This window comes from Diuraphis noxia, unplaced genomic scaffold (genome assembly GCF_037042655.1).
Source record: "Diuraphis noxia isolate RWA-SAM2 unplaced genomic scaffold, SU_Dnox_SAM2 contig0001, whole genome shotgun sequence".
NCBI classification, from domain to species: Eukaryota; Metazoa; Arthropoda; class Insecta; order Hemiptera; family Aphididae; genus Diuraphis; species Diuraphis noxia.
This window is the reverse complement of record NW_028301711.1, coordinates 77,128,134-77,272,312: the sequence shown is the minus strand read 5'-3', so window position 1 is coordinate 77,272,312 and position 144,179 is coordinate 77,128,134. Positions and strand designations below refer to the sequence as shown.

Below are 144,179 nucleotides of genomic sequence, written 5' to 3'. Positions count from 1 at the left end.
GAGTCTACTATTGATGTTGAGGAAAGTGTTAACAAATTCATTAGTGTATATAAAGATGATGTTGATGATTCAATAAAGTATGAAATAGTACATTTCAAGCAGTTTTGGGATCAGTTAAAAGTTAAAACCAACATTTGATGGAAGTGATGTACTCAAGATATTTGAATGGATGACTGATTGTAATGTTATTAATTAATATTTTCCCTAACATTCATATTGCTTTAAGAATATATCTTACCATTCCTGTTGCTATTTGTACTGCTGAGAGAGCATTTTTGAAGTTGGCCTGAATTAAAAATAAAAATAGATCTTCTCAAACACAAGATAATTTGTCATCATTAATGATTTTATCAACAGAAAATGATGTTCTTCAAAATTTAAGCATCGATAAAATATTAGAAATATTTGCTATTCAAAAAGCTAGAAAAAAAACTTTTACTTAAACAATACTTTATTTTATTTGTAAATATGTATTTAAAAAAAATTATGTTTTTAATATTTATATTCTCATTAATTATCATATATTCTCATTTATTATTATTATTATTATCATATTTAAATAAAAAGTTTTGAATTTGTTTTATTGTATACCTACTTTTATAATTTAAAAAAATTGTTTTTATTAATGGGGGACCCACAACCGTGTATTGGCCCCTGGGCCCCTGAATGTCTTAATCCGGGCTTGTGACTGTCAGACAGTATAGGTAATATTACCAATTACAGTTACTACTATTACGCATTAAATAATTTTTATCTTTAAAATAAAATAAATTGATATATAGGTGGGTGTAAGATCATTGGTACGCATTTATTTCAATACCTATAAATATAATGATTCCAATGCATGATGATGACGATGTCTGACATTTCACGTCAATAAAACTTAATTATTTACGCAATTGATCATTTAACGAAATTTTTATGTAAATTGAAACTTGAAACACTCGTATACCTAATTATTAGTATAAACTTTTGTGTAGGTACCTAACTTACATGTCTATTAAATATACTAACACAAAACTATTGAGATAAATAAAATATTTAAATAGGTATATAAAAATACTTACATTTTTTTAAACTTCTTGTTGGAAAAAAATTGGACAGTAAAACGTTAAACAGCTTGTAGAAGTAGAATACGTGGCACTCGCTCGTCGAAAGGTTAGGTTAGGTTAGCCCTAGTAATTATAACCATTTTACAGGTTCAAACCGTTAAAAATCGAAAGATAGTGTAGACTTAATAATATAACGTGAATGAATGTGAAGACTTTCCACACAAATCACGGCATGATTCAAATAGTGAAATGTTAAAGTGGGGTTGCACCCCCAAAAGAAAAATCTTCATATCTCGCAAAGTTCAAAAGCACAAATGTCGAGACTTTCAGCACAAAAGAGCACAAACAAAGGCTCTTGGTTTTTTCTTAAAATTCCGAAGTTGGGGTGCATCCATTTCACCAGCATCCCCTAACAAAAACGTCTGTATCTCAGAAAGTTCGAAAGCACAAATTTCGAGACTTTCAGCACAAATGAGCACAAACGATGCACAAAAAAAGGCTCTTGTTTTGTTTTGAAATTCAAAATTGGGGGTGCTAGGGAAATGGTCCTAATTTTCAGTCGGTTTAGTAAAAGTTATATTCATTTTTCATTACATTCGTTCGTTTTTTTGTTTTTTGCCGTCTCTCGAGCTGTGAGATGTTCCAGCCAGAGACAATATTGCATATTTGCTTTCAACCGTGCCATATTTTGTTATCAATTTTTTCATCTTTCATGTGTTTTCATTATTCATCAGTCTTCATTGTGTCGTGAGTCTCTTCTGTAAGTATCGTTCATAGTCACTACATTGTGCCCTTCTAATATTATTTTCCCCATTCAGGGTGGTCAGAGACATACTTACAGAAGCACGTGTTCTTTGTACTGTTTGTTTTGTGAATGTCATTCAGTGAGTTATTCGTCCGAGCTGTCGGCCCGTTAGTCGCACGTTCTCGGGATTGCCACACATTTTAATATTATATTGTATTCTTTTTATTGTACAAACGTGTGCATCCCGGGGTGGTAGCGTTTGGTTCGAAGCCGCTAACGGACGGCAGCTCACTGGTAAACGGCTGACGAGCCGCATTATTATAATATTATTATACATTTATAGTTAGGCCAATTTTATATACATTTGCATTTTATTATTTATATTTGTTGTATTGAGCCAACAGGCTCACAACTTATAATCTTACATTTTTTTATTACATTGTTGAGCCAGCAGGGCTACTCATATTTATTATTGATATGGCTGTATTTTATTATTATATATTGTATTATTCTGGTAGTCATATAGGCATACCGTTTCATTTTAAATTGTTGTATAGGTGAGCCAACACGGCTACTTATTATATTATTCGGTTTGTATTATTTCTATGGCTGTGCCAAACAGGCAAGTGGATTATTTTTAATTATGCAATAAACTAACTGCCACCACAACTATTACATTATACCATTTGGCATTTATCTATTTATCAATTTATTTATTTTTATGGTCGTGAAGGCACCCTTAACTATACATTTATTTTTGTTGCTTGTGGTTAAGAGCTGAACGCGACACATACTCTACATGACTTTTGTTACTTTTAAATTGCGCCGAAGACAGTGTATGGTTTTCGTGTTTAATATTTTACAATACGTACATTTAAAATCAATTGATCAATTGTTATAATACCTTTAAATTTTTCCTTTTTTTCCACACACTCACACTCCCGTATAATTTTGTTATGTATACATGAGGGCTCTCGTTTAGTCACATTAATAGTTCACAGAAAGCAGAATTAGTTAATCGTTGTGTAGACCTTCTAACTAAAACTGGAGTAACAATTGTCTCTCTTACGTTTGATGGATGCCCAACCAACATAAATATGGTCAAAATTCTTGGTTGTGGTTTGGATGCAGACAAATTCATATAAAATGCTGAATAAAGCTAAATATTTGAGACTCATGGATGTAAGTGATGGAGAATCGTCTTTACTTAATGAAAGTGAGTCAGTTGGTCAAAATGAAACTTTGCCAATGGAACAAAATATAAACAATGAAACCGACAATAATGTTTTTAAGTGGCCTCATGAGGCAATACTTTTTTTTTATTGAGGAGTACAGAAAAATAACTGATGATTTTTATTCGGGTCGGATATCTCAAAAAAATAATTGGCAAAATATAGCTGAGGAATTATTGAAAAAGAAGCATCATGTTACTGGTCCACAATGCCAGTCGAAATTTAACACCTTAAAAAGATCGTATACATCTATAAAGGATCATAATGGAAAGTCAGGGAATGGGGTCCAAAACATGGGCCTATTGCAATTTAATGGATAGTTTGATTGGTTCCAAGCCCTGTATTCCACCAGTTTCCACTGCATCATCGACTGGTAAACGTGTTTATTCTACAACAGAAGAATCTTCTCTTATCGCTACTAACGCCAATGGTCATTATCAACTAAAGAAAAAATTAAATCATATGCCGTCAGTGGATAAAGTTATATTTGCTATAGAAGAGAACAGAAAAATATCTGTGGAAAATAGAGACAAGACACATAAAGAAAAAGTTGAACAATAAAAAGAGGCTCTTGATGGTCTTCGAGCCAGTAATGGAAAAAAATACATGATCTGTTATTCATTATTTATTTTAAAGTAAGTTATTTTATTTCAAAGACATATTATGTACTGTATAATAATAATCAAAAATATGGTAATAATCATAAATTTGTATTGTATAATTATGATTTAGGACATAACATGATTCTTTTTGAAAACATGATTCAGTTTGCATCTCTTTAGGAGTTAGGACTCGGCCCAAATTTGATCCACCACAAATGACGATAATTATGATTGTTTAAAATGTTCATAAACGCCTCCAGCCACTTGAATACCAAAATTAGTAATATTTTTCACATTTATCGTTGGTCCATCCGTTATTATTTTACCCCTATAATATGGGTTAAATTATTAAATCGGAAGTTTTACTATGATTTCTGAATCGATGTTAACCTTTTAAAATCATTGCAAAAAAGATAATATTAAAAATAGTTGTACAATAAATTTATTTATTTATATAATTTATTTTAGGTACCTTAAATTTTTGCTCGAACGTTGGATTTGGCTCATCATTTAAATTATTGTGCCTTAGAATAATTTTATATATAGTAGCATTTCCAGAGGTTTTGCACACAATTGATATATATTCATATCCATCAAGGTTTAATTGTGTCGATGACATCGAGGCAATAGGCGTAACTAGACCTTAAAGTTAGGGTGGCTTCAGCCCTAGAATTTTTATAATAAGTAAATTAAGTGGGGGGCTCCGCCCCCCCACCACATCCCACAAACAAATTATTCATTATTATTTATAAAACAAATGATAAACAAAATGGTATTGATGTTAAATATTTATATATTAACATATTATTCCAATTTACAGCTTAAGCCTCCGCTCAGTATTAGAAAATTTATTTAAAATATTTTCTTTGTTGAGAACGTTTGACAAATCTCTTTCAATTGCTATGATAGATAGCTTAGAAAATCTATTTGGTAACATGGTTGATCTTATTTTTATTCGACGCATTGCTGAGAATGTTCTCTCACAAGATGCGGAACTCGTTGGAACTGAAGCCGCTTTAAATGTTCCTGAGGATTGTTAATATTTTTCAATTGATCATAACAATTTTTTGCTACCAGCTCAGATTTTAAGTCAATTTCATTAATATTTAATAAAGCCTGAAAACATAAGAAAACAAAATCTAACTAATAATATAATATTAATGAATACATTTTTAAATATATAGTATATAACTTTTTGAAAGGCGCCCTTAATCAAATGCTCCATAATAGATTTAATACTTTTTATACTTACCTACATATTTTGTTTGAAATTCTTATATTTATGAATAGGTATAAAGGACGGCAAAACTTATTTGGATACAATTTATAGACGTATCGGCTGTAACACATCATTTTTTGGTTTACCCGAGATAATGATTATATTATATCATTGTATATTATTTTTTAATTATTTGTGATATAATGATAAAAACTAGAAAGTGGAATAAAATCTATAAAAAAAATATATATAACAGAATATTCCGTCATACATAATTTAGTCATTTAGCTATATTATTGTCAATTTTAATAAATATTACGCTAAAATTTATAAAATATTCGTATCTTAAAAGCGCCCCTAAAAAAGTAGCGCCCCGGGCAACCGCCCAGTTCGCCCGTATCTTGGGCCGGCACTGCTAATAACATGTATTATAAATAGGTATAATAAATTACTTAGGTATTTTTTAAAACCCGAAGTTTATTTACATTTTGCATTGTTCGTTTCCCACTGTTTGCATTTAGCCACTTGCATTCTTTGTATAATTTTATTCTTAAAAGTAGTTCAATTACATATTGAAAGTGTTCTTTACTACTTATACTTACATTTAGTTGGTACTTAATTATTTGCAAATTTCCATTTAATACTTAAAAATTATAATAGCATTATAGTACCCATAAAAATAAAACTATTTTTGAAAATGATTTACATGTTAAATACGGAAGTATTACGACTTACGGATCCACAGACCACAATAATATATTCCACCTACAGTGTAACTGCTAACTCTATATATATATATATATATATATATATATATACCTATATATTTACTGTTTGATTTACTATACTTTATGATATAATTATTCATGTATAATAATATTAATAAAATTATAATAAATGAAAATTTATAAAATTGCAGAACCACTAAATTTATATAATATAATATATTGAATAGACAAAAAATGCATTCTTATATTGTATGAAATTATTAACATTGAACCAATAAAAATTAAAAAATTAACACTTTTTAGTATTAGTATAATGAAAATAATAATAAAAATTATAAATATATATATATATTTACTATTTGATTTATTATACTTTATGATATATCCATGTATAATAAATGTAAATAAGATTATAATAATTATATAATAAGTAGAAGTCGTTTGATGTTGAATGGAGCTTGGGCAAGGACATACTTAATTACTTCTTCCATTTCATTCTGAGTAACATTTTTAAACTTGGGTTGGTTTTTAACAGCATCTGATAAATAATTTTAATTACACTGAATTAAAACTATGTACAGCAATAATATTATAATATAAACATTTAACATATATTATTGTTATATTTGAGATAAAATTATATTCATCTTACCAAAAATAATAGGACAAATCATTTGGTCTGAAAATTTGGTTTTTCCTTTTTTACCAGAATATGAAAAAAATTTTAACAGTTCATCGGTAAAAAGTTTAGCCATTATTCTCTTAATCATCGCCTTAAAATGTTTTCCTCCTATATATGTTAGTTGATTTCTCTACAATACAAAAGAAAATATATAATATATACTACTAAATATTATTTAAATTATAAACGACATATTAAATAACATATATAGGCGGCCTAAGTTGTTATTATACTTACCACATTATTACAAAATATTTCATCTCCAGATAATTTCTGATTAAATGCATTTAAATCTGAGATATTGTTCAAAGGTAAACCAGGTATATCTTGTAAGTATGTATTTTTGTTATTATTAGCTGTTTGCAAGATATTACTGAGATTTTGAGTTTCCAAATTTTCTATTCGTTGACCTAATTCCATTTGGTTGCTTACAATTCTCCTCAGTTCATGTTTAATGAAGGATAATTTGTATAGGACTTCTTTTTGAAATTCTGTATCTGAAAAAAAAAATTTCAAAATTAAAGTTATTAATAATAAATCTTATTTATACATTATTTTACTATGTAAGAATGAGAAACGTCTTAGTTTTATTAACATTTAACTATAAATAAATTCTTAAATAATAATACATTTAGTATAATATTATAATAGTATTATTATATAGAATAACCAGGGTTTATCGGTGATGTATTTAAGTCCAATTCTCTTTTTCCATTTGTTATAATCAACTGTTTAGCAGTGGAGCTTTGTTTGTCTAGAATATATAAAATTATATTAAGCAATGATGGTTTTCAATTAAAGTATAAACATATAGAATACAATGTTTCCTATACACACCAAAGGTTCCCAAACTATTGTTTGGTTCATAGAATCTATAAAGAAAAATATTTGCTTTACGACTCCCAGGAAAGATATAAAATAAAAAGTTATATTTATAACTGTATTTAATTATTTAATCATTGAAACTATTATTCATATTTTATTATATAATAAAAATAATTTATTTGAATAGTGTGTTTGTATTAAAGTTTAAAATTATAATCAAATGCGCAATCTGTCTAAAAATTTATGTGTACACTGCATTTTTAGATAGTGCCTCACAGTTTATATATTATATATTATATATTATATATAATATATAATACAATAAATAAATAATGAAATTGTATTCTACATAATTATTATATGATACATACAAAATTATATGTATTGATAAAGTTAGAATAATAATGAATGAATTAAATTATTTTATAATATCTCACTTCATATCTATATTATATGTATAACACCTTAAAATAATTATATTATGATTTATGATACATAATTGTATATTTTAATCCAGCAAAAAAATTTTAATTCTACAATTTACATTAAAGATGATACTTAATTTTGTAGTTGAGGTGTGTGTAACGACTACGACCAACATCTAAAATTTAAAAATATTATTTTGTTTTTTTAATTTTCAGTAATATGAATTCAAACAATAGACAATTTTTAAATTACCACATATCAGTTTATACAGCATAGAACTCTTAATTGCATATTTTTTTTCCACCGCATTTGATGGTTTCCTACCAGTGAAGGAAATTAATACACCAATGTTGTCACTGAATAAGTGATCTAAGGATGACTTCATAAATGTAGTGTCGTCTAACCCTCTAAAACTGCTGATCCTCTTTGCCTGTAATAATATGGTACTAGTTTAAAATTATTAACTGTGTTTATAATAAAACATTAATATTATGTTACGTGTCACTAACAATCAATATTATACAATTTTAATGATTAATATATAATTTAAGATTAAATTTGTTTTTGGTTGTTTTCTATGATTTCAAACTTTTGAGCCATTTGAACTTGAGATTTGATAAGAAACTTCAAAGCGCCTTCAATGTTGAATTGTTCATTAACTGTAAAGTAAATTTATTATTATTATAACAATTATAAATACTTATGTAAAAATATTACCCTTAATCGGAGTTTTGATACATCCTACTTCAACTGAATTTGTTGGACTTAAAGCAACAACTGCTTGCTTGGCCATTTCCGAATATAATTTAAGTAACAAAATATTAAATATTTAGAATTAATATACTTTTATAGTAGTGTACTTAATTATTTTTCTTTGGAGTTTCATTGTGTTCCATGTCGTTTGGGAATAAATCAAAAGAAGTTGTTGATGTAGACGGACTAACATTAAACGTCACAATGCTATTTCCTTAAAAAAATTTGAATTAAATGAAATAAATTCTAAATATTATCAAGATTTAAATAAATAAAGTAATATTAACAATTAATTTTCTTAGTAGTTTTACCACGTGCAACTTATTATGGAAAAAATCAGTTGAGTTGGTTGATTCTGTTATAGGACTTATTTTTGATGAAGTAATTTGATTATCTGTTTCTTATAGGTATAAATGTAAAAAAATTGATTAATAGTTCAGAATTGTATTAAATTAAGTTTTACTAATTACTTTTGATTGGAGTATCATCATTATCACTGCTAAACAAAAGATCATTAGATGATTTAAATTGTTCGGAGTTATTCAGAGAAGTAAAGGCTACAACTTTATTAACATTTTTATTATTGCACCACTTTAGAGCTTTTTCATTTAAACCTGAAAATTATAACAAAATAATTCAGTGATAAATATATACATTTATACTTATAGTTGCAATATTAATACTATAACAAAAGCTCTAAAAAAATTTGCAAATTAATAGTTTTTATCATAATTTATTATAAATTAACATTATTTTTGTACTTATGCTTACTTTTAATGGGTTCCATAGACGATGATATGAGATTTGCACATGTATGATTTCCTATTAAAAAAAAAAAAAAGCAATGTTATATTGATCATTGTATAATATAGGTGTTTCATAATTTTAGTAGACAATTTATAAAATAATTTAATATTATCCTCACTCATACATGTAGTCATGGATGACATTCATCAGATGTACATCATATTCAAACAACCTGTATAATTTTGTCATAGATTTTTAAATAGTGTATTATAATTTATAACAAAATAAATAAACAAATCCATTGAATAAATTATAATAAAATAAGAGTGTTAATGTCAATTGATGACTTGAAATTTTTTGAATAAACTGTATGACAGCTAAAATGTTATTTCTAATTTAACTTAGAAAATCACAATGTCCTACCTTTTTTTATAAGAGGTTGTGTAAAACATTTTGGTGGTTTTGGAAGGTTAGGTAACTTAGGTCTATGTTTTTAACTGAAACAAATTATAGTATAGACACCGTGCAGGCCGACGCAAACGCTCTGGGTGGTCTACTGTCTAAGTTTTAGTGTATAGCGCCTAGAGTCTAGACGACCGGACAATATTATATTTAGAGACTTATACTTATTGTAATAGTGTGTACTGTGTAGATTATTCATATTATAAAAATAGTATAATACAGAATACCTGTAACCTATTACCAATTCCAAAAAATATTTAAAATATTAAATTGTTTTATAGAATTATTTGGTAAATAATAATATTCCAGTTGAATTCCAAAGGAAGCCGAGATCTCTTGATGAATATAAACACTGGAAAGCAGTTGAATTTAGAACATTTCTTCTTTATATTGGACCAATATTGTTCTTAAAAATAAAATATCAATGGACACATATCAACATTTCCTTACATTACATGTTGCCATAACAATATTGTGCAGCAGAGAAATTACTAAAGAAAATTTATTTTATGCCGAAAACCTGTTGAAACATTTTGTAACTACATTTAAAATAATGTATGGGGTTCATAACCTTAGTCACAATGTACGCGGATTAATTCATCTTGCCGAAGATTGTAGAATGTATGGTTCATTGGATACATTTTCAGCATTTCGCTTTGAAAATCATATGCAGCAGCTACTAAAGCTTATAAGAACATATAGTTATCCAATACGGCAAGTAGTTAGAAGACTAAGTGAGATAGGTGACAAACCCACTCCAGAACTTGAAAAAGACATAGATGTAATTATGTGGTCACAACATAAGAATGAGCCAATGCTGTTTTCATGTCGTCCACCCCAATTAAAAAAAATAAAAATAAATGGTTTAACATTTACAGCCAATAGTTCAAAAGATTGGTGCTGCCATACAATATGTGGTTCTTTTGTACTTATTGAAAATATTGCATATCAATCAAAACAACTAGTCATTATAGGAAAACTGCAGTTTTTGGTAAAATCAGAATTATATAAATATCCATGCAAATCTTCATACCTCAAAATTTATCAATTAAGTAATTTATCAGAGAATTTAAAATTTGAAAAGTTGAAACAATTGTAAACAAATATTTTGTGTATAAAAATTGAAAATGGAACATTTGCCGCCTTTCCTATGGTTCATAGTGAAATTAGTGAAAAACAAAATATTTAATATTTTAATGTAATCAAAACAATAATTTAATATATTATATTTGTAAATTTAATATTTGTATTTGTTTGTGTTAAATTTTTAAATAATCACGGCCACTGCTGTCTACTAGCTTTGATGATATTTTTTTACATTTATGTAATATTATATGACATATGTCATATAAAAATTAAATAGAGTAAAATTAGAGTTAAAACAAAATATTTGAATTACCTATAGTTACAAAAAAAAAGTCACTAATATTGTATACAATTAACATTATTTAACACATATATTATATTATATAGACTTAATACAGTTAAAACTCTTATTAGAGAAGACACTCAAAAATCAGCTATATTATCATATTGTTATGTACGCATTAGCTATTAGTATATTGTATTAGCCTGTTGTATTAGAATATAAGAGTATATTATTGTAGTCTACGGGTAACGCCTAATGTGTGGGCGACTCCCGGAATATTGCGGCTACACGGCACCCGCTAGTGAACCGTAGAGTCAGTCGTCTTAGCTCTTTTAAACTTGTACGTCGTTCTAACCATCAATAATAAATTATACAGTGAATTATATATTTCGAATCACAATAAAATTATATTAGAATTTAAATCTTTAAAACTGTTTTGTTGTACTCTCTCCAAAAATCGAACCCTCACACTACCGAAAAAACAACGTTCATACGGAACAACCCGTACGAGCACAACAATAAAATAGATCTTAATATCATATTCAAATATGATAACTTTTATAAAACTTCAACAGTTTAACCCATTCCTATAAATTATAATCAATGCTAAAACCTTTGCTATTCAATATAATGGGATAGGTACACGATTATTATAGTTTGAAAAATTATATTTTGATGAAAGCAAAGTTGGATGTTGTATATTAGCTAGTATAATCTAATAATAATAATAATAAATTATTATTTTTTCTATATATTTAATATAAAATCCCCAGGGAAGTTCCTTGGAGGTTGTATGGACTCCCTAGCTGGAATCCAAAGCTGGTGCCTAATGGGAAACTCCAAGTGTTACTAGGGAAGTATAATATTGGTATTTATTACCATAATATGTTGATAGAAAGAAAATACATTTGACGAACTTAATAAATGTAAAGTGGAGTCATGGTAATCATTATAAATAAAGGGTTACTACTGCTCTAAATGTCTTGCACCTGTAGGCTGTGGTATGAATTTTTATTTTTTATTCTAGCTTTTGTTAAATTCAACCATTTACCAATCATAGATGTTATCACCTTTTATGTTTCGATATTCAGATCGTTTTGTAGCATTTACATTTTTATTAATACTATTTATCAATTACCAGTTAAAGATTCAAAATATAAATTAATAATTTAACTATAATTTCAAAAATTCACTTCAAATGAAAAATGGGTGTCTATAATGTCTACCCATTATTGTTTAATTTAGTAACTTGAAAATAACATCATAAGATGATAAACACAGATAATGATTTATTCTGCGATTATTAACAAAATTCCAATCAATATATGTTTCATTGTAAAACAGACTCATAACTAAGAAAGTAAATTGTACACTTACTTTTAAAATTGAATTTAAAGTGCTCTAATATACCGAAAGGTTAAACTACATGATATACATAAACGCAAGTGCATGTCCGCCACAGTTAATTGATAATATTTAAATAGTATAAATAATATTTAAAATAATTTTTCATTTATTTCACATTAATACATGATAAAAATAACAAACTTATTAAAGTATATTACTAGGTGATTGTGTATGATTTGAATGTATGATTATGTATTAATCGCCGCATTTTAAAAATGTATTAATCTTAAAAGTTAATTAATTAATAAATGTGGCTTTTAAGCGTCAAGTGTCAATAATAATATTGGAAATACATGATTTAATTTAAGAGCGCTTTCCCGAAACTAAACTGTTGCGATATTTTTATTAGTAATATTTTATATTTATTTATAGGAAGAGGATGCGGAGTTGAAGCCCTTGTGAGCACTTTAAATTTGATTGTTATAGCCCCTTAAAAATTTAACCAAATGTCTACTTATAGTATTAGTGTATATCATTATAGTTACGAGAAGATGTCCAACATTTGCTAACTATCATTTGTCTCCATAGTCTGTAATCTATATAGATAGGCTATAATACATAGTTCGGTGAAAATGCGTTTTTTGCCTCTAAAAGAAATTCCATCATTCAATATTTTAAGACATAGAAGTTTCTTTTAAGGGCACATCATGTAATTCTGTCCATATTTAATCAAAAAGACAACCAAAAATCATGTGTTTACAATATTATTTCTACGCTCATTTTTAAGGATCGGCCATAACAATGATCCCCTTCCACTTCCCTTAGCGCTACGTATTATTTTTTGTGCGCCCAACGGTCAACCATCAGTATCAGGATCCGGGACAGTCTCGTTCATTCAGTGTTTCTAAGCTGTTGTATGATTTTCATGCTGTGGCTTTTAATCTCTGACTTACATCGAAGTAATTATTTTTTATTTTTTTTGTTATATTTAAAGGTTCCTTAAGGTATTGCAATATAATATCAATTTTTTTATTTTGTTGGTGATTGTTATTTGGCGTTAATTAATATTGATCATTTTTAGATCGCAGTTCTAACCACTCGACTGTCGAGAACACGTTATATCGTCGTGATATAGATTTGCTGTAAAAAAGTATATTGCGAAAAAAAACGAAAAGTAAAGATCAATTGGCAACCAGACGGCCTGCAATAAATATAATTATCGAGGTAAGTTCATATAAGTTTATTATACAATTTATACCTACTTCATGTTATTATTATTTCTATTATGTTATTGGCCGTATAGTTATTTAGTCGTATATAGTATATCTATCGTCTTTATTCCCCGTTGTATTTTTGATTTCCTGAGAACAATTTTTTTTAAATTGTTATTTGATTTAAATTTTTGATTCAACGGTTTTAAATAAGCTTTAATTGTTTTTTGTGTGTTTGTTATAAGAATAAAAATCTTAAACTTTAAAGGTGGTTTTGAAGTATACATTGAATCTATAATTAGTACTCGAGGAGAGAAAACACAAAGTACTTTTAAAAATAATCGGGAAAAGTTTTAATTATCGTGACTAGCTTGTACTAACACTTTCTATACCAAATGATTACAAATATATAAATATATCAATATTATTATATTATATACATATATTATATTTATCAATAAAAATATTCGTTTATATATTTTTAATATTTTTTGGTCAGTACAGTGTGAACTCGCATTTTCTATATAAATATTCAATTTTGTCATAGTATTTTTTTTTTAAAATCCGCTTTTCAATGTTACTATCATTAATTAAGCTTGCATTAACTTAAATGACTTAATTTGAAGATCTGAGAGTTGAGTAGAATATATACTTATTAATTTACTCGTTACTTTTTTACATTATATTATCAAAACTTAATCGATCTTCAATTTTGGAATAGTGTATTATTGTTTAAACATTGCTTAAAACCTATTTTATATTTCCCCAAAAAATTTCTCAGCTTTGAGATTTATGACCTACATGAGTCTAAAATTATGTTTAATTTTTTATTTATTTATAAATTTGTGGAGTATTTTATTCTCGTATTTAGGTAGACACATATTTAATTTTTAACATACGTATAAAAAAAATGGTCTGCCCAGTACAATAAACTGTAGTGGTATACCACCTACTGATAATATTGTTACCACACAAAATGGACCTTTTTATCCCTAGAAAATAATTCCAAAAAAAATTACGTATATAAATGCGAGTATATATTTCCAAATCCCTGTATACGTTACAAATGCTTTTATCATGTGTTAAGGTGTTAGTACTATGTGTCTAAGACGATTTATTATCCAGATTAATGTTTTGTGTTCATGTGTCTGCGGGGCTCCATATATTGTCTTCTTATCCGAGGAGAATATTCTCTATTGTTATACGTATTCACGGGCTACGAATACTATCTTGTGCGTAACGTTTACGTACTTCACAATGCACAATTACTTCTGCCTGTATCTTTTTAGTATTATTAAAAAAATACAAATAAATCTATGCTACAATGATTTTAAGAACCGATGATTTTATTGATTTTACAATGGAGTGTGTTTTTTTTCATCTATCATATCCTTATGAATTAAGTAAAAATTCATAAATCATCAAGTTTAATTATGATATTCGATAGCATAAATCGTATACTTTTATTACTTTGATAGTAGAAAGTAAATCGATTTTTTTTTCTAAAAATGTCAATCATATTTTATTTCGTTGGGTAAAAAAGCGTAAAAATAACGAAAAGGTGCAAATAATATTGAGTTAGAAATTCATAAAAATTTATCTTTTTAAATCTGGTTTACACCACATGTCATGTCATGAAGTACCATCAATGATGGCCTCTTCAGTTAAGTCGTCTATCTGAACTTATGTAAATAATTGTAATTGTAATTTAACTTATTGTTTGTTACTTTATCTCTATTATTTTATCTCTTCTATCAAATTCTTAAATCATTTGTGCTTATTGTAAATAATTATTCTACAGATTGTACAATTTTCTAGTTTAAAAAAAAATCTAATTTTAAAATTCAATACGAGATTCTTCATAGTTCATATTAAGTTTACCTACTTTTATCAAATAAAAAATGTCTACCGGAAAGTTAAATTTAATTTGAATTCCAACATTGGACATTCTCTCAATTTCTCTTGTATTAATATTCTTATATTTTGTTGTTAATCAAAAACAAATATCTCAATAAACTTTAAATTTAAACCATATTTTTATTTTATCAATTCCTGTACTTCATAACATTTTCAAAACATTTCAACAATTTTTAAGTTATGTTTAGCTATTTGAAATTTTTCGTTTTCTTATGTTTTTTATTCTATAAATGTCGATCAAATTTTATTCATTGGGTTAAAAAAACTTGAAAATGTATTACAAAATTTTCTAAAAGTTGATATAATAGAAGTTGGAAAATATTAAAAATACATAGGCACATTTTTTTTTTATATAGCCGTTTAAAGTTAAAATTTCGACAAAATTTATTTAATAGAAAATTTTCAAATTATTTAATTATTAAAAATGTTTAAAACGTTTTACCTGTATATAAATAAGGATTGAAAATTTAAAATAAGGTTTCACGCAAGTAGGTAATTCTGACACACAAAAAATCTAAAAACTATACAAACAGTTTTTTTATAGTTATTTTAAGTTCAAATTTGAATGAAATTACATTATATTAATTTAACAAGAATAATAATCTTAGTTATATTGTTGTAATTTAAATATAATATTTGTTGGTAGCTAATTATATTGTCTAGAGTATAGGTACCTTATATTCTAATGTTAATAGTTATTGTCGTTAACTTATTTTAATATATACTGTGAATGACTGAGTGAGTCGGCTACATTTATAATGAATCTAATTTAATTGATTTGGAATTTATTTTATAGATACTTAATTTTTTTTTTTAAATTATAATATTATAATGAATATGGTTTAAAAACCCTAGACTGACTAACCTAACCTAACCGTAACTGAATGCCGAAATGGTCTACACTCTTAGATCTTAGATCAAAATTCATAAAAGTTTTTTTTTTTAATTCTAAGATTTGAGAATTTAATACAAGGCTCCTAAAATAGTTTTACAATATCATTTGAAAAATAAAAGAAATATATAGTCACACATTTTTTTTATAAGCATTTACAGTTCAAATTTTGACTAAATACATATAAATTACGGCAATGTTCAAATTATCTTAGATCAAAATTCATAAAAGTTTTTCTTTTTAATTCTAAGATTTGAGAATTTAATACAAAGCTCATAATATAGTTTTGCAATAGCAATTGAAAAATAAAAGAAATATATATCTACATTTTTTTTTTACATGCATTCAAATTTTAATTTTGACAACATACGTAAAAATCACGAAAATTCGTAAATTATTTTATTCTAGAAATTCATAAAAAATTTTCCTTTTATACATAAGATTTGAAAATTTAATACAAGGCTCCTTACAAGTTTTTCAATCTTGCATTAAGGTATTAAAACCACGTATAATAATTTTGTAATTTTAATTACAACCAACTAAATGTATTCATACAAATATCGATTTAGTAACATTTTTTATTATATAGGCTATTAAAATAGTGTTTAAACTAAATTATGTTATACAACTGTATTCACTCATTTCAAATGTTTTGTTTAAATGAAAAAAAATACAGCAATAAAAATGATCAGTCTACGCGACTGCCGACTGTACCTATATCACACTGAACAATCAAAATATGCAATTGAAATAACCAATACAGAATGTATTTAAGAGTTAGTCATATTTTAACATTTTTTGAATTGAAATATCACATGAAACAAAATTATGCATTTTTACATAAAATAAATCTGAAACAAATATAAAACTCACAAATGAAGGGCAAATATGAAATAACTAGCAAACTAGAAAGTAATGTTTTATTTCCATAAATATTATTAATATTGTAACTCACTTCGTACTAACTAATACTTTTTTTCACGAAATTATATTCGGTTTAACATTGATTAGTTGTAATTAGGTAGTAAGGAACAATAGACAATAGTACAATATTTTTTTATTTTTTTTTGAGTTTGTTGAGATTTCTATTTTTAGACCTATAAAATACATTAAAACGTTATTAATAGTATAAAACTATTCAACTAAATTTTCTTAAAGTATATTCAAAAGACAAATATAAAAAATGTTGGCTAATCTACTTGATAATGTCACGTCCACATGTGTCGTTTCCATCGCACAAAATTTAACCAATTTTTGTTTGCCATTTTAAATGTCGTATTGTTGGCTTTATATCATAATATAACCTAGGTAGATGTATTTTAAAGGTACCTACCTAAGAATTTGTGTTCTCTTATTGGTTTTTACTACATTAAAATTTTTAAGGTATGCACGAAAATTTGATATTCATAAATATTATTATTTAATAAAAACAAAAAAACAGAATTCCTCATTATTAGTTGGTTTTTAATATCTATTCAGTTTAAATAAAATTTACATTTTGATTTTGATACACTGATACAGATTAATAAGTAATTATTTACTGTCTATAAAAATAATCTGGAACGTATACTTTTTTAGAACGTTGGAATAAGTTTTTTAAACAACCATTATATAAACTATTAATATAAGGCAATTAGGTATTTTTGTAATAACCAAAACTCAATATTATTTTTTTTCGACAACAATTAGCAGAAGGAATTTTGTTTCCAATAAATCTGTTATCATGGTTGTATGGCCCAATTATAGTTGTTAATCCTATATTAATAGTGAATTGTAACATATTATACAAAATATACTATAATGTCATTGGTCTTGACTCTTGATGACAAACATTTTTTACATGAACTTAAAAGTATAATAGAGAAATAAATTGAAATCGCTTATTGTTACACCAACTGATATAATTTGAATGTCTAGGAAACTGTGTCACCCTTGTTCTTTATTACCTACAGCGAAATGGATGAGGTATGAACATTTAATATTTGTAAACATCAATATTTTACATAACTCACCTAAAAATGTAATATTGAAAATTATCAACCTTTAAGTTTATATTATTATTTTATTCAATTTCTAAGCTAAATACTAACAATATACATAAGTACATACAATTGGAATGGCTGTATATACATTTTTAGATGTTATAAGCTAGAAATATATAATCTTCATGAATGTAATTTTAAGAACTACCTAGCGTACCTAGATACTCAAATACTTTTTAAGTATACAAAAAATACATTTCAATCAAATCTAAATGCAATTCGGAACTAATCTTAATCTTATATCATATAATTTTATAAAAATAGGTCACAGTTTACTTATATATTTGATGTGTTTAAGATATTCAATCTTATTTATTATAAATTATAATATGGAATAATGGAATTACAATTCGTCATTTCACAATTATTATAATAAAATAAATATAAAAATTGTATCGATCATAAATCACTGAATATTGACGATATCACGACGTTATTATAATAAACAATCATCATATGCAAATTAAAATCCATCTTGGTATTAAATACACACTAAAACATATATAAATAAAAGCATTCAAAATGTACACACTTTTATGTATAACTTATGCATTTACATAGGTATACCTACATTGCAATTAACAACACTTCATAAACCGCACAGCTATAATACATAATAATTATTATTACTATTTAGTATTTATTGTGCATGCCCATTTATATTTGACAAACGACGTAACACGAAGACATGCAGGCACCAATAACGATGAAAATATATTATTTATTAATTATTACGTTTTAATCATAAAAATTCCACAGCGAAATAGTTGTATAACTAAAATTGAGAGCTAAAATTTTACTGTAAGAGATATAAAAACATTAAATTACTTTAGTGGGCAATATTGGAATTCTACTTCATTATGTACCTATTATAGATGTATAGACAATAAAATCGTTGTACAGGAAATAAAGTTAAAACAAATTATGATTATTATATCTGTTGACTGTCATTACCACACTCGACTACTATTCGTGGGTATTATATTATCCTATCTATTCCTCCTAATCCTCTTAAGTCTGGTCTTAAATTAATAAAATTGTTAAAACCATCCATATGTTTTAGACTGCACTAATATATGACTGAATTTATTAATGCATTATTTGTTTAAAATATACAATATGAAGGACCTATAGGCTATAATCCATATCATATAACGTGTGATATAAGTATATGAATTTTATTCGATTCTGGGTTATTAAACAAAAACAAAATAGTGAATGAGTAAATAGTAGAAAAAAATAAAAGTGAACTTAACCAATATTGTTATGAAAACCAATTGTAATTCATTTTTATTCATATCGCTATTATTAAATATATTATATTCTAAGGTGTTGTGTTTTTTGATACTTTTATAAAGATTTACGTACATTTAAAAATTCGCATTTGTACGTATTTTTTCTGTTTAATTATTTTATTTTCATACTCATGAATTAAATATTAAAAATACCATAATTCAACGCAAATATTAATTATTCTAATATTAGTATACTATACACTCGATGGTCACGTTATCAGACGTCGTAAAATGTCTGACACTAATGAGTCTAGCACCGCGTTTCTCAATCTGTGGTTCCGGAAGATAGGTAATCCCTTTATAAAAAAAAATATATATATATAATAATGGATCATTATACATAAATGTCTTTGTGTATTTTCACAAGTGATATTTTTAATCTTCTATTTTTTCTTTCACTTTTGTTTTTTTTTCAAGTTACGCCGGATACCTTTCATTGTATACGATGAATTAAGAATTATAATTAATATATTGAATATAAAAAAATAATTATTAAATTTAACACGTTATACAACGAACCAACAGTTATAAATCTTATAATTTTAATAATTTTAAATATAAGATTACTCGCATATAATACAATATAGTACATTCATAAGTTTGATGCTCTGCAGAGTTGATAAGTTGAAAGAAATAAGAATCTTGATTGAAAAGGTTATCTTGTAGTCGTGAACTCATAGCCTTCTGTCCACAACCGCCAAATTAACAATAAATATCAATATACCAATACTATTTTTACTATATTGTCATTTATGAAAAGATAATTAAATTTAAAATTTAGAGATTATCTCTAACAAAGTCAAAAACATCTCCTATTTATATACTTAATAGTCCAGTGTCTAGATAATATAAATGCCCATTGATTTTTAAAACACGACATTGAAAATCTCTTCGAGATCAATAATTATGAATGGACAGGCCATTAATGTTAACTCACTGAGATTTATGGTTATAACTTATACTCATATAAATTAATATTAAATATCATTAGGTACTTATAGGAGTTGATATGTCGTTTCTGTGTTTAGAATCGTTTTTTGTATGAATATAGATTTACGATATGTTGTTGAACTCAAGTTTAACATATGCATCACAATTTACAATGATCTACCAAATGACCAATGCAGCAGTGCGAGGTCCTGGTTTATTTTTATTATCTTGTGTAAATCTGCGTGGATAACATTAAATAAATATCTAGTGTAAAAAATTATTAAGTTGTTTAGAGTAAGTATAATAATTAACGTTTATAGAGTTTTTTTATATTTCGTTTCTAGTATAAGTAAATAATTAGTAAGCTAGATAATTCAATATCAGTCTGCACTATTTTATCACCCTAGCATGAAAACATTTCACATAATTTGTATTAGAAGCAGTGCCGCAACTACAAATTACGGGGCTGGTGTGCAAATCTTAATTTGGGGGCCTAAATATTTTTTCAAAATTAATTTACCTATTGTTAATAAAATATGATAGCCGGTGTTTATATTATGAAAGGTTAATATTATAAGGAATATTATGGAAATTATTAAATTATACAGATAATGGTTGTTTAATGTTGTATAATTATAAGTACATTTATAATGGTTATAAACATAAAACATTTATAAAATTATAGTATAATTTTAACACATTTGAAACTAAAGTATCTAACAGAATTGTTTTTTTCTCGCTTTTGCATATGCATAGTTCTCAATGATTTTCTTTATATCTATATCTGAAGTTCTTCTCCTTTCTATGTTTAGTATGGAAACTCCACTGAGTCGTTCTTGGCCTATGGAATTGAGCAAATAATTTTTAGTTAATTTAAGCTTAGAAAAACTCCTTTTTGTCGATGTTACCGTAACAGGAATGGTTAAAAATATAAGACATGCAGCTAAAACAACAGGAAAACTTGTTGATAAATCCTAATCAATTATATAAAACGCCAAATTCTTAGCTCTTGGTGATGAACAAGCATGTAAAGTTCTATAAGCTCGTCTTGAATTTTCAAGTTTGAGTATTTTACATGTTTTTTTGAATCATTTAATAAATTATGAATAAAAGGATCAAATTTTGCAAGTAATATAATAGTATGCATAAAGTTATCTTCAATTTCTTGAAGATTACCTTTCTTCCCTTTGTTTCTTCGGAGAGCAGTATTACCAGATGTAAGTGTTAAAATAACATGAATAACTCGACGAAGAACATTCCTCCAATACTCTTCTTCTTCAGATATCTGTTTCTCTAAATCTGTATCTAATGTTTTATTTTTTTCCCAATATCTTCGAAATTGTTGTTGTTTTTATAATATGTTGAATAGAATTTTCATGTTTAGAAATTTGTTGTGATAAATGTTGCCCGTTGTCAACGCCAGAAATCCATTCATATTTAAAATGCTCGTTTGCCGGTTAGCAAAAAGCCAACAAAACTCAGAATATACTTTATCTAATATTAAAGAATAACATAACCATTGTCGTGGAATTTTGATACCTGTTTTAGTTGTTATAGTAATAATCAGTAGAAAAACATCTATTAACATGGTTCCTAGGAAATTTTTTGATTGATGGTTTGCATGGTCCGAATAACAAAATACTCTTTTTAATTATGTGCATACTTCACTTTCAAAATGTCCACGATTAGTTGTATACTTCAAAGTTAAATTTAGGCCACCAAAATCTGAAATATATAATGAAATATTGAAGTACCTATAATTTACAACTTATTTGTGCAATATTTATTGTTATATTTTTTAACATTTTTATTTATAAATATACAGGTAATCAATAAACGTACCTTCTGAACTATCATTCTCTTTTATAATTTAATTTAGTGGATCATTTTCAATTATTTTTTTTTATTTAATAAATTATGTTGTATTAATATATTAATATAAACCGAAATACATAAGTATACCTATAATTTACAACTTATTTGTTAGCCTATTGGTTATTTAATGTTGTTTTTTTTTTTTAAATTAAATTTAAAATTATAATAATACAATCAATAAATATATATTATATGTTTTTTTTTAATATAATTTGAAAATTTTTTTAGATTCACTTAACACTTAACAATTTACTAAATTCTATTTACTAATATATCTAATAGATATAATTTACAAATAATTACCTGATTTTTTAATTCACAAATTCACAATTTCTTAACATTTGCTGCATTACTTTTTCTTTCGGTTGTTTCATTTTTTTTTGTGCTTTTCCCAGCCATTAACATATATACGTTTTGACATTTTTAACAAATTTAAAATACTATTAAAAAATCAAAACAAAAATCACTCAAAATCACTTTCATAATAAAACAGTTATTTGTTAGACGGTTAAAACTTAAAACTCTTACAAGGTACACTTTAGAGTACTGTAGGTACAGTTTAGTGTACTATACTACTATATTACAGTAAATATAAATTTTACAAGTAAAACCACTTATAGATCATACAGACAAATAATGAAAAACAATTAAATGACAAATGTATGTTTTCACTTCAACAGATATCGTGATTACTTAATAGTTATTACCATTTTCCCCGTTGTCCCGAAATCGTACGTATACAAATTAAAAACCCATTGGAATGATCCATTTTTATATACGATTAAATGAGCTCACATTGGTTGAGTGGTTAGTCGCCTGATAACGCAGACCACGGACAAGGACCTGCATTATTATTTTTATTATTATTATTCTGTAGAAGGTATAGGACACTTATTAGAACTAGTATTAGTGTATTAAGTTTGGCTTTGAACATTTCTAACATTTTAACAAGTTAACAGTTTGGCATGTTATAAGGTGATGTGGGGCATATAAGGGCTTGGGGCCTTGGGGGCCGATGTGCAATGCACGCCTTGCACACCCGGTAGTTGCGACACTGATCAGAAGTTCAATAATTTTTATTTTTTTGTTACAGATAATTTGCTTATAGGTACAATGATACCCCGTAAGTATAAAACTGGATCTTTCAAACATAGACTGTTTACATCGGGACAGAATTGGATTGAAGAATTGTTGATATTACTTATACTAGTTGGATTTTCAAACTCATCAATTACTTGTGGCCCCGGCATATATTCACCCGGAGGTAAGAAATTAAGAACATGAATCGATTTTAACTTTTAAGTTACATTCAATTCAATCGTATTGTAAATTGAAGAACCATATATTATTAACTAATTATATATACTAAGAAAAAACTAAATGATCATTTAAATGTTTTTATTCATAAATTAATTAACTTTCAATATATTATAAAACTGATTATTCATAGATTGAACCAAAGAATTGTATATCAAAAGCTGTTTTTAAATACTAATTTTATACAATTTAATAAATTAGTTGTTAATTACTTGAACTAGGAAATGTTTTAAGCATAACAAATTATTATTAGTTTATTATTTTTGATTTAATTATGTTCAACAATTCCTTATCATTATTATGCATGAAAAACATGTAACAGGAACATTTTAATCTACTTCAGTCAGTGTTTTTACATTGGTTTCTAAAAATAAATTTGTTTTTCATTAAACTATCTGCATCACAGTTTTTAAGCAAATTGCAATTCAAATCAATTATTATTTAATTTTTTTTCAATTTTAGGAACAACTCCGAGTGGTGAAATTTTCATCGAGTACAACAGCGGTACTCCGTTGGAAATTGCATGCATTTTAAATCCTAACCACGAACTATTGCAGAAAGTTCTTAGAGATAATGTTGCCGATGGAAACAAATTAATACCTCTGAGCCAAAGAATCAGGTTCTATAACAACGAAGAACGTGTGCCCAATCAATATGTGTCAATCATTAACTCGACGGCAGCACAATTGCGCGTACCTAATCCTCCAGCAAGTTCCGATGTTTATACATGCATGATATGTTTGGATAAAAACAACCAATGTGCTGAATTATCCAAATCGTCTGGTACTTCAATCAATAATGCTCTGAAAAATAGCAATATAAATGTTGTTGGATCTCATCCAAGTAAAACACATGCTTCACATGATGACTGTATCGGGGTGTGTCTTAACAATGTTTTTGTTGGATGTAAGTTAACTGCAATTATTATAACCTACGTCCTACAGATAATATATTTTTTTTTTTTTTGCTTAGTTTTTATTTTTAAAACATTAAATAGGTATTGACTATTCTCAATATTCATCTCACAAAAGTAACATTTAGAACAAATTTTCAAACAGAAACTTCCTTCAAAGTTGAAAATTGAATCATTTTTTCAACTGATTTTTGCGTATACACTATACAAACATAAAAACATTTAAATTTTTAAAAGCAAGAGAATAGCTTCAATAAAATATGATTTAAAGATATTTAAATATTTATAATTTTATAATTATATCATAGGTACTAATCGTATATTAAACACAAAGAAATAAACTAATATAAAATTAATTTACTCTTCAAACCATGTATTTAATTATTAAAATAATAACAATATAATATAACATACTATAATTATACTGCCATCCTAAGAAAAAATACTGTAAATCGAAAACAGAACGAGATTTTACTGTATTACGTTTAATGTTATAATTTTACACGCTTTTCTTAAATAAAAATGCCGTAAATATGATTATTTATTCAGAAATGTGTGTTTATAAGCAAATAAGATTGCTGCCGCAATGGTCATTAAATATAATCGGAGTTTAGTAAAAACGCTGTAATCACAGTTTGCCGAGGAAGATTGGTGTGTGTATTATTTCAAATACGGCGTTTTTACGTAGAGCACTTCCTCATAATCTACGGCCTTGTTGTTTAGGAAACTGGTCTCATTATAAGCCGTATCTTAAAATTTAATTTTAAATTACTGATAATATTTGGAAATTTGGTGTCGTACACCACACACATTTTATATTTACCGAGTATTCGCTAAAATCGTTTACTGTACTCGGACGCGAAGAGTGAAGAGTGTGAGATATGTGAAGGTATAAAAATTCATGAACACGCAAAAGATAATTTAGATGATGATTGTGAAATTTGCCAAATTTACTCTGTATATATAAAAAAAGCTGATGTTGCAAGAGCTCTGTATCAAGAGCACGCGAAAAAGGAATTTGATGCAAAATCTATTTATGTTCTGCAAAAAGTGATCATGTTGCCATGTGTTGATACATTTAAAAAAGTTTTATTATTTAATAAAAGAATAGTTGCTAGTTATTTTCCACATTTGCATGTGTACTCGTATGGCATGAAAGTGTTAGTGAGTGTAAAGAAGAATACTTTGTCATCACGTTTTATTCGTTTTTCTTGCAATATTGCGATGCCAAAAAGTTGACAATTTGGCTGGATAACTGCAGCAGTCAAAATAAGAACTGGCGTTTATTATCATTTTTAGTATACACAGTCAACTTAGATGATATTTGTGCCCAAGAAATTATTTTGAAGCTGGACATACATTTATGTAAGCCTATAGTTTCCACCATCAAGTTAAACTCTCTTTGTTGAAACGTCAAAAGAAAACCTACGATTTCAAAGATTTTTCTTAAGATGTAGGGGCAGCCAATAAAGGAAATGTTAACTTAAAAAAAAAAAATGATTTATTCTGATTTTTCAATGGAAATAGAGTTTTGTCAGAGATATCGTATCGATTAAAGCTGTACGTGTAAAATATGTGTTGCTTACTAAAAGTCAGTTTAATGACGAAAAATATCCAACATTGGATTTTGTACAAAAAAAAATATATGAACCAAAAAGGAATGTCTCTAACGCCTTCACATACTGAAAATTGTGGAATACCAAAGGAAAAACGTGAATATATTCTTTCGAATTTAAATCAAATTATTCCTCAGAATAGAAGACAATTTTGGAAAAATATAACTACATAATACAATCTATAACTCATTAAATTATAAAGACAATTCAATAACATTCAAATTGTGTTATTTAGTAAACTAAAAATGTATTTAAATATAACGATATGTAAATAATTCACTAAATTAATTAATTAAATTTGACTTAATATTATTATTATTATATTTACTAGGATTTTAAGCTTAAGACATTGAAATAATTTTAATAATTTTCTAATTGACGTGTTATAACTAAACAAACTAACCAATAATTATACTTAAACCTAAAAAAATATATAGAATATACGGCGTTATTTCTTCAACCATATGTGATCAGTACATTTTGATATGCTACGTAAAAATGGCATTTCTGCTAAGTAAACAATTCTGAATAATTAATAGCGTACTTAGTATAAATATCAAAACAATATCTTGTTGAAATACAAATTTAAAATAAAATCGAACAGTTTTAATTCATCAGGTATATTTCCATAAGAAATTATGGATTTTACTTTGAAAATATTGTATTTATTTATTTATAACCATCAAAAACTACTAAACATAAAATGTCATTTTTCTCAAAATAGCATGGAAGGAAATTACGGCATTCTTCCTTAGGACAGCAGTATATTAATACTTACACAGAATAATATTTTTGATGTTAGTAAAACAGTAAGCATACCACCATTGAAGCTCTTAAAAAAATAAAAACAATATTAGTTAGGTAATTAGCAATATTTTTAGTTTCTATTTGTATAATTTTTTTAAAGTATGATACATTTATTATAAAACAGGGACATATATAGTTTTATTGTTTTACGTATTTAATTGTCTTAGTATTTATGAATAATTGATCGTTGTTTATAGATAAACCATTGAAGATTACAAATTTCTCTTGTATCTCTAACAACTGGGAAAGTTTAATGTGTAATTGGACTAAGCCGGAAAACCCCATAAAAACTACGTATAAATTATACTTTAGATTACCTGGTCGTGGCAGGTGATATTTTATTAGCATTATTATCAATGGTATTCATTAATAAAATCATTTATTTAAAATATACACATTTTTAGTTCTAGAACTGTCACAAATTGTCCTACAGATTCAGATATCAGAAATAATAGTTGTTATTGGGATTTATCTACTTCACAACTATACAGACAATCACACGAGTATTATTATTTCATGATAATTGGCGAAAATGCACTGGGAAATTCGTCAACTTCGATTCGTTTCCACCATTACGCCAATAGTATATATTTTACAAAACTATAATTTTAACTTGTTTAAATTAAGAAAAATATTTATTATATAACTATGCAGATGCACTTAATTTTATTTTTATTTTATTTTAATGTTTAGTCATTCCTACGAAACCAACAAAAATCACAGTGGTCGATGAAACAAAATCTAGTATCAAACTTGTGTGGTCTTTAGGTACAATGTCTTTTTATTCACACGGATTAATTTTTAAGATTCAATATAAATCCCAATGGGATTCTAATCCTAAACAGTGGAATGTAAGAGTTCAATCATACACAGATAACAGTTAAAATAAAATTATGATTGACGTAATTATACCTTTTTTCCCCATAGTCAATAACTGCAAGTGATACCTGTAAATCGCAATCGACATCAGATCAAACCACTTCGGTCCAAGACATGAAATGTCTGGAACACGATGCCGATAATTATTCCTTCAATGTCATCGGTTTGGAATATCCGTTTACGCGTTATGATTTTTGCATATCTGTTCGGACGGCGTTAGCTGTTGGGGATGATAAGTGGTCTTCTCCTGGTTGCATCACTGTCTACACCAAACCCACAAGTAAATTTTTAATTTATTTCTACGATAGCTAGGTTCAGTATACCTATTTTGAGGTATTTCACATTTTTATACATTTATTTTGTTATTCGAAAATGATGAATCAAACATTGACTAGTCCTTTTGATTTTGAACATAATCGTATGATTTAGTGGTATTTATTTTATTGTATGCTTACTTTTTTATATGTCTAATAAATTTACAGTTCCTAAAAGACCACCACGAACTGATTTTGGGAGCTTTGAATATTTCACATCGTTATCAGACAAATCCAAAAGGGACGTTGTGATTTATTGGCAAACTATAGATGACAAAGAAAAATGTGGTGAATGCTTTGAATACATCGCATACTATATTCATACAACAGAAGATAAACAAATCACGTAAGTATTACTTTGAACGTTTTACGTCGGTGATTTTAAAGGGTTATATATATGTAACTTTATCTACATTAAAATATTTCGTTAGAAAATGTATTTTAAACATTATCACTGTTTCTAATGTAATTTTTCAGTTAAATTATAGATGAAAACATCAATATTTTGTTTAATAATATATAGATAATTTTTAATTATTTATAAAAAATAATATTAGTTTTTTATTAGTGTTATATAGAACATTTTTTGTAAACATCCTGATAATAATAATATACTTTCATATTTTATTGCTATATTTTATCCTAACAAATATTATAACATAATATATTATTCTTTTAACTAATTTTAAATCATTCTAATTACCATCACCTATTTATTTATCAAAACAGCACTTATCGTAGCGATGAAACCGAAAATAATTACGCTAAATTTAATTCTCTCAGTACCAACATCGGATACGAATTTATAGTAATCTCATACAATAAAGAAGGTTATTCTAAAGAATGTTCAAGGGTTTACGTACCAAGCGTAGCAGACAGTGAGTCATATTATATATATTTGGTTTATTTTAAATTGATTAATTGTATGTTTACCTGGTTGTATTGTCAACTTATCGCTATTTATAGCACTAAATAAACCAGTGTCGTTCAAGAGAAATGTATTTGACAAACAAGGTATTTTTGAACTATCCTGGAAAGGTGCAGATTCTCAGATATTGTCCACTGCAGATCAACGAGATTTCTACACTTTGTTTTGGTGTGAAAAAGATCTGATCAATCCACGGCAGTGTAATGTATGTGAATTAACGTATTGTATGAATATGACCAATCGTAATAATTAATATTAATAAAGTAGTGCGTAGGCATATGCAATAATATAATATATTCCCATTATTATATTATACTTAGTTACTAGTATGTTTTTTAGTGTGTTACACAGCAGTATTTATTTTAATACTAAATGTTCTATAGGTACTTAGGCTATATAACTACTGATATCAACGTAAAGTAAATTGGATAAGAGTAATAATTATATACACAAAAAACATGTATACATCAGAAATTAAATTAATTTTATTTTAATATTATATGCAAAATTACTAAAATTTTCTGGTGTCATTAATTTTTTGTTCATACAATTTTGTACAATATTTATGGAATTTACTTAATTTATATACTCACTTCTATTCATTTAATTTTCCGATGAATTTACAAGAATAATTATTTATTAAGGAATACAGTATTTAGAAGGGAATGTTTTCATAGGCAAAGACCGTGAGTGTTTCCATGGGCCCTGTACATGAATTTAAATTAGCTATCGTCCATCAGCAGCTCTGAATTACTAGTGTTTAGAATCAATGGTTATATATTATCGTGCATTATTTTTTTTCTATATATATGACGGGTTGTTCTGCCTTTTCTAATATAAAAATTATATAGAGAGGAGATTAGGTACTTAAAGTTGAGTGTGCCTATATTCACTGAATTTTTATACCGGATAGATCACATGTCCCTAAAATCACTTATATTATAATATAATGGGAAAGATGTAATCTTTTGCCGAGAGCGATGTGCTCATATTTCTATGATAATACTATAATTGTTCGTAGACTGATGGGTAGTGATGTAACATGAATTTTATTAATTATTAACTCTTTTTCTACTATTTCTGATTGTATTTACAGCTATAAGTGGTCTTTTTGTTATGAGTAAATTGAATATTTTACGAGTAATATAAGTCAAATAGCATTGGGTGGTGGACAAACACAAAAACGGGGGCGCCATCTATTTTGGATTTTGTGACGAATTTGTGTCATAGTTATAATGCTGACACAGAAGCGCGCTAGTATCTAACATGGTGTATAGTGTTTTGTCTCGTTACAAAATGTTGAACTGAAAGTAGAAACTAGAAATACGAAATAGAAAATAATATTTGGTATATTTTATTATAATATGTAGGATTTGCTTAACATAATACTTAACCTACAGTATCGTGATTGTTAGACCATATTATTGATCATCACGCTATCTAATTTTTCGTGACGGTCGATAGGTTGGTAATCATTTTATTTTCTCATGGGTACCCTCTATAAAGAAGTTTCACTTCAAGAATTTACTCTAATTTGTAATTACAATTATTATCCAACGTTTTTGATATACCTAATGACTGGATTAATATTTTTTCTCTACAGGGTTTTATGAACTGGATGCATTTACCAATTTCAGTATCTCGCTACAACATTACTTTGATCGAAGATATGGAAAAATATATTTTTGCAATAAGTGTTAATAGCGAAAATCCAATGAGAAATGGTATTGATAACCTTAAAGCCAGCAGTAGTGGAATGGTGTGGGAATCTTGTACGTAATTATTTAACTGCATTTGTTTTATAAGCTCTTTTCTGTAATAATAAAATTTTGTTATGTATACTAATTTATTTTATTGATATACATTTTGTACAAATCACTTTACGATTGATTAGTCAATGGCAATGTAAAGAACGTTTGGGTTAGTGTGATTGGTTCGACGTTTGTGGGTTTGAGCTGGAAAGTTTACTGTGATGACAAGACTGGTTTAATTGTTGGATATCACATATTTTACTGTCCCATAGTTGCCATAAATAATCCCCTTTGCAGAGGTAAGATATTTTTAGTTTTTAATGAAAACTCAATATTCTTAAGTTTAAGCATTTAGTTAATATTGTATTACATACTTAGTCATATTTACAATAGTATTTTGTGAAATTTATGCAGTGGGGTCATACCTATTAGATCCTTCACGATTAAATAAAATCGGTGGAGTACGATTGCGCGCGTTTTACCTTTTTGGGCATACGATTGCGCGCGGTGCCGGAATAACAAAGAACATGCTTTTGACTATTCAAAAGCGTACGATTGCGCGTGAAATTGGAAGCGACGTTGCCAACTTATTATTAACTTATTATTAAAATTTAAAATAATAATTATTATAAAAAAGATTGTTATTTGTCGTACATGGTGTTATTGTATTTATTTCAAATAACATTATAAACGTGCGTTATACGACAACTAATCAGTCAAAAATAGTACGAAAAGTTACAAATAGTACAAATAATTACAAAAAATAACAGTTAAACACTCAGTCTACCTTATAAGTAAAAAAAAAATCGTATAAAATAATATAAAATATTCGAATAGATATCGAAAATAATTCAAAAAAATATTCTTCAAAATAAAATCGTTATAATAAAATAATATAATATATTCAAATAGATATCGAAAAAATATTCATTAAAAAAAATCGTTATAATAAAATAATAATATAAGTAAAATAATTTAAATTTTAAAGCCCTGATACCTATTTCCAATTATGGTTAAATACTTAATTAAGTTTTCTGGTGTTTTATTTTTTAGATATTCTTCGTATTGTTTACTCACAAATTCGATTTTCTTTAATTCTTCCTTCGATTTTAACTTGATTATTGCTTTGGAAATGGTTAATAATTTAGTGACGGTTTCTGCCTGAGTTTCCATAAGAGTACTTATAACAACAAATGTCGGTGGATGAGCACTAGTAAACTGAGCATTATATGTTCTATGGAAACTTTCAGCCCCGTTTGTAGTTCTGAAAATGAATGAATATAGTAAACAATATTTTTTTTAGACTTATTAGTAAATATTTACCTAGGATTTAGTGATGGCGTTTCAGCCCATAAAATAGGTGGAAATAAACAACCAGGTTCAACATACGTCTCCAAAACATAGTCAGAAAATAGTTGTCCATCTGCAATATTTGGACACGTACTTATAAGTTCTACAAAAGCATCCTCCACGTCATCTGGAGCGATGAAAGATAGTCCAAAAAATGATTTAAGCCATAATTGTAAATCGTTCTTTTGATCGTTGTATGCCATTCTTAGCTTTGTATTGCCATTAATCTGAAAATTGATTTTGATTAATTATTTTTAAAAATATTCATATTGATTCAACTTACTTTGCGCCACCAAGCTTGTCCCAAGTGAAAACGGCATGTTTTAATTTTGACATCCGGAAAAACTTCTTTTGTTGCTTCAATAGCACCAATTTCAAAATCAATGAGTAATTTTTCAATTTTAAAAAGTAGTGATTGCTTTTCACATATACTAATTAAATATTTCCATACATTTATGTATGTGTTTTTAAATTTATCCTTTAAAAAAAAGTATACCAAAGGTACGTAAACACCGTTTTTATAGCCATGAATTGTGTATAATTGCAAAAAAAATTTTGGAGCATAGTCGAATGTTCCGTCCGTAAATATATCTGTGCAACTTGTCAAACATTGAAGATTCTCTTCAGTTGTTAAGCAAATAATTCGATTTTTTGAGTAGAATCTACAAGGTGGTTATGCTCACCGGCAATGTCTATTATTATTTTATTGTCACTTGTCATTAAGACTGTACAAGTACACTGTTTTTTACAGCACCTTCCTCTGTTATTTCCATCTGCCCGCTGTCTGACGTGTCGAAATTTGTGTTTCTTCACCACTAACAAATCACTCCCTCTTTCTGAACTTATTACGAAAATTTCATTTTCCATTTTAAAAAATTAATTATAAAATATGCGTTGACAGCTGAAACTCGAACACGAACACGAATACAACTGACATCTCAGTAAATACGTATAGACATACAATGCAAGATCATAGTTTAGTTATATTCGTTCATGTGTGGGAATTTACAAAAAAGATAAAAGTATGATCTAAAATAAAATAACCTACTTCTTAGTGATGGAAAGTTTGTCTAGTATCGGCAACAATAAAGTAATAATAAGTAATAATAAGTAATAAATAACGTACGGATCGCCACAATCGGAACTTAATCGGATATTTACCGTGCACCTATAATCTGTATATTTGGCAACGTTGCTTAGAAGCAAAAATAATTTAGCACGCGCAATCGTACACCTAAAAAGGTACCGTTGATAAGGACCGCGCGCAATCGTATTGCAGCCAATAAAATAATCCCTAACCTGAAGCTACCTAGCTTTTTTTACCTTACAATACACATTTTTGCTCAGATTGTGTAATTTTTTATTTTAGTTTTCTGATCATTCATTAATATTATCATAATCACGCGAAAACTCATTGATATATATCTTAGGAAAAATATGAATGTTTCATATAAAAATAGTTGTTCCAACTTATAAGAAACCGAAGCTTCAAATATGATGATTTATCTTCATTGAACAAATTGATTATTGGAAATATCATATATAATAATATATAATAAAATAACGGGAATAAACGATCATTACATTTTAATCAAATTGAATCTAATATTATCCTTAATTATATTTAAAATATATGCCATTTGAGATACTTACCTGTTGATTATCATAATTAAATACCTATGATTGGCGTTTGATACATTAATTACATTTATTACAAAGTGATAATTTTTTTAACTTTATCTTTCATAAGTCAAATGTCAATATTTTGTTTGTTTAACTTAAACTTAATTTTTGTTAACATTTAATATGTTAATTTATATTTCTCTATGTCTCGTGGACTAAGATAATTGTGATTTGTAATGTGGGTTATTAAGTACGATATGCATAATATACAACAATATAATATATTAAATAACATTTTAAAAAAAATGCAATTTTTATAATGTTCAATAATAAAATCTTATAATAATGTTTCTAATATTATGACTTATCAGTTTAATAACCTATCGCTAAAAAAAAAAAAATAATATATTTAATAAGAAGTCCTGGTATATATTTTCGTATACCTACTTATGTAACGTATAAAAAAAAGCAATAATAATTATAATGTTTATCTCGATCTTGTTATGACCAACTTTTTCTAAAAAGTCTTTAATGGTTATTTATTTAATATCTATTATTTGACATAAGTTAACCAGTCGGATATAATATGTTGATTTTTTTTTTTACTGGCTCATCCATGCTTTCAATGGCTAATTTCGCCTTATTTGTCACTATTTCCGATCTCATTTTGTGGATGAGTGTCCAAATAATCGGATAACTGTGGCCAACTAAATGATTAAATCTGTGAATCCATGATTCACATATATTATTCGTTCGGTGGTCACATTATTGTAGTTTTATGTACATTCCAAGTATTCGTAGGAAAAAGTTGACTTATTTTTTTTAAATTTCAATTTGGTACTAGTTTCTACTATTTGTAAGTGATTCATTTACGTAGATTGAGTCAAAGTAATTTAAAAGATTTCCTTTGGGAGAAATAATGTTTTTAAGGTTAAAAATTCCTTCGAAAACAAGTTCAAGAGTAAAAAACCCAAGTCTATCCAATATTCCGCAAAAATTACTTAAATTGTCATTACTTATATTCATGTCGATTAACCCTAAATCTTGGATTTTTCTGTAAAAACTTTGGCACAAATGATAAATAGTCAGATTTGTATCAAAATTGTTTTAACGGCAGAAATTAAAGGTTTTTTAAGAAATCAAAATTTAAGTAATTTGGATCGGGAAATAATTCATGCTTTGCACGTTAGGTAGTTAAAATAAGTTTGAATATTTCTTTGTAAATATACATTGTCTTGCGTTCAAGAAAATAATAAACAGCAGTTATATATGAATCACTTTTTAGAACTCTGATTTCATAAAGTTGTAAGAAATATTTAAGGCCAAGGTTAAAATTACCATCGCAATATCAAGTCTTGGGCTTGTCGAAATTCCCAAGCTGTCACCTGTTGCAAACAATATAATTCTTTCACCAGTAATTGCATTAAAAGCATGAATATATAATATGGAAATATTAGAGGTTCAATATGGTATTATGGTATATGGATTTGGTAAAATCATTAAATTTTCCATATTTTTGGAATATATTGTGTATTTACATAATATTATGTATATTATAAAAAATCAGAATTGAAATTTATATATTACATTAAAAAAAATTTGTTATTTTTCAACTGTAGGTATTTAAATGTAAAACCATAAAATCTTAGCTTGAAATAATAATTTAACATGGTTTATGTGGCAATGTTTTATATTAAAAATATAATAATAACTAATATTAAAGGTAGGTAATTCAAATAAAAAAAGTTACTATTCAATATACATAACACATAAGTAATAATCAGCATAATATATTTATAAATAATATTTTTCAGTTTATTCAATACAGTTTCAATAAAAATAATCACAATTAAGCTGTATAATATATTATACATGTGAGCATTGAATAAAATTATTCAATCTGTGTTAAATTTAAATAAAAGGAAAAATAAATTTCAGTTGTTTCTCAATATTTTTATCTTATGGTAGGTAAATTAACAGAAACGTGTAAATTCCTTTATTAGTTTATTAGTTGTGTTTGGCACTTATTGTATTAAAACTCATTATTTTAATATGCTTTATCAAAAGTATGGAGCTAAATTTTATTCCATTGTGATAAAAAATGTATGATACATTATACTGACGAATTTATAATGGCTTCATTAAATAGAGGTGTTCAAAAACAGTATCACGACTAATCAGCATTATTTTGATGGTAATTAGTAGCAAAAAAAAATATTATTATTAATTTTCTTGAATATGAATGTATCGGTCTCTATATTCAAAAGTTTCATGTACCTACCGTGAATAATATTTTTAATTACTAACTAAAATTGTTATAATTTGTTTATCTAATATCTAATATAGTCTAAATGTGAGAGTAAAAAAAATGTAATTTCGAGAAATCTTCTACTACATTTTTAAGGTTTTTAACCATTTGAAAATATTTTTATCAACAATAATTTAAAACAAACTAATGAAAATCGAAATTTGCGAAAAATAAATATAAATAGTTCAAAACGAGTCAAAACGTTTAGAAATTGTTATTGAGTATAGAAAATGCACATTATATTACCTTAATAAATAATTATATAGGTTCTAGGTACACTAAAAATAACAATGGTTATTTTTATGAATTTCATTCATGATTTGCTTTCTTAATTTTGGATATATTTTTGATATAAACACATTAAGACGAATAACAAATCTTCACGTTATTGAATCTATGTTAGTATTTTAAAACTAATAATGTGTTAATATTCTTCACCCAATCAAATTATATTTTTTATATACGAACAATAAACATGTTTGGACTTGAAATACTGATTTGTAAACTATGCTGTATTTATGTAGGTACCTACCTACCCTTTAATTCCTATCAAGAACTACATTTCACATATGTTGTTTGTTGAATATTTTTCATTTTATTTTTATGTTATAACTATTAAAAATACAGTTTAAATATGTTTTATTCATTTCAGAGCCTATGACAGTCAAGACAGTGAGTGAAGTTCATCAAAACGATTGCGAAGGTTCTGTATTAGTTTCAGATCTAAAGCCTTACACGGTATACTTAATAGCCATTGCAATTGTTACAAGCAATGGTGTAACAATACATTTTGATATTAACATCAACACATTAAGTGGTCCAATATTAAAATGAATATATTACATAAATAATTAAGTAAAAATATATTTATTTTTTAACTACTAGATATACCTTATGTTTGTAAGAATCCTATTATTATATTAGTGTTATTATTTATATTATGTGTAAGTCCTTAAAAAAAAATAAAGACTTAATTGAAAAGGAAATGTTGTAATCTTGGTTTCTTTATTAAAGTCTTCAAATTTGTTTAAATAATGTACCTACAAATTTATAAAATTACATTTTATTTTACAGTCTTTGGTTTAATTTTTAGGTGATTTTTGATGTTTTAGGGTTTTTTTAATAATACACGGAGAAAAATTATCAGAGAATTACGAGTAAATTATTTGTAATGTTCTAATTATACTAATATTATAATATTCATTAAACGTTGCATTTTTATATTATTATCATTTATTTATAAGTAAGAATTTGGATATTTAAGTGTATTAATTGTTGTATCCGGAAATTAATTTCATTATTGTTTGCCCAAAACTCATACTATAATTATATTTCTCTTTTTAATTTAGCTTTGGAAAGTAATAAATCTCTGGAGCCTGGACAGAAGATCCCAAAAATTTGTCCATTAAATTTTTTTGGCAATAACTCAATTATGTAAAAATGTTAGGTTCAAGACAAATCACAAATGTCTGGTAAAAACAAACCAAATCGAAAATTCCTATTATTTCATTATCAAAACGATTATTTAAATCAAATATTATTTTCAGGGTTTGATCTTTTTGACATTTTAGTACATAGTCGAGGTAAGTATACAGACATTTTTAACTTTTCAAAAGTATCTCTACACATCAAGAAAAATAATCATTATTCTCCCTGACATTAAGCTTGCCAACACAATCCTTACAATATTATTTGCAGAAAGTGTCTTGTTTTTAGGTCTGTAACAAATTTTTATGAAGTTATAGAACATATATCAACGATAAAATATAATGATTTTATAAATTCGCAGCATATCAAAGATTTTAAAAGATTGTAAGCTTTTGAAGATGTTACTGTATCAGATTATTCAAAAATACTAGGGCCGTTCTTACAATGTCCAGTTAAGTGTCGGTTAGTGTTAAGTAATATATTATATATATATATAATATAATATAATATATAATATATTATATATTATTATTACCAAATCGTATATGTATATTGTATATCGTATATGTATATTGTTTATCGTATATTCGTATATATTATCTTCAAAAAAACTACTTCGTAGAAGTAAAAAAGGCTTTTTGTGCGTAAGTTGAAGAGACTGGGAGAAAAGATAGAACTTTGGTGTTAAAAAAAATGTGAAATCAATCTCAAAGTTCTGTGCCAAAAAGGGCCATGGTTGCAAAAATTGAATTTGGAGCTTAATACAGAAGTGAAATCAATACCCAAATGATGTACCTCAACTTGAAAAAATATCTTATTTAATATAATTTCAAGATGTTCAACTGTATAAACAATGAAAAAAAAAATTAGCACAGAACGGCGTACAATAATGATGAATTAGCCATAAATCGGAGTTGTTGACTTGTTTACGAGTTAATCTGTCTGATTCGAATTTTTGTTGACAAACTGTCAGCTTACATTTTCGATGTGAGTATGTGATGCCCGAACAGCATATTAGCATTCTGGGTTCGGTCTCGGCACCTTTTATAATTTTAGCCTTCTGATTGGCTTTACCGCGCTTTTTGAAAATTTAAACTATTCTATTATCTAATTGCTTCAACTTCTAAATTGGTATGACGGTAAAAAACCATTATGCATCGATATTAGTATATAGTTTTATACCAGTAGTATTATACCTAATAACACTATAATCAATAGAAATTATGTCATCTCAATTAAAAACAACCAAATCTATAAACTATAAATCTACATTTGTCTTTTATTTTTAATACATTGACATTGATACATTTGTTTGATAAATTGTATTAAGTTTATAATAATATAATTGTATTTTATATAATATGTTTTAATAGTGTCTTAATAATGTAAGCACTGAGAGGAAAAAAAATGTAATTATTAAACAACACCTAAAGCAAGAGTCAAACTAAAACTGATAGAGACGCATAAAAAAAGGGATATATTAGAGTGGGTAGATAAGTTCTCTTTTACCAATGTGCCCATTCCTTAAAAATTACAAATATAGTTATTTTTGTTTGTATTTCATGTTCACATTTAGGTTGGTACCTACCTTAAATTTAATTCTAGGATGGTTTACCACTAATTTTGTTGCATTTAGCAATATAAATAAATTCTGACTTCTGCCAGTGTCATTTGTTTTTGAAACCTATCAATACAGTTAGATTGAAATTCAAAATTTGAAATATACACATAACATAGGTAGTTGAAATTTTATTACCTATGCAATAAATAATAACTAATAAATAATAATAAAGTCATATTAAATGCTAAAGTATATTTTAAATTGTAATAGTTATTTAACTGGAAGTTAATAACATAATATATTTAATAGTTGGATACAATATTTAAAAAAAATACCTTAGGTCTCCAAATAAGTAATAACAATAAATTAATGAAAAATTCAAGTTAGCACAATTTTACATTCTATGTAATTATAATATTTTAGAGAAAATTTATGAATGTTTAATAATAAATTTATGTATTATTATTATTATTATTATATAATTATATAATATGTACATCATAATAATAAAAAATATGTGGTATAAGATTTGATGAAAATAGTAATTAAATAATAGTTAGATAATAGTCATTGTAGTTAATGACTTTTGGCATTTGGGACATTCTTCCTAATATTTTCGGCTAAATTTATTTTTATTTTTATTGCATTTCTTTTGTTATTGTCTGTCTTCACTGGTCGCCCTACTTATAAACGTTTACTACCTCTTGTGACACCTGGCTTTCTTCTACTTATTTTGGTAGGCTGCACATGAATAGTTGAACGAGATAGATGCCTTAGTGATATAGTACTACCAGCAGTACTCAAAAATGATTCCCAAGTAGCAACTGACTTAACTTTCTTCAAACGATCTAAACTTTTAGTGAGTACTGAACTTGAAGTATTCTTTTTAAATTTTTCAAAATTTGTTTTAATTAATTCTTGAATCTGGTTAACACATTCATCAGACTGATGATCAATATTATGATTATCCAGATAATCATCAGTTTCGACTAATGTATTTGTTATTGGAGATGATAATACATTATTTTCAATAATTTAAAGTAATAGCTGGTAAATTAGGCATTGCTTCATTATAGTAATGGTATACTGCTGCCTGATGCTTGCAAAAAGCTCCTAAATTTCCTTTGGAACACGTAAAAAATCCATGAGTGACATCTACTTCATAATGACCACAATCGGACCCTGATGGTACTTTAAATGTATTGTTAGATAATTTTTCTATCGAATCTTTATTAATATAAATAGCTCTTTTTATTTGATCTTCAAATAGTAATCGAGCTGAGTCATTTCTACCATTAACAAAAGTCCTTAAGCGTCTTAAGTAGTAATCTTCTAGGCCAGTACAAATAAAATCAACCAGTGCAATGGCGTTATATGCCTTATTTCTAGAAAGTACTATGTCTTTAAAAATCCGTACATTAACTTCACTAAAATTATTGGTCTGATTACCATGTACAGCAGAATTTCTAAAAGCTAAACACCATAACTCTTTTCTCGTCCAATAATTATTAATATATTTCACCCATTTTTCATACTTAAGTGGTATAATTTCATCACCTATGCTATTATTAATAGTTTTTGTCTTGCCAATAGCAGTAATATTGGCTTTGTGAGCACTATTATAATCTGGTGAAATTAAAATACTTTGAAATAAATTAAACAACAATTTTCTGTGTTCGTTTTTGATATTATGTTTAGCGTCCCATAACCATCTCCATACTGATTGTAAAACGTGGAACCTACAAAGCAAAATATTTGATTGTGGCCAAATTGATTTTAGTGCTTGCCTTTCTGCCTCGCTATCATCAATTATAAAATGTCTTGGAAAACCTTGGCCATCAAAACTGTTAGGAACTGAATCATTCAGCAGGGAAAATGCTGTTTTATATTCATCAACTGTTTGTCCTTTTGTTATGAATATACCCAGAGGAATAGCTCCAATACCACATGATGTAAGCATGAATGTAACAGTATGACTTTGAGTATCACATGATGCTGTACTGTCTGCAAAAGCAATATCTTTAGCAAAGGCTAATTTATGAGCCTTTTGCATAATAGGAGTGACCACTAGTATAGCAAATGGATTTTCATTAAACCTTACAATAATTCCATTTTTTTCATAATCTGTTTTTTTATCTTCAAGTTTCTGCAAAATGTTTATTTAAGAATTAAATAATACAATGTACGTATAATCAGTTTTACAGTGTAGAGTATAGATTATAAAACCATTGCTCCCATTAGTAACTTTAAAAATGAAATATTTTTAAAATGTATAAATAAAAAATTAGTATCCATTTATTTAGATTATTTTTACTTTGTAATAATTAAAAAAAAAAAATATGTAGGTATTAAAATTAGTGTGGAATTTCATGGTGTGATATTATGGTTAACATTATTTTTGGATTTAATTAATAGAATAGGTACTACATCATAAATTGTTATGGAGACATATCTATTAATATTATTCGATTCCTGATCCCTTTAAGTAAGACTTGTGATGGAGATCAGGGAATTTTACATTTTTAATATTAGTCTTTGTAAAAATTTAAAAATATCAGCAGATTTAAATTATGTACTAAAAATAGTATAAAAACTTATTTTTATATTCAAACAATATTAATATAAATTGATGAAGTAACAATTGAGTAAAATTACATATTTTACTTTTATGAAAATGTATACACAATAAGAATATAACTATATAAGAAAACTTAGAAAACTTATTGTTATATATAATTATATAAAAATAATTGTTATTTAATTTATTAAAACTACCTATAACAATAATTTTAATTAATTTCTTAAATTGATCAAAATTGGTGGAGTCAATAATACAATTGGACGGTGTTTTGGAGAAGGGTTCAAGTCCATTTTTGGTCATTTTGATGTAAATAGTCGATTTTGTAGGAAATTTTGTGCCCCATTGATTGGTAAAACTGTAATAGACCCATTTAAATTCAATAAATTATAAAATTATATACATACTATGTTGACATTTGAATAATATGATGCTTAAAAAAAATATCAATATTGCTTTATTCCTTAAAGGAAAATATAAATATAACATAACTTTAACCGTGGTCCTGAGGTCTCTATCATAATGGTTATGATATTATATTATATTATTTAATATATTATAACAAAGGCAAAATTTAAAAAAAAATTGTTTTAATATTTTCAATTTTACTTGATTTTTATAACTATAAGCTGAAGTTTTGACATGCTTTACCATACATTGTTATTTTTAATGTTTTTAGTATAATTAATGATTAATTTAAATCATTAATATATTAGGTTATACCTATGCAACAAATTGCACCACTGTTTACCTACTTTGTTTACAACTCAAACACTCAGTTGTGAAAAATGAGTTAAAATTACAGTTTAAAACTAATTTTATATTAAATTATTTTATAATTTGAGACAGAGTAATTGTACATAGCCACATAAGTACTTGTTTTTATTTTTCAAAATATTTAACTAATTAGCTCTAAAATAATATAGTATTATAACATGCAAAACTGTTAGTTTCAATTTTTATTAATTCATTGTGATTAATTATTTATTTTTATAGGTATTTAAATAGTTAAATGTTTTCAATAAACATATATCTGAGGATACGGTATCTAAATATAACTGTTAAATATTATATTATTAACTTCCAGTTAAATAAATATATTTTGATTACCTATTATTTATCATAATTCATAGAAGAGAAAAATACTCACCTAAACCGTCATTGAAATAATTTTCAAATTTAATTCTAATTTCATTGGTTGGTCTTAAAAAATATAAAGCTTCAGCAGAACCTAAGCTATATGGTTATGTTCAATCACAAATATGATTGCTGGTAAACCATCCTATAATTGCAAATTATACTACAATTAACAAATTAAATAAATAAAAGTTGATTATGTAGTATATAATATAGTAATAGTATATACAAAATAAATAAATATTTTTTCCAAATTCTAATAACTTAATTATGTAGTTATTTTTTAATAACTGGGCAAATTAGATGAGTGAAACTTATATAACTCACTCTAATATATTTATCCTTTTTTTTTGTGTCCCTAGTACTTAATTTAATTTTTATATCAATTTGAGCTTTGCATTCTGTGTTTTTTTATCTCCCTTTTTTGTTCTTCTCAATACTAACTTTATTAAATCCACTATGGTGACACATATACACTTTTCTATAACACAGTAATAATTATTTTGACTTAATAAAATAGGTGGATATAATATTGTAGTTATTAATAAATACTGCTGGTAGAAATATATAATACCTACATAAAACAGATATGTTGACTGATATTTTTGTTACATACATCACTATAAAGATGAGACAGTTTCAAATAAAATCAAGATGTTAAAAAAGTGGACAAAAGTAAAAAAAAAATTTAAAATTGGTTCATACATAAATATATACCAAATATATTATGTATTAAAATATATATTTATTTGAATACATTGAACCTATTTTGTGTAAATATTAATATTTAATGCAGTGTTACTACTACCTATTAAATGTTATATAGCCGTAAAATAATAATAGGTGTTTTATCAAATACAAAATATTAAAAATTACCTACCTATTAACTGTTATTATATCTATATGATTTAGTGCCTCGGTGGAACTATATACTATAATATAGGTAATTGAGAATCGTTAAAAGAACGGTTTATATGGTGCAAATATGCATGGTTTAAAAATAAAAAAATATTCAATAATATCAAAAATAAAACGCATTTCAACGAAGGTGCAAAATAAAAACCTGTGCCAAATTTGTATACTATATATCATTTTTATTTTTATTGTAAACAGTATTAAATATTGATTGAGGCTCTTAAAAATAACCTCCTGGAATGACAGCTGGTCGACCAGTAAGTCTCCGTTCAACAGACAATACATTCATTGTATAATTTTGTGCCCTGTGAGCTCAATTGTGTATTTCAAATGATTGTTGTTTCCAAGAACCAGAGACCACCCAAAACTAAGTTTTACAGCAATGCATGCCTATACGTTTTCACAACAATATATGGCCACCCGCTGTCATATTGGCCGCCTCCACGAAACTGAACGATCTTTGTCTGTATTTGGTCTTGATAATATGGCTATGTGTCGTATATATTTATATTTATATACGAAAAGTTCACATAATATTTTGACGTTCATAATTTTCCTTTTGGAAATGTAATTCAAATTAAAACCCCCCCGTGAGAGAGGCCTAGGTACGCCACTGGATGTATGGGTAAAACATTCCTTATATTCGAGCGAACGTACGACATTAATATATTATAATATGCTAGGCGAGGCGAGCTTCGTTAATACGGCCGCCGTGACACTTTTGTCTTCCTTTAACCGTCGTCGCGAACGTTATTTTTTTATATTGTTAGGCGCTAATCGCCGACATTTATTATATTATTAAAATTTATATTGTTTTTTACAGTATGTGCTGATCACCACTGATCATTATTATCATTATTGTATTATTGTTTTTGCCCATATTTTTCCTGTGTTGAGCCAGAAGGGCTATAATATTATTTATCTTGTTCAGCCATAAGGGCTTTAATTTATTAATTATTATATTTTTATACGATTATAATTGTGTTTCTGTGATTTTTATATATTTGTTAATTTATTATTGATATCGTGTATTATACATAAATTAATTATTTACCCGAAACGTGTTACCATTTTATTATTATTTATTTATAAGCACACACATACACACGACACACCCATACATATAATACACCCTCACACATTCACCACACACCAGTACTCTCTGATCTTGCTCGGCGACCACGTCCACTTCCTTTGAGTCGCTTTACGTCACACACACATAGATCGGTTGGTGAGCAGCGGTGTATCGTAATACCTATGTAACGCGCGAAGTATTTCGGTGACCGGGCGTCGCGTACTATTGTTGTTCGTACGCGGCCCGTACACCTTATAAGGTCCTTTTGTTACCTGAATGGTCACTAGAGTCTAAACAACCCCCACCTATTCTCTATATTTGCTACATATAAATCAAATATATAAGTAGGTAGGATCTGCCGACTGCTCATCTGCTCCCTAGACTGCAGCACAGTTGATCACGTTACAGAATTCAATTTGGCTACAGTGTTAGTACAACTATTGTTACTCTTCCACCAGATACATCGAGTCGACTACAGGTATCCTACACAGCAATTTTTCTTGAAAAAGGTATGTTTAATTACTTATCCACTATCAATGCATTAGGAACTTAACGTTAAATAAATTAGTCATATTATTTAATATAAAGTTAATTCAAGATAATATTAATTATATTTTATTGATATACAAAAATAATAATCGTATTACATTTTAAATACGTATTACTATTTAATTTAGAATTATAGTTACATACTGTGGTAAATTTATTTTAACAAATTATAATATTAAAAACATTTAGATATGAAGAATTTTACTAATTATAGGTACTTATAAAAGATATGAAAGCAAATTATAGTTCAGTCAATTATCATATTTTAATATTAATATTAAATTATTATCAAATACCAACAATAAACTGTAATAAAACTACTTTCATAATAGTCGTAAAATAAATTAACTGCTTATAAATGATAAATGTAAGTATTGGTACCAACAATTACTTTTATATTTTATACGATATTGTGATTATGAAAAGAATAAAAATTAATGAGAGTTTCAAAATATTCCACAATTTTAGTTAGTATAATGACACTAAGTATGTATTTAAAAATAATAAAAAACAATTCTGACATTAGAAAGTAATCAACGATTTATGCTATATTTGTGTGATAAAAATAAATTTATTATATAACAATTGATATTTAGTGTTTAGTCGCATTTAAATTCAATAATAATCTAATAATCAAGATCAACGTGTATTTATTTTATTCTATATCGTGAGGTAATTTAATAAACGATACTTATAGTCAAAAGTTTATGTTGTATGACCGAATGTTTCAGATAATCATGAAGTTCAATATGATTTTGTTTGTTCTGTGCTTATGCATTGACTTGATTCTGGGATCTATCGCTGATAATAGTTCGTACTGGGTTGATCCGATACAGTTTTGTGGAACAAGACTCTCGGCTGAACTAGCAATCATCTGTAAAGGCATCTACAATAAAGATAAAAGTAAATATAATTTATATATTATGGTATCTGATTATCAATTACAATACTTTATCTTCCATCAATCGAAACTAGCAGACCATAAAGCTGGTTAGAATTTGTTTTTTTTTTTAGAAATTGGTTAGGAAACTGTAATTTATATTTCATAAAACCTTCATGGGAAATATTCTCGGGAAGGCGGGAACATTTATGTTTTTAAATTATCTGATTTTATTTTGATCAAAAAGTGTTGCCAGTAGTGCATTAAATTTCTGTTTTTAATTGGTTAAAATAATGATACTGGGCATATGGGATATCTGGCAAAATACTACTTTCACATTATACCCGTTTTAAAAGGTGCATAATATTATATTATTAAAACCAAAAGGTTTACCATTTTTTGAAACGTAGTTTCCTAAGGCGTGATGTGAGCGGAGGGACCCTAGCCTAGAAAAACCGTGCGAAACGAAAATAAAAGCGTTAATCGCTATCTCTCTTACTCTTTATCGCTTTCTCTATACTCCTGCCCCTCTCGCTCTACGGCCGGCTACGTTGTTATTATATATCTACACGTCGCCACCTATAAAACACACAAAATAAAAAAGGTCAGGTTGCAGGTAGCTGGAAACCTTAGATACTATTATTATTAATTGTTATTGTTATAATAAATAAATTATTATAGTATTACAATAGAAACCGTTCATAACAAAATATCGCTGCACATGAATTGCGTCCCGAAATCCCTTTTCCGCATGAATTGCGTCCCAAAGATATTTAACGACTACACGAATTGCGTCCCAACCATATTTAACAACTACCCGAATTGCGTCCCAACGTAAAAACATTATTTTCCTTCTCATTTCATACAGACTTAGGACTGTCGATACCAAATACTATCGGTAAAATATTGTTTTTTTATCATTTTTATGCAATTATATGTAAGTAAAATAAAATGTGTAGGTTAATAATATAATAATAATATAATAGTAAAAAAATATATACATATGTATATATATAAAAAAGTTATAATTATAAAATTAAAAATTGGTAAAAACTTGAATGATACTTTCTTAATATAATCAAGACGGGTTAATTAGCCACTTTCATATTTTGCTATATTTTGTCTTGGTCAATTTTCTTTTTCACATACTATCATTCGTCTGTTTTTAATTACATGAATACTTCGTTGTTTAATATAAGTTTTCATCTCTGTTAGTCTGAATATTTTCTTTCAATAAAATATTTTGTAAATCAGGTAAGTTATCTGGAAGTTTTGGAATTGTCGATGACCGAGCGTGGTGTATATTATTACGAATCAAGGTTAATTCATAAGTTGTCAATGTTGGAATGTCTTTTGATAAAGCTCCATGAATAAGTTTTGATGGTTTATCATAAAGTTCTTCTACAGCCTTTCGCTTTAAATTATTACTTAACTGTTGTCTATTAAATACTTCAATAGAATCTCTAATATGATTATGATGATTTGCACGTTCGATAATCTCATTTTCATTATTTAATTTAATGTTTTAATGTATGACTTACACGTCTTATTACAGCAGCTCCAACGTTGAACATCATTTTTTAATATTATATGATACCGAAATTTGTATCCATCAATATTAAATAATGTTTTATTTTTTTCGCTTAAAATCACCGAAGTAATTTTATAGTGTTTTTAGAGTTTAAGTTTTATTTAACAGATAATAAAGGTTACACAAACGTTTACACCATTACACCAACAACACGATCGAAATTGAACTAAAATTATTATAGGCTTTACAGTACGTTTATCGTTCATGCAATCGTTCAAACAAAACCGGACGCAATTCATGCAGTAAATTAAATAATGCCGGACGCAATTCGTGTACCCGCTTATCAAATTTTTTATTTCGGGACGCAATTCGTGTGTAGCCCAAAATATATATTATAAAATCACTTTTGTAACTGTGCTGACGAATCTGGGTTTTTCCGTTATGATTACATCATTTCGCGTTGTTTTGTTTGATCGCATCGGGCTCCGATGTCATTGACCTTTTCTCCGCGGTGCGTGTTGTGTTGACAATGTTGCTCTGTTCAGTTTTCGCGATCATTTAATGACAACGTATCATTTGCTTTCGGTGATTGAATATGAGCAATAATAATAATTCAATGTATTTTTCAATGAATTAAATAAAAAAACCTGATAAGATAATATTTACATTCATTTCGAATAGTTCCACTGAAATTAATCTATAACCTATAAGACTTCCAAAGAAACTACGTTTCTCCCGGGTGTCCCATGACAGCACTCCTTTTTTAATTTTTTTTACTGGTATGACAATGACTTCCTTTCCTATGGCTATAGACAGTATGTTTACATTCAGATCCCACTTTTTGAAAACAAAAAACATCACAAATTATAAGCTGAAATGGTCACGCTCTTATCTTTTTTATACATTATGTTGTTTTTCCACGTGGTCTGTTACAGACCTTAGATAATGTAGGTACTATATGGATGTAGTTTTAACTACTAGGATCGTGTATTATAGACCTAACCCTCATGCTAATTCTTGATGTCATAATGAAAACATGATTTATGTATGAACCAAGAACCCCTACTCTCTGACAGCAATGTACGACAGCGAATTGCGAAGAATTCAGATTGTTCACTCTGATTTGGTTATCAGTCATTTATTTATGCACAATAATAACAAAGACTTTTCAGTCCGTAGTGCATGATCTAAGCATATCTGCGTATATGCCTATGTATTTATTTGATGCCAAAATGCCACCCCACTGGTCTAAAAATGTATAAGCTTTTGATTGCCAATACATACATATTTAATTTATGGACAGAGTTTTTATTACTATGAAAAATTTTGTTTGCTCATTAATAGATGAATGATTAGACAAACAAAAGAATATATAGAATTTTAATTTTCAGATTAGTTTCATACGTTCAATTTTAATTGTAATTTCGAATTTTCCTTTCTGAAATAAATAATGATTAACCAAAATTATTTGAATAAAAACAATTATACAATATTATCCAGTAAACCTTCATACTATTATACTGCAATATAATTACATAATTAGTCTGCTTCTCTTTCTCAGCTATTCTCAGTACATTTTAGTACTACACAGATCCGTGGGATGCTTAGCCCGCCACAGTCCACAACCCCACTAATAATATAATAAACTGCATTGCAATATTTTTAAATTTGTACTTATTTATATTCTGAATTTTTAATTATAATACAAATATAATTAATTAAAATTTTAATCAATTTTTCTTCAATTATTTGTATAGAAAAATTAATAACTAATAATAAAGTTGAAAATGTATAAATGTTAATGTAATCGCAACTCTTTATTTATTTAAGCTATTAAGCAACTATACTGTACATAATATATTATGTATTCAAAACATTTAAAAATAATTATATTATTATATGTTATTATATGGGAACTGAGAGTACTAATATGAAGCCTGGCGGTGCTATATTATACTAAAATAACAAAGTGTTAACGGCATTATCATTATATTATGATCTTATTAAAAAAATTGTTATTAGTATAGATTCTTAATTCTTATATTATTTTATTTAAGTATGGGCCTCATATTAGAAATTGCAACGCGGAGCCCCGGTACAATGAACCGCCCGCACCACAGTTTCTACGGCATTGATTTTATATTACATATTAATTACTGCAGAGAGATCCGCCTTCTCTGACAATCAGATCGCTACTGATTATCTGATACTCTTATGATTATCTACAATAATGCGTTATGCCTTTATCACAATAAATTGATAACACAAATAATCAAGTTAACTTATAATATATAAGGTTAGGTCTATTAGATTTATAACTATTTTTATTTTGACTTATGAATTTCCTTCATTTTCAGATAGTCAACAGCTGACCAAACTTAAAAGGGCTGTCGTTGATGATTGTTGTTTAGACACGTGCACCAGGAGATTTTTGAAAACATATTATTGTGGTCCCGAACCGGAGTTGTATGTATCTTCAGCACAGAAATTGAGAGAAATGAAATATGTTAATTATACATATTATTATTCAGATCTGCGTAAGTACCAATTTAAATAAATTTTTGGTGGATTGTAAGAGTGTAAAATTTCATTTGGATTACATACATCGTTGTTGTTGTTGAAATTTTTATAGAAAATTGAAATTCATAACATATTTATAAACAAATATATTACAGAATAGGTAAAACTATACTAGTTTCACCTATTTTATGATTCTATGGATTATTTTAAATAATAAAAATCATTGTATTTTTCAAATTTTTGAAATAACGATCCCCTGTATATTAACCCAGAATGTAAGTATAATATGTGGTTGAAATGTTGAATCAGTGATATCCCATTTTTTCACTCAGATAGATAGCTTGTAATGAATTAACTTTAAATGGCACTAAAAGAGTCTTGACGCTAATTTTAATAAGCTTCCATCTTATTACCCATCCATTATATCTGTAGCGTTGAGTACATTTGAGTTGTACCCAAACTGACCAACTTAAAATTGATTTAATAATTTGTTTCGATTTTACAGTTTGGATTGCAATACAATTTCCACAAACAGATGAGTAACACGACTGGCAACTTGGTATAGCAGCTTCAAAATGTTTCAATCTTATATAATGAATCAATTATTAATATATTAAGATCAACTATCTGTACTTATCCCCAAATTAAACTTTTCAATTATATACATTATATTTTATTTTATTAAATTAAATTTTTGCAAAATAAAATAATTACATAATATATATTTATATATCAAACACTTAAACAAGTACTTATTTTTAGTTAATAACATGTTAGTTCAAATATTATTTATTTTGTAATTTTTATTTCTATATAGTTCTAATTCCTACCAATTTTAAGCAATAGAAATAGGAATGGTGTGGTATTTTTATAACTAGTATTCAAATACTATGAAGGAATGTGTGGCGGGCATAAGAATATATTTTATATCTATAATTAGCTATGGTACCTACATTAAGCAATTAAATTATAAACCAAATCATGTTAAGTAGGTAAACATAATATATTCAGACAAACAATTGTATACTAATCATGGGCACAAATGGGGAGGGGGCTTAGAGGGTATTAGCACCCTCAATTTTAAAATTAGCATTCTCAAATAATGTTTGTGTTTAAGTATTAAAAACTTTTCCTTACAAAAAAAAAACTAAAATTAGAAAATGTATAGCTTATGAGTATCCATAGTTTTTTTTTTTTTTAATTGAAGTTGCATCTATGATACTTATACATCTTAACAATAGAAATTAAATGTCATTTAAATTAATATCAGGTTAATAAAAAAAGTATTAAGTATAACAGTAAATTTTTTTAGATATTGCTATGTACTGACGGATGTCCGGCTATGCGCTAAACACGCACATACACACAGAGAGTAGGTAGGACTATATTGGAGAGCCCTGATTACACAAATGCAGACGTGAGCCACCAGAGTCAGTGCAAGCACCTCCTTCACGCCAGTCACCATTCCAAATTAATCATTTGGACTTAGAATATTTTCAATTAAATCATTCTTGTATCAGTAATAATGTTTTGTCCACATCGCAAGCAAATAATTGTGTAATAATTAATCACAAGTCAAGTTATTATACTTATTTCACCCAAACCATCTACCTCAACACAAGTCGTTCGTCCTCCTGTATGCTGGGACACTACAATATTCAAATCCAGATTATGTATTATCTTATGTGTACCTAAATGTATTAGATTCCACCAAAATAATATAAAAAACAGTAATAATTTTAATAACTTACTATAATATGACCACACTTCCTCAATTATTTTTGGGTTTTTATTACTTTTGTCTGTGTAATGACTCACAACAATGCATAGTTAATTCCTGTTGTTATTGTCAATTTTGATTGTAACAATATGTCGATATTCAAAAAGAGATAGAAACCTAAATGAATATATTAGATATCTAAGAAATACTCAATTAGATCAATAATGTACTGTGTGTCTTGCGCAGAGTTATAATCTTCACCCAGAGAAATATCTTGGGTATTTTTAATGAACTAGGTTTGTTAGTTATCAACAAACCAATTATTGTGAAAATTAAAATCATGTTATTGTTTTAAAAAACTGTTCGTTTTAATGATTATATATTTGACTATTTTAATAAACCTAATTTGTTGATTCAGTAAAATTATTCAAAACTTTTCCTCGTGGAAATTATAACTAATTTATAATTTTTACCATCATCTTTTATTGATTAAACTTCTAATTAATTGAATAAACCTTGTCAATAAATTGTTGAAATATATTAATATTGTCGTTGCGTGATTTTATTACCGACCATTCGAATTAAAACTACAAACCGTTTTATTGTTTCATTATATTTATAAATTAAAATTTTATATATTACTTAATATATTGGTTATTTATAACTTTTATGGATGGGTTTTTCTAAAATATAGTAGTATAATCATAGTAAATAATAATAATAATGATACCAATAGATAATCAATGTCATTTTGTACTTTGTACAAATCATCAGTCACACCAGTCCGCATTTCGTCCGTTCGCCGTTGCCATATTCGTACAGTATTATTCACTCGTAACAATTTCGCAATGGAGTTTATAAAAAGTCAAAAAAACAAAAATTTACTTAAATATAATGGTTATTTATATAGGTTAGACAAAAAATATAAAAATACCGTGTATTGGAGATGTACTGAAGAACTATGTAAATCGCGCCTTAATTTAAGAAACGACGAAATTGTAAAAGGACCTAGTGAACATAACCATACTATTTCAAATTTAGAATTTGAAATACGTGTTTGTATAGACGAAATGAAAACTCGAGCTCTGTCATCTCAAGATAATCCACATCAGATCGTTTCAGAAGCCTCAACATTGTGTTCACAAGCCGTTCACGGAGCTCTCCCTCCAGTAAGTTATATTAAACGCACTTTGTGTCGCATACGACAAATTAATAGTTCTGCTCCGTCTAACCCATTTACTATCACAGATATAACAATACCCGATAAATATTCCCAAACTATTGATGGTCGTACATTTTTAATTAATGACATTGAACCAGTTGAAAGTCGGATTTTAGTGTTTGCTACGAAAGAAAATTTAGATTTACTGTCTAAATCTGATCATTGGTTTGCAGATGGAACTTTTAAGTCTTGTCCTCCATTATTTACACAAGTATACACAATACATGTTATAAAGCATAATTTGGTAATACCAGTAGTTTTCGCTTTAATGCCAGATAAAACGCAAAGTTCATATGAAAGGTTATTTTCGGCAATCAAAACACATAATATTAATTTAAATCCAAAAACAATAATGACTGATTTTGAACAAAGCTCATTAAACGCATTTAAAATACAATTTCCAAATACTGAACAAAACGGCTGTTTTTTTCATCAAACACAATGTGTTTGGCGAAAAATCCAAACTATTTCTGGAATGGTAGACAAGTATAAAGCAGACTCAGAGTTTTCATTGCAAGTCCGTTACTTGTCTGCCTTGGCTTTTGTTCCGGAAAATGACGTAATTGACGCATTTGAAACATTGTGTGAAAGTACGTATTACAATAATAATGAAGACGTGTTAGAACCACTTATTTCCTATTTTGAGGATACATGGATTGGTCGTCCAAATAGACGTAGAAGGAGAAATCCCAGATTCCCTATTTCACTGTGGAACTGCTTTAGGTCTACTATATCTGGTTTACCAAGAACAAATAATTATGTTGAAGGATGGCATAGAGGCTTTAATAACTTATTGAGTTCATGTCATCCAACAATATGGAAATTTATTGAAGCAATTCAAAAGGAACAAAGCCTAAATGAAATGAAAATAAATCAGAACATAGCGGGTACTGTTGAACCATCCAGAAAATCTTATTATTTATTTATTCAATTTTTCAAATATTTTAAATTCATATACTTACACATTATAATTTTAGGAAAAATATCAAATTTAAATTGTATTTTTTTATAGTATTTTGACGTATTGTAAGGTTTTTGTGAAAAATATATTTAAAAGAATATTTTAATTTTCGCTATTATTGTTTTCGCTGTTAAAACCGTTCGCGATTTTTATTTTCGCTGTTTTTTTTTTCGCGATTTTGACTTTCGCGATTTTAACTGACACCCGCGCTGCTAGTCGAAGGGTCGGACTGTACCGCAGAAAAATCTCCAGTTTCCCATTCCATTACTGTAGGTAGGTATATAACAAGTGTATAATCATAATAGTATAAAATTAAAATTAAGTTATGTTGGCACATGCAGTCTACTCAAAAATTAATTTAGTTAAAAGTTATCCTAAAACATAATGTTAAAATGTAGGGTCACATAATTAAGATAATTTTTCAACTTTTGCATATAAAAATAAATGTAGAATGTGAGAGTAAATGGTACTTTTTGAAATAATTGACCAAATTAATATTATTAATTTAAGAATATTGAATAAATTATTAGGTACCGACTTACCGGTATATTTGAAGTTTTCAAAAAATATTTCAGTAATTTTTTATTTTAATAAGTTATACTTACCTAATTAATTATACTGCAAAATTTCAAGAACTTATCACCCACTCTCTCAGTATAAATGTTTGAAATTATGTTATCTGGAAAATTTTTTTATTAATTTACAATTTCAATTTATAATATTATAATATACTATATAGCATGCATGTTGTAGGTAATAGGTATCACTGTGTGAGTTGATTTCCAAAACTTACTTTATATAGGTATCAGTTGATTCTCGGGCTATTAAGAAGTTTACAGTATATACGAGTTAATTACCCTATTATTTTATATAAGTATTAATACGATAAATGTATATGACAATATTATGTTGAACAAACACTTATCAGCTTAGTGTTGCGTTACCCTAGAGACACCACAAGAAAGTAGGCCGAGAATTCTTTCAAAAATTTACTTCTTTTTAGTTTTTTATAATTTGAAAATCATCATAGAATACCTATCATACAACTTAACAACTTTTTTATATCAAATATAATTTAAATATTTTTAATAGTATACCTACTAGGTAAAATTTGAAAACCATTGTTTTTACAAACTGATATCTGGTAATGAGATTACCTACTTGAGTAGAAACTTATTTTTTTCGGTCTTTCTTGGATTAAAATACCTATTATTTTCGTTAATGATATACAAAAATAGTTAAGGGAATTCTACATGAAACTCGTATAGTCCTAACCAGACGGGCAGAAGAATGCATAACATCGTTAATGCTAACAACTACTAAATGTTCTATCTGTATGGAGATTCGGGAGATCCGAGACATGTGTTTCAACATGCGTTGTGGACATTCTTCATGCCTGGTTTGTATGTTGAAGTTAACGAAAACAACAGTTGATTGTGCGTTTTGCAAGCAATTATCTAGTTGTTATTTAATGTTCGACAATGAGAAAAATTCTTCATTATATCTGGACCTTGGGTCTAAAAGGGCCAATCTCACTTTTTGGTGAAAATGAGATAAATGGCTTAACATATACAATTTTATGTATATTTTCTTGTGCTAGAAGGGCGTATCTTGATCACTAAAATTACAAGAAACAGATTGGCCAATGTTACAAACAATAATATTATTTCTATTTCTATAGTGACCTATCTGATTTAAGTCTTTATAGTCATTATCTAATTCATAAAACTATAAGGCTTATGTGTACTTTGGCCCTTATATGATAAAATTAAATAAAAATATTGTCTTATCATTGGCCATGTTGACGTTGTTTATTGATAGTGTTATCAATATTCTATTCTATATTAAACGAAAAAAATATTAAAATTATATTTAATAACAAGTAAACATTTCATCGTCGAACAATTTTTTGTTTATATCAAATGTGTAGTACTCGTAGTTCAATATTTTTTTAAAACAGTTATTTATTTTTAAAACATTACAATGAGTAAGAGATCGAAGCTGCTGTTGTCAATGTGCAACAACAAAACAGTTAAAGGTACTATTATAGTTGATTGGTCATATTTAAAAATATTATTTTTTAAAATATTTTATACATAATACTATCACATTTAAATCTAGAAAATACAGTCGAATCTGAAAGTGAATCTGGTAGTGTAAATTATGATTATTCTAGTGATGAATTTTATATTCCACCAACCGAAAATATTCAGTCTGAAGAAAGTAGTGATGACGATATTCTAAATAATAATGGTAGGTAACACACTAAAATTATACCATAATTTCTATACTTAAAAGTAATGTATATAATATATATTTTTTGAAATATCCTAGGTTTTATTGAGATTAATCCCGAAAACTTGATAAATACACTAAATCCTGAAAACAACAATGATAATTATGAGAGTTTTGATATTGAAGGTAAATTAATAGTATATACTTTTAAAATGTTTGCTTTACAGAAATAATAATATTTTATAATAGAATAATTTCATATTATACTATTATTACTAGGCACCTATTATTATATACAAATAAACTAAAAACTCAATAATATAAAATATTATTGGAATAATACTAAACAGTATTTAAAGTACTGAAAATAAAATACCTAGATTTTTTTTTCATTATTAAATTACTCACTTTCATATTTTGGTATTTTGAAATTTAGTGGTGAACTTCCCTAGTGTGTCTAGAGATACAAGTATTGTTGAAGATATAGAATTTATTGGTGAACTTGGTACAACTATTCAACAACCAATTGATCCTCAAGGATTTTCCATAAATTCAAGAGGTGGTGGTAGGAAAAAATTGGCTGATGAATTACTGACAAGAAAACGTAAAAGAAATCCAGAAGGTTGGGCTAAAAATGTAAGGAAAACGTCAAAGATGCAAGGCAAAAGTTATATAACTACAAAAGGTAAATTAGTTCCAGCAAAAACATTGAAGCCCCCTTGTTCATGTAAACGTAAATGTTTTGAAAAAATTGACACAGATCAAATGTTTGTTATTTTTGATAATTTTTATAAGTTGGAATCAGAAGGACAAAGCCAGTTCATATCAAATAATATAGAAGAGTACCCTAAAAAAACTGAACGTATAAAACAAAACTCCACACCCAGTAGAAGACAATTTTCAAGAAAATACTTTCTCACAGGAATTAATAATATACAAATTGAAGTATGTCAGGTTATGTTTATGAACACATTGAATATAAGCTTGAAAAAAATTAGAGTTACTATGGCAAAAAAAAAGATAACAGGTGCAGGTATATGTTTGACAGATGGTAGAGGACATAATTTAAATCATCCAAAAACATCTGACCAAGATAAAAATAATATAAGAGATCATATTAAAATGTTTCCATTCAAAGAAAGTCATTACTCTAGAAACAAAACTAATAAAAAGTATTTTTTGAATCCAGATCTTTCTATAAGTAGAATGTATGATCTTTATAAAAACCATTGCACAGAAAACCACTTTAATATTCTTAGTGAATTTTAGTGAGTATTAATTTGTTATATATTTTTATCTTTAAACAAATTATGTTAATATAATATTAAAATTAAATTTATATAAAAATGAAACTCTGTTGTTTTGATTGTTATTGAACCTAAAAAGATTAAGGTTAGATATAAAAAGCATTTTTTTGTATTAAAAACAAAAATTAAGTTGTTATTTTGAATATTATTTTATAGTTTGTTTTTAATTTTGTTATATGGTTTTTTTTTTTATATTTGAGTGTTAAGTTTGTGATACTGAAACAAATATTCAAGGCTGAATAATAATAATAATATCTTTAATCTTATAAACTGTTACACAGTTATTTTTACCCTAATAATATAATATTTTAGTGAGTGTTAATTTATTATATTTATTTTAAAACAAATTATGTTAATATATAAATATTAAATAAATATAAAAATGAAAAATCAATTGTTTTGATTAATTGTTACTAAACCTAAGAAGTAAAAGGCTAGATATAAAAAATATTTTTTATAAACATTGAAGATGTGGTTTTAGGGCCAATGTCGCATATTTTTTTATAAATACTGATTTTCATGGGGCCAATGTCAATAAAAAATACTTAAATAAGAACATTAAAAAACCAAATGTATACCATTAGGTAGTATATAATATTATATTACGATGATTGCAAAAGGAAAAATGCATACAATAAAAATTCAAATTTATATGGATTTTTGAAGTTAAAAAAAAACGTAATTGTTTATTATCCAAAAGTGTTAAATAGTGAAATTGGCCCTTTTAGACCCAAGGTCCAGATATACTTTCAAAATAATATCTAAAAATTCGAACGAAATAAAAAATTATATATTCGATATAGCGGCTATCACCCCCATAATTTTTAAAAATATCGATAGGGTTATTAGGTTATTCTTATAAGATATCGATATATTTTTAGTTCGTTAGAATTTTCGATATTAAATAAAATCCAGATCCACAATCATTTGTTGTTTTCGTTAACTGCGATATACCTATGTGTTTTACGATAATTACGATATACCTATGTGTTTTACGATAATTACGATATATAATATTATGTAATTTGTACGCTTTATTTATATGCGTTAGTATATTGTGTTTTATTTTAAATTTATATGTTAAATAATATATATAAATATGTTTATATTTTTACATTTATATGCTAAATATAATTTTATCATATTATTTTTTATTCATATACTTTTTTAATATTTAATTATTAACTAAAGAATAAGATACAACAACGTAATTTTAACAATTACGTCCATGCAAACATTTTAAAGTTAAAATAATTTAACCCTGATAATATTTGCACCTATAAATAATTAAATTTAAAGATAACCAAAATGCATGTCTCCGTCATAAGCTTTTGATGTATAATACATTAATTTAGAAGTTATTTCATAGTCATCTATTTTCAACATTATTACAAAAAGAAAATTTTTGATGTTTCACATCTGCCAGACGTCCCGCGACGGCTCAGTTTTTGTATGAGAAATTTATCAAATAATATCAGGTTCGTATGATTTTAAAAATTCGTGTTCCGGAATATTTAATATTTGATTATTGGATACTAATTCACCGATATCGTTACGAAATATTATATGTTGTAGTTGTTTGGATACATCCAAAACAAACCATTGCCGTTTGTCGGTAGAAAAACAACTTACGACGTTATGATACAGATCGGTGGTGATACATATATCAGAATCAGGTTTTAAGTATGCGTGTTGTATGGAATAATACTTCAGCATGATAGCCATTTCCGTAGGAGTTAATGTTTTATTAACTGTTAAAATTTCGTTTTTAAATCTAACGGGTTCCAGCGACAGTGGTTTCGTTACAATATCATCACAAGTGCCGATGACCATTATCGGTTTATGTGAATAAGTATCTCGAGTTCGTGAATGTGAACCGTCTAGACTGTAAATATTTATTTTAGCACATGGGTTCGAGGGATTAAGAGAGTAATCTGCGTCGTTTGCCGAAAGATAATTTTTGTCGACAACCATGTCGATTTTAAATATATCTGTTAACAAAAACATATCGGCCCGATTTGAAACAAAAACAGGTTTGCTAGAATTTTTAAATACTCCACAATCCATAAAGACACTTTCGTCGAAATAAGAACGCATAATCGGTACAGTATTAATCATTTTTTTTTATTACTCATGAGTTTTACACTTTTAACAAATATTTCGTATTCTTTATACGTACTACATAACAACCTATCTATACGTTTACGTAAAATCGATAATTTCGGAGATAATTCATAAATACTGTCGACTTCGCACTTGGATGCGGCATCTTCCTTATCGTCCAGTTGAAACGTTATCGTCTGAGAACCGTTACCGACTTGAAACACACCGTAACCCAAGTACCGTGCGTCCACCGTCGGTTGCTTCCATTTGATAAACATCGTGTCTTGCATTAAAATGAAACCATCGAATTTAGTGTCATCGAACGTCTTGGGTTTGGGGGCGTCAAAAAATTCCTGCACTAATAACGGTAAATATTCACCGCCTAAACCTTGTACGCGTACATTGGGTTCGACAACGCAGCGCGTACCCGATTCGGTGCCGGTGTACTCGTGATGGAACTGGCGGGTCCGCGGACCACCGATCGCTTGCTATGCGTGAACGCAACCACTTCGATGATGTTCGTCGACGTGCTGTTCCGGTTGCTGAGCGGTCTCGCGGACGACAGCGATAACGTAATCGCCCGGATGTTGGTTGACCCGATGGATTTCGAAATGGCGTCGACGATCAACGGACGCGGCGGCATTGTGGAGACGTTAAGCGGTCTCCGGAGCAGCATGTCCGTTGACATAGAAGACGAGTTAGAGCAATTCCACGATTACCCGATGGCTGATGAAATGGCCATCCGCATCATTGGCCGACCGTCCTCTGTAGTACAGTGCGTCTGCCTAATCAATGAGATGCTTGGAGAAACGATAACCCTGACGGCCAGTCATCTCGTCGAAGAACAACTACGATCGGCACGTATTAGCGCAAGCGATTGGGAGGGACTTGGTTTTCAATCCACCGGCCTCGCCCGAAGTGCGTTATTTGAAAATCTCTTGAATCAAAATTCACCGTCAAGTCCTATTGAAACTGCCCATCGGCCAGTATCCGATCCTAGGCCCTATAGGCCCACCACTCCCAATTGGGGCTTTATGGAATATGACATGAACGAATATTCACCAGAAAGTCCCACCGAGACTACCGCTGGTTTTCGAATATTTGACGCTAGATTTTCTAATACTTTGTCCGGGAATTCACGTCTCTCCGAAAATCAAAATCGACCACTCCGTAGTCTTGTCAATAGACCTATAACATCCATCCGCCGAGAATGGCTACCAGCAAACGGATATCTAGGACCACAACATGTCACCACCACTGCCACCACTACCACCACTACCACCACTACCGCCACTACCGCCACTACCGCCACTGACACCACTGACACTACTGGCACCACGAAGAAAGCCACTTCCGTCCAGAGTGATACGGATCGTCCCATAAATAGAAATCAACCACCACGTCCTGTCACCATTAGGCCCCCCTCTGCTGTCCGATTTTTTCCGAATTCCCAGAACAGGTCACGTGTGAACAGGAATCCACCATCACGTGTACGTTTCTCTGGGATCACCACCGCCCGTTCCGCTCCAGGCGCTCCAACAGCCCCCACCACCGATCGTCATACCACTTCCACCTGGAGCGTTTCTGATAGATTAGTAAACTGTAGGAATCCATCGTCACGTGCCACCACTAATTCCACTTCGGCCATCTCCGTTGAAACTGGCAGGTCTTCAGATACTATTATTGGCGAATCTGTCACCACTGACAACAACACTGTAACTAATCAGCATGCCACTTCTCCCCTGAATCCTTTTGATCAGTTTGACATGAGTTATCAAACGTCAACATGACATTTCTGAGTGCCTGCTCATTAACACAACCTTAAACGTTATTGAATTTACTCATCATACTAATTTTATTGTGTATATTGTAAATACTATTTTATAAAATTAAACTTTCTTGAGTGGCAACTAGCAACTAGCATTTTTAGACTTAAATGGCGTGATTTTGAAAATTAAATTAGGTAGTTAAATTAGGTTAGTAATTCAAGATTAAATAAATATTAATAGTTTGTTATCATTATCTTAACTAATTACTTAGTACTTATGTTAGTATTTAAACTTAGGTGTACATAGTATAAAAAGATAAATAATAGTACCTGGTACTGATGTATAGGTCATATCTAGGATATATATATTACCATAAGGATATGATACACTTAAATTGTATTTAAAAAAATATGAAAACTAATAAATTCAAATAAGTAATTTGAGCCATATTCGGGGTTATATTATGAGTCACATTATGTGTTTGATCTTTGGAGCACTCCGTAGATTCATCAATGGTACGCTACACACATCCTACTCGTTTTTGGCTCCCAGTTATCCGTTAAACGTTTCCCTAGATCCCGCACTAAATTCTCTCAACTGACCTTATCCTAATCTTCTCATTCCTTCCCTCCGATGTCTCACAAGAATCTCCTACTCGACCCATAACCGATCGTCCCATCATCAACTTCACTTTGCCTACAAAAATCGTATGCGAAGATGGTCCTTTCGGCAGACTCATCATGTGGCCCTACGACGGCGCTGATGCGGCGGCTGACTACTCAAACTTCTGCAGTTCAAGGTCCATGAATTGTTTGCTCTGCTCCGCTGGACAGCATTGATATGTGGGGGTAAGGTAAATGGGATATCGAAGATGTGGGTGTCATACGCCCACGGAGCAATCAGCGTGATCCAAGGTCCAAACCAGACGCTGGAGGTACAATGTTTCTTATTAAGGCGACGTTGTATCTTATGCAATAATGAAATATGATACATTGTATCGTGTACAAGCCACATTGTGCGAAGGGTGCGTTATAATAATATAATTGTCTTGCTACTATAGATGTATAACATAGTAGTATGGTTTTATGATTTTGTGGTTTTATATTTGCATGCAGTGCTCGAATTGGAAAATATTAAGTTATGGAGCTCATCCAAAAATTTAAATACTGTGTTCGAAGTGCTAAATTATTTTACACAGATTCTTGGGAATTCGCTCCATTCCCCGCTATGCCTATATTTTGAACACTTTATTACAGATTTATACATACAAATCTAAACATATGATTTATTAAATTGCATTAGAAAGTAAGGACATTTATGCATTTAAAAATATGTACGTATGCATCAAAATATTAACAACTATGTGGTTAATATTTCCTAAAAAAAAATACATTCTTATAATATACTAAATATTGCAAGAACATTAAATTACATTTTTATATATCTTTAAGATAATGTAATTAAATATGCGCAAAAATAAAATAACATGCTAAAATTAAGTAAAAATTTTTTAATTATTTTATTTACTTCAATTTTCCATGAATTTATATGCATACCTACAGATTTCAAAAATATCGTGTCAACACATCTTTAAAATTTTTGTTTTGCAATTAAATTTCCTCTGAAGAAAGTTTAAAGACATTTTAAGGTTTTTTATTAACAGTAATTAAAATTTTTTTTCTAATGACTATAAATAGCTCAAAACTGTTAGAATGTTTTATTATTATAGTGTCTATGGTTATATTTTTAGAGTTAAACAAAAAATTATCGTTTTTCCTTAATTACTCGTGTTATTATGGGGTTCACGTCGTTTTCGAAAACTACTATTTTTTTTCAATTTTTACCTTTTAAAGACACTAACTAGATTCACTTTCTGATCAAAAAAGTTACTTATATTGAAAATCAAAAAATAATTTCGACTAATTATCGTGTACGTACCCAGTCGAAACACATAATCAAAATTATCGTCCTCTCCATATCACCAATTCGAACACTCGTTTGATATATTTGCATGTTGTTGTATATTTAAATAAAACGTTTGACGTAGTAAGAGTGTTTTTTGTAAATTTTTATTACAATTTATTAATATTTGATTTAATTTGATTTAGCATACCATACGTTCTACTAAGAATATTACGGTGAACGGATAAGCGCTCGTTGCAGTTCAACGGAACCTACATAATATACTTCATCTCAATATATATTTAGGCAAGTTTGGAACAATTTATATTATGTATTTTTGCATTGTAGTTTTAGACACAATTTAGACGTAGAATATTATTAGTATCAATATAATAATAGTAATTAATAATAATAATATTATATTATAATTAACCTATGTTGTATCTGCCTCAGTGCCTCCTGATATTCGATTGCTATTTTTAAATGTATATAATATAAACTTATTTGCTTCATTTCTCGGTCATGTATGTAAAATTGCATACACCATTGACAACATGATCAAAATTTCAGGCCCAAATATTTCAGGCATTAGTGTTTTTGTTGTCCAAAAAAAAAAAATTCCGAATAGTAGAGGAGCTCCATCTCCCTGCAAAAGTTCGATCACTGGTTGTTTGTAGTCGGATACACTAGATTTCATATATAGAGTTTTCACAGCTCCAAAAACCGAACATACTCGTTCAATTAAATGTTGTCTGCTATTTAGAGGATTAAAATTGAAGAAAGTGTGTAATTTTATTTATTGTTGTTCATTCAGGTACCTGTTATACATTTTTAAACGCTCATCTACTACCTAGCGATATTGAGATCGACCGACGCTGATCAGTGGAAAGCTGCAAAAAGTCCAATACATAACTCAAGAAACAAAACAAGCAAGTTTTGAGCTTATTGAATTATATTTTACAGAGTAAGTTTTAGACACAAATATGACCTAGATTGTTAGTTATGTACATTTTGATCAATAACGGACATTTGGTTGAATTTTTTGCTGAGCTAAAATATAATCCAAAATCCCCGAATCACCCCTCCCCCCCCACACACACACATGCATACACCATTTAGTATAGATATATAATAAATGGGTTCGAGGGATTAAGAGAGTAATCTGCGTCGTTTGCCGAAAGATAATTTTTGTCGACAACCATGTCGATTTTAAATATATCTGTTAACAAAAACATATCGGCCCGATTTGAAACAAAAACAGGTTTGCTAGAATTTTTAAATACTCCACAATCCATAAAGACACTTTCGTCGAAATAAGAACGCATAATCGGTACAGTATTAATCATTTTTTTTTATTACTCATGAGTTTTACACTTTTAACAAATATTTCGTATTCTTTATACGTACTACATAACAACCTATCTATACGTTTACGTAAAATCGATAATTTCGGAGATAATTCATAAATACTGTCGACTTCGCACTTGGATGCGGCATCTTCCTTATCGTCCAGTTGAAACGTTATCGTCTGAGAACCGTTACCGACTTGAAACACACCGTAACCCAAGTACCGTGCGTCCACCGTCGGTTGCTTCCATTTGATAAACATCGTGTCTTGCATTAAAATGAAACCATCGAATTTAGTGTCATCGAACGTCTTGGGTTTGGGGGCGTCAAAAAATTCCTGCACTAATAACGGTAAATATTCACCGCCTAAACCTTGTACGCGTACATTGGGTTCGCCATAATTGTCCCGCAACATTGGTCGTATACAAAAAAGCGACACTGGTGTACGGCTCGATCACGTATATGGTGTCGAAAAAAGATACACATATAGCGTGAATCATGACAATGCAGTCGACCATGAGTTCTACTTGAAAATTTACCGAATACAACATACTCAAATCTCCTTGATATTTCCTAGTGTGTACGGCGTCGGCGTCGGGCCACAAAAACGCGACGTCACCGTTCACCATGAATTTGGCCTTCACGCCGTTCCATTTGTATGCCCAGCGATATTTTTTACTCGGATCGAAACATGACCACATCTGTACTTTCGGCACGACGCAGGCGAACAGGTCGTTTAAATTTTGCGTGTCTATTGGAAATGTCGCACATTTAAAAATTTTTATATATTCCGTTAGCATTTTGTTTTCAAGACCGACGACCGTACCGTAATCGGCATCCAAATCATATTCCACCTCACACGCTATATTATCAAAAACACCGTTTTCGTCTTCTTCCTTGTTGTACGATAGACGTACGTTGTGCGGCGGCACCACCAGTGGTGTGACGACTATACGATATAAACTTTTTATAACTTTCGACAACGATTGCACGCAAGTGGGTAACGGTAACATGGTTTCGACCGCTCGCGTACGTATTATCGGATAAAATTTACCGTCAAAAAGTACGGCCACGTGTTCGCGTGTGTTGATTTTTTTGATTTGATACATTCTCGACGCTAACCGCGCGTCGTTGTCGAAAAAAAGTATTACCGTCTCTTCCACGTTATAGGTCTGATCGCGTGTCTCAGAACAAGATTTACAAAAAACATCGGGCACTTCGGGTACACAGACACAACTGTCGGCAACGATGTCGTTCGGGTCCGATTTAATATCGGTTATCAGGCGGTTCACCCTATCGAAAACGTCGCGAGATATTTGAACCCGTAATGTACTCTCTCGTTCGTAGGACGACGAACCGTCCATTGTTGTAGGTTATGACGAAAAAATTATGAAATAAAACATGTAGACGAGTCGACGGTCACTGATCTTATGAATCCAGTGTTGAAAGAAATATAACTTATATATATATATATAAAAAAAATCCGAGGACGTCATCAAATCACACGGCCGGGCACGAAATGGCTTTGTTCATGACGAAATAACAAGGTATGATCACAACAAACTGAATTTCGTTCAGTCTACGCAGAATAGGGTGGGAGTAATCCTCGTCATTTGATTGGCTTATACTTTACGCGCCTTTTATGAGTTTTTGATTGTATAATGCATTGTGTTATATTAATAATAAAATATTAAAATATTTTTTTTTTATACATTATACTGTATTTGGTACATTTTCATTTTTTCCTGTTAGTGTGTTTGTTTATAAATTGTTGTTCTTGGCTTTTTCACTATGCCAGTTTGTGCATTTATTGGTTGCTATAGTGGCAGTAAAAAAATAAAAAGTAGCAATACTAAAGTTCACATTTATAGATTTCCTAAAGACTCACATATGAGGGCTCAATGGTTTGAACAAATTCAAAAAGGTTCAAAGGAAACTGTGAATATTAATTTTGAAACAGGTATGTAATAACAATACATATAATTATATAAACAAGCAAACCAATAAAAAAATGAATCTATTAACGCTATAATATTTAAAATACTCTGTAATAAATCAGTAAGACATAATAAGTTAGTTTACTAGTTACTAGTTTATAAATAATAATTCAATGTTTGACGAGTTTAATTTTAGCTGCAGTATGTTCATTACATTTTCCACCTAGTTCATACGAGAACAAAACAAGGGCACAAAACATGTTAAATTACACACCCATCCGTGGCAGAAAACTAAAACCTGATGCAGTACCATTAAGGTTAAAGTCCCATCTATTTCTGATATTGAAGTTGGTTTAATACAAATAAAAAAATGTTATTTGCTTACTATAGTAATCGTGAATGTCTTGAAACAAGTATGCATGGTAAAAATAGTCCAGTTCAACAATCACCAAAAATTTGTACACCGTCTGGATCATTTTTAGTTACAAATCTAGCTGATGAACCAACCAGGTATCAATAAACCAATGTGCTGTTATTTTGTTTAAAAAATTAAACAAATTAATTATTTTCTATTTTTATAATACATTTAAACATTTTTTTTTCAGTATTGAACCAGCAATTAAAGTAAAAAAAAGTTGTAAAATTAGTCTTTTTGATAGGTTGGAATCTGATACAAATTTTGGGGTAGAAGTTCTTGCAGAAGAATATAATGATTCTTGTTCGTATCAAAGGTAAATAATTAAATCTTCAAAATATAATAAATGTATTTCTTCTGTGACTATAATAACCAATATTATATTTTATATTTGCTTTTGTGTTTTGCATGACTAGTTGTAATCCATAGTTGATCAGTTACTTAGGAAGATAACCATTTGAAAATCATAAAAGTTAATCTCAATATAAATACTACTTCTTGGTTCGTGCGGGAGTATAGTTTTTATAATAACCTGACGGTATAACCTGATAGTTTTTTAATTAAAACATTTAAATTAACATTAAAATAGTATAATAATAATACTAAAAATAATTATTTACTTTACTGTGTTTATGCATAATATAATTATTATTTTTTTTTCAAATGCTAGTTAATAGTTATCATAGAGGGCCAGGGCCACATGTTTTATAAGCGTAATACCAAGGACCAATGAAAAGCCGAGGATAACTCCCACTCCTATTTCTGTTAATAGGGATATGATGCGTATCACAAAATTGTGATCATACCTTGTTATTTCGTCATGGCTTTGTTCACGTTCGGTATGGCGTACAAAGCCGCGGCTACGGTGGCTAAACTAGTAAATATACAACCGTACATCCCTATATTAATTAATTTTTTCTTTTTGTTCATATCGTCTTCATTTTTCGGATCGATTTTTTTGAAATGATTATACACGTAACTAACGACCAATAAGACGGCCGTCAAAATCGCGAGTATAAGTATGAGACACATTGTAAACTTCAAAGGTTTCCTGACCTTATCACAATCGGCCGGCACGATTGCCGTCCCGAGCCTGCTGCTTCCATACGCTGATTGCATTTTTTTTCCATTATTATAATATGTACATTTTTACCCCCTCGAGGCCATCGTTCAAAATGTATTGCAGTGTAATTACATCGTAGCCATTTATCTATTATCTTTATTAAACATTCATCCATACACATTGTATTTGCCGTTTTTTTTTTCTCAATAATTTCTCCTTTTTTGTAACTGTTTATATGTTTTAGAAACCATTTTAGAAATAAAGAATCACAAATTATAATATAAATAAATAATATAGTAGTATAGCTGGTAGTATGGCCTACGTAGTTTTTCTACCGGCGCGGCGGCTATACGCATCTACATCGAACGTCGCCAAACATATGAATGTCATGACAAAATAAATTTAATTAAAAATTTTTAATTTTTTCATGATGAATGTCGATAACAGAAATTACGAATACGATAAGCAAAGACGCGGGCAACGGCGGGAACCGCAAGTCCGCAAGTCGCAACCGCTGCCCAGTATACGACCGCGACGAAAATGTATACGGAATAGAGGGGGTAATACGGTCTCGTGCGCTGCTGCGTGAAACGTAATAACTAAAAACGGTCAAGCACAATATCTTTTTGCTTCAAAAATACTTGATTTTTTTGCTAATATATTCGTTATTATTCAACCAATTTTTTCGAAAATGACAAAGGTATAATCTACAAATCATGCCCGACCTATTGATACCACAAACAGACCAATCCGTTCATTCATTAGGTCTGTAGCCCTGGCTAAAGAAAACGGGCAAATTTACACACATTCAATGGGCAAACTCTGGCTCGTGTAATATACTACGCTAGTGACCGCTTCGCTTTTTTTTTTACTTAGCTTCGCGCCACTACCGTCGCGCTGGATTTTGTACAAAGTATTGTTTGGGTGAGTTAAAAATCCTCTTGTTTTTAAGTTAACCAAATCTGCAGCTTGATTATTTGATTTCCCATACTCTGTTTTTAAAGAATTTATGCACTTTTCACATTTTGTTTTTTTAAATATTTTTTTTGTAATATATCTGTTGAATTAATACATTATAATTTTTAGATATCAATAAACTATAAAGTCTTATAAACTACTATAAGTTGTATTTGTTATGCTTTTTTTAATAATTTCCCGGCTAAAAAGTAAACTATACATTTAAACACTGAATAATCTATATTACTGTAACTGTGTTCAGTAAATATATCATCAAAAGTCCAGCAGTCTTCTTCAATAATATTATTTAGCTTTTGTTTGAGTTTAAAAATCTTTTCATTTCTTTAGACTATATTACTCTCATTATTAACAATATTTTTTAAATCACTTAAGGTGATTATTGGAACATTTTCTAAAGTAAAAATAGTGAGTTGAACAGAAATTAGGTAGTGTAATATAAAACAATTTAAATCGAATATACATTTTTATACCTTCTAGAATGCTGCAATTACCAGTTTTTGGTGGTTTAATCATAGAATACACAGAAAGCATACGATACAATTGTAAGAAAGTTGGCATTGATGGATGATCATTATGTTTCATTTAAAATTTAAATGAATGTTATTGCGTTTACCTTATCTGAAATAACAAGCATAAAAGCATCCAATTTTCATTGTAACGTCTGTTCTTAGGATTTTTGACTTTAGATGCTGCATATAATTTTTTTTTACCATTTCACACTGACCCGGGGAAATATTTGATTTCATCAACAATTCATTAAGAATTTTTTCAGTTAATATACTTTTCATTTGGTTTAATGATTTTGTAATACTCCTTTTTTTATTTGTGTACATTTATTTTTTTTCCTTAAGATGTTAGTTGATTTTAAAAGTCTTTGGTGAATTTATTCTTATTAGGAGAGTAAAATGTTCTAATTGTTTTTTTATTAGGTAAATTTGTTTGTTTTTTTTTTTTTGTATCGAGTATACCAAACGTTAACACCAAGAACAAACATTGCAGTTGCTAAAATATTAAATTGAATGATATTTACTAGGGAATCCGGAATGGATCCAAAGATCAAAATACATGAATAATATATGTATTAAATATTATATTATATTGTAATATGTACTTAATATATTTTATTATTTAATATGTTCAAAATATAACTTCATATAAAATGCATATGTTTAAACAATATGTTCTTAAAAGGGTATGTAGAAAAAAAATGAAAATAACTATTATTATTTCAATGGTATGTGGCATGAGCCATTCTGTTGAACATAACAAAAAGTTGGGCTATAATTTATTAATTCTTTGAATCCAATAGAAGTAACAGTTGTGGATTTTTCTACAACATATGATTGGTAATGTTCATCAAAACAAATAGTGTTGAACATATCACATATGGCTATAGGAATGAGATTAGGTAAGATACAAATATATTTTAAAAGTCTAAACACAGATAAATTTGAGAAATCGAGTACAAGACACATATTTTAGGTAGTGTAACGTGTACCTTTTATTTCAATCCATGAAACAAATTGTGAACCATTGATACATGTAATTTTTAAACTTATTACTAAATTTTGTTTTAATTCTTCAGGATACTGTACCACTTTCCCCACACTGAACCATTTTGAAGAATAATGATTAGTGACATTTTGTGAAAACTGATGAGCAACTTTTAATTGGTTTTTTAGAGTCAACGTGTAACAAATATTTTGTCTACTATAAATGGCTTGCGCTGTTATTTTAAATTCTCGGTGTTTCGCTTCAAATCTCATTGACCATATATTTAGATAAAATTATTAAAAGACATACATTTTCCATTATATATGGGTAGTGTGTATTTGAATACATTGAACCTATTTTGTGTAAATATTAATATTTAATGCAGTGTTACTACTACCTATTAAATGTTATATAGCCGTATAATAATAGTTGTTTTATCAAATACTAAATATTTACTGTTATTATATCTATATGATTTAGTGCCTCGGTGGAACTATATACTATAATATAGGTAATTGAGAATCGTTAAAAGAACGGTTTATATGGTGCAAATATGCATGGTTTAAAAATAAAAAAATATTCAATAATATCAAAAATAAAACGCATTTCAACGAAGGTGCAAAATAAAAACCTGTGCCAAATTTGTATACTATATATCATTTTTATTTTTATTGTAAACAGTATTAAATATTGATTGAGGCTCTTAAAAATAACCTCCTGGAATGACAGCTGGTCGACCAGTAAGTCTCCGTTCAACAGACAATACATTCATTGTATAATTTTGTGCCCTGTGAGCTCAATTGTGTATTTCAAATGATTGTTGTTTCCAAGAACCGGAGACCACCCAAAACGTAAGTTTTACAGCAATGCATGCCTATACGTTTTCACAACAATATATGGCCACCCGCTGTCATATTGGCCGTCTCCACGAAACTGAACGATCTTTGCCTGTATTTGGTCTTGATAATATGGCTATGTGTCGTATATATTTATATTTATATACGAAAAGTTCACATAATATTTTGACGTTCATAATTTTCCTTTTGGAAATGTAATTCAAATTAAATACAAAATGAGAAATTTAAAAATTAAATAACTTTTTAACAGTTGAAACACTTGAAACTGCAATAATTGATTTTCACTAGATTTTACTTTAGCAACCAGATTAATGAGAAACTCGGATTTTGTTTTTTATGATCAGTGAGGGGGTAAACATTTTAGAAACAGAAGACCAAATTTTAGTACAGTTAGAAATTAGTCCGAAATTAGTTACATACTCGTACTTAAAAAAAGGTTCCGGCAGAAAATTTCCCATTATGACATTCACCGGTAAGCGATCTTTGATAAAATGGGACGTTGAGCGGTAGTTGACGGTCAGCGTGTTGAGATTATTATCTTGTTTCGATCATGCCGGAGAATTTTTTTAATTTATCATTTTTAAATTCCGAGTGGAGTGAAACAATGCATTATATTTATAATTATGTTTTTCTTCTATCTGTCTTTCACATTTACAGTATGAAAAAAGTTTTGATTTTTAAGTTCAGCATATCTTCTGTTAGAAATAGTTAATTTATTTGATATTTTTAAGAGATCAAAATTGAAAATTCTTTGTAAATTTTGAAAGCATCTTGAATAGTAAAAAAAGTGAAAAAAATGGTAATTTTAACGCATATACGATTTTTAAAAGAATCGATTTTTTTTTATGTAACCTGCAACTAAAAACCAAACGACTGTAGACACTTGATATTTTCATATCATGATATTTATATTTGAAATATAAAGGTAAATGAAACAAGACAAATGTTGTATATTAAGTTAAATAATATAGTTTATCTATTATAAATAACAAAATGATTAACATAATATTGCAGAATAATAATCTTTTTATTAATAGTATAGTATTATATACACACCCTGATATGTGATAAATTACATAAAAATAAAAATTATAGTAACCATAAACCTTATATGGCTTATATAAAATAATAATAATAATAATAATAACATTAATAATTAACTAATAACAAAATAATTAATATTATAATAATAAGCATAATAAAATGACATGTTAAGTAAAAAACTTTGATAAAAAAATAAAAATAAAAATAGTATCCATCATAGACCTAATATGGTTTATACAGTGTGTAACAACAAAAAAACTGCAAAATAAAGATAAGGACATAAGGTTTCTATTCCAATTTAAAATAGCATAGGTTATTATTTATTAATTTAGATAATTCTAATAGGTTCTTTTCTAACGAAATAAACAACATACTTATTTACGTTTGTTCTGCTTTAAGTTATTCATAGTTCAAAACTTAAAGTGAAAATTAAAATACCTAACGTTTAAATATCGTCTAAATAAATAAGAGTGAAAATGTAAATCCTAAAAAATTTTAGAATAATTATTTTCAGAGTTACAGTAAAAAAAAACTGAAAATTGCCCGCATTTTGCAATATTTTTGTTGTTTGGCTGTAACTTGGTCAATTTTGGACTTAGGAAGTTGGTTCAACTATCAAAATTCATTAAAAAATTAGGCAAAAAAATATCAGTGGTTAAAATAGGTGGTTGTCATTTAAGAAAAAAAAGTTGTATTGCGCATGCGCAAATCTAATTAAGTTAAAAAAGTTCATAGGCCATTAAAATGTGTATTTTTATGTCATAACAACCAACTAGAAAACAGAATTCAAATTGCAGGACCCTACTCAAAGATATTGAGTGTTCTCAATTAACGATTACACACTAAACAAAAAAACAAAAAAACATATTATTAATAATTTATTTATAATAATAATATACATAATAAATTATTGATGTGTCAAAAGTAAGGAAATTTGGTAAAAAAAAAATAGTATACATCACAGACCTCATATGGCTTATATAAACAAAAAAAAAATGTATATAATAATAATATCTTTTTATTACCATTACAATATATTAAACATAATATACTGAATACTAATATTTATAATGATTAATACAAATAAAAAAATAGGAATAAATAGGAATACTTCTCACACTTTATTTTTATAATGATTTCCACTGTGTTTTAAGATATTTGAAAATATCTTTTCTTCATCTGTATTATGGATTCTTCCGGATAATGTTTCTATAAAATCATAATTTAATTAATTGATGTATTCAATTGAATATTTTCAATACAAATCATAACTATACAAAACCACAACAACATAATTATCATATAGATTATTGATGAAGTATTTATATATATTTTATACTATATGGATAAAATAAAAGGAAAAGGTGCATCGGTGCATGGCATTGATACTCATCTAGCTGATTTGTATATTATTACTATATCCTACCTATAAATATTAATTAAATCATTTTATATTAAAAACTAAAAAAAAAATGTGAAAATATGAAATTATAGGTATAGTTTTATAAAAAAAAAAATGCAACTTACCAACTCTTCGAAATTGTGGGTAAAATTGTCATTATTTATTGACAACAATTGCTCAACTACTTCCAAACTATTAACATTGTTTATTGACAACAATTCAATGAACGGTGCCGGTAATTTAGGTAACGGAAATGCGAAGGATTGAGTTCTTTTATCTTTTTCTAACAATTTGTTAATTTTTTTGTCCATATTTTCCAGAAACGTACATACTTTAATTTGATTGGTATTATTAATTAATATTTGTGTTAAAATTTGTTGATCTTTACTCTGTATTATTTTTTTAAATTTTTCTACAGCATCACTGCATCACAACAACAAGAGTTTTGATCTTTTTCAACTGAAACTTTATAAAATTTAATTAAAAAAATGTTACTGAAATCTATAAACAAACTTGATTACCTGATAAATGCATATTATTATCATAAGTTATCTCATCATCATCGTTTATTGAATTGGTGCTGCAGTCTTCATCAAAATCAAATAAACTTTTTTTAACTGCTCCCACTTATAGTACAACTCAACATTATTATATAATATTATAGTGAAACATAATAATATAATATTTTAAGTAGGTAATAATATAATATAATATTCCTATTCCTATTCCTAGACTATATTACCTATATTATATTATATAGGATATATAACATTATACATATTATATTAGAATGCACAATAATTATTTTGTAAAACAAATAAGCTGTTGGGAATAAATAAAAAAAAAACTAGCAGCTAATTTTTTTAGCCGAGTATATGCACAATTTAAAAAGGTTAGATTAGGGAACTCATGTCATTATACCTAATATACAATTGTCATTGATAACTTACTATTATAATTACTTGTGCTGTAATACAAATCAAAGTAGGCAGACTGTCATTTATGTTTGCATTTTATTTTTCATTGCTTGATATTAAGAGCTTGTAGTTATTATTGACTATAATATCATTATTCATATGCATATCAAAATTACCATTATTAAGCTTGATTGAATCGGTTAATATAGACAAACAATATTGTTTAGATTAGGTCGGGATAATTATTTTAAGTAAATAAATACCTTAGTAATTTAAAATATACCATAAATAAAATCCATATTTTGATTAGAATTATTTTCAAAACTGATTTCCTGTCACAGTATTGCCTATTCTCAAAAAAAAATATGAATACATACCGCATAATAATATAGTACATATTGGTTTAATTAAAATGAATTGTGGAATAAAATGTTTTGAAAAGTGCAATTAAATAGTTATAGTATATCTACCTTGCATACAGTCATTATAATTGCTTATTTGCAAATCATTCTCTCTGTTGAGTACATCGTTAGTTTCATTTGATGTTTCATTGTTATTTAAAAATAAATCTTAAAAAGAATCGCATATTATTACTATAATATATATATATATATATATATTATATATGCATAAAATAATATCATCATTTTTAATATTCCATACCAGTGAAATACTATGATATTATTTTATGAAATGTATTAAGTATTCGAATAAAAAACATACCTAAAGTATCATTCTCTTTTATTAAGTTATTTAATAATTTTTCATCCAAATCAATGTTGGTTGATGTGGTTAATGACATATTTTGTTCAATTTCATTACTGCAACTAGTAACTACAAATAAATATTAAAAACCACTTATATGAGAATAGTTTTAGCAAAACAAAATATTTAATTATAATAATATACCTGATTCTACATATTTTGTTTGATGTTTAGCTTTTTTTTTTTATTGCTATGATCAGCTTAAGGTCTACTGGGTGGGCTAGGTATTTCTGAAAGTATTGATGGTTTATCATGTTCAGTACAAGTTTTAGCTTTCTTTCGAAAACAAATCTGGTGAAAAACGTTTTAGCTTCTTCTTATGACGAATACTTCTTACACTTTTAGTGACAGTATTGTTATCATCACTAGTTTCATCACTAAATGAATCTTCAGATGCATCACAACTCTGGCTTTCGTTAGACCAGGATTTTGCAACCATTCTAGAAAGCATTTCACTATCTATATATAACAGAATATATTTAAAAATTTAGTAATATGTATAAAATAAAAATGTGATCTAAATGAAATTCAACATAAGACATTATAGATATACAAAGTATTATATCCACCAAAAGGACCAGCAATATGTTTACATTTAAACCATGTTCCATCCGTATAATTAGGTAAATAACATTTATGTATCATTTTTTGTATTTGATCGCTTTTGAAATGCACTTTTGTATTTGGAAAATCAGTTTTAGTAAAGGGAAACCAACATAATAGTTTTTTTTTAGATACAGCTGACTTCTTATGTTGTACTTTTTTAAGCCACATTTTAGGAACATGTTGGATAACATTGGCATCGACAAATAATACAACAATCCAAGACCTAAAAATATATTTATTGAAATTATTTGTTCAAATAAATACATACTTAATATAATATATATGGTTAATGTCTAACCAATATTAGTAAATATTAATATTATTCATGATTGTGAATGAATGGAATTATTATCATCAATCCAATATTTTCATTTAAAGGCAAACAAACTAGTTTTTCTTTAATATCATCAATATAAAATGTTTGAAGAGCGCCTAATTTAGAAACTTTGTAAATTCCAAATAAAGTTGAACTACATGGTTGTAGGAATAATGGTACTTTTTGTTCATAACATCTACCAATCACCATAATTATCTTAGAAGATTCACACGTAGCTATGTTTTCAATCAATAATATACTTCCATTGTTTGTTTTTACACAACAATCAGATTTATTAGTTTTTATAACAAAGTTGTCTGTTCTCCATCCAGAAAATTGTGGATTACCTACAACAGCTATTAATGGACGATTTATATTTTGACTTATTGTATTTATAGGTCCAAGTTTAACTGTTTGATCATTAATCATATTTACAGCAAAGGTTTGGTGTTCTTCATAACGACGAACCAATTGTTGAAGAGGTTTAACACCAGACCTAATTTTTTTTTATAGGCTGCATAAAACTCTCGAATTGGAAAGCGGAAATGTTTTATTGGGATCCATATTTTTTATAATCGTCAGGCAAGTGAATTAATGCATGAATATTATGAGATATGGATGATGTACCATAAATATCTCTAAATGATTCAACAAAATGTCTTATTAAGTTACTGGCATAATCAATATATTCTTAATTTATGTTCACAGTTAATAAAATTCTTAAAGTTATAGACAACTCCTTAAAATTTGTATATATCTGATTACTTAATATATCTTGAAATATCACAAAACCGGTATACAATAGACATTGACGCAACTCAGTAGCTTTCCAACGATTAACATCACCAAAAGGGTGACATCTAGAATTTTTGTTAGGAGTTCTTTGAAAATTGTCTGGTATGTATAGTGAAAGTAAAATAAGTTTTTGATCTAGAGCCTTTATTGTATCTGAAGGTAGAGAATAAATATTTTATTTTTTGATGTCCAAAATAATAAAAGTTTTTTAGTTGCACCTATAGCGGTTGAATTGGGGGGAGGGGGTCGCGGGGGGGACAGAGTCCCACTTCTATTTTAAAAATATTTTAGCCTACCCCTTCTAATTTCTTTTAATGGGACGCTGGGGACGGGAATCATTTTAAAAATTGTACTAAATTAATGGAAATATTTTTTATTTTATTTTAATGTTGTTGTTTATCACTGTTATCACTTATCACCTATCAGTGCAAAAAGAATAACGATCATGATTTGTGGCTAAAATATAATATGATAAAGGTATAATGTTGATAACAGATGAATTCAATAAATTTATTTATAGAATATAAATAACCACCGCTGTATTATGACTGAGAACCGTCCGTCCGTCCAGCTAATGCTTAATAGCTACACGACGCTGATAACGCGACGTCCTGTCAATTGTATTTATTAATTTTTTCCGTATTCGTCATTAAAACCTTATTGTAATAAAAGTTAAAATATTTATATACTGTCGTATTGTTACCATTGTCGTTCGTCACCACTTACCTTCAAAACTTGGTTATTAAATATTTTAATTAAGTACTTTGTAATTCATTATTGAAGAAAATGAGTGGAAATAAACGCAGTGCTTCCACTTTTCTTTCATATTTCTCAAAGAAAAATAAAAACAAATTAAAAGATACAGTGGATCTAAGTTAGTAGATATTTATTAAATTCAATGCATGTAGATATAATAATTATCATAAATATGTTTAAAAACTAAAATAAATGTTTACTAATAATTAATGAATCCACATTTTTAATTGTGATATTCTATAGCAGAACAACTTTCGAATAATCCAGAACCAATACAGTTGTTACAATCACAGCCACAAAATGTAAGTTTTGTCATATCAAACAATTATATTTTTTGAATTAAGTTCAGTATCTGTAGGTAAGTAATTGTTTTTATTTTTATTTTTATAAACAATAGAACCAGGACCACCTGAATACATTGTCTTCTGAGGCTTCTAGTGATTGCACTAATCTTCAACCAAAAGTAAAAATAATACATCATAATTAATTAAAAAAATAGTTACCAAATAATATAATGTAGTTAGGTAGCTCTAATAACTAAATGGTTTTATCATACTTGCTTTTTAATTTATATATTAAATATAGCTGGTTCTAAAACTCTGAGCAGAAATGATAAAATCTTAAGTTATGAATAAAGATTTTGGTTCAATATCTATACTCTATAGGTACCTACTTATAATACCTATTTAGTATTTAATATTCATGGCTACCTATTGCTTGCTTGTAAATTGCACTGCTTATAATACACTCAAATATGGATAAAAGTATGTGTATTTTTTTTACTAAAGTCTCAAATACTTTACAATACTGCTTGTACCTGATAAAACAAATCACCTACTCAAAATGTTATATACTATTTTGAGTATACATAAATTATTGATCAATTTTCCCAATTACATAAAATGAATAGTTAGGTATTACTTATTAGTAGACATTATTAATTAATACAATAAAAATATTATACAAACTACAAAGAATATACTACACCTAGTCGCTAGTTTTTATTATTGTACTACATAATATGTATAATGTTTTAGATTACCTTGTTACATATAATTATTCTTTTTCAAATTTATTTTATAAAGGAGGAAGTAAGTGTACAAACCCTTGAAACAGCTGATGAAGAATTATTAACTCTAGAACCACCAGATTGTTGGGAAAATAAACAAGTTAAATATTTTACAGAGGAGTATTCATGGCTATTTTTTAATAAAAAAAAATTAGGTTGTACAATATGCAAAAATGTTAATCATAATCTCACAAAACATCAAGGTACACATAGTTACAAAGAATGGGTAAATGGAAATATTACTCCAGTTGGTAATGATGTAGGAAAACAGCAATCAAGTCTACGAAAAAAAATTGCAAAACATAAATCTTCACAAACTCATTTAAATGCTGAACGTACTTATGAAAAACAGTTAATGGAAATTATGCCAGCCCAAGTATTGAAAACTACTAACATAGACATTGAAAGTACAAAAATAATTTTTAGAACTGCGTATTCCATCGCGAAGAATCAAAGGCTGTATGTGACATGCCAAAACTAGTGGACCTTCAAATAATGAATGGTCTATCTATGGGGAGAGTTCTTCAAACCAATAAGTCATGTAGTACTATTATTGACCATATATGTTTTGAAATGAGAAAAAAATTGTGTTCTGACTTATTAGAAAATAAAAGAAAGATTTGTATAATTGTTGATGAATCTACAACATTGAGTCAGAAAACAATGCTAGTTATCTGTTTGAGAGCTGCTGTAGTAAATAATAATGAAGTTATTACATTTTTCTTTAACATCATTGAAGTAGAAAGTACATCTGCTGACTGTATTAGGAAAGCTATTTTAGTTGATCTTTCAAAGTATGGATTAAATGAGGATTTTTTAAAAGAAAACTTGATAGCTTTTGTTAGCGATGGTGCGTCTAATATGCTGGGTAGAATTTCTGGTGTTGGTACTCAACTACAAAAAACATTCCCCGATATCATAGTATGGCATTGCTGTAATCATCGTTTAGAGTTGGCCGTATCTGATACTTTAAAAGAAATCCATGGTACAAATCACTTCCAATCATTTATAGAAAAGTTATATGCAATATACCACCAATCACCTAAGAATATGTATGAACTTAGGATGTGTGCTACTTCATTAGAACAAAAATTACTACATATTGGAAAAATTTTTACAATCAGGTGGGTGGCATCCAGCGAGAAAACTTTAAAAGCTGTTTGGAACAATTATGTAGCATTGTATAACCATTTTACAAATGCTTCTAATGATACAAAGAGAGAATCAAAAGAAAGATCCAAGTATACAGGACTCAGACGAATTCTAACAGCAGTAGAATTTGTTATCAACCTTGGTAAGTAGTTGTGTTGCTATAATTATTTATATTAATTGTATTATATTGTAATATTACATCAATTAAATATATTAAATTATATTATTAGTTTATAATAATAATATAGTAATATAATATAGTTTAAACTTATACCACTAAAAAAATTGACTACATTTACCTGTATTGTTTTATTATCTTTCAGGAATCATGTACGATGGATTATCTGAACTTTCTGACTTGTCGTTGCAGTTACAAGATCGAGGTTTGTCGCTTTCAACTGCAAATAGTTGTATAGAACGTACAATTCGCATTTTTGATTCTATGTCAAATATATATGGACCAAAAACTAAAGAAGTATTGAATGCTGGTGATTTATTGAAGTTTAAGGATGTACCATTAATGATAAATAAATCAGTACCAAAAATTAACCCTGGACAGTTCTTTACAAGCCTTGCTAACAATATGCGTTCAAGACTTTTCACAACTCAAGCAACGCATGTATCAAAAAATAAAAATGAATTTAAAGATCAATTTGAAAATATTCTTAAAGATTTGAATGTATTAGATCCCAATAACTGGCCAGATAATATTGATATCCAATATGGTGACGATAGCATTAGAAGACTGGCAAACAAGTTTCACTTAAATAAAGTATCCACAATTCGAGGATTTAGAGAATTTAAAGACTTGAAAGATTCCTCAAAAATACCAACATTAAACCCACTTTTAACTGCAATTTCAACTATTGCTGTATCTTCATCTGAATGTGAAAGATCATTTAGTTCCATGAACAACATAATAACGCCTAAAAGAAACGTACTAACTAATATATTATATATTATATGAGCAATAAAATATTTAAAAATATAAAAAAAACTAATAAAAAAAGGTTTTTAAAACATATAATATAGCAATGTTTTGATGGCCGCTTTTCCATAGAAATAAAAATGTTTAATTAACATTTTTTTAATGTATTTAAATTATTTTTTGGTCGTTTTTAAATAAACAAAAAGGTTTTTAATATATTTTTTAAAAACATTCTAAATGTTTTTTAAACATATGCAGTTTAAAAATGCAGTGTTTTCAGCTTATTATAGGTAGGTACATTATGTTAATTTTTTTATACACACCCTATATGTGAATAGAATTGCAAAAAATTGTTTACTAAAAAAAAAAATTATTAATTTATAATTCAATATAATGAAACACACAAAAAAAATTAATTTTAAATAAAATGATAATGAACCTTTATGGTTATAAGCATAATATCAATATGTATACAATTAATACAAAATAAAATATATATATATATATATATATACTTAATAAAATATATATAATGTACATATACATAGGTAATAGGTATACTATAATAGGGTATACTTTAGTACTACTAAAAGAAAATAACAACTTTTAAGTATAATTATATAATAAAAACTGCAATAACCAAACTTGGATGTAACAAATAACAATAAAAGTATATAATAAAATTTGTGTTATATCGCACCTAATAAAAAAGTATTAAACAATATAATATGACATAAAATAATGTACCTAATACAAAATATGAGATATACACATTTAATTTGGAAACAAGCTTCTCTACAATTTTGAACATCACATTATAAAAGTGTGTGATTTACTACGAGATTTATGAAACATTAATAACTCTATTCAAAATTATTCTTTATTACTGTTAGGGTCGTTCTTACAATATACGGTAGTATCAGTTAAATCAGTTAATGCCATAGACTTTATACTAATAGACATGAATTGCCTATAATGCTAGCATTATGAGAAGCATGGAAACATGTCGCAGTGATATAGCCCGTCTTGACAGCAGGCGTGTATATTTACAATTATTGTACACTGTAATAATATACAATATTATGTACTTATATAATATATGTTATAGTTACACTATAATTGTTCTGTGCTATAATATCGATTCCTGAGTATGGAATAATTATTAAAATATGTGATAACAGTATATTAAAATTTTACTCATATGATCAAAGATTACAATTAAAAAGAATACCAAAATTAATTTTTATCTGCTTTGAATACAATAAAAAGAAAATCTTATAAATAATGTACAATTTTAACACTTATTAATATTATATCATTGCACACAGTATTTAACTATTATATAGGTACCTCCCCATTTACAATTTTATTTTTAATCATTTGTTAATGTTATTAGTTTTGTAAACTTTTTTCTAATGCTAAGTCTTGGTTTTTCAATTTGTTTGGCTATGCTTTTTAATCTTAATGTAATATAGGAATTAATGATTATTGTTACTAATTGGTCCCTATGATTAGTAAATAATGTTGGCCAAAAATGTGATTGTTCATACTACTAGTTTGAAACACAGTTGTGAAAACATCTCTTTTTATTTTTATGTACAATTTATTAATAAAACTTTTTTCATACATATCATTTAGTTCTGTGCACCTTATCCATTTTTCAGACACGCTACATATATAGAATACATCCTTACTTGGCTTAGTTAATGCATTATTGACATCTTTTATATTTATTAACAAATTGTTTGTTTGGTTAACAACTAAAAACTCTTTACAAATATTACAATTTATTAGTTTTGACGCTTTCCTCGCTACAAATCCAGATATGTATTCCGTAATATTATCAACAAAAGCTGATACTTTAAAATATGATTCCAAATAATCATGGTCATTTTGAAAATCATAATTTGAATCGGTTTGTATTTCATTATTTAACTCTGAATCTATTATTATTGTTGAATCTGGTGTATTAATTAATTTTGTACTTAACATAGACTCAGGAAGACAATTTCCGTATTGGGAACCACTAACATGGTGATGGACAAGTAATTTTTTATAGGAAACCTTGAATTCTTTTGCAGAGGGATTATTATTATAGCCACTCCTTGATCTTATTGAGCTAAAAAAGGTTTCCAAATGGTCTTGTGAAATTTTATAGGATAAAACATACTCAATGTTATAATTTTGGTTAAGAATTTTATAATAGTTAATTAAATTTTTTAGACCCCAGACAAGACCTATAAAACCAGTTTTCCTAAGAGAATCTACAATTTTAGTACCATCTGTAAATTGTAGACCATAAATATAGGTTTCAAATTGACTAATAAAATCTGCATACTTATTTAAAGTATCTGAGCTTAGTGCTAAATTGTATTGTGATTTGGAAAATTTTGAACGGCAATTTAAAATATCAAATGCATTATTTATTAACAAACAAAATTCAGCAGTGGCTAAAGAATGTTCAAAATTCCTATCAAGATTTTGGCAAAAGATAAGTGCCTTACTTACACTATTGCTGAATACTTGGCTTGCAAGCCTGACACACATTTTTTCATTGAAATAGTATACATGTTTTTTAGTTAACTTAGTAGCAACTTTGAGACCTTCCTTTTTTTCTTTTAAGTATAATTTTGTTATGTATTCCAACTCAATCTTTTCACCTTGACTATTTATCAAAATGCGTTTATCACCTAAAGTGTTGCGAACAAGTTTCAGCATATGACATGGATCATAAAATAAATATATAGGTTCACCTGAAGTTGTGTGAGGGAAAGAAAAATTTGGATTATTGAGTTTTAAATTTGCCCCCAATTTTGTACACATACTTAAATTGCATTGAGCCCCATCAAATGTCAACGAATTAATTTTAACACCGGTGTCATAAAGAAGATCTAAACATTTTTTCATCAAATTTGCTCTTTCAGCAGAATTTAAGCCTTTAATAAAAAAAAAACCTACAGGTAATTTCCAGTGTCCATTTACACCTACTACTAAAAATACAAGTGCATTAGTTGCATGGTCAACAATATCACCATCTATTATCACACCAGAACCCATATCAACTAGTCCAAGAAATTGTTTTCCATCAAATTCTACCTTATCTTTAATGGACATATCGTCTACAACTAAATTACAAATAACAATACTATTTTCTTTGACCTTTTTTTTGAGAGTTTGAAACGATTCTTTAGTAAAACCGGGTTCACCATTTATACCTTGATACCATTTAGAAATAGTTCCAGGATGGGGCAGCATATCAGAAAATTGTGTTCTCACAAAATTATAAGCCTTTGTAGAGCAATACTGCAATGTAACTGCAAATTTTTTTAACTCTCCAGAATACTCAGTTTTCTTGCCATTTAACTTTCTACTAACAATTTCATTTAAACTTCCAGTACCCATAGACTACAATAAAATAAAATAAAAAATTAAATTATTAATATAATACATATAATAATAACAATAATATTGTTTACTACAAAATAAATTCCAATTACATTTTAAATATACAAGATAGTAAAACAGTTACACGAAAATTAATAATTTATAAATAAATAAAAATAGGAGTACTACACATATTGCATGTAAAAATAAATAATTAAAGTAATTATAAAAAAAAAAAAAAAAAATAATAAAATAAAATATATAATATTTTTTAAATATAAAATTAAAAGTATGTAATATTGTTTAATAATTTGTAGGGAAATTATTTATAATACTATTATCAGAATGAGAAGCTCTATACATTATATACAAATTGAGTAAATTTTGTTCAAAAGGATTCAAAACAAGAAAGAAGTGGATCACAAAATCCAGGCTTTTAGTTTTAATATTAATTTGTGATTAACTCTATCGAAAATTTACTTGTAAAAATTGAGAAGCATTTTCAGACAAAAGGTTTGAGTCTTCTAAAGTTTTGATTAAATCTTCATAACTTTTAACTTTTTTTGTCAATCTTCGATTTCGTTCTTCCATATTTTTCAATTTATTCCTGGTCTCATTATGCTTTTTTTTAGCAAATGCTAAATGTCTTTTGGCTCTTTTTGGTGTAGCAAAATGTTCATCAGTTAAGTCATTAAAATATCTCGGGTTGTTTAAAAGAAGTTTCCGTTTTTTTGGTGTATGAGTAGGTGATATACTAAAATACATAGCATTTCATTAAAATGATAAAAATATATATTTATTAGTTATATATACATACTTTAAGTTTAAACTAGTAGAGGTGTGCAATTTTTGAGGCGAGTCGTCTTGATTTAGAGAAATATTGTTGCAAATAACACTATAACATGGGTATACAATTTCATTAAAATAACTCTGAGTAAATGTAAAAAATAGGTTTACAAGCATAAAAAGTTTACATACGCGTTACTTGGAATTTCGGGAACTCGATGAACTTTTTATTTTTTTTATTTAGATCAGAAAGTGAATCTAATTGGTACTTTGGGGGGGGGGGGGGAGGGGGGGTCAAAAGTAAAAATTCAAATTCTGTTTTGGTTTTGATGTAACTCAAAAAATTACCATAGACACATGAAATTTTCACAAAATGTTTATATAAGTATATTCTATCCACCATGGTATTTTAAAAAATGTTCGACTTAAGTCGAACTATTCATTGGCACATGCAATTTTCGATCATTATTAGATTTTTTTTAAATTAATACTGATAAAAATGTATTTTTTGGGTAGAAGATCTTGAAAATTTAAAATAAGGTTTTAAATATATTGTTACAATAGCAGTTGAAAAATAAAATAAATTCGTATCACAATTTTTTTTTATAAGCATTCAAAGTTTGAATTTTGACAAAATACATAAAAATCACGAAAATTCGCAAATTATTTTAAGATAGAAATTCATAAAAAAAATTCTTTTTAAATCTAAGATTTGAAAATTTCCCACCGGAACTTCAAATTAAATTTTTATGAGCATTTGAAATTCAAATTTTTACAACATTTGATTTTCACTGAATTTAGCGATTTTCTTATTTTGGTATAACTCTAAAGCAAATGACCAGATACTTAAAATTTTCACTGAATGTTTATATAGGCATTTTATATATTTGATATAATTTTCAAAATATTTAGATTTGTTTTGAGCTGTTTACTGACATTTTAATTTTTCAACTTTTTTGGTTTTTTTTTTCTATAAATATCGATAAAAATGTATTTGTTGGATATAAAAGCTTGAAAATTTAATACAAGGCGCCTTTCATATTTCTACAATAGCAAGTGAAAAATAAAAGAAATATATATTGGCACCATTTTTTTTTTACAAGGATTCAAAGTTTGAATTTTGTCAGCATACGTAAAAATCACGAAAATTCGCAAATTATTTTAAGCTAGAAATTCATGAAAAATTTTCTTTTTAAATCTAAGATTTGAAAATTTTTAATAATCTATAATACATATATCCTAGACAGATAAACCGTCTTCGCTCAGAATCGTTTTTCGTATACAATGTTATAATATCATTAGATTCAAATTTAATTCCATTTATTACAGTAACCCACTCGGCACTCGTAACCTACTGTACAGCAGAGCGACATCCACGACTTACCAGCTTTTTTTATATTTAATTTAATTAATTTATATTATAATTTATTATAATATATTTGTACCTATTTCTATTTCCTATTGCAGTTAGTGAATAACATAATTACCATTTTATTCATTCAAATTTGTAGTAGAATACTATAATAGGAATGCTATTTTAATAAACTGTATTAAGGTACATACCTAATGTAATGTTTTATTTGTACTTACAAATTAAAAAATATCAATCGAGATGAAAACACATATGATTTTAGGTTTACATTTCGACTGGAGGCCTATGCATAAATTATTTGATCTGTTTTTGTAAACAAAATTATTTAAAATCAAGTGATAAAAATTGTTTTGCTTTTTAAAATTTGTACTTGGTAGTTGGTATGCACTATGGATAGGCATTATCAGGAAAGCCAAAATAAAAATGTTTAGCCCCCTAAGATGGGAAACGAAGTGTCTTTATTATTTTTGGGGTTTTTTTGTTACCAGGGGGTTTAAACCTACCCTTAATTGCGCTTTTGGTGCTGTTACTGCTATTCAATTTTTTAAGACAAAAGTTTGAAATAGGGGGCCCCAAAATTTGATTCGCACCTGGGCCCTTTTATCTCTAGTTGCGGCACTATTTCTAGTAGTTGTACCAGCAGAAGTCGTAGCTTTTGCAGCTTTGCTCTGTCAGAACTCAATTTTAAATATAAATTATTATTTTATGTATTACTGTATTAAGTGGATTAAATATATCTTATTACTAGTTATTACCGATCTGGTTCAAAAAAACATACCTATACATATTGTATATTTCTATATACATAAACCTATATATTCGTATCTTAAACATGATCTAAAAATGAATTTATGTTTAATTTTATAAAAAAATGTATCGATATAATTATATATATATATATTATATATATTATTATATATATATACATATATATTTTAATCTGAACACATTTAAAGCTATATTATAGTATCATTATGCAGCATCATATTATGAATAATGTTTCGTTTCATTTACATATTTAGCATTTTGATACGTAATAATTAGCATTACAAACTCGTATAGTCACAACTCTACTATTAATTACCATATATAATAAATTTTAAATGAAAATAATATAGTCATCAGAAAAGGGGCAAATATAGGCAATTTAAATTACAGATCCGTTCAATGAAAATCCATTCGTCTCATTAGCAAACTCTGACGCAGATCATAATGCGTTATTTATTTTCATTTGGTTAAATGGAATAATAATGACAGCCTTAAATTTTTAGGGGAGGAAGAAACGTATAGCTCATTGACGTTTACACATCAAAAATACTATATATTTATAGATGTTATCATGACGTGTTGAATGTCTACTACTGTACTATATGAATAATTTTTTTCAGAAGTTTACAGTTCTTCGTTATTTCTGATCCAATAGATTATGACTAGCAAAATTTAATGAAATATATTATTTAAATCATAATTTTTCTAATACCTATCAGTTTTAAAATATTCTTACAATATTATAACATCTATCTTGAAAAATATTGTAACATAGATTGCATTTTATAAGTAACATAAAAGTTCTAAGAAAATAACTTTTTTATGAATCTAAAAATACTTGTTTTTATTAAATGTTAAAAATACATAGTATTAGTATGCCATCGGATTAAATAATGTTTTTTAATAATAGTTACTTATTAATTATTATAATAATATTTTTATCAATAGATTTTTGACAAAAAAAAACATGTCGTTTTAATTTCAATTTGTAGTAGGTATAGTATTGTTAGAAATATTTAGTTAACTGTAAACACAGAACATCCTTATTTTGATATGTGTGGGCGACTTGCACAAAGAATTTTCTGATTCTCCAAATTGCCATCTCTGCTAGAATTCCTCTTTTCTGCACAAAGTTGCTGTGCGAAGTTTTCAATACTCTGATATTTATCTGGCATGCCTGTTCCTAAAAATTTATAAATTACATTTGTATTACATTTGTATTATACTTTTATTTATTTTTGCAACGTGTGTTTTTTATCTATATAATGTAATAAATGTATGCATGATACATAATTAAAAAAAAAGTTTTGATCTTTAATGATGGATTCTAATAGAAAAGTAGATAATTATCAGTGTAATCAAAAAAACATTTTCTCTTTTTGTTATAACTCAAAAATGAATAGTTGTAGAATTTTGGAATCAAATTATGTTATTAGTTTGTAATATCATTTTATATATGAAAAAATGTTTTTAGTTTTTATTAATGGTTATCAAAAATTTGTCAATCCGTCTTGTGAAAATTAAAAATACTATTATGGGCGTTAAAAGATAAGACTTTGAAAAAGTTCATCAGAATTTTGAAAATTTTCAAATCATTTTGTAGTTGAATATATAAACTTTTTAATTTTCATACCTAATATTTTGAAATTTAATAAAAAGTTCCTCATCAATTACTATTGCTGGATTAAAAATCAAAAAAGATTGTAATTTCAAAAATATTTTATTTAAGGGAATAAAGTTTAGATGTTGATGATATAAGATTATAGAATATTCATTCATAAAGTAATGAATTTTATCATGTTATATTTCAAAAGCGAATAAACATACGAGTAGATACATGAAAAAAAAAGCACAATATGTGTTATTATTATTTCTTATACATGGTGCAGTTTAAAAAAAAAAAATTAAACCATTTTTAACCTATTTATAAACATTATTGACATCTTTTTAGGTACATTACTTTTTCCTATTATTTTTTTCTTTATAAATATAAAATAAAGATATACATTTTGTTGCTTAGTTATAAAGCTTGAACATATAATACAAGGTTGCTCGTAAGTTGTTATTATAACCGTTTAAAAATTCAAAAGATACCTAAGCATATTTTTTTTAAGAAGCATTTAATAGCTCTATGAGGCATGGCAGTTTTTCTTGTAAGAAATGTTTTCAAGCAAAAAAAAAAGTCGTCAAGCCCATTAAGACTTGGAAATTGAATACAATATTTCTCATAAGTAGGTAGGTAGTTCATACTGAAACTTAAATATCTAAAACTAAATAATTAGGTATATCATCACCAACTTTTTTTTTAATTTGAAGATAAAATTTGCATGGAATTCTATATTTCTACAAAGAATGAAAATTTTAGTTATTTTATTATAATTCAATCATATTTTTTTGTTAGGTTTTGAAACTTTTACGCGCCTAAGTACCTATATTGTACATTATTATATTCTATATACACAATAACAATATTTTCATTTAGATTAATTTTTCGCTATTTCTTATTAATAGTATATACTCCATAATGCTAAAATTAAAATAAATAGCTAAGATAACTAATATTTACTTATGATGGAATAAAAAATGTTTCGGCCTCTAGTTTCTAACCACAAGCATCCGTACGGCATCGTAGTGTTTTCCATAACGTCAACTAACGTATCTGAGTTTTGTTCGTTACTATTAAAACAATTTAGGTGTAGACATTAATTACATAGTATTCATTAAAAACATTTATGATTTGTACCTCCAGAATAAGTTGTAAAACGTTAACTCACTTTTTATCATTGCTATTTAGTACATTTTTTCCCATAATACGGCCACCGTAAGTAAGGAACTTTGCTCCAGTTTTGTGCGGTTGTTTTTCATCATTATAAACAGACGTAATACAACGCCATTTGAATTTCGTAATTTCACGTTGTTGTTGCTGTGTGGAACCACGTGTCACACATTGGATATTTTCCTGATTTTTATTGTAATTATAAGAGTTATTAGCCTGGGCATCTTGATGGTGACTCTCTATCGTGGCCGACTCTGAAGATTCATTTTGCTGATTACCATAAACGATGTCTTCCTCGGTGATGACGTCTGCATAGTACGCCACATTTCCATATACTTGTAAGTTTGACCATAGACCTTGAGACCAATTTGGAAACCTAAACAATGCATTTAAATTTACTATTCTCATTTTTGTAATATTATAAGGAAAATCGCATTTCATCGTTATGATACATAAGTAAAATGGGTCTCCGTACAGGAATATGGCAGTTATAAAATTGTCTAGTAATAGACGTTAAACACATGGCTACTAATAATAAATGGTTCTAACTGTCCCTTAAAAAACTATTTCATTTTAGATAATTTACGCTTTATTAAATTGTTCGTGTTTTATAATTAATCTAGCGATTGTTTACTCAGCCCGGTAATATCAGATAGTAAATAAGGTCATTAAAAAGCTTGGGACTTTTTTTTAAATGTCCTATAAATTATAAGTCCTATCAGACTAACAAATAGTGTGCTAATTAAACATAATCATAACGATATGCGTAGTCGCTTAAATGTATCTAACCTGCAGCTGCCGTCATGTAACACTGACCGCTTCCTCGACGGAACTTCGATCTCTTCTTTATCCAAAAGAAGAATCATCGATCCATCGGGCCATTGTGGTAGCCACTCAGGAACATTGGGCCCATATTCCAGACTTTTAAATAGATCGGCGCACTTCGCATGTTGATCTACATTCGTGTTATGGCCTATGACCATCAATATCACACCCGGAGTGTCGGGAACTGTATTGTACAACTGTATTTCGAACGGAAATAGAAACAGTTTCACATAAAGAAAATTAATCAAAATTGAAAATATAATAGGTTATTTTAGGAATAATTGTCTACTGCGATAATGTAGGAAATTAAATAACATGTGAACATATACTACATAGAATACTCACGGCACATCTGTAGCCTAATCTGGATTCATTCAGTACGGCTCGCGTATAATGTTCGAATAGTGAATGTTGATATAGCGATGCATACTGCCAGCCCTTGCCAGTCATCTCTTCATTAATCTCCAAGTGTTTTTTTGATAAACACTCGAATATGAAGTGATCCATATCTGACAACAACAATAGGTACTATTTTAATATTTTTCAAAACTTATCAAGATTATTGCGGTGATTTAGAAACAATCTGTACTTAATCAGACATTAGTTATAAATACATAAATCATTCAACTTTTAGGTTCCTACTAAGATTATCATTTTATATAGGTACAAAATAATTTTTTTTTTAATTTATACTAATAATTAGTAACTACAAACCACTTATTAAGTCGTTTATAAGAATTTTAAGCTTGTACCATGGCTTAATTAATTTACGGTTCTAAAAATCTAAAACAAATTAAAGCTGTTTAATTGTAATTGGATTTTATTTTAATTAAATATAAAATAGGTATATCCTATATCTGACTATGATTGTGTTTAATAATAACACACACTGCATACAGTTTACATACAAATAGACAACACATATATTATGATTCGTATTTAAGTAGAAATGAAGATTTTAAGTGAGTGTTTAGCATAGGTACATTTGGAAATGGACGCGATTGTCTATATTGTGTTTCTGAAGTGAATGAGGACACTAATCTACGAAAACGCATTTTGATGGCTAAATAAAGATTTTTTTGAAATTAGTTTTCGATCTTCAAAATACGAATTTATTCAAGTTATTTTTAGAATATTATCTTGAATGTAAAAGTATCTTTAAATGTATTTTTCGCAAATTTATCATACGAGTAGGAATAGATAAGTCACGTAATATTTGCGTTTATCAAGCACTCTTGCTTTTTTATATTCTAGTCAATAACTAATAAAAAATGGTTTGTATGAGAGCACTACAAAATAAACAGTGGTGGTAGTTATTTATTTTCTCTATGAGACTAATTACTTCAGTTTTACTAATAAAAACAATGAAATAATAACAAATTTAGAGTTAACTGTTTTTAAATGATCCATTTATTGCTATCATACATTTAAGTTTTTTGTTTTAGGTGTAACAGGTCTTACGTTAACTGAAAAATCATTTTAAATAAGTATATTCTGTATCTAAATTTAAAATGTTTTCTTTTTCAGGAAACGCAAGGACTGTTACACCTAAAAATTATAATCATATTACATGTACCTATGGCAATAAATTCAAACATTTAAAACGCTGTTAACCATAGTTTATTTTTATACTCTATTTTTATCACTATTATAAAGTCCATTGTCCATAAATGGTACAAAACACATTGTCAGTACAATTTAGTAGTTGTCTAAACATATTATTTAATATTATTAAATAATTTTTATTATTACAAAACAAAATATATTTTAAATCCATAAGGCATATAATACAGTTTTACATGGAAAAAAATTTAATTAACTTTACAATTAATTTACTTATAAGTTACTATAGGTATGTAATGCCGGGTCCACACATAGACGACACAGAAACAAAACAAAAACCAAACTCAAACCCTTCTTTTTGAAGTTTGAAAAAAATAAAACACAAACAAAACATGTGTCCATACTGAGTTGAGTAAAAATAAAACAAAACATGAACAAAATTCAAACATTTGTTCGTGTTTTGTTTTTGTTTTCAACTATCCATACAGAAATATAAACTCGTCGTTTTATTTCGTTCATCCGTGGTCATTCAGTCTGTCTTAAGAGTTTTAGCTTTCTAAACTCTTCGTACTTACAAGTTTTTTTACATTTTTTTACTCTGAGTGAAAATGTGGAAATTGAAAAGAGATATTGAAAATGATGAAGATTTATTAATGTTGGGCACTGGGTATATTCACCTACAGTTACAAAGTAAAAAAGAAATGATACGATTAAAAGATGTAAGATGTTTTAGTTATATAATGAATATATATATATTTATTAATAACCAAATTGGTACTGCCCGCGAAATCCCGATAAAAAATATTGCCTGTTGGTTGTTTTGAAAACATGTCCACACACGTTCGACAGTGTTCGCAAAAACAACAACAAAACCAAAACCTTTTGATGTTTACCGACACCGCTCGGAACACGACTTTGTTTTTTCAAAATACGAACAATTTGTTGGAAAAAACAAAATTGTTTTGATTTTGTCGAAAAACACAGTTTTTGTTTTGTTTTACTTTCGTCGTCTCTGTGTGGACCCGGCATAAGACAGGAAAAAATATAAAACGTGAAATTAGAAACTACTTCTAAAAAATAGTTGTTCGTTATGTACCTAACTAAACTTAACTTTTTAACTCGTTAAGTCCAGCCTTAAAGCCGACAGTGATCCACTCTCTCTCTCCCCCCCCTCCCCCCCCCAATCAAACTGTATTGTATATTATACTATTATAGAAATAATTGTTCACGATTATTACCCGTCAGGTTGGCGCAATTTCCGACGTTACCGTTTTGAGAACGCCGCAGCCACAAATGAAATAATTGTGAAGGGCTTACGGAAGGATAAGGTTGAATAAAAGCACATCCACTTATCCGTGACCACTCTCCATCAATTATCGTTACATTAAACTTATCTGTTAGCCCAAGTGGTGGACAATATACGCCGTTTATTCTTTCCAAATCTGCAACACACACAATACAAGACTTATTACATTTCTAAGCGTATTATAATCTACTATCTACTGACTACTGATTGTCTATATTATTATGTTAGTTACTGTTTATTGCTAATGAACGTATTTATACATGTATTAGCACATCTGGAGTTTCAGGCTTACCCGTCTCGCGCACAATGAAATGCGCTAAGAGCGACCTGTTATTAGTCGATACTTTCGAAAGGGATCCACGTAAAGTAATTGCGCTCACAATACTGATACTAATTTAATACCGGTTGTTGTAGATTTTATAGTTAAGTAAACAAAAACATATTTTATTTTTGTGAAGTTTTAGCGTGTGCGTGACGAGTGAATGTGCATCTGGCGTCGGTTGCCCGACGCAGTGTAACAACGATTCTCGAAAACACACACTAATGTCCATTTACGTATACGAATTCCAAATGTATATATCATATGATTTGCCTAAATTTTAGTGATGCACAATGATATGTTTTCATTTATCGATATCGGTTCATTCATTTCAATATCATATCGCGATTAAATAAAAACAACTAAAATTAAATTAAAAACGTCTATTAATAGCTAAGAAAAAAGAGCCAAAATATTTTAAACATTTTATCGTGTATGATAAATTATTATATAAAGATTTGTGAAAATTGTCTACAGTAATTAATTTTTTAATTACAATTTACGATTCTAAAATTAAATCGATACCGCCAAAAATTAGTTTTATCTATTTTTTTTTTTGGGGGGGGGGGGGAGTGTTAAGGTTATCGTCACTTGTGAAAACTACAAGAATTTTTTTATTTTAGAGCAAATATTCAATCAATATAAGTTTAATTTTCATACTAGAAAAGTTATTAAAGGAAAAAGTCCATGCATTTTTGACACCTCAAAAAGAGATGATAAACAAAAAAAAAAAAAAATATATATATATATATAAACAATACTTTCATTGCACCATTGAAATTGTTTGAAAATATTATGTTTATACACTTATGTATACTTACATTCCGCATGTTTTTGTGGTGTCATATCTGTTATCTTGTTTCCTCTTTCGTCCCGGAAAGCTGCCACTTCGAGAGAAGTTATGGTAAGTAATACCAATATACACACCAGAAACGCCATCGTTTTGTTGGTCTGTGGATGGTTTCGATTCACATCTGTTTATGTGAATAATAAGTCAAAAAATACTAATTTAGACGAACAGAATAAAATCAAAACGACTACGACGAGCACGTGAGGAGCCTACAACAGGCGAGGAAAACGTCTACCCAAGGAATGAGGCAAAAATGTGAACTAGAAAACGAAAGGAACTGCTACCACAATGAAGATGAGCTGCACTCTGTGTGCCTTTTCTAGACCACGTGGTGGGTGGGATGTGTAGCATTGTACTACAACCGGTTGTGCGTCACGGGATATTATTGTATGTAAACGCTGGAAGTAGCGTCGATACGTGTTGTATTAAATATTATTATAATGTATGGATGGACCGCAATTCCTCGTAAGTAATAACAAGGGCTCGATTTTACAGCAAAATACTTAAATTTTTATGCATGAGATAACATAGGTACATATATTTTTCATCCACACATTCGTTTCATGTCGTTCTAATTTCAAATAAACCAATTAATTTTTTTATTGCTTTGTTACAATTATTCTAGTTGTAGCATTTTAATGTATTTATTATAATTTTATAATAGAGTAATAATTTGTTCATTTCTGATAAAAAAAAAAAACAATTTAATTTGATTAATAAGATATTTAAAACCTGGAACAGTAAAATACATACTAATTGATTTCGTTTATCGCCTAGATTAAGATTATCAACTGAAAATCTAGCAAAATACATGATAGTTAATTTTTTTAAACTGTTTTTAATTTAATTTTATGCCTAGTTTAAGCTAATTTTTGTTCATGACTTTAAAAAGAAAAAATATACATATATTATATATATTTACTTTTTTTATTGTTTTTATAAAAAAACTGTATGCTTTTTGTTATTAATTGTGCTTTAAAAATCCTATCCCTAGTAACATTTAAAAATTAATAAGTATAGTCGTTTAAAAACATATAGCTTATAGATATCTGTCTAGTAACCTACCATATTTAAAATAATCTATACTTTAGAAAAAAATAATATTGTTTGATATTCCGTAACATAAAAAAATTTGAGAAACACTGATCTAAAGCCGCGATTCCCAAGTTTCCATCTCATGGGACGGGGCCCATTCATGGGCCGCGAGAAATGTGATACTGGGTCGCAGACGCTGGTCGATGTCAAGGGTAAGAAAATTTTAATCGGAAGTAACATAGAGATTTTTATATGATTTTATACACGTCTATATTTCTATCATTTTATTTGTACGTATTTATATGTTATAACAGTATATCAGGTAACCGAGTCTTAATTTTTCTTTATATATATTATTGGCCGCCAAACCAAAAATTTTGGAAACCACTGATCTACAGAAAAACAGCATGTGCTATAGCCTATAGGTACATTTTTTTTTTCGCGTTAGCACCACTAAACGTGTACCTACTGGTTTCACATACCTTCGTTCCCGTAAAGTATCATTCATTGGAATACGAATAACATACTACAGTAATAATATTATTGTGTATATGATACGCTGAAAAGGAAGGTAGACTGCGCCGAGCATCGCCATAGGTACCAACCCTCACAACAACAGATGTACACAATAACTGGTGCCGTTTCAAGGTCTTCTTGGACTGACCATAGACGTTACGGTAAATTACCTGGCATCTTAACGAAATGGTCTTAAATTCGACAATGTTGTAGGTATGTCAAGGCCAACGTACAAGGGTGTTTACAAGTGATGACGACGATATTATATTAGCCATAGATTCCATCTGTTCGTTCCTCCGGCAATATTGTTTATCGTTTCTATACATCGATTTCCTCGTATACAGTTTATACTTATTGACCTTATACCAAAATTCTTATTTGGCAACAGGTGTTTTTTTGTTTAATTTGGAAAAAATGTATGAATTAAGACCCAGTATAAGAATTAATAATTAAACATTTAATATGAAAAGTATCCGATGGAATTAGTAGCCAGTAGACTTTATATAAACCTTAAACGTATGTGAATAAGCATTGTTTCTATAGCGTTGCTAATCCTCTTACGAGTCTTCCGTACGAATGAAGTGTAACGTCATGAAAAAGACAACATCACTTAAAAAATATGTCCACAAATGAGGTCTATAATACCTAATTATTGCAAAATGTTAATTATCATTTATTTTGGGCACAACTTATTTTAATTAATAAGTAATTTCTATAAAGAACAAAGAACATAATATAGAAGCTTATAAATTCAATCATAATTTCGAAATTAAAATCAGACTTCCAAAAGTATGTTTAATTTACTGCCGATTTTAGAAGTTTTAATATTTTATTTTTGTGATGTTTTGGCATATACTGCGAGTGCGTGAGTTGCATCCGGCGGCGGTTGCCCGGTGTGATATGACAGCGATCCTCGGAAGCAACACTCACTATCATTTACTACTCACACATAAACGAAATCGAAATGTTCATGTCATATGAATTGCCTAAATATTACTCCTTGAAACATGATAGGTTAAAGAGTCTCTATAATTTAGTAATAATAATTATTAAATTGAAATTGATAAGGTTAACGTCGTTCGCGTCTTTATAATATATAAATAGAGTTTATAGATTTAATTTTGTTCAAAATAAATTTATGTAGTTAAACATTTTGATTAACAAACACTGTTAATTAATACAATTTTATTTAATGGGCCTAAAAGCTTAAAAAATTAATCAAGGTTCTTGATAGTATATTGTTACGATAGCTGCAGTTGAAAAATATTATAAATACAAATAATTTTTTTTCATAAGCATTTTAAGTTCAAATTTTGACGAAATTAGATTTTAAATAACTAAGAATAACGAGTTTAGTCATATTGGTGTAATTTAAATATATAATTCGCGAATAGTTTAAACTTCCAAAGTATATTATTATGCATAAATAATATGATAATATAGAAATAATATGATAATATCAGTATTTATTTTAATACTAAATGTTCTATAGGTACTTAGGCTATATAACTACTGATATCAACGTAAAGTAAATTGGATAAGAGTAATAATTATATACACAAAAAACATGTATAAAGAAATTAAATTTATTTTATTTTAATATTATATGCAAAATTACTAAAATTTTCTGGTGTCATTAATTTTTTGTTCATACAATTTTGTACAATATTTATGGAATTCACTTAATTTATATACTCATTTCTATTCATTTAATTTTCCGATGAATTTACAAGAATAATTATTTATTAAGGAATACAGTATTTAGAAGGGAATGTTTTCATAGGCAAAGACCGTGAGTGTTTCCATAGGCCCTGTACATGAATTTAAATTAGCTATCGTCCATCAGCAGCTCTGAATTACTAGTGTTTAGAATTAATGGTTATATATTATTGTGCATTATTTTTTTTTCTATATATATGACGGGTTGTTCTGCCTTTTCTAATATAAAAATTATATAGAGAGGAGATTAGGTACTTAAAGTTGAGTGTGCCTATATTCACTGAATTTTTATACCGGATAGATCACATGTCCCTAAAATCACTTATATTATAATATAATGGGAAAGATGTAATCTTTTGCCGAGAGCGATGTGCTCATATTTCTATGATAATACTATAATTGTTCGTAGACAGATGGGTAGTGATGTAACATGAATTTTATTAATTATTAACTCTTTTTCTACTATTTCTGATTGTATTTACAGCTATAAGTGGTCTTTTTGTTATGAGTAAATTGAATATTTTACGAGTAATATAAGTCAAATAGCATTGGGTGGCGGACAAACACAAAAACGGGGGCGCCATCTATTTTGGATTTTGTGACGAATTTGTGTCATAGTTATAATGCTGACACAGAAGCGCGCTAGTATCTAACATGGTGTATAGTGTTTTGTCTCGTTACAAAATGTTGAACTGAAAGTAGAAACTAGAAATACGAAATAGAAAATAATATTTGGTATATTTTATTATAATATGTAGGATTTGCTTAACATAATACTTAACCTACAGTATCGTGATTGTTAGACCATATTATTGATCATCACGCTATCTAATTTTTCGTGACGGTCGATAGGTTGGTAATCATTTTATTTTCTCGTGGGTACCCTCTATAAAGAAGTTTCACTTCAAGAATTTACTCTAATTTGTAATTACAATTATTATCCAACGTTTTTGATATACCTAATGACTGGATTAATATTTTTTCTCTACAGGGTTTTATGAACTGGATGCATTTACCAATTTCAGTATCTCGCTACAACATTACTTTGATCGAAGATATGGAAAAATATATTTTTGCAATAAGTGTTAATAGCGAAAATCCAATGAGAAATGGTATTGATAACCTTAAAGCCAGCAGTAGTGGAATGGTGTGGGAATCTTGTACGTAATTATTTAACTGCATTTGTTTTATAAGCTCTTTTCTGTAATAATAAAATTTTGTTATGTATACTAATTTATTTTATTGATATACATTTTGTACAAATCACTTTACGATTGATTAGTCAATGGCAATGTAAAGAACGTTTGGGTTAGTGTGATTGGTTCGACGTTTGTGGGTTTGAGCTGGAAAGTTTACTGTGATGACAAGACTGGTTTAATTGTTGGATATCACATATTTTACTGTCCCATAGTTGCCATAAATAATCCCCTTTGCAGAGGTAAGAGGTTTTTAATGAAAACTCAATATTCTTAAGTTTAAGCATTTAGTTAATATTGTATTACATACCTAGTCATATTTACAATAGTATTTTGTGAAATTTATGCAGTGGGGTCATACCTATTAGATCCTTCACGATTAAATAAAATAATCCCTAACCTGAAGCTACCTAACTTTTTTTACCTCACAATACACATTTTTGCTCAGATTGTGTAATTTTTTATTTTAGTTTTCTGATCATTCATTAATATTATCATAATCACGCGAAAACTCATTGATATATATCTTAGGAAAAAATATGAATGTTTCATATAAAAATAGTTGATCCAACTTATAAGAAACCGAAGCTTCAAATATGATGATTTATCTTCATTGAACAAATTGATTATTGGAAATATCATATATAATATTATATAATAAAATAACGGGAATAAACGATCATTACATTTTAATCAAATTGAATCTAATATTATCCTTAATTATATTTAAAATATATGCCATTTGAGATACTTACCTGTTGATTATCATAATTAAATACCTATGATTGGCGTTTGATACATTAATTACATTTATTACAAAGTGATAATTTTTTTAACTTTATCTTTCATAAGTCAAATGTCAATATTTTGTTTGTTTAACTTAAACTTAATTTTTGTTAACATTTAATATGTTAATTTATATTTCTCTATGTCTCGTGGACTAAGATAATTGTGATTTGTAATGTGGGTTATTAAGTACGATATGCATAATATACAACAATATAATATATTAAATAACATTTTAAAAAAAATGCAATTTTTATAATGTTCATTAATAAAATCTTATAATAATGTTTCTAATATTATGACTTATCAGTTTAATAACCTATCGCTAAAAAAAAAAAATAATATATTTAATAAGAAGTCCTGGTATATATTTTCGTATACCTATCCATGCTTTCAATGGCTAATTTCGCCTTATTTGTCACTATTTCCGATCTCATTTTGTGGATGAGTGTCCAAATAATCGGATAACTGTGGCCAACTAAATGATTAAATCTGTGAATCCATGATCCACATATATTATTCGTTCGGTGGTCACATTATTGTAGTTTTATGTACATTCCAAGTATTCGTAGGAAAAAGTTGACTTATTTTTTTTAAATTTCAATTTGGTACTAGTTTCTACTATTTGTAAGTGATTCATTTACGTAGATTGAGTCAAAGTAATTTAAAAGATTTCCTTTGGGAGAAATAATGTTTTAAGGTTAAAAATTCCTTCGAAAACAAGTTCAAGAGTAAGAAACCCAAGTCTATCCAATATTCCGCAAAAATTACTTAAATTGTCATTATTTATATTCATGTTGATTAACCCTAAATCTTGGATTTTTCTGTAAAAACTTTGGCACAAATGATAAATAGTCAGATTTGTATCAAAATTGTTTTAACGGCAGAAATTAAAGGTTTTTTAAGAAATCAAAATTTAAGTAATTTGGATCGGGAAATAATTCATGCTTTGCACGTTAGGTAGTTAAAATAAGTTTGAATATTTCTTTATAAATATACATTGTCTTGCGTTCAAGAAAATAATAACAGCAGTTATATATGAATCACTTTTTAGAACTCTGATTTCATAAAGTTGTAAGAAATATTTAAGGCCAAGGTTAAAATTACCATCGCAATATCAAGTCTTGGGCTTGTCGAAATTCCCAAGCTGTCACCTGTTGCAAACAATATAATTCTTTCACCAGTAATTGCATTAAAAGCATGAATATATAATATGGAAATAATAGAGGATTCTCAATAGGGGCATGCATTGTTTCTACTAATTAAAAAAAAAGGTTTGGTTTTGTTTTTTTTCAATATGGTATTATGGTATATGGATTTGGTAAAATCATTAAATTTTCCATATTTTTGGAATATATTGTGTATTTACATAATATTATGTATATTATAAAAAATCAGAATTGAAATTTATATATTACATTAAAAAAATTTGTTATTTTTCAACTGTAGGTATTTAAATGTAAAACCATAAAATCTTAGCTTGAGATAATAATTTAACATGGTTTATGTGGCAATGTTTTATATTAAAAATATAATAATAACTAATATTATAGGTAGGTAATTCAAATAAAAAAAGTTACTATTCAATATACATAACACATAAGTAATAATCAGCATAATATATTTATAAATAATATTTTTCAGTTTATTCAATACAGTTTCAATAAAAATAATCACAATTAAGCTGTATAATATATTATACATGTGAGCATTGAATAAAATTATTCAATCTGTGTTAAATTTAAATAAAAGGAAAAATAAATTTCAGTTGTTACTCAATATTTTTATCTTGTGGTAGGTAAATTAACAGAAACGTGTAAATGCCTTTATTAGTTTATTAGTTGTGTTTGGCACTTATTGTATTAAAACTCATTATTTTAATATGCTTTATCAAAAGTATGGAGCTAAATTTTATTCCATTGTGATAAAAAATGTATGATAATGTATTATAATGATGGTAATTAGTAGCAAAAAAAAATATTATTATTAATGTTCTTGAATATGAATGTATCGGTCTCTATATTCAAAAGTTTCATGTACCTACCCGTGAATAATATTTTTAATTACTAACTAAAATTGTTATAATTTGTTTATCTAATATCTAATATAGTCTAAATGTGAGAGTAAAAAAAATGTAATTTTGAGAAATCTTCTACTACATTTTTAAGGTTTTTAACCATTTGAAAATATTTTTATCAACAATAATTTAAAACAAACTAATGAAAATCGAAATTTGCGAAAAATAAATATAAATAGTTCAAAACGAGTCAAAACGTTTAGAATTTGTTATTGAGTATAGAAAATGCACATTATATTACCTTAATAAATAATAATATAGGTTCTAGGTACACTAAAAATAACAATGGTTATTTTTATGAATTTCATTCATGATTTGCTTTCTTAATTTTGGATATATTTTTGATATAAACACATTAAGACGAATAACAAATCTTCACGTTATTGAATCTATGTTAGTATTTTAAAACTAATAATGTGTTAATATTCTTCACCCAATCAAACTATATTTTTTATATACGAACAATAAACATGTTTGGACTTGAAATACTGATTTGTAAACTATGTTGTATTTATGTAGGTACCTACCCCTTAATTCCTATCAAGAACTACATTTCACATATGTTGTTTGTTGAATATTTTTTATTTTATTTTTATGTTGTAACTATTAAAAATACAGTTTAAATATGTTTTATTCATTTCAGAGCCTATGACAGTCAAGACAGTGAGTGAAGTTCATCAAAACGATTGCGAAGGTTCTGTATTAGTTTCAGATCTAAAGCCTTACACGGTATACTTAATAGCCATTGCAATTGTTACAAGCAATGGTGTAACAATACATTTTGATATTAACATCAACACATTAAGTGGTCCAATATTAAAATGAATATATTACATAAATAATTAAGTACAAATATATTTATTTTTTAACTACTAGATATACCTTATGTTTGTAAGAATCCTATTATTATATTAGTGTTATTATTTATATTATGTGTAAGTCCTTAAAAAAAAATAAAGACTTAATTGAAAAGGAAATGTTGTAATCTTGGTTTCTTTATTAAAGTCTTCAAATTTGTTTAAATAATGTACCTACAAATTTATAAAATTACATTTTATTTTACAGTCTTTGGTTTAATTTTTAGGTGATTTTTGATGTTTCAGGGTTTTTTTAATAATACACGGAGAAAAATTATCAGAGAATTACGAGTAAATTATTTGTAATGTTCTAATTATACTAATATTATAATATTCATTAAACGTTGCATTTTTATATTATTATCATTTATTTATAAGTAAGAATTTGGATATTTAAGTGTATTAATTGCTGTATCCGGAAATTAATTTCATTATTGTTTGCCCAAAACTCATACTATAATTATATTTCTCTTTTTAATTTAGCTTTGGAAAGTAATAAATCTCTGGAGCCTGGACAGAAGATCCCAAAAATTTGTCCATTAAATTTTTTTGGCAATAACTCAATTATGTAAAAATGTTAGGTTCAAGACAAATCACAAATGTCTGGTAAAAACAAACCAAATCGAAAATTCCTATTATTTCATTATCAAAACGATTATTTAAATCAAATATTATTTTCAGGGTTTGATCTTTTTGACATTTTAGCACATAGTCGAGGTAAGTATACAGACATTTTTAACTTTTCAAAAGTATCTCTACACATCAAGAAAAATAATCATTATTCTCCCTGACATTAAGCTTGACAACACAATCCTTACAATATTATTTGCAGAAAGTGTCTTGTTTTTAGGTCTGTAACAAATTTTTATGAAGTTATAGAATATATATCAACGATAAAATATAATGATTTTATAAATTCGCAGCATATCAAAGATTTTTAAAGATTGTAAGCTTTTGAAGATGTTACTGTATCAGATTATTCAAAAATACTAGGGCCATTCTTACAATGTCCAGTTAAGTGTCGGTTAGTGTTAAGTTTAATCGACAGTCGGTTCTTACCAACCCCGGTTAAGTGATATGTCTTCGTAAAGTGTCCGACCGGCAGAATTCTGTCGGCAATCATTCCTTTAAACCCAATACAAACAATGATTATATTGATCAATATTATCAATATTTATGTTATAAATTATAATATATTATTATTACCAAATCGTATATGTATATTGTATATCGTATATGTATATTGTTTATCGTATATATTATCTTCAAAAAAACTACTTCGTAGAAGTAAAAAAGGCTTTCTGTGCTTAAGTTGAAGAGACTGGGAGAAAAGATAGAACTTTGGTGTTAAAATGTGAAATCAATCTCAAAGTTCTGTGCCAATAAGGGCCATGGTTGAAAAAATAGAATTTGGAGCTTAATAAAAAAGTGAAATCAATACCCAAATGATGTACCTCAACTTCAAAAAATATCTTATTTAATATAATTTCAAGATGTTCAACTGTATAAACAATGAAAAAAAAAATTAGCACAGAACGGCGTACAATAATGATGAATTAGCCATAAATCGGAGTTGTTGACTTGTTTACGAGTTAATCTGTCTGATTCGAATTTTTGTTGACAAACTGTCAGCTTACATTTTCGATATGAGTATGTGATGCCCGAACAGCATATTAGCATTCTGGGTTCGGTCTCGGCACCTTTTATAATCTTAGCCTTCTGATTGGCTTTACCGCGCTTTTTGAAAATTTAAACTTTATTCTATTATCTAATTGCTTCAACTTCTAAATTGGTATGACGGTAAAAAACCATTATGCATCGATATTAGTATATAGTTTTATACCAGTAGTATTATACTTAATAACACTATAATCAATAGAAATTATGTCATCTCAATTAAAAACAACCAAATCTATAAACTATAGATCTACATTTGTCTTTTATTTTTAATACATTGACATTGATACATTTGTTTGATAAATTGTATTAAGTTTATAATAATATAATTGTATTTTATATAATATGTTTATTGTTTATGTACCTGACATCACTCATTTAAACAAACATAGTGTCTTAATAATGTAAGCACTGAGAGGAAAAAAAATGTAATTATTAAACAACACCTAAAGCAAGAGTCAAACTAAAACTGATAGAGACGCATAAAAAAGGGATATATTAGAGTGAGTAGATAAGTTCTCTTTAACCAATGTGCCCATTCCTTAAAAATTACAAATATAGTTATTTTTGTTTGTATTTCATGTTCACATTTAGGTTGGTACCTACCTTAAATTTAATTCTAGGATGGTTTACCACTAATTTTGTTGCATTTGGCAATATAAATAAATTCTGACTTCTGCCAGTGTCATTTGTTTTTGAAACCTATCAATACAGTTAGATTGAAATTCAAAATTTGAAATATACACATAACATAGGTAGTTGAAATTTTATTACCTATGCAATAAATAATAACTAATAAATAATAATAAAGTCATATTAAATGCTAAAGTATATTTTAAATTGTAATAGTTATTTAACTGGAAGTTAATAACATAATATATTTAATAGTTGGATACAATATTTAAAAAAAATACCTTAGGTCTCCAAATAAGTAATAACAATAAATTAATGAAAAATTCAAGTTAGCACAATTTTACATTCTATGTAATTATAATATTTTAGAGAAAATTTATGAATGTTTAATAATAAATTTATGTATTATTATTATTATTATTATATAATTATAAAATATGTACATCATAATAATAAAAAATATGTGGTATAAGATTTGATGAAAATAGTAATTAAATAATAGTTAGATACTAGTCATTGTAGTTAATGACTTTTGGCATTTGGGACATTCTTCCTAATATTTTCGGCTAAATTTATTTTTATTTTTATTGCATTTCTTTTGTTATTGTCCGTCTTCACTGGTCGCCCTACTTATAAACGTTTACTACCTCTTGTGACACCTGGCTTTCTTCTACTTATTTTGGTAGGCTGCACATGAATAGTTGAACGAGATAGATGCCTTAGTGATATAGTACTACCAGCAGTACTCAAAAATGATTCCCAAGTAGCAACTGACTTAACTTTCTTCAAACGATCTAAACTTTTAGTGAGTACTGAACCTGAAGTATTCTTTTTAAATTTTTCAAAATTTGTTTTAATTAATTCTTGAATCTGGTTAACACATTCATCAGACTGATGATCAATATTATGATTATCCAGATAATCATCAGTTTCGACTAATGTATTTGTTATTGGAGATGATAATACATTATTTTCAATAATTTCTATTTTTTCTTCACTAAACTGATTATTTGATTTTTCAATATGAAGTGTCTTATAAAATGATATTTCAGGTACATTTTCTCCAAATGCTAATTTAGCTAGCATATAGCGAGAATCAATAGTAATAGCTGGTAAATTAGGCATTGCTTCGTTATAGTAATGGTATACTGCTGCCTGATGCTTGCAAAAAGCTCCTAAATTTCCTTTGGAACACGTAAAAAATCCATGAGTGACATCTACTTCATAATGACCACAATCGGACCCTGATGGTACTTTAAATGTATTGTTAGATAATTTTTCTATCGAATCTTTATAAATATAAATAGCTCTTTTTATTTGATCTTCAAATAGTAATCGAGCTGAGTCATTTCTACCATTCACAAAAGTCCTTAAACGTCTTAAGTAGTAATCTTCTAGGCCAGTACAAATAAAATCAACCAGTACAATGGCGTTATATGCCTTATTTCTAGAAAATACTATGTCTTTAAAAATCCGTACATTAACTTCACTAAAATTATTGGTCTGATTACCATGTACAGTAGAATCTCTAAAAGCTAAACACCATAACTCTTTTCTCGTCCAATAATTATTAATATATTTCACCCATTTTTCATACTTAAGTGGTATAATTTCATCACCTATGCTATTATTAATAGTTTTTGTCTTGCCAATAGCAGTAATATAGGCTTTGTGAGCACTATTATAATCTGGTGAAATTAAAATACTTTGAAATAAATTAAACAACAATTTTCTGTGTTCGTTTTTGATATTATGTTTAGCGTCCCATAACCATCTCCATACTGATTGTAAAACGTGGAACCTACAAAGCAAAATATTTGATTGTGGCCAAATTGATTTTAGTGCTTGCCTTTCTGCCTCGCTATCATCAATTATAAAATGTCTTGGAAAACCTTGGCCATCAAAACTGTTAGGAACTGAATCATTCAGCAGGGAAAATGCTGTTTTATATTCATCAACTGTTTGTCCTTTTGTTATGAACATACCCAGTGGAATAGCTCCAATACCACATGATGTAAGCATAAATGTAACAGTATGACTTTGAGTATCACATGATGCTGTACTGTCTGCAAAAGCAATATCTTTAGCAAAGGCTAATTAATGAGCCTTTTGCATAATAGGAGTGACCACTAGTATAGCAAATGGATTTTCATTAAACCTTACAATAATTCCATTTTTTTCATAATCTGTTTTTTTATCTTCAAGTTTCTGCAAAATGTTTATTTAAGAATTAAATAATACAATGTACGTATAATCAGTTTTACAGTGTAGAGTATAGATTATAAAACCATTGCTCCCATTAGTAACTTTAAAAATGAAATATTTTTAAAATGTATAAATAAAAAATTAGTATTCATTTATTTAGATTATTTTTACTTTGTAATAATTAAAAAAAATAAATATGTAGGTATTAGAATTAGTGTGGAATTTCATGGTGTGATATTATGGTTAACATTATTTTTGGATTTAATTAATAGAATAGGTACTACATCATAAATTGTTATGGAGACATATCTATTAATATTATTCGATTCCTGATCCCTTTAAGTAAGACTTGTGATGGGGATCAGGGAATTTTACATTTTTAATATTAGTCTTTGTAAAATTTAAAAATATCAGCAGATTTAAATTATGTACTAAAAATAGTATAAAAACTTATTTTTATATTCAAACAATATTAATATAAATTGATGAAGTAACAATTGAGTAAAATTACATATTTTACTTTTATGAAAATGTATACACAATAAGAATATAACTATATAAGAAAACTTAGAAAACTTATTGTTATATATAATTATATAAAAATAATTGTTATTTAATTTATTAAAACTACCTATAACAATAATTTTAATTAATTTCTTAAATTGATCAAAATTGGTGGAGTCAATAATACAATTGGACGGTGTTTTGGAGAAGGGTTCAAGTCCATTTTTGGTCATTTTGATGTAAATAGTCGATTTTGTAGGAAATTTTGTGCCCCATTGATTGCTAAAACTGTAATAGACCCATTTAAGTTCAATAAATTATAAAATTATATACATACTATGTTGACATTTGAATAATATGATGCTTAAAAAAAATATCAATATTGCTTTATTCCTTAAAGGAAAATATAAATATAACATAACTTTAACCGTGGTCCTGAGGTCTCTATCATAATGGTTATGATATGATATTATATTATTTAATATATTATAACAAAGGCAAAATTTAAAAAAAAATTGTTTTAATATTTTCAATTTTACTTGATTTTTATAACTATAAGCTGAAGTTTTGACATGCTTTACCATACATTGTTATTTTTAATGTTTTTAGTATAATTAATTATTAATTTAAATCATTAATATATTAGGTTATACCTATACCTATATTTTATTTTAAGGTTAAATTAAACTAAACTGAAATTTATAGTTATTAATATGCATACCTGTAATACACCAAATTCAGTAGAAGATCCAAGGTTATTTAATGTCCAAGTGTCATGCCAATGACGAACAGTCCTATACTTAGGGTTAATTGCATCAGCTAGTTCTTCAGAATTAATACCATATTCTAATTCCAATTTAGTTTCATGTATACTTATAGACTCTGATATGCCTATAGGTAATAAATACATAATTTGTATATTGAAAAAATGTAATTTATTCAATACTTTTTTTTTTTTAAGAATTTGCACACCATATTCAACATCACTACAGTTTTTTGTGTAATAGTTATCCATGTACAAAAATGTTATAACATAGGTAAACAAATTGTACCACTGTTTACCTACTTTGTTTACAACTCAAACACTCAGTTGTGAAAAATGAGTTAAAATCACAGTTTAAAACTAATTTTATATTCAATTATTTTATAATATGAGACTGAGTAATTGTACATAGCCACATAAGTACTTGTTTTTATTTTTCAAAATATTTAACTAATTAGCTCTAAAATAATATAGTATTATAACATGCAAAACTGTTAGTTTCAATTTTTATTAATTCATTGTGATTAATTATTTATTTTTATAGGTATTTAAATAGTTAAATGTTTTCAATAAACGTATATCTGAGGATATGGTATCTAAATATAACTGTTAAATATTATATTATTAACTTCCAGTTAAATAAATATATTTTGATTACCTATTATTTATCATAATTCATAGAAGAGAAAAATACTCACCTAAACCGTCATTGAAATAATTTTCAAATTTAATTCTAATTTCATTGGTTGGTCTTAAAAAATATAAAGCTTCAGCAGAACCTAAGCTATATGGTTATGTTCAATCACAAATATGATTGCTGGTAAACCATCCTATAATTGCAAATTATACTACAATTAACAAATTAAATAAATAAAAGTTGATTATGTAGTATATACTATATAGTAATAGTATAATATACAAAATAAATAAATATTTTTTCCAAATTCTAATAACTTAATTATGTAGTTATTTTTTAATAACTGGGCAAATTAGATGAGTGAAACTTATATAACTCACTCTAATATATTTATCCTTTTTTTTTGTGTCCCTAGTACTTAATTTAATTTTTATATCAATTTGAGCTTTGCATTCTGTGTTTTTTTATCTCCCTTTTTTGTTCTTCTCAATACTAACTTTATTAAATCCACTATGGTGACACATATACACTTTTCTATAACACAGTAATAATTATTTTGACTTAATAAAATAGGTGGATATAATATTGTAGTTATTAATAAATACTACTGGTAGAAATATATAATACCTACATAAAACAGATATGTTGACTGATATTTTTGTTACATACATCACTATAAAGATGAGACAGTTTCAAATAAAATCAAGATGTTAAAAAAGTGGACAAAAGTAAAAAAAAGTTTTAAAATTGGTTCATACATAAATATATACCAAATATATTATGTATTAAAATATATATTTATTTGAATACATTGAACCTATTTTGTGTAAATATTAATATTTAATGCAGTGTTACTACTACCTATTAAATGTTATATAGCCGTATAATAATAGTTGTTTTATCAAATACAAAATATTAAAAATTACCTACCTATTAACTGTTATTATATCTATATGATTTAGTGCCTCGGTGGAACTATATACTATAATATAGGTAATTGAGAATCGTTAAAAGAACGGTTTATATGGTGCAAATATGCATGGTTTAAAAATAAAAAAATATTCAATAATATCAAAAATAAAACGCATTTCAACGAAGGTGCAAAATAAAAACCTGTGCCAAATTTGTATACTATATATCATTTTTATTTTTATTGTAAACAGTATTAAATATTGATTGAGGCTCTTAAAAATAACCTCCTGGAATGACAGCTGGTCGACCAGTAAGTCTCCGTTCAACAGACAATACATTCATTGTATAATTTTGTGCCCTGTGAGCTCAATTGTGTATTTCAAATGATTGTTGTTTCCAAGAACCAGAGACCACCCAAAACTAAGTTTTACAGCAATGCATGCCTATACGTTTTCACAACAATATATGGCCACCCGCTGTCATATTGGCCGCCTCCACGAAACTGAACGATCTTTGTCTGTATTTGGTCTTGATAATATGGCTATGTGTCGTATATATTTATATTTATATACGAAAAGTTCACATCATATTTTGACGTTCATACCGGTGAATGTCATACCGGTAAGCGATCTTTGATAAAATGGGAAGTCAAAAACGTTGTCTTGGACGTTGAGCGGAAGGTGACGGTCAGCGCGTTGAGATTATTGTCTTGTTTCGATCATGCCGGAGAATTATTTTAATTTATCATTTTTAAATTCCGAGTGGAGTGAAACAATGCATTATATTTATAATTATGTTTTTCTTCTATCTGTCTTTCACATTTACGGTATAAAAAAAGTTTTGATTTTTAAGTTTAGCATATTTTCTGTTAGAAATAGTTAATTTATTTGATATTTTTAAGAGATCAAAATTGAAAATTCTTTGTAAATTTTGAAAGCATCTTGAATAGTAAAAAAGTGAAAAAAATGGTAATTTTAACGCATATACGATTTTTAAAAGAATCGATTTTTTTTATGTAACCTGCAACTAAAAACCAAACGACTGTAGACACTTGATATTTTTATATCATGATATTTATATTTGAAATATAAAGGTAAATGAAACAAGACAAATGTTGTATATTAAGTAAATAATATAGTTTATCTATTATGAATAACAAAATGATTAACATAATATTGCAGAATAATAATCTTTTTATTAATAGTATAGTATTATATACACACCCTGATATGTGATAAATTACATAAAAATAAAAATTATAGTAACCATAAACCTTATATGGCTTATATAAAATAATAATAATAATAATATTAATAATTAACTAATAACAAAATAAAAATAAAAATAGTATCCATCATAGACCTCATATAGCTTATATAAATCGTCCATTAATAGCTGGTGTAGGTAATCCACAATTTTCTGAATGGAGAACAGACAACTTTGTTATAAAAACTAATAAATCTGATTGTTGTGTAAAAACAAAATAAAAATAAAAAATTAAATAACTTTTTAACAGTTGAAACACTTGAAACTGCAATAATTGATTTTCACTAGATTTTACTTTAGCAACCAGATTTATGAGAAACTAGGGAATGGATTTTGTTTTTTAAGATCAGTTAGGGGGTAAACATTTTAGAAACTGACGACCAAATTTTAGTACAGTTAGAAATTAGTCCGAAATTAGTTACATACTCGTACTTAAAAAAAGGTTCCGGCAGAAAATTTCCCATTATGACATAATAAATTAAATTATAAAGTATTAATTAAATTTTGAAAGCATCTTGAATAATAAAAAAAGTGAAAAAAATGGTAATTTTTACGCATATACGATTTTTAAAAGAATCGATTTTTTTTTATGTAACATGCAACTAAAAACCAAACGACCGTAGACACTTGATATTTTCACCAAATATTTATTTTATTAAGTCTCATGACGTACGATGATATTTTCAAAATATTTTGACTATTTTTGTGTTATTTATAGCCTTGATAAATTATTTGAAGTTTGTAAAAAAAATTAATTTATTCTGGATAAATAATTTTTCACTCAGTAGGTATAAAAGCGAATCATAAAAAGCTAAATAAAAATGTTGATATTAATCTTATTTTTTTTCTCTTCAAAACTGAACACTATATTTACCTAATCAGTTGGAACATAAAATCGATAAAAAATATTTTTCAATTTGGATTTTGTTTTCACTTTGAATTTTATTTTGATTTGTATAAACAAATAATAAGGAATTAAACTATTCATCGAGTTTTAGGTATTAGTATTTTATTTTATTTAGGTACTTGTTACTTACGTGTTATGACAGAAAAGATAGGTGAGGGAGAGCAGTGGCCAGTAGTTTTTCCGTTGTATTTAAAAGTGAAATCTATTTTTATGATTTCAATAAATTTAGTTAAAGCTTAACTAGTAGGTATCATATAGCAGCTGACGCGATATTTTATTTTATAAACACACCCGAACATATTTTCCCGGAAGTATTCAAAATTGATTGTTCCGTTTTACAAACGAATTCTTATCGACAACCCTATGTTGGCATCTTCAAGGCAGCTTGAGAATAATGTGATATTGTGTTATTAACATTTAATACATCGGCGTAGTGACGATTCAGATCCGATTCGCCGACATCCAATTGGCTGAACGCGGTTTTCGGAATAAGTTTAAAGTGAGTTTGTTTTAATTTATAAAATTTTTTTCACGAATTTTTATACACAGTTGAAAAATATTAAAAATACATATTATAGTCACATTTTTTTATAACCATTTAAAGTTCGAGTTTTAACCTGTTATAACTTAACAATATAGGACGAAGTGGTAATAAATCCCACAAAAACTATAACAGAAATTTAATGAAATCCGAAGATTAATTATGGCTTCAGGACAGAAGGTTCTACGGATGCCGAAGTAAATGACGCTATACCAATTTATACTAGTGTAAAAAGTTCGGCATACAGAAAACGTATGAAATTAATGCCAACGTTACCCAAAAAGCTGTCTGAATTAAATATTGAAGGTGACTGGCGATCAACGAACGACGGAAAATATTTTCGTTTAGGTATTTATACTAAATTATTTAAATTATTTATTTATATATTATTACTAATACATAATAATATTATCACAGGATGTGATGGCACGGATAATAAAATCGTTATATTTGGTACGGAAGGATTTTTACGTCGTCTTTGTTCTGGTAATATAGTTTTTATGGATGACACTTTAAATCAGCGCCGAAATTATCTACACAAATTTATACCTTACACTGCTTTGTTGTAGGATTGATGATACCTCTCGTAATTATTATTTTATTTTAAAATTTTATTTAAAATAACGAATAAATCTGAAAATAGAATATATTTTTTAGGCTTACGCATTATTGCCCAATAAAAGTACATCAAGTTATTCAAGAATGTTTGAAATAATAAAAGAAGTGGCATTAAAAAATGGATTAGAGTTTCCAAATAGATTTTGAAATTGGAATGATCGTCTCTATTCGACAGTGATTTGGTTCTGATAAACCCATAAAAGGGTGTTTATTTCACTTTGGGCAATCTATTTGGCGTAAAGTTCAAAGTTTGGGATTAGCTTATGATTATACACATGACGATGGTATTAAAATAGTTGTCCGTCGTTGTCGTATATTGTAGACAGTCATCGGAATAAAATTATTTAATACATATGTAATATAAGTGGGAATATTTTTATTATAAATTGCTAGCATAGGTCGGGCCGAGGAAGCAAAATGTGCTGAGGCGACAATTATATTCTATATATAACACCGCCGTACGCGCAGGCACAGGAGAGTCCGGGGGTCGCTGAGTGTTTAGGCGAGAACGCTAGTACTACGATCGTGCGTTTATATGTGAAACGATCGGGCTACCCATCTGGACTTGTCAGTGTTTTATTATTATTTTATGTTTGTTTTGTTTTAATAAAAGTGTTTCCGACCTGTAAGATTATATGTTTTGTTTGAGTAGTCACACAATTCTAGCTTACTCCTTGAATCTGATCTGTAACAGGTTAATTTATGGTCGTTGAGGATTGAAAGTCTAAACAGTAAGGTAGCGATATCGTCTTTCTTGAGAGCCAAATTGTAACCGGTTAATTTATGGTCATTTGGTAACTCAAGTGTCGATAGAGGTATATCATCGAAAGGTGCATATACGATATCGTCTTTGTTCATTAGCCTTAGTTCCGATGGAACAAATTGATAATTGTTGGACAGAAATTCATAGTGAAGCACCACAGTTAGAAAGTAAATATAATTTTTACGTAATTTATTAGAATTATATTAGTCAAACCTAATGTTTTACTATTATTATTTTAGGTGTGCTGAAATTATTAAATTATGTTACCGAAACATACTTGGATCCAGATATTTGTTTATTTAATAGAAATATGTGGAATCATTTTAATACAGATGGAGCAAGGACTATAAACCACCTTGAAGGATGGCATGCAGCTCTTAACAAAGCTGTTGGTAGACCAAAGCCAAACGTATTTATTTTAATCAAAGAGCTAAAAAACCAACAAACAAACTTCGAGCTTGACCTCATAGCACAAAAAACTACAATCGGCCACAAAAGATGAAAACTAAATATAAAAAATTAGAAGAAAGGTTGTCATTTGCAAAAGAAAGGTAAAGCGTGCTGATCATCACTGATTATTATTATCATTATTGTATTTTTAGAGCTCTTCTTAAATATAGAATATTATCGGGTGATACTATACTTGAAAAACATTTAAAATCAAAAACATCAAAGGCAATATATAAAATTCAAAAAATTCAAAATGACATTATTGAATGTTGGAAGAACTATATAACAGAAAAAATTATAAATGAAGTCAATGAAAGTAAATTCAATAGTATTATATTTGATGAGACCACCGATATAAGCCACATTTCACAAATGAGTCTTGTACTCAGGTATGTTCATAATAATATTGTGAAAGAAAATTTTGTCGCTTTTATTGACTGTCACAGTTATTGGTATTCTAAAAATGCATCTACTTCTATAGAAGAAAGTGAACTAAATGAAGATGATAATATTACAAAAAATGATACGTTGGAGCCAAAACTAACTGGTGATATCCTTGGAGAAATTGTGATCAAAATATTACAACATTTAAATTTAAATCCTCTAAACTGTATCGGTATTGGAACTGACGGTTGTTCTGTCATGACTTCTAATTTAAAAGAAGCTGTTCAAAAAATTCAATCCTATGCTTTAAATGCTTTTCACTGTCCTTGTTCAAACCACGCACTCAACTTATCAATTTCAAGATCCTCATCTATTCAAGCAATTAGAAATGGTATTGGGTTAATGAAAGAAGTTGTAGCTTTTTTTAATTTGTCATCTAAAAGAAATTATGTCTTAAAAACAATTCTTAATGGTAAACAGCGACTTAAGAGTTTATGAGAAACCGGATGGGTAGACCGTCATGATAGTGTTTTAATTTTCAAATCTTCTTTAAATTATATTGTAGAAGCATTAACTAAAATATCAGATTGGAATGAACAAGATTCATCGTCAAAGGCAAAAACATTACTTACAGCTGTATGCTCATGTGAGTTTATTATATCACTACATTCACTTTCATCATTATTATGTGTAACTGAATCTGCCAGTAAATTACTACAAAGTTCCAATAGTGATATAAGTCAAGCTGCAGATATAATCACTGATATTTTGTCAAATTTAGAAAATAAAATAAAAAATTGTAATGAAGAATTTAAATCATTGTTCAGAGATGCTGAGATTCAAATGACTGAATTGGATATTGAATTAAAAAAGCCTCGAATTGCTTCAAAACAAATATCTAGATCTAATTATCAAACCACGTCTATTGAAAACTATTATAAACTTTCTATTTATATACCTTTTCTGGATAATATTATAACAGACTTAAAATCAAGATTTTTAAATGAAAAGTATGCCATTTCAACATTGCCTTTACTTTTACCCCGTTTCATTATTAAATCTGACACAAATAATACTGATATATTATTAAAGATTATAAAAGAACATTTTACATTTGAAGATAGCAATATAGTTGATGAATTGTAGTTAAAAACTGAATTACAACTTTGGAAATCAAGTTGGATTAGAAAAAAAAATGAAGGTAATTAAATTAATCCTACCTACCTATTGGTAGTATAAAAACTTTTTAAAATTGAATAATGAGTTAAGTACACATAATATTTTTTTCTCTTTTATTTTTAGGTGAATGTATTGACTGTGATGCCATTAAATGTATTTCAGATTGTAGTGAAATAATTTTTCCTAAAATTAAAAAACTGCTTGGTATAATGGCTTGCTTGCCTATAAGTGTAGCATCTGCTGAACGATCCTTTTCTACTCTAAGACGGTAAAATTTTATCTTGTCATACCTACCTATTTTTTAGTTTAATATTTGTATTCTATTATAATAATAGAATACAAATATAATAGAATGCCTTATGTCTTAAAAATATTTATAGGACTCAATATTATTTTTAAAAAGGAATTGAATGCTTACTGCTTTTATACTTTCTACTGTTTCAGTACTTTAGTTTAAAAAAAAATGTTCTTTAATCTCTAACATTTACAGAACCTATTATTTATAAAGATAAATTAATAATCTACAAAATTGGCTTATAAATCTAGGTACCTATACACCTAGTACCTACCTACTGCTGTCTGCTTTTTAGTTATTTATATTTATTATTTGCTTTATTTTATGCTTGTGCTGTAGACTAAAAAACATGGCTACGTTCAAAAATGGGCCAGGATCGCTTATGTGGGCTTGCACTATTGCACATTTATCAAGAAATAAATATACCAGTGTATGAAATTATTGAACGATTTTCTCGTATGAAAAACAGAAAAATAGACTTTGTACTATAAATTATAATTCTAATAAAATTATTTTATAACATGCATTATACTATATTATTAAATTAAACAATAATTTATTTTTTATGTACCTATTAATATTAAAATGTTTTATTTCATAAGTATTTTAGTATTTTACAAGTATGAAATTTCCGTTAGGTTAGATTAGGTGTGACGTACATTTTTAAGATATTTTAAGAACAGATAAAAATATATTCCCCCCCCCCCCCCCCGTGAGAGAGGCCTAGGTACGCCACTGGATGTATGGGTAAAACATTCCTTATATTCGAGCGAACGTACGACATTAATATATTATAATATGCTAGGCGAGGCGAGCTTCGTTAATACGGCCGCCGTGACACTTTTGTCTTCCTTTAACCGTCGTCGCGAACGTTATTTTTTTATATTGTTAGGCGCTAATCGCCGACATTTATTATATTATTAAAATTTATATTGTTTTTTACAGTATGTGCTGATCACCACTGATCATTATTATCATTATTGTATTATTGTTTTTGCCCATATTTTTCCTGTGTTGAGCCAGAAGGGCTATAATATTATTTATCTTGTTCAGCCATAAGGGCTTTAATTTATTAATTATTATATTTTTATACGATTATAATTGTGTTTCTGTGATTTTTATATATTTGTTAATTTATTATTGATATCGTGTATTATACATAAATTAATTATTTACCCGAAACGTGTTACCATTTTATTATTATTTATTTATAAGCACACACATACACACGACACACCCATACATATAATACACCCTCACACATTCACCACACACCAGTACTCTCTGATCTTGCTCGGCGACCACGTCCACTTCCTTTGAGTCGCTTTACGTCACACACACATAGATCGGTTGGTGAGCAGCGGTGTATCGTATACCTATGTAACGCGCGAAGTATTTCGGTGACCGGGCGTCGCGTACTATTGTTGTTCGTACGCGGCCCGTACACCTTATAAGGTCCTTTTGTTACCTGAATGGTCACTAGAGTCTAAACAACCCCCACCTATTCTCTATATTTGCTACATATAAATCAAATATATAAGTAGGTAGGATCTGCCGACTGCTCATCTGCTCCCTAGACTGCAGCACAGTTGATCACGTTACAGAATTCAATTTGGCTACAGTGTTAGTACAACTATTGTTACTCTTCCACCAGATACATCGAGTCGACTACAGGTATCCTACACAGCAATTTTTCTTGAAAAAGGTATGTTTAATTACTTATCCACTATCAATGCATTAGGAACTTAACGTTAAATAAATTAGTCATATTATTTAATATAAAGTTAATTCAAGATAATATTAATTATATTTTATTGATATACAAAAATAATAATCGTATTACATTTTAAATACGTATTACTATTTAATTTAGAATTATAGTTACATACTGTGGTAAATTTATTTTAACAAATTATAATATTAAAAACATTTAGATATGAAGAATTTTACTAATTATAGGTACTTATAAAAGATATGAAAGCAAATTATAGTTCAGTCAATTATCATATTTTAATATTAATATTAAATTATTATCAAATACCAACAATAAACTGTAATAAAACTACTTTCATAATAGTCGTAAAATAAATTAACTGCTTATAAATGATAAATGTAAGTATTGGTACCAACAATTACTTTTATATTTTATACGATATTGTGATTATGAAAAGAATAAAAATTAATGAGAGTTTCAAAATATTCCACAATTTTAGTTAGTATAATGACACTAAGTATGTATTTAAAAATAATAAAAAACAATTCTGACATTAGAAAGTAATCAACGATTTATGCTATATTTGTGTGATAAAAATAAATTTATTATATAACAATTGATATTTAGTGTTTAGTCGCATTTAAATTCAATAATAATCTAATAATCAAGATCAACGTGTATTTATTTTATTCTATATCGTGAGGTAATTTAATAAACGATACTTATAGTCAAAAGTTTATGTTGTATGACCGAATGTTTCAGATAATCATGAAGTTCAATATGATTTTGTTTGTTCTGTGCTTATGCATTGACTTGATTCTGGGATCTATCGCTGATAATAGTTCGTACTGGGTTGATCCGATACAGTTTTGTGGAACAAGACTCTCGGCTGAACTAGCAATCATCTGTAAAGGCATCTACAATAAAGATAAAAGTAAATATAATTTATATATTATGGTATCTGATTATCAATTACAATACTTTATCTTCCATCAATCGAAACTAGCAGACCATAAAGCTGGTTAGAATTTGTTTTTTTTTTAGAAATTGGTTAGGAAACTGTAATTTATATTTCATAAAACCTTCATGGGAAATATTCTCGGGAAGGCGGGAACATTTATGTTTTTAAATTATCTGATTTTATTTTGATCAAAAAGTGTTGCCAGTAGTGCATTAAATTTCTGTTTTTAATTGGTTAAAATAATGATACTGGGCATATGGGATATCTGGCAAAATACTACTTTCACATTATACCCGTTTTAAAAGGTGCATAATATTATATTATTAAAACCAAAAGGTTTACCATTTTTTGAAACGTAGTTTCCTAAGGCGTGATGTGAGCGGAGGGACCCTAGCCTAGAAAAACCGTGCGAAACGAAAATAAAAGCGTTAATCGCTATCTCTCTTACTCTTTATCGCTTTCTCTATACTCCTGCCCCTCTCGCTCTACGGCCGGCTACGTTGTTATTATATATCTACACGTCGCCACCTATAAAACACATAAAATAAAAAAGGTCAGGTTGCAGGTAGCTGGAAACCTTAGATACTATTATTATTAATTGTTATTGTTATAATAAATAAATTATTATAGTATTACAATAGAAACCGTTCATAACAAAATATATATTATAAAATCACTTTTGTAACTGTGCTGACGAATCTGGGTTTTTCCGTTATGATTACATCATTTCGCGTTGTTTTGTTTGATCGCATCGGGCTCCGATGTCATTGACCTTTTCTCCGCGGTGCGTGTTGTGTTGACAATGTTGCTCTGTTCAGTTTTCGCGATCATTTAATGACAACGTATCATTTGCTTTCGGTGATTGAATATGAGCAATAATAATAATTCAATGTATTTTTCAATGAATTAAATAAAAAAACCTGATAAGATAATATTTACATTCATTTCGAATAGTTCCACTGAAATTAATCTATAACCTATAAGACTTCCAAAGAAACTACGTTTCTCCCGGGTGTCCCATGACAGCACTCCTTTTTTAATTTTTTTTACTGGTATGACAATGACTTCCTTTCCTATGGCTATAGACAGTATGTTTACATTCAGATCCCACTTTTTGAAAACAAAAAACATCACAAATTATAAGCTGAAATGGTCACGCTCTTATCTTTTTTATACATTATGTTGTTTTTCCACGTGGTCTGTTACAGACCTTAGATAATGTAGGTACTATATGGATGTAGTTTTAACTACTAGGATCGTGTATTATAGACCTAACCCTCATGCTAATTCTTGATGTCATAATGAAAACATGATTTATGTATGAACCAAGAACCCCTACTCTCTGACAGCAATGTACGACAGCGAATTGCGAAGAATTCAGATTGTTCACTCTGATTTGGTTATCAGTCATTTATTTATGCACAATAATAACAAAGACTTTTCAGTCCGTAGTGCATGATCTAAGCATATCTGCGTATATGCCTATGTATTTATTTGATGCCAAAATGCCACCCCACTGGTCTAAAAATGTATAAGCTTTTGATTGCCAATACATACATATTTAATTTATGGACAGAGTTTTTATTACTATGAAAAATTTTGTTTGCTCATTAATAGATGAATGATTAGACAAACAAAAGAATATATAGAATTTTAATTTTCAGATTAGTTTCATACGTTCAATTTTAATTGTAATTTCGAATTTTCCTTTCTGAAATAAATAATGATTAACCAAAATTATTTGAATAAAAACAATTATACAATATTATCCAGTAAACCTTCATACTATTATACTGCAATATAATTACATAATTAGTCTGCTTCTCTTTCTCAGCTATTCTCAGTACATTTTAGTACTACACAGATCCGTGGGATGCTTAGCCCGCCACAGTCCACAACCCCACTAATAATATAATAAACTGCATTGCAATATTTTTAAATTTGTACTTATTTATATTCTGAATTTTTAATTATAATACAAATATAATTAATTAAAATTTTAATCAATTTTTCTTCAATTATTTGTATAGAAAAATTAATAACTAATAATAAAGTTGAAAATGTATAAATGTTAATGTAATCGCAACTCTTTATTTATTTAAGCTATTAAGCAACTATACTGTACATAATATATTATGTATTCAAAACATTTAAAAATAATTATATTATTATATGTTATTATATGGGAACTGAGAGTACTAATATGAAGCCTGGCGGTGCTATATTATACTAAAATAACAAAGTGTTAACGGCATTATCATTATATTATGATCTTATTAAAAAAATTGTTATTAGTATAGATTCTTAATTCTTATATTATTTTATTTAAGTATGGGCCTCATATTAGAAATTGCAACGCGGAGCCCCGGTGCAATGAACCGCCCGCACCACAGTTTCTACGGCATTGATTTTATATTACATATTAATTACTGCAGAGAGATCCGCCTTCTCTGACAATCAGATCGCTACTGATTATCTGATACTCTTATGATTATCTACAATAATGCGTTATGCCTTTATCACAATAAATTGATAACACAAATAATCAAGTTAACTTATAATATATAAGGTTAGGTCTATTAGATTTATAACTATTTTTATTTTGACTTATGAATTTCCTTCATTTTCAGATAGTCAACAGCTGACCAAACTTAAAAGGGCTGTCGTTGATGATTGTTGTTTAGACACGTGCACCAGGAGATTTTTGAAAACATATTATTGTGGTCCCGAACCGGAGTTGTATGTATCTTCAGCACAGAAATTGAGAGAAATGAAATATGTTAATTATACATATTATTATTCAGATCTGCGTAAGTACCAATTTAAATAAATTTTTGGTGGATTGTAAGAGTGTAAAATTTCATTTGGATTACATACATCGTTGTTGTTGTTGAAATTTTTATAGAAAATTGAAATTCATAACATATTTATAAACAAATATATTACAGAATAGGTAAAACTATACTAGTTTCACCTATTTTATGATTCTATGGATTATTTTAAATAATAAAAATCATTGTATTTTTCAAATTTTTGAAATAACGATCCCCTGTATATTAACCCAGAATGTAAGTATAATATGTGGTTGAAATGTTGAATCAGTGATATCCCATTTTTTCACTCAGATAGATAGCTTGTAATGAATTAACTTTAAATGGCACTAAAAGAGTCTTGACGCTAATTTTAATAAGCTTCCATCTTATTACCCATCCATTATATCTGTAGCGTTGAGTACATTTGAGTTGTACCCAAACTGACCAACTTAAAATTGATTTAATAATTTGTTTCGATTTTACAGTTTGGATTGCAATACAATTTCCACAAACAGATGAGTAACACGACTGGCAACTTGGTATAGCAGCTTCAAAATGTTTCAATCTTATATAATGAATCAATTATTAATATATTAAGATCAACTATCTGTACTTATCCCCAAATTAAACTTTTCAATTATATACATTATATTTTATTTTATTAAATTAAATTTTTGCAAAATAAAATAATTACATAATATATATTTATATATCAAACACTTAAACAAGTACTTATTTTTAGTTAATAACATGTTAGTTCAAATATTATTTATTTTGTAATTTTTATTTCTATATAGTTCTAATTCCTACCAATTTTAAGCAATAGAAATAGGAATGGTGTGGTATTTTTATAACTAGTATTCAAATACTATGAAGGAATGTGTGGCGGGCATAAGAATATATTTTATATCTATAATTAGCTATGGTACCTACATTAAGCAATTAAATTATAAACCAAATCATGTTAAGTAGGTAAACATAATATATTCAGACAAACAATTGTATACTAATCATGGGCACAAATGGGGAGGGGGCTTAGAGGGTATTAGCACCCTCAATTTTAAAATTAGCATTCTCAAATAATGTTTGTGTTTAAGTATTAAAAACTTTTCCTTACAAAAAAAAAACTAAAATTAGAAAATGTATAGCTTATGAGTATCCATAGTTTTTTTTTTTTTTAATTGAAGTTGCATCTATGATACTTATACATCTTAACAATAGAAATTAAATGTCATTTAAATTAATATCAGGTTAATAAAAAAAGTATTAAGTATAACAGTAAATTTTTTTAGATATTGCTATTACTGACGGATGTCCGGCTATGCGCTAAACACGCACATACACACAGAGAGTAGGTAGGACTATATTGGAGAGCCCTGATTACACAAATGCAGACGTGAGCCACCAGAGTCAGTGCAAGCACCTCCTTCACGCCAGTCACCATTCCAAATTAATCATTTGGACTTAGAATATTTTCAATTAAATCATTCTTGTATCAGTAATAATGTTTTGTCCACATCGCAAGCAAATAATTGTGTAATAATTAATCACAAGTCAAGTTATTATACTTATTTCACCCAAACCATCTACCTCAACACAAGTCGTTCGTCCTCCTGTATGCTGGGACACTACAATATTCAAATCCAGATTATGTATTATCTTATGTGTAAATGTATTAGATTCCACCAAAATAATATAAAAAACAGTAATAATTTTAATAACTTACTATAATATGACCACACTTCCTCAATTATTTTTGGGTTTTTATTACTTTTGTCTGTGTAATGACTCACAACAATGCATAGTTAATTCCTGTTGTTATTGTCAATTTTGATTGTAACAATATGTCGATATTCAAAAAGAGATAGAAACCTAAATGAATATATTAGATATCTAAGAAATACTCAATTAGATCAATAATGTACTGTGTGTCTTGCGCAGAGTTATAATCTTCACCCAGAGAAATATCTTGGGTATTTTTAATGAACTAGGTTTGTTAGTTATCAACAAACCAATTATTGTGAAAATTAAAATCATGTTATTGTTTTAAAAAACTGTTCGTTTTAATGATTATATATTTGACTATTTTAATAAACCTAATTTGTTGATTCAGTAAAATTATTCAAAACTTTTCCTCGTGGAAATTATAACTAATTTATAATTTTTACCATCATCTTTTATTGATTAAACTTCTAATTAATTGAATAAACCTTGTCAATAAATTGTTGAAATATATTAATATTGTCGTTGCGTGATTTTATTACCGACCATTCGAATTAAAACTACAAACCGTTTTATTGTTTCATTATATTTATAAATTAAAATTTTATATATTACTTAATATATTGGTTATTTATAACTTTTATGGATGGGTTTTTCTAAAATATAGTAGTATAATCATAGTAAATAATAATAATAATGATACCAATAGATAATCAATGTCATTTTGTACTTTGTACAAATCATCAGTCACACCAGTCCGCATTTCGTCCGTTCGCCGTTGCCATATTCGTACAGTATTATTCACTCGTAACAATTTCGCAATGGAGTTTATAAAAAGTCAAAAAAACAAAAATTTACTTAAATATAATGGTTATTTATATAGGTTAGACAAAAAATATAAAAATACCGTGTATTGGAGATGTACTGAAGAACTATGTAAATCGCGCCTTAATTTAAGAAACGACGAAATTGTAAAAGGACCTAGTGAACATAACCATACTATTTCAAATTTAGAATTTGAAATACGTGTTTGTATAGACGAAATGAAAACTCGAGCTCTGTCATCTCAAGATAATCCACATCAGATCGTTTCAGAAGCCTCAACATTGTGTTCACAAGCCGTTCACGGATGAGCTCTCCCTCCAGTAAGTTATATTAAACGCACTTTGTGTCGCATACGACAAATTAATAGTTCTGCTCCGTCTAACCCATTTACTATCACAGATATAACAATACCCGATAAATATTCCCAAACTATTGATGGTCGTACATTTTTAATTAATGACATTGAACCAGTTGAAAGTCGGATTTTAGTGTTTGCTACGAAAGAAAATTTAGATTTACTGTCTAAATCTGATCATTGGTTTGCAGATGGAACTTTTAAGTCTTGTCCTCCATTATTTACACAAGTATACACAATACATGTTATAAAGCATAATTTGGTAATACCAGTAGTTTTCGCTTTAATGCCAGATAAAACGCAAAGTTCATATGAAAGGTTATTTTCGGCAATCAAAACACATAATATTAATTTAAATCCAAAAACAATAATGACTGATTTTGAACAAAGCTCATTAAACGCATTTAAAATACAATTTCCAAATACTGAACAAAACGGCTGTTTTTTTCATCAAACACAATGTGTTTGGCGAAAAATCCAAACTATTTCTGGAATGGTAGACAAGTATAAAGCAGACTCAGAGTTTTCATTGCAAGTCCGTTACTTGTCTGCCTTGGCTTTTGTTCCGGAAAATGACGTAATTGACGCATTTGAAACATTGTGTGAAAGTACGTATTACAATAATAATGAAGACGTGTTAGAACCACTTATTTCCTATTTTGAGGATACATGGATTGGTCGTCCAAATAGACGTAGAAGGAGAAATCCCAGATTCCCTATTTCACTGTGGAACTGCTTTAGGTCTACTATATCTGGTTTACCAAGAACAAATAATTATGTTGAAGGATGGCATAGAGGCTTTAATAACTTATTGAGTTCATGTCATCCAACAATATGGAAATTTATTGAAGCAATTCAAAAGGAACAAAGCCTAAATGAAATGAAAATAAATCAGAACATAGCGGGTACTGTTGAACCATCCAGAAAATCTTATTATTTATTTATTCAATTTTTCAAATATTTTAAATTCATATACTTACACATTATAATTTTAGGAAAAATATCAAATTTAAATTGTATTTTTTTATAGTATTTTGACGTATTGTAAGGTTTTTGTGAAAAATATATTTAAAAGAATATTTTAATTTTCGCTATTATTGTTTTCGCTGTTAAAACCGTTCGCGATTTTTATTTTCGCTGTTTTTTTTTTCGCGATTTTGACTTTCGCGATTTTAACTGACACCCGCGCTGCTAGTCGAAGGGTCGGACTGTACCGCAGAAAAATCTCCAGTTTCCCATTCCATTACTGTAGGTAGGTATATAACAAGTGTATAATCATAATAGTATAAAATTAAAATTAAGTTATGTTGGCACATGCAGTCTACTCAAAAATTAATTTAGTTAAAAGTTATCCTAAAACATAATGTTAAAATGTAGGGTCACATAATTAAGATAATTTTTCAACTTTTGCATATAAAAATAAATGTAGAATGTGAGAGTAAATGGTACTTTTTGAAATAATTGACCAAATTAATATTATTAATTTAAGAATATTGAATAAATTATTAGGTACCGACTTACCGGTATATTTGAAGTTTTCAAAAAATATTTCAGTAATTTTTTATTTTAATAAGTTATACTTACCTAATTAATTATACTGCAAAATTTCAAGAACTTATCACCCACTCTCTCAGTATAAATGTTTGAAATTATGTTATCTGGAAAATTTTTTTATTAATTTACAATTTCAATTTATAATATTATAATATACTATATAGCATGCATGTTGTAGGTAATAGGTATCACTGTGTGAGTTGATTTCCAAAACTTACTTTATATAGGTATCAGTTGATTCTCGGGCTATTAAGAAGTTTACAGTATATACGAGTTAATTACCCTATTATTTTATATAAGTATTAATACGATAAATGTATATGACAATATTATGTTGAACAAACACTTATCAGCTTAGTGTTGCGTTACCCTAGAGACACCACAAGAAAGTAGGCCGAGAATTCTTTCAAAAATTTACTTCTTTTTAGTTTTTTATAATTTGAAAATCATCATAGAATACCTATCATACAACTTAACAACTTTTTTATATCAAATATAATTTAAATATTTTTAATAGTATACCTACTAGGTAAAATTTGAAAACCATTGTTTTTACAAACTGATATCTGGTAATGAGATTACCTACTTGAGTAGAAACTTATTTTTTTCGGTCTTTCTTGGATTAAAATACCTATTATTTTCGTTAATGATATACAAAAATAGTTAAGGGAATTCTACATGAAACTCGTATAGTCCTAACCAGACGGGCAGAAGAATGCATAACATCGTTAATGCTAACAACTACTAAATGTTCTATCTGTATGGAGATTCGGGAGATCCGAGACATGTGTTTCAACATGCGTTGTGGACATTCTTCATGCCTGGTTTGTATGTTGAAGTTAACGAAAACAACAGTTGATTGTGCGTTTTGCAAGCAATTATCTAGTTGTTATTTAATGTTCGACAATGAGAAAAATTCTTCATTATATCTGGACCTTGGGTCTAAAAGGGCCAATCTCACTTTTTGGTGAAAATGAGATAAATGGCTTAACATATACAATTTTATGTATATTTTCTTGTGCTAGAAGGGCGTATCTTGATCACTAAAATTACAAGAAACAGATTGGCCAATGTTACAAACAATAATATTATTTCTATTTCTATAGTGACCTATCTGATTTAAGTCTTTATAGTCATTATCTAATTCATAAAACTATAAGGCTTATGTGTACTTTGGCCCTTATATGATAAAATTAAATAAAAATATTGTCTTATCATTGGCCATGTTGACGTTGTTTATTGATAGTGTTATCAATATTCTATTCTATATTAAACGAAAAAAATATTAAAATTATATTTAATAACAAGTAAACATTTCATCGTCGAACAATTTTTTGTTTATATCAAATGTGTAGTACTCGTAGTTCAATATTTTTTTAAAACAGTTATTTATTTTTAAAACATTACAATGAGTAAGAGATCGAAGCTGCTGTTGTCAATGTGCAACAACAAAACAGTTAAAGGTACTATTATAGTTGATTGGTCATATTTAAAAATATTATTTTTTAAAATATTTTATACATAATACTATCACATTTAAATCTAGAAAATACAGTCGAATCTGAAAGTGAATCTGGTAGTGTAAATTATGATTATTCTAGTGATGAATTTTATATTCCACCAACCGAAAATATTCAGTCTGAAGAAAGTAGTGATGACGATATTCTAAATAATAATGGTAGGTAACACACTAAAATTATACCATAATTTCTATACTTAAAAGTAATGTATATAATATATATTTTTTGAAATATCCTAGGTTTTATTGAGATTAATCCCGAAAACTTGATAAATACACTAAATCCTGAAAACAACAATGATAATTATGAGAGTTTTGATATTGAAGGTAAATTAATAGTATATACTTTTAAAATGTTTGCTTTACAGAAATAATAATATTTTATAATAGAATAATTTCATATTATACTATTATTACTAGGCACCTATTATTATATACAAATAAACTAAAAACTCAATAATATAAAATATTATTGGAATAATACTAAACAGTATTTAAAGTACTGAAAATAAAATACCTAGATTTTTTTTTCATTATTAAATTACTCACTTTCATATTTTGGTATTTTGAAATTTAGTGGTGAACTTCCCTAGTGTGTCTAGAGATACAAGTATTGTTGAAGATATAGAATTTATTGGTGAACTTGGTACAACTATTCAACAACCAATTGATCCTCAAGGATTTTCCATAAATTCAAGAGGTGGTGGTAGGAAAAAATTGGCTGATGAATTACTGACAAGAAAACGTAAAAGAAATCCAGAAGGTTGGGCTAAAAATGTAAGGAAAACGTCAAAGATGCAAGGCAAAAGTTATATAACTACAAAAGGTAAATTAGTTCCAGCAAAAACATTGAAGCCCCCTTGTTCATGTAAACGTAAATGTTTTGAAAAAATTGACACAGATCAAATGTTTGTTATTTTTGATAATTTTTATAAGTTGGAATCAGAAGGACAAAGCCAGTTCATATCAAATAATATAGAAGAGTACCCTAAAAAAACTGAACGTATAAAACAAAACTCCACACCCAGTAGAAGACAATTTTCAAGAAAATACTTTCTCACAGGAATTAATAATATACAAATTGAAGTATGTCAGGTTATGTTTATGAACACATTGAATATAAGCTTGAAAAAAATTAGAGTTACTATGGCAAAAAAAAAGATAACAGGTGCAGGTATATGTTTGACAGATGGTAGAGGACATAATTTAAATCATCCAAAAACATCTGACCAAGATAAAAATAATATAAGAGATCATATTAAAATGTTTCCATTCAAAGAAAGTCATTACTCTAGAAACAAAACTAATAAAAAGTATTTTTTGAATCCAGATCTTTCTATAAGTAGAATGTATGATCTTTATAAAAACCATTGCACAGAAAACCACTTTAATATTCTTAGTGAATTTTAGTGAGTATTAATTTGTTATATATTTTTATCTTTAAACAAATTATGTTAATATAATATTAAAATTAAATTTATATAAAAATGAAACTCTGTTGTTTTGATTGTTATTGAACCTAAAAAGATTAAGGTTAGATATAAAAAGCATTTTTTTGTATTAAAAACAAAAATTAAGTTGTTATTTTGAATATTATTTTATAGTTTGTTTTTAATTTTGTTATATGGTTTTTTTTTTTATATTTGAGTGTTAAGTTTGTGATACTGAAACAAATATTCAAGGCTGAATAATAATAATAATATCTTTAATCTTATAAACTGTTACACAGTTATTTTTACCCTAATAATATAATATTTTAGTGAGTGTTAATTTATTATATTTATTTTAAAACAAATTATGTTAATATATAAATATTAAATAAATATAAAAATGAAAAATCAATTGTTTTGATTAATTGTTACTAAACCTAAGAAGTAAAAGGCTAGATATAAAAAATATTTTTTATAAACATTGAAGATGTGGTTTTAGGGCCAATGTCGCATATTTTTTTATAAATACTGATTTTCATGGGGCCAATGTCAATAAAAAATACTTAAATAAGAACATTAAAAAACCAAATGTATACCATTAGGTAGTATATAATATTATATTACGATGATTGCAAAAGGAAAAATGCATACAATAAAAATTCAAATTTATATGGATTTTTGAAGTTAAAAAAAAACGTAATTGTTTATTATCCAAAAGTGTTAAATAGTGAAATTGGCCCTTTTAGACCCAAGGTCCAGATATACTTTCAAAATAATATCTAAAAATTCGAACGAAATAAAAAATTATATATTCGATATAGCGGCTATCACCCCCATAATTTTTAAAAATATCGATAGGGTTATTAGGTTATTCTTATAAGATATCGATATATTTTTAGTTCGTTAGAATTTTCGATATTAAATAAAATCCAGATCCACAATCATTTGTTGTTTTCGTTAACTGCGATATACCTATGTGTTTTACGATAATTACGATATACCTATGTGTTTTACGATAATTACGATATATAATATTATGTAATTTGTACGCTTTATTTATATGCGTTAGTATATTGTGTTTTATTTTAAATTTATATGTTAAATAATATATATAAATATGTTTATATTTTTACATTTATATGCTAAATATAATTTTATCATATTATTTTTTATTCATATACTTTTTTAATATTTAATTATTAACTAAAGAATAAGATACAACAACGTAATTTTAACAATTACGTCCATGCAAACATTTTAAAGTTAAAATAATTTAACCCTGATAATATTTGCACCTATAAATAATTAAATTTAAAGATAACCAAAATGCATGTCTCCGTCATAAGCTTTTGATGTATAATACATTAATTTAGAAGTTATTTCATAGTCATCTATTTTCAACATTATTACAAAAAGAAAATTTTTGATGTTTCACATCTGCCAGACGTCCCGCGACGGCTCAGTTTTTGTATGAGAAATTTATCAAATAATATCAGGTTCGTATGATTTTAAAAATTCGTGTTCCGGAATATTTAATATTTGATTATTGGATACTAATTCACCGATATCGTTACGAAATATTATATGTTGTAGTTGTTTGGATACATCCAAAACAAACCATTGCCGTTTGTCGGTAGAAAAACAACTTACGACGTTATGATACAGATCGGTGGTGATACATATATCAGAATCAGGTTTTAAGTATGCGTGTTGTATGGAATAATACTTCAGCATGATAGCCATTTCCGTAGGAGTTAATGTTTTATTAACTGTTAAAATTTCGTTTTTAAATCTAACGGGTTCCAGCGACAGTGGTTTCGTTACAATATCATCACAAGTGCCGATGACCATTATCGGTTTATGTGAATAAGTATCTCGAGTTCGTGAATGTGAACCGTCTAGACTGTAAATATTTATTTTAGCACATGGGTTCGAGGGATTAAGAGAGTAATCTGCGTCGTTTGCCGAAAGATAATTTTTGTCGACAACCATGTCGATTTTAAATATATCTGTTAACAAAAACATATCGGCCCGATTTGAAACAAAAACAGGTTTGCTAGAATTTTTAAATACTCCACAATCCATAAAGACACTTTCGTCGAAATAAGAACGCATAATCGGTACAGTATTAATCATTTTTTTTTATTACTCATGAGTTTTACACTTTTAACAAATATTTCGTATTCTTTATACGTACTACATAACAACCTATCTATACGTTTACGTAAAATCGATAATTTCGGAGATAATTCATAAATACTGTCGACTTCGCACTTGGATGCGGCATCTTCCTTATCGTCCAGTTGAAACGTTATCGTCTGAGAACCGTTACCGACTTGAAACACACCGTAACCCAAGTACCGTGCGTCCACCGTCGGTTGCTTCCATTTGATAAACATCGTGTCTTGCATTAAAATGAAACCATCGAATTTAGTGTCATCGAACGTCTTGGGTTTGGGGGCGTCAAAAAATTCCTGCACTAATAACGGTAAATATTCACCGCCTAAACCTTGTACGCGTACATTGGGTTCGACAACGCAGCGCGTACCCGATTCGGTGCCGGTGTACTCGTGATGGAACTGGCGGGTCCGCGGACCACCGATCGCTTGCTATGCGTGAACGCAACCACTTCGATGATGTTCGTCGACGTGCTGTTCCGGTTGCTGAGCGGTCTCGCGGACGACAGCGATAACGTAATCGCCCGGATGTTGGTTGACCCGATGGATTTCGAAATGGCGTCGACGATCAACGGACGCGGCGGCATTGTGGAGACGTTAAGCGGTCTCCGGAGCAGCATGTCCGTTGACATAGAAGACGAGTTAGAGCAATTCCACGATTACCCGATGGCTGATGAAATGGCCATCCGCATCATTGGCCGACCGTCCTCTGTAGTACAGTGCGTCTGCCTAATCAATGAGATGCTTGGAGAAACGATAACCCTGACGGCCAGTCATCTCGTCGAAGAACAACTACGATCGGCACGTATTAGCGCAAGCGATTGGGAGGGACTTGGTTTTCAATCCACCGGCCTCGCCCGAAGTGCGTTATTTGAAAATCTCTTGAATCAAAATTCACCGTCAAGTCCTATTGAAACTGCCCATCGGCCAGTATCCGATCCTAGGCCCTATAGGCCCACCACTCCCAATTGGGGCTTTATGGAATATGACATGAACGAATATTCACCAGAAAGTCCCACCGAGACTACCGCTGGTTTTCGAATATTTGACGCTAGATTTTCTAATACTTTGTCCGGGAATTCACGTCTCTCCGAAAATCAAAATCGACCACTCCGTAGTCTTGTCAATAGACCTATAACATCCATCCGCCGAGAATGGCTACCAGCAAACGGATATCTAGGACCACAACATGTCACCACCACTGCCACCACTACCACCACTACCACCACTACCGCCACTACCGCCACTACCGCCACTGACACCACTGACACTACTGGCACCACGAAGAAAGCCACTTCCGTCCAGAGTGATACGGATCGTCCCATAAATAGAAATCAACCACCACGTCCTGTCACCATTAGGCCCCCCTCTGCTGTCCGATTTTTTCCGAATTCCCAGAACAGGTCACGTGTGAACAGGAATCCACCATCACGTGTACGTTTCTCTGGGATCACCACCGCCCGTTCCGCTCCAGGCGCTCCAACAGCCCCCACCACCGATCGTCATACCACTTCCACCTGGAGCGTTTCTGATAGATTAGTAAACTGTAGGAATCCATCGTCACGTGCCACCACTAATTCCACTTCGGCCATCTCCGTTGAAACTGGCAGGTCTTCAGATACTATTATTGGCGAATCTGTCACCACTGACAACAACACTGTAACTAATCAGCATGCCACTTCTCCCCTGAATCCTTTTGATCAGTTTGACATGAGTTATCAAACGTCAACATGACATTTCTGAGTGCCTGCTCATTAACACAACCTTAAACGTTATTGAATTTACTCATCATACTAATTTTATTGTGTATATTGTAAATACTATTTTATAAAATTAAACTTTCTTGAGTGGCAACTAGCAACTAGCATTTTTAGACTTAAATGGCGTGATTTTGAAAATTAAATTAGGTAGTTAAATTAGGTTAGTAATTCAAGATTAAATAAATATTAATAGTTTGTTATCATTATCTTAACTAATTACTTAGTACTTATGTTAGTATTTAAACTTAGGTGTACATAGTATAAAAAGATAAATAATAGTACCTGGTACTGATGTATAGGTCATATCTAGGATATATATATTACCATAAGGATATGATACACTTAAATTGTATTTAAAAAAATATGAAAACTAATAAATTCAAATAAGTAATTTGAGCCATATTCGGGGTTATATTATGAGTCACATTATGTGTTTGATCTTTGGAGCACTCCGTAGATTCATCAATGGTACGCTACACACATCCTACTCGTTTTTGGCTCCCAGTTATCCGTTAAACGTTTCCCTAGATCCCGCACTAAATTCTCTCAACTGACCTTATCCTAATCTTCTCATTCCTTCCCTCCGATGTCTCACAAGAATCTCCTACTCGACCCATAACCGATCGTCCCATCATCAACTTCACTTTGCCTACAAAAATCGTATGCGAAGATGGTCCTTTCGGCAGACTCATCATGTGGCCCTACGACGGCGCTGATGCGGCGGCTGACTACTCAAACTTCTGCAGTTCAAGGTCCATGAATTGTTTGCTCTGCTCCGCTGGACAGCATTGATATGTGGGGGTAAGGTAAATGGGATATCGAAGATGTGGGTGTCATACGCCCACGGAGCAATCAGCGTGATCCAAGGTCCAAACCAGACGCTGGAGGTACAATGTTTCTTATTAAGGCGACGTTGTATCTTATGCAATAATGAAATATGATACATTGTATCGTGTACAAGCCACATTGTGCGAAGGGTGCGTTATAATAATATAATTGTCTTGCTACTATAGATGTATAACATAGTAGTATGGTTTTATGATTTTGTGGTTTTATATTTGCATGCAGTGCTCGAATTGGAAAATATTAAGTTATGGAGCTCATCCAAAAATTTAAATACTGTGTTCGAAGTGCTAAATTATTTTACACAGATTCTTGGGAATTCGCTCCATTCCCCGCTATGCCTATATTTTGAACACTTTATTACAGATTTATACATACAAATCTAAACATATGATTTATTAAATTGCATTAGAAAGTAAGGACATTTATGCATTTAAAAATATGTACGTATGCATCAAAATATTAACAACTATGTGGTTAATATTTCCTAAAAAAAAATACATTCTTATAATATACTAAATATTGCAAGAACATTAAATTACATTTTTATATATCTTTAAGATAATGTAATTAAATATGCGCAAAAATAAAATAACATGCTAAAATTAAGTAAAAATTTTTTAATTATTTTATTTACTTCAATTTTCCATGAATTTATATGCATACCTACAGATTTCAAAAATATCGTGTCAACACATCTTTAAAATTTTTGTTTTGCAATTAAATTTCCTCTGAAGAAAGTTTAAAGACATTTTAAGGTTTTTTATTAACAGTAATTAAAATTTTTTTTCTAATGACTATAAATAGCTCAAAACTGTTAGAATGTTTTATTATTATAGTGTCTATGGTTATATTTTTAGAGTTAAACAAAAAATTATCGTTTTTCCTTAATTACTCGTGTTATTATGGGGTTCACGTCGTTTTCGAAAACTACTATTTTTTTTCAATTTTTACCTTTTAAAGACACTAACTAGATTCACTTTCTGATCAAAAAAGTTACTTATATTGAAAATCAAAAAATAATTTCGACTAATTATCGTGTACGTACCCAGTCGAAACACATAATCAAAATTATCGTCCTCTCCATATCACCAATTCGAACACTCGTTTGATATATTTGCATGTTGTTGTATATTTAAATAAAACGTTTGACGTAGTAAGAGTGTTTTTTGTAAATTTTTATTACAATTTATTAATATTTGATTTAATTTGATTTAGCATACCATACGTTCTACTAAGAATATTACGGTGAACGGATAAGCGCTCGTTGCAGTTCAACGGAACCTACATAATATACTTCATCTCAATATATATTTAGGCAAGTTTGGAACAATTTATATTATGTATTTTTGCATTGTAGTTTTAGACACAATTTAGACGTAGAATATTATTAGTATCAATATAATAATAGTAATTAATAATAATAATATTATATTATAATTAACCTATGTTGTATCTGCCTCAGTGCCTCCTGATATTCGATTGCTATTTTTAAATGTATATAATATAAACTTATTTGCTTCATTTCTCGGTCATGTATGTAAAATTGCATACACCATTGACAACATGATCAAAATTTCAGGCCCAAATATTTCAGGCATTAGTGTTTTTGTTGTCCAAAAAAAAAAAATTCCGAATAGTAGAGGAGCTCCATCTCCCTGCAAAAGTTCGATCACTGGTTGTTTGTAGTCGGATACACTAGATTTCATATATAGAGTTTTCACAGCTCCAAAAACCGAACATACTCGTTCAATTAAATGTTGTCTGCTATTTAGAGGATTAAAATTGAAGAAAGTGTGTAATTTTATTTATTGTTGTTCATTCAGGTACCTGTTATACATTTTTAAACGCTCATCTACTACCTAGCGATATTGAGATCGACCGACGCTGATCAGTGGAAAGCTGCAAAAAGTCCAATACATAACTCAAGAAACAAAACAAGCAAGTTTTGAGCTTATTGAATTATATTTTACAGAGTAAGTTTTAGACACAAATATGACCTAGATTGTTAGTTATGTACATTTTGATCAATAACGGACATTTGGTTGAATTTTTTGCTGAGCTAAAATATAATCCAAAATCCCCGAATCACCCCTCCCCCCCCACACACACACATGCATACACCATTTAGTATAGATATATAATAAATGGGTTCGAGGGATTAAGAGAGTAATCTGCGTCGTTTGCCGAAAGATAATTTTTGTCGACAACCATGTCGATTTTAAATATATCTGTTAACAAAAACATATCGGCCCGATTTGAAACAAAAACAGGTTTGCTAGAATTTTTAAATACTCCACAATCCATAAAGACACTTTCGTCGAAATAAGAACGCATAATCGGTACAGTATTAATCATTTTTTTTTATTACTCATGAGTTTTACACTTTTAACAAATATTTCGTATTCTTTATACGTACTACATAACAACCTATCTATACGTTTACGTAAAATCGATAATTTCGGAGATAATTCATAAATACTGTCGACTTCGCACTTGGATGCGGCATCTTCCTTATCGTCCAGTTGAAACGTTATCGTCTGAGAACCGTTACCGACTTGAAACACACCGTAACCCAAGTACCGTGCGTCCACCGTCGGTTGCTTCCATTTGATAAACATCGTGTCTTGCATTAAAATGAAACCATCGAATTTAGTGTCATCGAACGTCTTGGGTTTGGGGGCGTCAAAAAATTCCTGCACTAATAACGGTAAATATTCACCGCCTAAACCTTGTACGCGTACATTGGGTTCGCCATAATTGTCCCGCAACATTGGTCGTATACAAAAAAGCGACACTGGTGTACGGCTCGATCACGTATATGGTGTCGAAAAAAGATACACATATAGCGTGAATCATGACAATGCAGTCGACCATGAGTTCTACTTGAAAATTTACCGAATACAACATACTCAAATCTCCTTGATATTTCCTAGTGTGTACGGCGTCGGCGTCGGGCCACAAAAACGCGACGTCACCGTTCACCATGAATTTGGCCTTCACGCCGTTCCATTTGTATGCCCAGCGATATTTTTTACTCGGATCGAAACATGACCACATCTGTACTTTCGGCACGACGCAGGCGAACAGGTCGTTTAAATTTTGCGTGTCTATTGGAAATGTCGCACATTTAAAAATTTTTATATATTCCGTTAGCATTTTGTTTTCAAGACCGACGACCGTACCGTAATCGGCATCCAAATCATATTCCACCTCACACGCTATATTATCAAAAACACCGTTTTCGTCTTCTTCCTTGTTGTACGATAGACGTACGTTGTGCGGCGGCACCACCAGTGGTGTGACGACTATACGATATAAACTTTTTATAACTTTCGACAACGATTGCACGCAAGTGGGTAACGGTAACATGGTTTCGACCGCTCGCGTACGTATTATCGGATAAAATTTACCGTCAAAAAGTACGGCCACGTGTTCGCGTGTGTTGATTTTTTTGATTTGATACATTCTCGACGCTAACCGCGCGTCGTTGTCGAAAAAAAGTATTACCGTCTCTTCCACGTTATAGGTCTGATCGCGTGTCTCAGAACAAGATTTACAAAAAACATCGGGCACTTCGGGTACACAGACACAACTGTCGGCAACGATGTCGTTCGGGTCCGATTTAATATCGGTTATCAGGCGGTTCACCCTATCGAAAACGTCGCGAGATATTTGAACCCGTAATGTACTCTCTCGTTCGTAGGACGACGAACCGTCCATTGTTGTAGGTTATGACGAAAAAATTATGAAATAAAACATGTAGACGAGTCGACGGTCACTGATCTTATGAATCCAGTGTTGAAAGAAATATAACTTATATATATATATATAAAAAAAATCCGAGGACGTCATCAAATCACACGGCCGGGCACGAAATGGCTTTGTTCATGACGAAATAACAAGGTATGATCACAACAAACTGAATTTCGTTCAGTCTACGCAGAATAGGGTGGGAGTAATCCTCGTCATTTGATTGGCTTATACTTTACGCGCCTTTTATGAGTTTTTGATTGTATAATGCATTGTGTTATATTAATAATAAAATATTAAAATATTTTTTTTTTATACATTATACTGTATTTGGTACATTTTCATTTTTTCCTGTTAGTGTGTTTGTTTATAAATTGTTGTTCTTGGCTTTTTCACTATGCCAGTTTGTGCATTTATTGGTTGCTATAGTGGCAGTAAAAAAATAAAAAGTAGCAATACTAAAGTTCACATTTATAGATTTCCTAAAGACTCACATATGAGGGCTCAATGGTTTGAACAAATTCAAAAAGGTTCAAAGGAAACTGTGAATATTAATTTTGAAACAGGTATGTAATAACAATACATATAATTATATAAACAAGCAAACCAATAAAAAAATGAATCTATTAACGCTATAATATTTAAAATACTCTGTAATAAATCAGTAAGACATAATAAGTTAGTTTACTAGTTACTAGTTTATAAATAATAATTCAATGTTTGACGAGTTTAATTTTAGCTGCAGTATGTTCATTACATTTTCCACCTAGTTCATACGAGAACAAAACAAGGGCACAAAACATGTTAAATTACACACCCATCCGTGGCAGAAAACTAAAACCTGATGCAGTACCATTAAGGTTAAAGTCCCATCTATTTCTGATATTGAAGTTGGTTTAATACAAATAAAAAAATGTTATTTGCTTACTATAGTAATCGTGAATGTCTTGAAACAAGTATGCATGGTAAAAATAGTCCAGTTCAACAATCACCAAAAATTTGTACACCGTCTGGATCATTTTTAGTTACAAATCTAGCTGATGAACCAACCAGGTATCAATAAACCAATGTGCTGTTATTTTGTTTAAAAAATTAAACAAATTAATTATTTTCTATTTTTATAATACATTTAAACATTTTTTTTTCAGTATTGAACCAGCAATTAAAGTAAAAAAAAGTTGTAAAATTAGTCTTTTTGATAGGTTGGAATCTGATACAAATTTTGGGGTAGAAGTTCTTGCAGAAGAATATAATGATTCTTGTTCGTATCAAAGGTAAATAATTAAATCTTCAAAATATAATAAATGTATTTCTTCTGTGACTATAATAACCAATATTATATTTTATATTTGCTTTTGTGTTTTGCATGACTAGTTGTAATCCATAGTTGATCAGTTACTTAGGAAGATAACCATTTGAAAATCATAAAAGTTAATCTCAATATAAATACTACTTCTTGGTTCGTGCGGGAGTATAGTTTTTATAATAACCTGACGGTATAACCTGATAGTTTTTTAATTAAAACATTTAAATTAACATTAAAATAGTATAATAATAATACTAAAAATAATTATTTACTTTACTGTGTTTATGCATAATATAATTATTATTTTTTTTTCAAATGCTAGTTAATAGTTATCATAGAGGGCCAGGGCCACATGTTTTATAAGCGTAATACCAAGGACCAATGAAAAGCCGAGGATAACTCCCACTCCTATTTCTGTTAATAGGGATATGATGCGTATCACAAAATTGTGATCATACCTTGTTATTTCGTCATGGCTTTGTTCACGTTCGGTATGGCGTACAAAGCCGCGGCTACGGTGGCTAAACTAGTAAATATACAACCGTACATCCCTATATTAATTAATTTTTTCTTTTTGTTCATATCGTCTTCATTTTTCGGATCGATTTTTTTGAAATGATTATACACGTAACTAACGACCAATAAGACGGCCGTCAAAATCGCGAGTATAAGTATGAGACACATTGTAAACTTCAAAGGTTTCCTGACCTTATCACAATCGGCCGGCACGATTGCCGTCCCGAGCCTGCTGCTTCCATACGCTGATTGCATTTTTTTTCCATTATTATAATATGTACATTTTTACCCCCTCGAGGCCATCGTTCAAAATGTATTGCAGTGTAATTACATCGTAGCCATTTATCTATTATCTTTATTAAACATTCATCCATACACATTGTATTTGCCGTTTTTTTTTTCTCAATAATTTCTCCTTTTTTGTAACTGTTTATATGTTTTAGAAACCATTTTAGAAATAAAGAATCACAAATTATAATATAAATAAATAATATAGTAGTATAGCTGGTAGTATGGCCTACGTAGTTTTTCTACCGGCGCGGCGGCTATACGCATCTACATCGAACGTCGCCAAACATATGAATGTCATGACAAAATAAATTTAATTAAAAATTTTTAATTTTTTCATGATGAATGTCGATAACAGAAATTACGAATACGATAAGCAAAGACGCGGGCAACGGCGGGAACCGCAAGTCCGCAAGTCGCAACCGCTGCCCAGTATACGACCGCGACGAAAATGTATACGGAATAGAGGGGGTAATACGGTCTCGTGCGCTGCTGCGTGAAACGTAATAACTAAAAACGGTCAAGCACAATATCTTTTTGCTTCAAAAATACTTGATTTTTTTGCTAATATATTCGTTATTATTCAACCAATTTTTTCGAAAATGACAAAGGTATAATCTACAAATCATGCCCGACCTATTGATACCACAAACAGACCAATCCGTTCATTCATTAGGTCTGTAGCCCTGGCTAAAGAAAACGGGCAAATTTACACACATTCAATGGGCAAACTCTGGCTCGTGTAATATACTACGCTAGTGACCGCTTCGCTTTTTTTTTTACTTAGCTTCGCGCCACTACCGTCGCGCTGGATTTTGTACAAAGTATTGTTTGGGTGAGTTAAAAATCCTCTTGTTTTTAAGTTAACCAAATCTGCAGCTTGATTATTTGATTTCCCATACTCTGTTTTTAAAGAATTTATGCACTTTTCACATTTTGTTTTTTTAAATATTTTTTTTGTAATATATCTGTTGAATTAATACATTATAATTTTTAGATATCAATAAACTATAAAGTCTTATAAACTACTATAAGTTGTATTTGTTATGCTTTTTTTAATAATTTCCCGGCTAAAAAGTAAACTATACATTTAAACACTGAATAATCTATATTACTGTAACTGTGTTCAGTAAATATATCATCAAAAGTCCAGCAGTCTTCTTCAATAATATTATTTAGCTTTTGTTTGAGTTTAAAAATCTTTTCATTTCTTTAGACTATATTACTCTCATTATTAACAATATTTTTTAAATCACTTAAGGTGATTATTGGAACATTTTCTAAAGTAAAAATAGTGAGTTGAACAGAAATTAGGTAGTGTAATATAAAACAATTTAAATCGAATATACATTTTTATACCTTCTAGAATGCTGCAATTACCAGTTTTTGGTGGTTTAATCATAGAATACACAGAAAGCATACGATACAATTGTAAGAAAGTTGGCATTGATGGATGATCATTATGTTTCATTTAAAATTTAAATGAATGTTATTGCGTTTACCTTATCTGAAATAACAAGCATAAAAGCATCCAATTTTCATTGTAACGTCTGTTCTTAGGATTTTTGACTTTAGATGCTGCATATAATTTTTTTTTACCATTTCACACTGACCCGGGGAAATATTTGATTTCATCAACAATTCATTAAGAATTTTTTCAGTTAATATACTTTTCATTTGGTTTAATGATTTTGTAATACTCCTTTTTTTATTTGTGTACATTTATTTTTTTTCCTTAAGATGTTAGTTGATTTTAAAAGTCTTTGGTGAATTTATTCTTATTAGGAGAGTAAAATGTTCTAATTGTTTTTTTATTAGGTAAATTTGTTTGTTTTTTTTTTTTTGTATCGAGTATACCAAACGTTAACACCAAGAACAAACATTGCAGTTGCTAAAATATTAAATTGAATGATATTTACTAGGGAATCCGGAATGGATCCAAAGATCAAAATACATGAATAATATATGTATTAAATATTATATTATATTGTAATATGTACTTAATATATTTTATTATTTAATATGTTCAAAATATAACTTCATATAAAATGCATATGTTTAAACAATATGTTCTTAAAAGGGTATGTAGAAAAAAAATGAAAATAACTATTATTATTTCAATGGTATGTGGCATGAGCCATTCTGTTGAACATAACAAAAAGTTGGGCTATAATTTATTAATTCTTTGAATCCAATAGAAGTAACAGTTGTGGATTTTTCTACAACATATGATTGGTAATGTTCATCAAAACAAATAGTGTTGAACATATCACATATGGCTATAGGAATGAGATTAGGTAAGATACAAATATATTTTAAAAGTCTAAACACAGATAAATTTGAGAAATCGAGTACAAGACACATATTTTAGGTAGTGTAACGTGTACCTTTTATTTCAATCCATGAAACAAATTGTGAACCATTGATACATGTAATTTTTAAACTTATTACTAAATTTTGTTTTAATTCTTCAGGATACTGTACCACTTTCCCCACACTGAACCATTTTGAAGAATAATGATTAGTGACATTTTGTGAAAACTGATGAGCAACTTTTAATTGGTTTTTTAGAGTCAACGTGTAACAAATATTTTGTCTACTATAAATGGCTTGCGCTGTTATTTTAAATTCTCGGTGTTTCGCTTCAAATCTCATTGACCATATATTTAGATAAAATTATTAAAAGACATACATTTTCCATTATATATGGGTAGTGTGTATTTGAATACATTGAACCTATTTTGTGTAAATATTAATATTTAATGCAGTGTTACTACTACCTATTAAATGTTATATAGCCGTATAATAATAGTTGTTTTATCAAATACTAAATATTTACTGTTATTATATCTATATGATTTAGTGCCTCGGTGGAACTATATACTATAATATAGGTAATTGAGAATCGTTAAAAGAACGGTTTATATGGTGCAAATATGCATGGTTTAAAAATAAAAAAATATTCAATAATATCAAAAATAAAACGCATTTCAACGAAGGTGCAAAATAAAAACCTGTGCCAAATTTGTATACTATATATCATTTTTATTTTTATTGTAAACAGTATTAAATATTGATTGAGGCTCTTAAAAATAACCTCCTGGAATGACAGCTGGTCGACCAGTAAGTCTCCGTTCAACAGACAATACATTCATTGTATAATTTTGTGCCCTGTGAGCTCAATTGTGTATTTCAAATGATTGTTGTTTCCAAGAACCGGAGACCACCCAAAACGTAAGTTTTACAGCAATGCATGCCTATACGTTTTCACAACAATATATGGCCACCCGCTGTCATATTGGCCGTCTCCACGAAACTGAACGATCTTTGCCTGTATTTGGTCTTGATAATATGGCTATGTGTCGTATATATTTATATTTATA

The 144,179-nt window shown here is 28.1% G+C and overlaps 13 protein-coding genes, 1 long non-coding RNA gene and 3 pseudogenes across 16 annotated transcripts; 13 read left to right on the top strand and 4 right to left on the bottom strand.

The window, feature by feature from the left end:
* Positions 1-5,997: 5,997 nt before the first annotated feature.
* LOC149061791 (uncharacterized) lies at positions 5,998-7,123 on the bottom strand. The gene is made up of 4 exons (XM_089215116.1): positions 6,931-7,123; positions 6,498-6,757; positions 6,231-6,390; positions 5,998-6,116 (listed from the first exon to the last, which is right to left on the bottom strand). The coding sequence occupies exons 2-4, from the start codon at positions 6,678-6,680 to the stop codon at positions 5,998-6,000; spliced, it is 462 nt and encodes a 153-aa protein (XP_089071242.1). The 5' UTR covers positions 6,681-6,757; positions 6,931-7,123.
* Positions 7,124-12,916: 5,793 nt separating this feature from the next.
* LOC149061790 (cytokine receptor-like) lies at positions 12,917-37,029 on the top strand. Its single transcript, XM_089216915.1, has 14 exons — positions 12,917-13,148; positions 13,271-13,413; positions 23,445-23,615; positions 24,131-24,574; positions 27,202-27,334; positions 27,409-27,587; positions 27,698-27,855; positions 27,932-28,163; positions 28,366-28,543; positions 28,927-29,075; positions 29,164-29,330; positions 30,729-30,897; positions 31,020-31,175; positions 36,810-37,029. The coding sequence occupies exons 3-14, from the start codon at positions 23,465-23,467 to the stop codon at positions 36,989-36,991; spliced, it is 2,298 nt and encodes a 765-aa protein (XP_089073041.1). The 5' UTR covers positions 12,917-13,148; positions 13,271-13,413; positions 23,445-23,464; the 3' UTR covers positions 36,992-37,029.
* Positions 37,030-45,111: 8,082 nt separating this feature from the next.
* LOC149061789 (uncharacterized) lies at positions 45,112-50,972 on the top strand. Of its 2 annotated transcripts, XM_089216919.1 has the most exons (4): positions 45,112-45,360; positions 46,132-46,303; positions 50,169-50,348; positions 50,837-50,972. In XM_089216919.1, the coding sequence occupies exons 2-4, from the start codon at positions 46,138-46,140 to the stop codon at positions 50,872-50,874; spliced, it is 384 nt and encodes a 127-aa protein (XP_089073045.1). In that variant the 5' UTR covers positions 45,112-45,360; positions 46,132-46,137; the 3' UTR covers positions 50,875-50,972. The 2 variants fall into 2 exon arrangements, with proteins under 2 accessions (XP_089073045.1, XP_089073044.1); XM_089216918.1 differs by lacking the exon at positions 45,112-45,360 and having other exon boundaries at positions 46,108-46,303.
* Positions 50,973-52,769: 1,797 nt separating this feature from the next.
* On the top strand, positions 52,770-54,186 carry LOC149061788 (uncharacterized; the record flags this gene model as incomplete). The annotated part of the gene is made up of 1 exon (XM_089215115.1): positions 52,770-54,186. A coding segment is annotated over exon 1 (1,392 nt), but the record flags the coding sequence as incomplete, so codon positions are not given.
* A 2,031-nt stretch (positions 54,187-56,217) lies between these two features.
* On the top strand, positions 56,218-57,738 carry LOC149061787 (uncharacterized). The gene is made up of 4 exons (XM_089215114.1): positions 56,218-56,272; positions 56,356-56,487; positions 56,569-56,655; positions 56,906-57,738. Exons 1-4 carry the CDS (start codon positions 56,218-56,220, stop codon positions 57,736-57,738), a joined length of 1,107 nt encoding a protein of 368 aa, XP_089071240.1.
* An 8,950-nt stretch (positions 57,739-66,688) lies between these two features.
* LOC149061786 (uncharacterized) lies at positions 66,689-67,687 on the top strand. The gene is made up of 4 exons (XM_089216916.1): positions 66,689-66,857; positions 67,031-67,151; positions 67,225-67,344; positions 67,440-67,687. The coding sequence occupies exons 1-4, from the start codon at positions 66,689-66,691 to the stop codon at positions 67,567-67,569; spliced, it is 540 nt and encodes a 179-aa protein (XP_089073042.1). The 3' UTR covers positions 67,570-67,687.
* A 6,147-nt stretch (positions 67,688-73,834) lies between these two features.
* Positions 73,835-75,806, bottom strand: LOC149061785 (uncharacterized; annotated as a pseudogene).
* A 2,466-nt stretch (positions 75,807-78,272) lies between these two features.
* Positions 78,273-80,613, top strand: LOC149061784 (E3 SUMO-protein ligase KIAA1586-like; annotated as a pseudogene).
* Positions 80,614-80,785: 172 nt separating this feature from the next.
* Positions 80,786-81,430, top strand: LOC149061783 (E3 SUMO-protein ligase KIAA1586-like). Its single transcript, XM_089215113.1, has one exon. The coding sequence runs from the start codon at positions 80,792-80,794 to the stop codon at positions 81,428-81,430; it is 639 nt and encodes a 212-aa protein (XP_089071239.1). The 5' UTR covers positions 80,786-80,791.
* Positions 81,431-88,712: 7,282 nt separating this feature from the next.
* Positions 88,713-95,819, bottom strand: LOC149061782 (uncharacterized). The gene is made up of 7 exons (XM_089216383.1): positions 95,312-95,819; positions 94,104-94,307; positions 91,648-91,811; positions 91,267-91,499; positions 90,476-90,853; positions 90,268-90,377; positions 88,713-88,884 (listed from the first exon to the last, which is right to left on the bottom strand). The coding sequence occupies exons 1-7, from the start codon at positions 95,427-95,429 to the stop codon at positions 88,745-88,747; spliced, it is 1,347 nt and encodes a 448-aa protein (XP_089072509.1). The 5' UTR covers positions 95,430-95,819; the 3' UTR covers positions 88,713-88,744.
* A 3,595-nt stretch (positions 95,820-99,414) lies between these two features.
* LOC149061781 (uncharacterized) lies at positions 99,415-103,596 on the top strand. The gene is made up of 3 exons (XM_089217019.1): positions 99,415-99,770; positions 99,893-100,048; positions 103,313-103,596. The coding sequence occupies exons 1-3, from the start codon at positions 99,608-99,610 to the stop codon at positions 103,492-103,494; spliced, it is 501 nt and encodes a 166-aa protein (XP_089073145.1). The 5' UTR covers positions 99,415-99,607; the 3' UTR covers positions 103,495-103,596.
* Positions 103,597-113,165: 9,569 nt separating this feature from the next.
* On the top strand, positions 113,166-117,751 carry LOC149061780 (52 kDa repressor of the inhibitor of the protein kinase-like; annotated as a pseudogene).
* A 1,078-nt stretch (positions 117,752-118,829) lies between these two features.
* On the top strand, positions 118,830-123,369 carry LOC149061778 (uncharacterized). Of its 2 annotated transcripts, XM_089216874.1 has the most exons (4): positions 118,830-118,965; positions 119,737-119,908; positions 122,566-122,745; positions 123,234-123,369. In XM_089216874.1, exons 2-4 carry the CDS (start codon positions 119,743-119,745, stop codon positions 123,269-123,271), a joined length of 384 nt encoding a protein of 127 aa, XP_089073000.1. In that variant the 5' UTR covers positions 118,830-118,965; positions 119,737-119,742; the 3' UTR covers positions 123,272-123,369. The 2 variants fall into 2 exon arrangements, with proteins under 2 accessions (XP_089073000.1, XP_089072999.1); XM_089216873.1 differs by lacking the exon at positions 118,830-118,965 and having other exon boundaries at positions 119,713-119,908.
* LOC149061779 (uncharacterized) lies at positions 119,757-120,836 on the bottom strand. Its single transcript, XR_016189617.1, has 3 exons — positions 120,613-120,836; positions 120,384-120,463; positions 119,757-119,891 (listed from the first exon to the last, which is right to left on the bottom strand). It is a non-coding gene; the product is annotated as an uncharacterized LOC149061779 (long non-coding RNA).
* A 2,240-nt stretch (positions 123,370-125,609) lies between the features above and the next one.
* On the top strand, positions 125,610-126,581 carry LOC149061777 (uncharacterized; the record flags this gene model as incomplete). Its single annotated transcript, XM_089215112.1, has 1 exon — positions 125,610-126,581. A coding segment is annotated over exon 1 (645 nt), but the record flags the coding sequence as incomplete, so codon positions are not given.
* Positions 126,582-128,612: 2,031 nt separating this feature from the next.
* Positions 128,613-130,133, top strand: LOC149061776 (uncharacterized). Its single transcript, XM_089215111.1, has 4 exons — positions 128,613-128,667; positions 128,751-128,882; positions 128,964-129,050; positions 129,301-130,133. Exons 1-4 carry the CDS (start codon positions 128,613-128,615, stop codon positions 130,131-130,133), a joined length of 1,107 nt encoding a protein of 368 aa, XP_089071237.1.
* An 8,950-nt stretch (positions 130,134-139,083) lies between these two features.
* On the top strand, positions 139,084-140,082 carry LOC149061775 (uncharacterized). The gene is made up of 4 exons (XM_089215149.1): positions 139,084-139,252; positions 139,426-139,546; positions 139,620-139,739; positions 139,835-140,082. Exons 1-4 carry the CDS (start codon positions 139,084-139,086, stop codon positions 139,962-139,964), a joined length of 540 nt encoding a protein of 179 aa, XP_089071275.1. The 3' UTR covers positions 139,965-140,082.
* Positions 140,083-144,179: the final 4,097 nt, after the last annotated feature.

Coding starts and splice junctions, on each gene's coding strand:
- LOC149061789 (XM_089216918.1), top strand. CDS start 46,108: ATGTTGTATGACCGAATGTTTCAGATAATCATGAAGTTCAATATGATT. Junction 46,304..50,168: donor CATCTACAATAAAGATAAAA/GTAAATATAATT, acceptor CTTCATTTTCAG/ATAGTCAACAGCTGACCAAA. Junction 50,349..50,836: donor ATATTATTATTCAGATCTGC/GTAAGTACCAAT, acceptor TCGATTTTACAG/TTTGGATTGCAATACAATTT.
- LOC149061776 (XM_089215111.1), top strand. CDS start 128,613: ATGAGTAAGAGATCGAAGCTGCTGTTGTCAATGTGCAACAACAAAACA. Junction 128,883..128,963: donor CGATATTCTAAATAATAATG/GTAGGTAACACA, acceptor GAAATATCCTAG/GTTTTATTGAGATTAATCCC. Junction 129,051..129,300: donor TGAGAGTTTTGATATTGAAG/GTAAATTAATAG, acceptor TTTGAAATTTAG/TGGTGAACTTCCCTAGTGTG.
- LOC149061791 (XM_089215116.1), bottom strand. CDS start 6,680: ATGGAATTAGGTCAACGAATAGAAAATTTGGAAACTCAAAATCTCAGT. Junction 6,391..6,497: donor AAATATTTTGTAATAATGTG/GTAAGTATAATA, acceptor TTTGTATTGTAG/AGAAATCAACTAACATATAT. Junction 6,117..6,230: donor GATTTGTCCTATTATTTTTG/GTAAGATGAATA, acceptor ATTATTTATCAG/ATGCTGTTAAAAACCAACCC.
- LOC149061775 (XM_089215149.1), top strand. CDS start 139,084: ATGCCAGTTTGTGCATTTATTGGTTGCTATAGTGGCAGTAAAAAAATA. Junction 139,253..139,425: donor GAATATTAATTTTGAAACAG/GTATGTAATAAC, acceptor GTTTAATTTTAG/CTGCAGTATGTTCATTACAT. Junction 139,740..139,834: donor CTAGCTGATGAACCAACCAG/GTATCAATAAAC, acceptor TTTTTTTTTCAG/TATTGAACCAGCAATTAAAG.
- LOC149061786 (XM_089216916.1), top strand. CDS start 66,689: ATGCCAGTTTGTGCATTTATTGGTTGCTATAGTGGCAGTAAAAAAATA. Junction 67,152..67,224: donor CCTGATGCAGTACCATTAAG/GTTAAAGTCCCA, acceptor TGCTTACTATAG/TAATCGTGAATGTCTTGAAA. Junction 67,345..67,439: donor CTAGCTGATGAACCAACCAG/GTATCAATAAAC, acceptor TTTTTTTTTCAG/TATTGAACCAGCAATTAAAG.
- LOC149061781 (XM_089217019.1), top strand. CDS start 99,608: ATGAACTGGATGCATTTACCAATTTCAGTATCTCGCTACAACATTACT. Junction 99,771..99,892: donor TGGAATGGTGTGGGAATCTT/GTACGTAATTAT, acceptor ACGATTGATTAG/TCAATGGCAATGTAAAGAAC. Junction 100,049..103,312: donor AAATAATCCCCTTTGCAGAG/GTAAGAGGTTTT, acceptor TATTCATTTCAG/AGCCTATGACAGTCAAGACA.
- LOC149061790 (XM_089216915.1), top strand. CDS start 23,465: ATGATACCCCGTAAGTATAAAACTGGATCTTTCAAACATAGACTGTTT. Junction 27,856..27,931: donor CTAATCCTAAACAGTGGAAT/GTAAGAGTTCAA, acceptor TTTTCCCCATAG/TCAATAACTGCAAGTGATAC. Junction 29,076..29,163: donor CGTACCAAGCGTAGCAGACA/GTGAGTCATATT, acceptor CGCTATTTATAG/CACTAAATAAACCAGTGTCG.
- LOC149061778 (XM_089216873.1), top strand. CDS start 119,713: ATGTTGTATGACCGAATGTTTCAGATAATCATGAAGTTCAATATGATT. Junction 119,909..122,565: donor CATCTACAATAAAGATAAAA/GTAAATATAATT, acceptor CTTCATTTTCAG/ATAGTCAACAGCTGACCAAA. Junction 122,746..123,233: donor ATATTATTATTCAGATCTGC/GTAAGTACCAAT, acceptor TCGATTTTACAG/TTTGGATTGCAATACAATTT.
- LOC149061782 (XM_089216383.1), bottom strand. CDS start 95,429: ATGGCGTTTCTGGTGTGTATATTGGTATTACTTACCATAACTTCTCTC. Junction 91,812..94,103: donor AAATTGCGCCAACCTGACGG/GTAATAATCGTG, acceptor TGTTGTTGTCAG/ATATGGATCACTTCATATTC. Junction 91,500..91,647: donor GATTAGGCTACAGATGTGCC/GTGAGTATTCTA, acceptor TTCGAAATACAG/TTGTACAATACAGTTCCCGA.
- LOC149061787 (XM_089215114.1), top strand. CDS start 56,218: ATGAGTAAGAGATCGAAGCTGCTGTTGTCAATGTGCAACAACAAAACA. Junction 56,273..56,355: donor CAACAACAAAACAGTTAAAG/GTACTATTATAG, acceptor ATTTAAATCTAG/AAAATACAGTCGAATCTGAA. Junction 56,488..56,568: donor CGATATTCTAAATAATAATG/GTAGGTAACACA, acceptor GAAATATCCTAG/GTTTTATTGAGATTAATCCC.
- LOC149061783 (XM_089215113.1), top strand. CDS start 80,792: ATGTACGATGGATTATCTGAACTTTCTGACTTGTCGTTGCAGTTACAA.